Source organism: Maylandia zebra, linkage group LG8 (genome assembly GCF_041146795.1).
Source record: "Maylandia zebra isolate NMK-2024a linkage group LG8, Mzebra_GT3a, whole genome shotgun sequence".
Taxonomy (NCBI): Eukaryota; Metazoa; Chordata; class Actinopteri; order Cichliformes; family Cichlidae; genus Maylandia; species Maylandia zebra.
In genome coordinates this window covers 10,938,340-11,082,518 of record NC_135174.1, presented here as the reverse complement: position 1 = coordinate 11,082,518, position 144,179 = coordinate 10,938,340, and the positions used below count along the sequence as shown (strand labels likewise).

The following is a 144,179-nucleotide window of genomic DNA, read 5'->3' as shown; positions in this document are numbered from 1 at the left end:
CTGAGTTTTGAAACAAACACTCACACTTACATTCGCTGAAAGTTACATGTATTATGAAGAAGAAATATCACATTTAATTTCATGTATGCCACTGATAATGTTGACTTTTTTGTTAACAAGTTCACATTTTGAGACTAATGGGGTTCAGATCTACTCATCAAAGGCTTGTTCAAATAAATCAACCGCCATTGTTCACCTGGCTGCGCCTCAAGTTTCCAGCAGAACAATGCTCACTAAGTAGCATTGTGACAGTGAGAAACACGGCATTGCATCCGTTAAAGTATCAAAAGTCAACATTTTATTCTCTGTGTCAAATCATGGCTAAGTGAGGGTCTTCTCAGGAGGCAGCGCATGGACCTCTAAAAGACTTTGTGGAAACTGGATCACTTTTATCCAAAGCGCAATCAAGCAGACCAAAAGTGAGGGCACCATCAGCAGATGGGTTTTGTTTTCTGAGAGTTAGAAAGGAAGCAACTTCATCACAGGTACAGACTTTACTGAATTCAAAAAAACCCAGAACATCCCAAGATTCCAATCCAAGATTTGAATCAAGAGATGAGAGTGTCTCAAATCATGAGCCATGGTTAATAAAACACTTTCTCAGGAGGGGAAATAAGACTATACATGACGGGATTTTACAGTGGATTGCCAGAGAAAAGGATGATCAACTGATCCTTGTTTGCAATCCATGGCAGCAGCAGAAAGGTGTATGTAAGGGGATTAAGACCAGAGAAAATGATATCGCAGCAAACTCTCAGCGAACCGCAGTGGTGGAAATATTCAGATTTTGTGACTCTGGAGTTGGACACCTACAGTGAATTGACCCGACTCAGATCAAGGAGATCCAGAACTGTATTCCTCAGAGACTTGCTTCACCCTTTGGTTTGCATCTTTGTGGTGCAGAATAATGAGTTCTCACCCACCTCAAAGGTTTACAAGAATTTCTTCAGACCTAAAGAACACCAACGTGTGCAGACTGTTACGAACTTTCCTCCACAGTCACTTGACCTCAAACGGAGGAGGCCTAGCATCGCACTTCACAAGAAGCTTCTTAGAATATTGTAAAATTATTCTGGGATGCTGATGTTCTGAATTCATATAAAGTTTTTTTTTCAAAGCTCAACTTTTCAATCAAAAATTTAAAGGGGACCTACTATGCTTTTCCCTTTTTTCTATATAGTCATGGGTTCAGGAACACTCACCGTGCCATCCACAAATGCAGTTTAAAGCTCGATCATGCAAAGAAGCCATATGTGAACATGAAAAGCTGCCGTCCTCTCTGGGCTAAAGCTCATTTAAAATGGACTGAGGCAAAATGATTCATCTGACCGCAGAAGAGCTGTCAGATTAATCGAAATTTCAAATTCTTTTTGGAAAGCATGGATGCCACATCCTCCACACTAAGGAGACGGCCCCTCTTCTTATCAGCGCTAGTGTTCAAAAGGCTGCATCTCTGATGGTATGGGAAGATCACTTTGTATCCTTCTGATGCATCATGATTGTGAACATGAGCATGCTGATATTTCCCTTCAAAGAGAGCAAAATGCACTGCAATAAGGCTAAATGTCTCCATTTCAATCCCATCTGCATTGTTCTTCATTAAATTCTACTATAGTGGTGTAATATAGGGAAAATTACAAAAATTCTAATGCTGTCCAAGTAAATATTTTCTATAGCTAGAAACACATTAATTAGACACTGGTTTGTGGGTTTAACACTGCTGTGCTTCTCACTGCACAGTTTTAGGTAAAATAAATGAGCTATGCCTGATAGCCGATTCTTCAGTTGATCAATCTACAAATAAACACATAAATTCACATTTTAAAAAAACCTCCAATAATGCATCAAAAATCAATGATCCCAAGCACTGGAACTATGCTGATCACTTAAAAGTCAGGTCATGGCTTCCATAATCGGATTATATTGTTCACCCGGACCTGTCACTTCCCTTTATTGTGAATTAGAAGCACTTAATGAAATGAGGATTAACTAATGAAACTAAAATTGTGGAAAATCTGTGCCAGCAGCCTTCACAAAGTCAATTGTTTATCCATCAGGGCTGAGATTATATATAAACGGATAAAGTGGTTTAATGGGGGCCACTTAAGTGAATATTTTAAAAGCCCTTGTTAAAAAAAAAAGGCTTTAATTAATCATTAGGTTTTTTTTTCTTCCTACCCTCTACACCCACTGCTAATCCAGGCCTGGTGTTCCTCATCCTGACAGCCAATGAAATCGAGCTTGGCACCTTCAGCCCAACATTATAAGCAAATGCACAAGAAACTCTGCCTTAGCCTGCTGGATATGTCTCTCGCTCTCGTCTTACTCTCACTCAACACACCAGGGCTACAATTCCCAGTGACAGGCTTCCAGCCTCAGTGTGTGTGTGTGTCCGTGGAGGAGGACCTGGGAGTTCTGCGCCATGATACTCAAGCTACAGAGCAGCTCTTTTTGCTAATTGCAGCTATTAGGCCTCCAGAGACCATCTCAGAATCTAGCATGGTTAATGAGGAGTGCACAGTGAGATAAATGAGACATTGTATATCTAATGTTGGAACAATGATAGAGTGACATTCGATGTGCAGTTGAGGGGCACTTGATGCATTTGCTTCCCCCATGACCCCTCCACCCATCCCAACAGCACTGAAGAGGTATCGCTAAAAATGTTTTTTGAATGGGGATAATAGAGGTTATCATTTCCCTTTCCCGAGTGCTGATTAGGTCTTTGTACCCGAGCGATAGGTACTGTGGCCTACTCGCTTCTCTGTTTATCGTGAAAACCAGCTCATGCTTCAAACAATCCCGGGAATCAATGTTTTCAAAAGCCAAGAGCTCAACAAAGTTCAGGACCCTCGGGGGAATATAGAGTCCTTCAATTAAACATAAAAGATTGTCACCATCAAGAGAAAAGAAAATCTTTCGGCTTCAAAAGTTCGATTCGGGGACATAAAAATAACTCTCCCACTCTCTCTTTATCTTGCTCGTAAGATATTTATATAGTGGAGTTTGAAGGAATTGTAAAGCTCAGGCTTCATGGCCTCATGGTTTTTCACCCACCAGCTGCAGCAGGAATGTCACCAAATGACAGTGAAAAAGATTGGATGTCACTTTAATTTTAAGTCATAATATACTCATCTGGCGACAGCATTAGTAACAGCAGTCAAATGGGCCGATGCTTTTCACAGTAATGAAAAGCTACTATTTATGGATGTCTCTGCGCATTCTCTAGCTTTGCAGGAAATGTGATGGGCAACAGCAACGAGGTAGTCATGTTGCTCACTGCATAAACACATGGTGAGGCTATGTATAGGTGCAGCGTGTCACCGAGGTGGTGGATGAGTATAATCTAGGTCTAATAAGCAGGGACAGTGGCAGCTCCGGGCCAGCAGAATGTACAGGGGGGGATATCAGTGGCTAATTCAATGAATCATGGTGTCAGTTTTGATAACCTTGTGACACTGCCACCTCACCCTTTAATCTAACACCCAGTACCAGTTTCTACACCAGGAGCACACAAATAGCATGTGTACACTTGATTTTATTGCTGGGAATACTTTGGAGGACTGTTGGACTCTCTCCTCAGTGGTTTTCTGGTGTAAATAAAAAGAAACTGTATTAACACAGCCTTGCAAAACCTTCAAACCTTGACTCATGTAATACAAATTTGAGATGTCTGTCCATTTACAATATATACAGTCATTTGAAATGGGAGGTTTCCCAGGACTCTATTGCACTCCATCATTCAGTGGCTTGTAAAACCATCTTTAGCAGCAATAACTCGGATTAATCACTTTCTATATGATTTCACCAGCCTGTCACACTGTTAGGGAGGAATTTTGGCCCTCTCTTCTTCACAGCATTGATTCAGTTCATTAATGTTTGTGGACTTTCGTATATGCTCAGCTTTCTTAAGGTCCTTCCACAGAATTTTATTTCTGATTTCAGGTTGTGGTCTGGACTTTTTCAGCCACTCTGTTTCGCTTCAATGTGTGGGATCGCTGTCCTGTTACATGACCCAATTTTGGCAAAGCTTTAGCTATTAGACAGATGGCCTCCATTTACTTTGTGGTACAGATGAGTTCAGTGATTGAACGGCGCCCAGCTCCTGAGACTGTAAAACAAACCCAAATTATCACCCCTCCACTACCGTGCTTAATAGTTGGTATGAGGTGTTTGTACTGAGAGCCTATGTTTGGTTTGGTTTCATCTGGTCAAAGGACATTGCTCTAGAAGTCTCAGAATTCATTCAGGTTCTGCATAATCTAAGCCATGTTCGTTTTTTTAACATGCCACCTAGGGTCTGTAGAGTCTACGATGTTGCTGAGCTTATGGTGAATTTCCTGGGATGTTGATTCCTCTGAAAACTGTGGCAGATACCTGGTCTCCTGCTCCACACCAGCAAACTGCCAAAATAGAGAGTGTCATACTTGCTGATCATCAGTTAATCTCGTACATTTGATGATCAACACCTGGCTGCTAGTTACTTAGTTGGTGGACTTAGCTTTTTGCAAGTCTTGTCAAACATTTTTCATTCACATGACTGTATATAGTTAATAAGGAGGGCTATGAGCTTTCTCTTACTAATGTTTGCATTTACTGTCACTTGTAATAATAATAAAATAATAATAATACATTTTATTTGAGGGTGCCTTTTTAAAACCCAAGGTCACCTTACAAAGAGAAAAAGATATCAATAAAACAGTAGATTAAAACAGATTCTAATCAATTAAAATATAAAAAACAGCAAAATACAAAAAACAATGAATAAAAACAAACCAAAAAAACAACAACAAATAAACAAGAGTTGACAGCAAGTAAAATTTATATTAAAGAGAGTAAGCCAGTTTAAAAAGTAGCTTTTCAGTTGTAACTTGTGTTGTGATCTATATTTCTTAACCCTGGAGAACCCATGGGGTCGGCTCTGACCCCATGGGTTCTCCAGGGTTAAGGCTGAAGGAAGTGAGTTCCAGAGCCGAGGAGAAGAGCGACTGAAAGCTCTGTGCCCCATAGTGGTAAGGCGAGCACTTGAGGTTTGCTTCGTTTTAACAAAACTCAATGAAAGACAAAGAAAGTAGAGACTGCCCATCCTGAAGTGACGGGCTCGTTGAAGTAGGAGGCAGAGATGAGATGCGGACCATCGGGTGTTAATTCACCAAATCATAACAAAACTTACTTTCTGAACTAAACTGATATACTTAACACACAGCTTGCATAAAAAAAACTTTATTAATATTAAATCATGACTGCAGAAAAAGCAACAACTATTGAATAAATATTGCCTAACCTGGCCTTGATCAACCTTTAATGTAAAATAAGGGTTGATATGCCCGTCCCATCCCCTCCTCAATTACACTTTGTTATAACTGGAACCTGTAAAAGCCTTTCAGGATGTCTGGAGACTCTTCGCCTCCTATTGTAGGTAGATTCTATAAAGTGTATAGTATAGTAATTTACTACATAAATATTAAAACACTGTATTAAAACTATTATTTTCAATTGGCCTTACCAAACTTGCTGTACTAATCTATATTTCTAGTCCTAGGGCAGAGCTGACAGGCTACCAGCAAAGAATCAAGTACAGAAAACATCAATCAATAAAACATGACAAACCTCTTTCGATGGGTTTTATTCAGATACTATCTAAGATACTCATGTGTAAGTGTCTAAGTAATAAAGAGAACCATCGTTACACTTTGCTACAATACAAGTGCAAAGTGGAAGGAAGTGTTTAGGGGGTCTTTTGATCGTAAAATAAAATTCCCATTTATTTCTCCATAGATGATATTACTTGACATTGTGTTGTTTAGCTGTTCGTTGCACTCCAAAGAGTCAGTGTATCAATATCTCCAGTAATTACATTGTGTTTTAAATTTCGGCTACCAAAGTTGCAGCAATTATAAATGCACCTTACAAGCCAAGCTAGTTCATCATCAGCGTCCAGGACACCTCAGGAGAAGCAAACAACTCTAAAGTTCTCAGCTAGTTTTAACATTACATTACTAGTAACTGAGTACTTGTATCAGTTTAATTAAAATGAAGCTCTCTTGATTTAATCATTAGTGCAAAATGTTAACAACTGGATAAAACCCTAAGAGGGATGTGTAATGTGTTTAAATGTGTTAAACTCACTGTCATGTAGACTGGCAAAAAATGTAAACACGGAAAGCTTAAGATATTATAGAATGGGGAGGACGGTTAAAGCTGAACATAACCATGCTGAAAAAAGCGATGACAACCTGTATTTTCAGTAAATTCTGGATTCTGTTTTTTTTGTGTGTGTGTGAAATCCAGCGACCGTGACACTGTGTTTTATTCACACACTCAACAGCGAAGTGTTTTTAATCTGTGCTGCTCAGCCTCGTGCCTCTGACAGGCTTTATCTATAAAGCCAGCTATGTTCAGGGACAAAACAGGATTTGTCTGAAATGAAGTTGAAGAAATAGCAGTGGACATAAGTAAAATTACCTGAGAAAACCTTGTATTTTATTGTTGACTGAGGCATTAGCTTAAGGACATATTTGAAAATGTACTTCACTTATATGTACACTGTTCCAATAAATAGTAATGTCAAAATATCTTACTGTATATTTTACAGTTTTGTACTGTCTTTCTAGAATATCATGAAATTTACATAAGCAAACTGTGATTTTACATGTCAAAGGTAAAATAACATAACATCACTGCACATATAGTAAAACACAATTTACTTGTTTTTTTAAATATATATTTTTTTACATATGCATATTTAGTTTGTAAAAATACATTCACAAATGTTTCATGATTTCACAAATATCTGTCCGTTAAATGAAAGATTGAACTGTTGAATTCAAATGTAATGCTATGGAAAAGTATATAACATGAGTCCTATAAGCTTGTGTTACATCACATAAGTATTATTATCCTTGTGATTTAGGGCGATTGTGGCTCAAGAGTTGGCAGTTCGCCTTGTGCTCAGAAGGTTGCCGGTTCAAGCCCCGACTCAGACACTCTCGGTATTGTGTCCGTGGTCAAGACTCTTCACCTACTGGTAATGGCCAGAGAGGCCGATGGTGCGATATGGCAGCCTCGCCTCTGTCCCAGGGCATGCAATTCATTATTATTTAAATTAACTGTATATTTCTGTACATTTACTGTTAGGTATTTTAGTACCATGGTAGCATTTACTGGATATTGTTTTATAGTGACATTATGCAGGAAAACTCTGTCATTCAATAAGGCCCCTTTGTTTCAGTGTTTTTCTCTTTGACCCAAGAATTGATGTGTGAGAATCACAGGCTGGTACAAGGTTGAAATACCACAGAGATCACTCCCTCAGCTACATTAGTTTCTTAATCTTTTAGACGCCTGTTGAAGGCCAAATGGTTTGTTTCAGATTTCACTAATGTAAGAACTCTTCGTTTTGTGCCTTGAAAATATGTCGCTGAGATAATCACAATTGTAGCTGAACTAATAAACTACACAAAGGATGCTTCTTCACCCAAGGGCAGGAAGACGCTGCCTTATCTTGGTCTGTACTGGTTTAAACTGATAATCTGCTGTCTCATGAATTTTACCCTCTATATAAACTGTTGTACTTGTGAATAAAGTTGAGTCACTTTGGGAAGACAATCTAAAGCAGTCTCTGTTTTCTTGTTCTCCCAAGCTGCTCCCGAGCTGCTCGTACTAACACGCTGAATGGCATGCTTGAATATTACTTGAGAATATATTTGACTGTGTTACAGACTAAGGGACATTCTCTGCTGATAGGTGAAGGTACATTCTCTGCTGATAGACGTCCACGCCTCGGAGGAAGCCGATCCACGGAGTAGGCCCTGGAAACAGTTTCCTTCATTTACGTATTATGATTCATATTGCCACATTCAGTGACCTTGTTTATAGGTAATTTCATTGTTTGATCACGTTAAAATGTTCCTAATTTAATGTCTAAAAGCACTTAGAAAAGGCAGAATCCCATGTGAAATTAGCGCAACAAACTCTATTTTCATTACTGGAAATAACTGTATTTTCATGAGGAAGTTATTTTCTGTTATTTTACGGTAGTGTTTTGGCGCCCCAGCTGCCGGAATATTATCGTTTTTTTAAGATGTTTTTTGTAACAGTGTAGATAGAAAACCTTTTTTATATTTATTTAGTATATAATTGTGAGATCTTTTTCCAAAGGAGGCAGGTGTATCTTTTCATATGTGAATCACTACACTAGGGCTCTCAAAACCTGCAACATGAACATGGACTTTGTATACGGTCTATGCAAGTGAAGGATAGGAGCTCATGCATTATGCATATACAAGAGGGACTGTAAATGAAATTAGAAAAATGCACTCTGCTTGATGAAATATGACTGAAATATTTAGATAGCACAGAGGTTCACAGAGATATGACCTAAGGTTCAAATTCATTCAGCCACTGGATCAACGTCCATGAAAAATGCTAAATTAAAAGTTCAAGTTAAATTTTATTTTATAAGATGTTGTAATATTTCTGTTGCAAGAAGCAAATCAGATTCTATGAAGCAAACCTGCGCCTGTAAAATAAAATAATATGGATGGATGCATAGGAACCACAGCTAGTCTGGTGGTTAAAATAAGATTGCATTCAGTATTTATTGTGACTTCAGCTGTAAATGAAATGTATGTAACTCACCTTACACCCAAAGTGAGAGGTTTTACTGAATTTCTTTTTCAGCATGTTGTCAAATGACAGCTTGGGCAGCTGAGCTCTCTGATAGCGTGGCAAGGCGAAGCCAATTACGCTGTGTCTCCAGTGCGAGTTCATACTTGTGTTTTTCTGGAGAGAAGATGTTAAGTTGATGATGTGGTTTAGACAGTAGCACCATCTTTTTCTCCCTGTGACGTTCTGTTGTTGCATATCATGGTGAATGCTTGGGTACATGTCAAATCTTGTTTTGGAAATGTATTCTGCCCACAGTAAAATCTTCTTTTCTCTCTGAGGTTTAGGTCCTGTTAAAGCTTTGAAAAGGCTTTGTTCTTCTGGCTCCACTGGAGGCAATCCACCACTATATTTTTGTATTCAATTAGAAGCTTGTCCAATACTCTTCTTAATTTAATTTCCAGACTTGGGTTTCAGTTTACGAGGACATCTTGGGTGTTGTAATTGGAAGCTGGTCACGGAAGTTTATTATTCTCTTACTGGAAATGCGTCTTTAACGATTCCTGGAGATTATGCAGGTGTCTGAAAATTCTTCACTAGTTTTTTGGCATTGGCTTTTAATCTTGCTTGGTTTTTCTCATTTCTATAAATAGATATTTTCATATGAGTATGTGGAGTATACAGGTGAGGGACAAGATTTGGGTATGGAAGCTTTTTTGTTTATAATGTGGCCTACTTGTAGACCCAGTTTTATAGATCCATCACATTTGATCAGGGTTTGTTTGCATGCCGGGAAACAGTCCATGCAGAGAGAATTAGAAGAGTTGCATTTGCCAAAATGCTGTCTCACAACCACTAGCTATTGTCTACTATTGTCAGTTTATTACCTTTTCTTAAATGAGCTGGAGGACTGAACAGAATGTCTTGAACCAGGCAGGAAGCCCCAAAATATTGTCCATTACCCTTGCAGCTGCACAGAGATCTAGTTTTCCTTGGTGTGACTTTTGGAACAATGTGCTTTGGACATTGGATGACATTAAAAGCAGTAATGGACAACAGCACATGGAGAAAAATTAATTCAGCATATAAGCACAAATACCTCAAACCAACTGTGAAGCACGATGGTGGATGGGTGACAATTTGGGCTTGTTTTGCAGCCACAGGACCTGGACACCTTGAAGACTTCAAGTGAACCATTAACTCCTCTGTATTGTAGAGTATTGTAGTCAAATGTGAGGCCATCAGTCAAACAACCATACGTTGACCCGAATTTGGTCATGAAACAGGACAATGAAATTAAGTTGCTGTCAAAATCCAGACTTGAGTCCCTGCACTGCACAGAGTCCTGTGAAAGCTTTCTTTTTCACCTGACTCTACAAACGTAATAGCTTAAACAGAGCAGCTTAAACAGGATTTCTAAAAACGTCCCACGGGACCAATTTGCTATCATCTCTGATATTAACACTGACCAGCGGATGCTCTCTCTGGGGGTTTCAGTTATGATGACAGACACGTAGCTAGAGCCGTTCATCCCTATCTCTATTGTGATTCATAATGAAGTTATAATCTTCACAGTGGAGAACGAGCAACATCAAAGATGTGTTCTTTGTTCTTTCGCAACTTCAGATGAATATATTCATTCCCTTCTCAATTTCCTCCTTTTCTTTCTTGGCAGTTCCTCTCTCCTTTCTGCTTTTCTTTCAGGCTTAAATCTCTGTCACTCTCTGCTTGCTGATGTTGGAGTTTTCTCCGGTACTCATCTCCATTTGGGATTTCTTGTACAAATCCTTTTCCCCATCAAAGTACTTCTTGTTCTTCTGTCTTTCTTTTTAAGACCAAGTCAATACCTGGATACAGCAGGGGCCATGAAACCAATCACTGGCAGTAAAGGCAAAACTATTTGTATCTCTTAATTCAGCAAAGAGGTCAATGGACTGAAGGTTGTATTTTTCTTTTTTCCCCCGTAATCTTCTGGACAAACAAACCGATCAGTTTAAAGGCTAGCTTGACAGACGGGGCTGCTGTTGATCAAAAGGCCTCATTAACATTTCAGTCTGCCACTGCCCAGATAAGACAACAACAGCCATTTTGAGATGGGTGCCATCTGTCAGATGTGCTGGGTGGCCAATAATGATGGTGATATTTCATGTATGTTATCAAATAACAGATGCCACAGGTTTAATGTGTCTACTTTCCATTTTCCTGAAAGTAAGCATAATGATTTGGAAGCTATTTTTTTTTAAGTTTAGAAGAAAAATGTAATAATCTCTCCCTCTAAATAATAAAGAAAACTGAACATTGACTACATTAACCTTACAAATGTGTACTAAATGGCTCGCTTCAGTTATATGATGAAGAGAGCGTTCACCAAGGTCCAGTCTAAACAAACCGAACAGAAGACGGAGGGGCTGATGTAAACAACACGGTAGCTACAGAGGCCTTAAAATTGAATTAAATTATAAAACAGGGACTAACCAATGATATAAAACCTGATACGCGTTTTGAAGTTCTGTTGCTCTGTTCACTGTGTCCCTCCAGCTGCTGGACAAACATGCTGACAGTCAAATCAGACAAGTTACTGAGCCTTTTCTCTTTTCAACACTGGATCAGGCTTTCATAATTGTGCGGGCAGAGAAGACTCACGCCAGGAATACTAAAGACTTTATTCACCTTAACCAATGGACACATGATGCACGTTTGACTTGCTCGCTGGCTGCGGTTCAACTAAGACAAATAAGAATGAAAATCTGGGCTTCATTACACACTGTGTGGCAGACTGAAGGACGGCTGCAGTGGCCGCAGCTCATCTCGTCCCACCACGTAAAGTTGCAATGCTTGGACACAAATAGCAGATCTGTCCTGCTGCGAGATGCCTCCTGAAATCATTTAATTCCACTTAAAAGGATTAACAAGTTAGACTTTTATTGCTCCATAGAACAAAATGAACTGAGGTCGATAGAGGCTGTTGATCAATACTAGTGACTCAGTGACTGCTCAACCGCAAAGTCTAAGAAGCTTTTCTTCTCCAGCCAAAAAGCAAAGTGGGGCAGAGTTATGAAGCCGATATTGTGTTGTTGATATTTCACAGCCTAACGAATCTATATATAAGTTCTGTGGGTGGTTAGTGAAGTGAAGGAGGTCAAACCACAATAAATCCTGAAAGGATTCACTATATTTATTATTGGTACTGATTCTATAATTACTATGAAAAGATGATTATAATGTATTATGGAAAGCAATATTTTTCTCCATCACAAACTTGTAAACAGAACAGAAATTCACTGTGTTTAAACTGTGTTCTGTAATTATCTAATGTCAGTTAAAAAATTAAATGAGCATGAACAATATTGCAAATTTTTTATTCATATTTTTAATCACGTTGTACAGTGTATGTACTCCGTGTTGTATGTTGCAAGTCATTGAGAATGGATACATTTGGAGTTAATGTACGTTTCTTAAAAACCCACCTTTGAGTTAAAGTGAGATGAGATAATTATAGTAGGTGTTTAAATACTATTATTTTCTGTTCTGCTGACAATTATGTGAAGGGAGAAAAATGGTATCATTCATAATGCATTATGATCAAATTTTAGGTTGGTTTTTAAGGTGGTAACACCTTTAAGGTGGTAAACACACTAGGCCTGTGTTTACCCCCAGCCCTTCACTCCCTTGCTGCTACACAGTTGCTAAAAACAAGCACACAGATGGTGTGTTCGCTTGCATCTTGACATCCTTCTGATTTGGAGGCTGTCAGAGCTGTAATCTGGAGACAGGTTCGGCGTGATACAAACAAATCGACGCACTGTTCAGCATGCAGGTGTTTTATTGATCTTTGCATTGTAATTCATGCTGGAGGCAGGATTGAGTGGCACTACAGTGCTGTGAAAAACTAAATGCTGCCTTTCTGATTTTTCTTTCTATTTATTTATTTATTTTTGCAGATTTTGTCACACTTAGATGTTTCTGTTAGTGTGAGCTGCCCGTGTCGGCTCACACTAACTTAGCGTCTTAGCAAAATAGAGTGTAAAAGAAATTCACCCGTTATAGAGTTGAAGTGGGAAATAAAGAAAAGCTGTTTTGTGATTGGTATTCTTGGTTTTAATTTTAATCACTACAGTTGGCCATTGTTCCATGGGTGTCCAAACGGACTGAGTACCTTCTGGAACAAGTCTATGCTGGCCATTAGAGGAACTCCCATTTTTTCACACAGTTGCTGCTGTTAGAGAGAGCTGTTAGCATGGCTACTATACTTTTAAATGTAGTGCATGTGTCTATGTGTGTTTGTGATGGAGGCTGTTGTGTGTTTGTTGAACTTCAAAGAGATTGAAAGCATCAACTAAATCACCCGTCCCATTTTCCCAATCAATCCCACTTCAGCTATACTGCACTAGCCCTCCAGATATTTCCTCAGACTGGGGATCAATAAGCTTGAATGATTGAAGACCACTAATCCCATTGATACCCCCCCTACATTTGACTAAGATCTACCAAAAGACCAGGAACCATTTTCCTTTGCTTTCCCTAATTTAAGTGGGCTAAGTGATGGATAGAGAGAGGCTGTGTCTGTATCTTTAGGCTTGATTTTGATCACTGGCCACAGAGTATATTTGTACTTGCTTTGAATTTGTCACAAAGACTTTGGAGTGGTATCCATTTAGGCAAGTGCTGTTACAAATCAGCTGGCTTTTTACTGTATTTATCTTGGCACAAAATCCACTGGCCAAGAAACCAACTGGACGCTGTAGGCACTTCCTCTGAATTCAAGCCTCTTTGAAAATGTGTGATACCCAAACAAAACAGGGCCGCTGTTTGCTGTCCATTTCTGTGCTGACTGAGAACAAGGAGCTCTATACCAGTTGTCAGACCACTGATATTTAGACATCGACGCGACAGTCATCCCCACGTGATTACTTAGGATTCAAATCAGTCTTTTAACAATACAGCCTTTGTTGGCTCACAAAAACCCATCTGACCTATACACACAGCAATCCCTTGTTTTCATCCTCTGTCTTTTAGTGTTCTGCATCTGCAAACGACCTCCGGTAGAAGGAAATGAGATGCAGCAGGAGGCCTGAGAGAAAGCCTTTTGCTGGTTTAAGATCAGCCACAGGTATTAAGCTGCTCTCAGGGCCCAACAAAGCTCAGGCAAAAAGCCCAGGCAGGCAGGTGGGAGCGCGAACAACAGGGAATCAGATAGAGGGGAATTCATTGAGACACACCAAGGCACTATAATCTGAGGGAAACAGAAAACCAGGGCTTTAATGTTTGTTTTGTGTTCAGAAAATTAGTGTCGGAACGCCGCTATTTGATGTTGGAATAAGAGATTGGGAGATGCTGATACTGATTTCATATTTTGTGAAGGTGCTTTTCCCCCCACCGCTCGTGTTCTCTCACATCATCATTTCTATCACGGCCATATCTCGCTCTCTACTCAGTCTGGACCCTTAATCCTACCTCTATCCTCTCACTCACAGATTGCTGTATCACACATACTTAAGAGTTTTCGCCTTTTTTTTTGTTATACCTCTGGCAAGAAAACAGACCTTCTCCTTTTTTCCCTCTCTTTGCTGCTTTGAGCACGTCATCAGTCTAATGCAATCAAGACCAGCCACCTGCCAACCAACACCTTTTACGGGACAGGACAACTGAATTTAGATTGAAGGAAAGAAATTCTTTCCAATGCAAACACACACACACTTAAATGATCTCTGTTTTTCCTTTGGTTTAATATGAGAATAATATGAGAACCCCACAATAACTTAAAACATCTCACAGATGGGTTGTTACGTAGAGAAAGCCAAAAGGTGAGTGCCTGTGTGTGTTGCTCTATTAAGAGTATCAATATCTACAAAATTAATACGGGTGCTTTAGCCACTGCAGCCTTAAGGGAAATAACACAGAAATGGTTTGGCATAAGGCCAAATCAATATATCCTTTAAATGACAAAACCACAGGCGACAGAGGTCTTGTGTGTGCTATCTATTGGACAGCGTTCGCAGTAATAGAGTTTGATGTATAGCATATTTTATGAGGTTGTAATATTTCAAGGTATGTGATATTTTACAACAACTGATAATATCCTATACTGCCTTTGCTGCAACAGATATCATAAAACAAAATCCTGCAAATCACAAAAAGCTATGTAATAATAAAGGCAGACAGAGCAGACATAAAGCCAGGCATGGTTCACGGCCAGTAAACCCAATATTAAGGAGTGTGTTGCAATACGTCCCCTACTCTCTGGCTTCATACCTATTCTGTTCCTACTGAATTTGCACAGAGAGACCTGTTTTTGTAAAGGAAGACAAAAACAAACAACTTTTTGCTTTTCAGGGTTGAGAAATGCGAGGAGACTTTATCACAATTTTGTCCGACATTCGATAAAGAAAGCGTACGAGAAACAGCTGCCCTTCTTTCTCCCACTCCCCCATTCAATAAAGCTCCCATTGAGGAAAGGAAAACAGCAGACGCACCTTTTCTTTTTACCCTGAGGGGAAGGTACTTCACATCGAGGCCATCACTGAAAGGTCAAGCCGCTCCGAATCTCATGGAAACTCCATTTAGGATACACACTTCCTGTGTCGTACTGGGCCCTGTCCAGCTAGCATCTCAGTTACAATAACATTTCCACAACCTGGCGGGGGGGGATATGAGCTCCAGAGGTGCAGAGAATGTCAGGACAACGCTCTGACCTTTTAATCGCTGTGAATACAGATGGGCATCTAACACTCTGTTGATGTCAGGAATATAACCTGTGTCGTTCACATTTACAGTGCCCTTTCACTGTGTCATTGCTGCATGCGTGTCTCTCTGTAACATGTTCAATTTTAACATTTAAGTATCTCTCTCTCTATGTATATATATGTGTGTGTGTGTGTGTGTGTGTGTGTGTGTGTGTGTGTGTGTGTGTGTGTGTGTGTGTGTGTGTGTGTGTGTGTGTGTTTCCTATCATCAAACATCATTTATTAAGGGAAAAAGGCTATCCAAACCTACAGCCCTTGTGAAAAAGTAATTGTTTGCTGAACCTAATAACTGGTTGTGCCACCTTTGGCAGCAAGAACTGCATGCAGCCATTCATGATAACTTAATTTTGTTTTCTCTCAGTCAGATCACTGTAAACTGAGTGCTCTTGAGCATGATGTATGATGATCTTTTTATGAAATGCTATGTTAGTTTTACGCCATATGTAACGGGACTCAAACCTTCAAAAGTTAAACTTTTCTTTCTTCAGCCCACAGAAAATTTAACCAAAAGTCTTGGAGATCATCAGCATGTGTTTTGGCAAATGAGCCTTTGTGTTCTTTTTGGTCAGCAGTGGTTTTCATGTTGGAACTCTCCCAATGAATGCCATTTTTGTAATCCTTTCTAGACCAATAAATGCCAGTAACGTTGTTTCTTAGCTTCTTCTTTTCAGATTGTGACAATGTGTTGCTTGTTGAGATCGTTTAGCCTGCTTCACTTTGTCAACCAGGTCCTATTTAAGTGCTTTGTTGACTCAGCAACTCTGACAGTAATCCAACCCGAGTGTGGCTGGTGAAATTGAACTCGGCTTTCCAATACGGTAAATGTGTTTAATCACATTTAATTCATTTAAGTTTGGATAACTGTTTTTCCTTAATAAATGAGAAGAACAAATACTGTTTATAAAATTGCATTTAGTATTTACTCTGGTTATCTTTGTCTGATATTAACATTAGTTTGATGATCTGATACGAGTAAGTGTGACAAAATAATAATAATCAAGAAATCAGGAGAGGAACAAATACTTTTTCACACAACAGTGTATACAGACACAAGATACACCCACAAATGCTGATGGTTTCTCCTCCTGTAAATTAAAAATGTGTCAAATCCATTGTTATGGTCCTGAGAATATGGTGAACAGACATGATACCTCTGTCTGTTTACAGACATCAGAGTAATGCCTGGCATCCAAGGTATTACTGCTCCATGCCAAACTATGTCAACCAAATGTTTGCTTGACAATATATGATGACAAAAAACAAACAAACAAGATACAATCTAGAGAGAAGGACTTTGCTTGCTTCCATGAAATTGGCCTCTTAGGTAAATGAGAGTGTAATGAAAGCCCTCTTCATTACTAATAGGAACTCCCATCACATAGATTGGCGCTTTACTCATTTGTAAACATTGTAATTAGTAAGGAATAATTGCACTGACTCAAAGTTCATTTGATTGGTTCATTTATATTTTTCTCTTAACCCTGGGAGGCCTAAGTCATCATCACTGATGACCCTAACTCTACACTGTGCTTCCCGAATATACTTTTTTTTATAACCCTGGGTGCTGATGCTTGGTGCAGCCAGCAGAAGGTTCCTTTTGCTTTTTAAGTGCTGACGTATCAGCCCTGCTTCTGGGTCCAAGCTTCGCATTCATTAAGGTTGTTGTCTGTTTACCATGTTACAAGGCTTTGTATCTTATTTTATTTATTAGAATCAAGCTCCTAAAAGTAATCAGTGATCATTGTCAGCCTCTCTGGCTTTTTATTAGCACTATTTATGTGCAGCTTGTCTTTAAGCTCAGTTTTTAAATCTTCCAATGTAACGTCAGACCATGGGCTCAGTTTGCCAGAAACCAAAATATCTGAAAGTTTCAGAAAAGACAAGAAACAAAATCTGAGAACAGAGAATCACTCTGAGACTAAGTGGAATGTCTGTGGCTACTAGCTTAGGATGAGGAATTTTTCATAGCGAGCAACATATTAATGACTAACCTTGTGTTGTTTATGTATCATTTCTGTCTTTTGACAGAAGTTTGACTTTTAGGAGAAAAATTTAGCATTGCCCTCAATCTTTGATCTGCTAATGTTTTTATATTATCCTAGCCATAGCTAGCCTAGCCATAGCTCTATAGCTAGCCTCTAGGTAGCACACGATTATACGGCAGCTAGCCCAATTTCGATAACCCTACGAACTTTAGACTGTGTGAGTCTAAAGCCAGGATTGTACCTCCTGTAGAGAAACAAAGACAAGTGTCTCAGCAGTACACATATGCACACACACACAAGCAACACACTGAAAAGCAGAGGCAGTTTCGCTGGCTGACAGTGATGGGACTTTGTTGATACGCCACGACAGCAGTGAAGAGATGAGCACAAAGAGGAGAAGTCAGAGGAGAGGAGAGGAGAGGAGCAAAGAGGAGAGGAGAGGAGTTGTATGACAGGTCTATAGGAGTGTGCCAAAATGAGAAGAACAAAATAAAGAGTTAGAGAAAAAACTAAGAAGAGGGTGGGATGAGTTGCAAAGTCAGCAGTCAGGAGATAGGTGATTGTGTGGAGGCTTCTTGGTAGGGCTGCAGGGAGCAGGTGGAATCGGCAGCGAGTTGAGTGTGTATGCGCACATGCTTGTGGGTACATTGTACACCATCCACTATGAGTGAAAATCCCAGATCGAATAGGTTCATATATCATCCTCCTAACGGTATTGGCTGTGAGTCAAATCTTTGAGATATCTCTTTCTCTCTCATTTTGACTTAATGACTCCAGGATCTGTCTCCATTTAGCACTATTTTCGCTCAGCTGTCATAACTGTTGAGATTTACTGCAGAACCATTTTTTTCACTCCCGCTGCAATTAGAAACACAAACATGTGTCTGAAGGCTGGATTAATAGCGAGAGTTCAGTGTTTTAAAGCCATCTGGATGATTACATTATTTTGATGTCCTAACATGAGAATTTTGCCCTTGGAGCACGCCCACCTCCTTGTGAAGGCGGTCGGCACTAAACTCAGAAAATGTTGTAATATAAATGTTGATTTTAGGAGATGGTATCTGTGAAAGAGGTCACGTAAAAGCACACTGTAAAAAAAAGTGTTTATCAAAAAGAGCATGTCATAAGATAAGAATGTTTTTCACTCTCGTGGTAGTTACGGTGATTAAGACTCCAGCTGTGTGGAGTCTTTCATAAACTGTTTATGCTGAGTCTGAGTCTGCAGAGGGTCCCGGTGATGTGGAAGACATCATGCCTCGTCCCTGTACCAAAGACGCCTCGTCCCAGTGGCCCCCAGGATTACAGGCCCGTGGCACTGACCTCCCACATCATGAAGACCCTGGAAAGGCTCATCCTGGACCAGCTGCGACCCATAGTAAGACCACACCTGGATCCCCTTCAGTTCGCTTATCAGCCTCGTCTCGGAACAGAGGACGCCATCATCTACCTGCTCAATCGTGTCTACACCCATCTGGACCAGCCGGCGAGCACTGTGAGGGTCATGTTTTTTGACTTTTCCAGTGCTTTCAACACCATCAGGCCGACCCTCCTGGGTGATAAGTTAGCAGCGATGCAGGTGGATGCTTCTCTGGTGTCCTGGATTGTTGATTACCTGACAGGAAGACCACAATATGTACGTCTCCCACAGTGTGTGTCTGACAAGGTGATTAGCAACACAGGGGCACCACAGGGGACTGTCCTCTCCCCCTTCCTCTTCACCCTCTACACCACAGACTTCAGCCACTGCACAGAGACCTGCCATCTTCAGAAGTTTTCTGATGACTCTGCGGTGGTTGGATGCATCAGCAGGGATGATGAGACAGAGTACCGGGCTGTGGTCGACTCCTTTGTCACGTGGTGTGAGCAGAATCATCTGCAGCTCAACGTGGCGAAGACCAAGGAACTGATCGTGGACTTCAGGAAGACCAGGAAACACTTGACCCCTGTTTCAATCCAGGGGGTCAGTGTTGACATTGTGGAGGACTATAAATACCTTGGAGTACACATTGACAATAAACTGGACTGGGCTAAAAACACCACAGCACTTTACAGGAAGGGCCAGAGTCGTCTCTATTTTTTGAGGCGACTGAGGTCCTTCAACATCTGCCAGAAAATGCTGAGGATTTTCTATGAGTCTGTTGTGGCCAGTGCGATCCTCTATGCTGTTGCATGCTGGGGGAGCAGGCTGAGGGTCGCAGATGCCAACAGACTTAATAAACTGATCCGTAAGGCCAGCAATGTTGTGGGGATGGAGCTGGACTCCCTCAAGGTGGTGTCGGAGAGGCGGATGCTGTCCAAGATAAAGACAATGTTGGATAACACCTCCCACCCACTCCATGACATGTTGGTCAGTCACAGGAGCACGTTCAGTGAGAGACTGAGATTACCGAAAAGCACCACTGAACGACACAGGAAATCATTCCTGCCTGTGGCCATCTCCCTGTACAACGCATCCACTTAACACACTGTTTGCTGCTACAACTACACATGTTTCTTTTCCAACTATTTATTTATGAGTGACTTATGTATGTATGTATGTATATATATGTATATATTGTACTATTCTTAGTTAGCGTATTGTCTGTCTTGTCTTAATGTTGGTTTAAAATGGAGCACTGTAACAAAAAATTATTTCCCCCAGGGATCAATAAAGTATTCTGATTCTGATTCTGATTAATTCAAATATTTGCATGAAATTGAATATGTGGGCATGTGGAAAAATAAGATTCAGAATGAAAGGTACAGACATTTGAGTGAGGGTAAGCAGTTTAACGCAGATGGAAAAAGTGCCATGTACCAGAGAGGAAATGTAGTCATACTGAGCAATGTTTAAAACTTTAAATTAAATTTTAGATTAAAGTTAGGAAAAGTTGTTCAAAACTCTAAATAGGTAAAAATAAGAAAATTCTTACTTAAATTTTGAAACAATATGAAAAACAAATATCTGACTTCTGAAATTCAATGTACAAACACACACACTCAAGGTAGGAGAAACAGGGAGAAAATTACGAAGAACTGTAATGAAAACAGATTTTATGTAGTGATGAACCTAATTAGATTTTTTTTGGTTTGGTTCAAATTGTCAGAATGACAGAGGAGGACAAGAGAGAGGTACAACGGTCATAGTTTGTGCTGTTGTGGATCTTGTTGAAACTGGTGGAACCCATATGATTGGCGACAGCTTCGTTTTTCAGCATAACAATGATCGCAAACACACTGCTAGTGCAGTAAAAGCATACCTGGATAGAAAAACACTCAGTGGAGCACTATCAGTCATGTACTGGCCTCCCTTGAGCCCGGACCTCATCATTATTGAAGCAGTGTGTTATCATCTTGACAGAAAATGGGGGGGGAAAGGGCAGCCAAAATCCAAAGAAGAGCTTTGAATGTCTTTTAAGAAGCCTGGAGAACTATTCCTGAAGACTACTTAAAGAAATTGCAAGAAAGTTGCTGAAAAGAGCTCAGACTGCGATGAAAAATAAAGGTGGTCATACCAAAGATTGAATTTCAAACTCAGTATATATACAGTATTCTGTGAATCTTTGCATGTTTCAATAAATTGCTGCACTTATTTCCAATTTGTTATAAAATATAAAGAAATTGGAGATGCTTAAAACATTTGCACAGGACTGTATAAAGTAATACTTTAGTAGAAATAAATGGGTTAAAGTTCCAGATTTATGAAAGAGCAAAACATGGAAGAATAGAGGCTGAACCACCAATAAAGAGGGAATGCTTATCATATATGAGAAGGTACAATAAGATATTGTCTGCACCAATAATATCCCTGCATCTAGTTCCAGATGCTGAAATGTTATCACCATATTGTTTTCTCAAAAATATGAAGAAAATGCTAAGCAGAGGTGTTTAATTCAACCCTGCAAAGTGATGCAGTGGTTCCTTGTTGACTCTCGAGAGTTCAACTCTAATCACCATAAAACCACAAGAAGTAAATGAATTTCATTATCTTCGGAGGCCTGGTCTTTAAGCTAAGCTAAGCTATGAAAGCGTCTATGAAAGCAGTGACAATCTTCTCATCTAGCACTCGCCACATTAGCAGTGAAACATGATTGCCCAGACTGAGAGATCATTTCCTGCAAAATGCACTGGTCTCTTTTGTAATGCAGCACAACTTCACTGGTTAAACTTAAGGTCAAGGAGTACCTCGGGCAATCAGAGCGAAAGCTAACAAACAAATTTCCCACAGATGACTGTTTTTAACAAGGAGCAGGAAGGGCGCCGAGGGTCGCTACTATATCTGGACCCGAGCAGTGAACTCTATATTGGGGAGGCCTGGCAGTCAACAGAGCCACACACTCTAAAATAAACACACGCTCGTACCAAAATGATCCAAACAGCAACAGCAATCCATCCAAGCCAGCCTTCATTAAAGTGGTCCACCCAAGTTCTAATTATAGGATTACAGAGCAGCCAGCAGGACACAGCGAGGGCCTCTGGTTGGATGCCGCCAGATCACTGTACCTAGTGACCCAGGTATCCACCCACAAGCACACACACATACACACACTCCTGCTCAAAACACTCATTTATACACTACCCATTTTTGTCCTCCTCTCCACAGGACTCGGGAGTCTGAAGTCACCCAAACCAAACAAGACATACACCTGGTAAGTATAGTGCTGACTGCGTGACTCCTAAACATACTTAAAAATAACCCCAAAGGTAGAGAAAGCAAGGAGAGTCAGTACCAAAGTGTGATAGCAGAGGGTAGTAGACTGGGTCAGGAGATCTCTTTTCAATAACATCTTATTATAGCCACAGACAGTCTGGGCTTTTAAGATGTTTTAAGTGATGCCCCCAGAGTAGAGGTGTCACCATTTACCAGTCTTAAAGGGGAAAGAAGCATCCTCCCTTTACTACTTTCCAGATTTTTTAGCCCGCTAGGGACTTCTTTTATTTCTTCTTCCTCTCATTTTTGACTCATCCCTTAGAGGTCAGATAAGTAAATGAGCTGCAGGCTCATTGATTATTCACACTGAGTAGTTTGTGCAGGTAGAAATCAAAGACTTTAAACTTTCATGGGTTCTAAGCTTTTATACAAACACGACAGTGATGGCGTGTTTGGGATGTTGGTTGGTATCTCACTGTAAGATCATGTATGTTTTACAATATTTTTTGTACTTCAGTAGTTTAAACAGGGTGATTCCTATAGATGTTTGTGGTGACATTTGGCATGGTATGGATGTTCAGAATCAACGATGGCAGCTTTGGTGAGCCTTTCACTGTTTTCATTGTGCATCATCTTCAGTCTAAATTTCAGTTAGGTTTCAGTAATGTGAAATAAATTATTAAAGTTTTCGCACATAAGAACCTGGAGCTCTTAATTAGCAAATACTAAGATGCTAGCATCTAAACAATGTCCATTTTTAGCTTCACAGACCTGCTGCCATGGCTCTAGTCTAGTTTCCAGTGCAAAAAAGAGAAATTTTAAAGCAAAGCTATCAGAAAAATACAGTGAGCAAAGTGTTAGTTAAATTGAGCTCAGCCAATCCACATCAGCTGACAGGCTGATTCATTCACATTCACTGTGCTTTTGCAAGGTACTTTGCAACCCACCCCAGCTCCTCCCTTCATGCTGTCTCATGTCTGTATGTCTGTTGTTATTTATGCCTGTGTGTGTGTGTGTGTGTGTGTGTGTGTGTGTGTGTGTGTGTGTGTGTGTGTGTGTGTGTGTGTGTGTGTGTGTGTGTGTGATGAATTGTTAAAAACACTAAGGGAAAGCTCAACTTTTATTAGTTGCTTTTTTTGCCACTACAACTGCAGTTACAAAAACACATAAAAAAACAGTATTTAGGCAAGACAGCGTACAACACAACTTCACATTGGGCAATAATAAGTTTTACTGCAGTCTGTGAACACACACACACCAACAGGACGTTGGCTGCAGCTCACTGAACATGCTGTCACTATCTCTAGATTGGAGATTCAAAAAGACTTTAGTGCCGTTGTACTGCAGTGCAGAGACGACAAAATTAGGTAGGCATCCCGTGGTTCTCCGTTTAAAAAAAAGAAAGAAAAGCAGACAAAATAAAAAGAGACATAAGTTAAATGGCAAAAAAAAGAGAGATTTAAAAGTAGAAATAAAAATTTGAACAGTAGAAAACTATAAATACATAAATACACGGGGGGGTGGTCACTGATTCGGGAGCCTAACAGCTTGGGGGGGGGGGGGGGGGGGGGGGGGGGGGGGGGGAAGCTGCTCAGCATGCTTGTGGTGTGTGAGTGCAAAGTCCTGTAACATCTGCCAGAGGGGATCAGTTCAAAGCGGGTGGTGAGTGGGGATGAGTGGGGTCTCCAGTAATCTTAGAGTCCCCTTCTCTGACATCTAGACAAGTAGATTTCCTCAACTGTAGGCAGCTGTGCGCCACACTGCAAATCCCTGTGGGCCTGCTCAGTGCAGCTGCCGTATACCAGTGCAGTGATGTCCTGAGTCGGCACGCTCTCCACTGTGAATTCTAAGAAATTGAGGAGGAGATCTCATGAAAGTTTGATTCAAGTAAAGGTTTTGTTGTTAGCTGTGTGCACTCCAGTGGTGTTCGCTACCAGCAATCTAAAGCTGGAGACTCAGATCGGTTCTTTTCTTCTGCCACTGCGATCCACTTGTTCCTTCTGGTATTGAGGGCATAACAATGTAAAAAATGTTTATGGTGTTTGTTGCATGGATGGCTTGGCAGTCACAGGTAAAGATCTCATACAAGAGCAGGCCAGCGTGCAGGGTGATCTGCAGCGTCTTTGGAAAAAAAATCTCCATCAGTTGATTAAGCTGGAGATGGCTGGGGTCAGCTGTAAAGTCTGTCAGCCCTCGAGGGTCACTTAATGTTTTCACATCTGACTGTTATTGAAGCATGACCGAACACCTCTAAGCGAGGAGTTCAAACCCAGTGCTGGACTTCCTCGTGTCCCCGGCAAGACGCATGACACACAAACACAGCCCTTCATTTATTAGTTTAATTTATGGTGCTTTTTGTATATGGAACAGGAGGACAACAGGTAGCTTTAGCTGTCAGGTCAGTGACTGTGATAGTGCTAAATATGAGAAAAAAAACCCAGCCCACTTTAGTTTACCATCTTGTCATAATTATTCATGGAGGAATACACTGCATATTTTGTAAATACGCTAATGCTTGTGTAGAGGTACTGATGTGTAAAGGGCTGCCAAGATGTGCTTTTTTTTTAAAACCCCCAGGCATCATCTTGAGGAACAATGAATTCTCTATGAATATTACATTTCTTACAAATGAGATGCCAATTATTATTTTTTTATCAACAACTTCCATCCCTCTGTAACTAAGAACAAAGTGATGATCACAAAGAGGACACACATATCTCGCATACACCCTTAATATGCAATCAAGCAAAATGTCAAGCTTGCTTTGTGCTGACACCCACAAGTGATAATTGTGTAAACAAAAAGCTCATCATTCATTCAAATATTATAGAGAAATAGATGAAAAGGGATAACAAAAGAATACAACCCGCACCGAGTACACAAGTGTATTGAAACTGAAAGGAGAGCGCTGCGTTGGGTGTCTGATTATTTTAAAAATTTCACCAGCTCTCTTGGGATTTTTTTCTAACCTAAGATGTTATTGTAGTAGTTTAAAAGTGTTTGTGTTTACACATCGGACTCCCAAGCTGGGCAACTGTTAATGGAAGATGAGGAGGGTGGGGGCTGAGAGGAGGGGAAGAAGACGAGGAGGAGGGTTGAGGAGCGAGAGGAGCGAAGATGTCGTGAGGCTTATTGGGGCCAACAGAGGGCATTGTTATCTATAATATCCATTCACATGTGCTGTATCAGATGCAGCGAGTGCGGCGCTTCTCAGAGATGGAAATTAGTCTTGTTCCCCACTCAGCCCTGGTCACACCAAGGGCGCATCAGACAAATGAATTTATGCAGACAATAAATATGCAACGCTGATGATACAGAGGGTCGTGCGAATGGCTGAAAAAGTGATGGGATTTGAGAGAGCCGCCTGTCAGTTTGTGATTCAACCTGATCTCACTTCTGTCCACATAAAACTAAAAAACTGTCAGCATTTCATTTCCGTGCAGCTTCAGGGTGAATTTCATGTTTTGGCTGCTCCTGGCATGAGAAAATCACACAATGACTACAACTAAACTAAAGCCAACAATAACAAATGATAACAAATCTTGCATACTGCATGTTGCATGTTAATCTGCACTGGGGAAGGCAAAAGTGGGAAGGAAAAAACCCCTTTTACAGGAAGAGACCCTGAGGGAGAGGCAGCCCTGCTGTGAGCAACTTAGAATTGAGTGGAGTAAGAAAGGGCAAAGACAGGCTGTGGAAGAGAACCAGAGGTTAATAATAACTAATGATTCAATTTAAAGTGGTGTATAAACACATAGAGAGTGAAGAAAAAATATACAGTGATTCGTGGGATGCTTCCAGCAGCCTAGGCCTTTTGCAGCCTAACTAAGGGAGGATTCAGGGTCACGTGATCCATCCCTAACTATATGCTTTGTCAAAAAGGGACATTTTAAGCCTAATATTTAAAGTAGAGAGGGTGTCTGTCTCCCGAATCCAAACTGGGAGCTGATTTTACAGAAGAGGGGCCTGAAAGCTGAAGGCTCTGCTTCCCATTCTACTTCTAAATACCCTTGGTACCAAAAGGTACTATGATGGCCTGATTATTTAAGACCTTGTATATGAGGAGAAGGATTTTAAATTTGATTCTGGATTTAACAGGTATAGAAATCTAGAAAAATAATAATTATTAATTAAAAAGAAAAAAGTTCCCAGCCTATAATGGCTCCATTCCTTTGATACACCCTTTTCTGTAAGAGTGTGAGACATAATCCAGCATGGCGCGTGGATCATATCTTCTTTTCAAAAGTGTTTTAAAATACTTTCATTTAATCTAGTGTACCATGAACAAAATCTTTCTAGAAGAAAGTCTTGCACCTGGCAGACATCCTGGCAACGCCTGTGGGCAGTTATTTCAGGTTATCAAGGCCAAATCTGTACTTAAATGAACGGAAAGAAACACATAATTTATATTGGCAGACATAACACCTTCTTATACCACTTAAAACTACTTAAAAAGTGTGCCAAACCCATGAGCGCTACTGCAAATGTGCAAATTTGCTCAATCTAGATCAAAATGCCGTGCTTATTTCTGTTAAAGTCACAGGCCATGCTAAAAAAAACAAAATACACTTGCCAACATCTTTAGCAAGATGATGAATAGATAAATGAAACCTCATAAACATGCAGGTGTTAGCACAACAACACGACATGCTCATAATTTTCCTCAGGTGGTAGCTGATTGGCTGTTGTTTTGCTATTCAGCATTCTTTGAGCGTCTCTGTTATTTACAATGCAATAAAACCTAACAACACAGATTGTTTTGATATAGATCTTTGTTTTATTTTATTTCTTAATTTTTTTCTTTACATGAAATCGATAAAACGGTAGAGCTGCTAAGAAAATGAAAACATCATTTCGACTTGAATCCCCTCTCCCCTGAATTGATTTGGCAGACTTTGTACAGTAGCGAAGCTCACTCTTCACTGCGATAGTCCAGATAGGAGCGCGGCTCACGCTATCTCAGTATCTTCTGAGTGATCTCGCTGAGAGACACTGTGAAGTGTAGAGGACATAAATCTTATATATTTACGACCTTTGCTGTAGTCAGCTATCTGTTAGGATACCCAGCCCCTCTACTTCTCCTGATCTTGTCTGTGCAAGGTCTAGGTGCTTTTGATAGTGTTCCCACATGGCATGTGATAGTGGATGGTGTTTCTCAATCAGTCTGTTGCATCATAGGTTGTCACCGAAAGCACACCAGTCAAAAACAAGTTTTGTTTTTCTTTTTTTCAGGCATGGCGTTCCAGACAAAGGCTGAAATTTGACACTGGAAACCCCAAACTTAGGTGTCTTTGTCTGGCTATTGTTATGTTGTTGATTTTTTTCTTGTTTTTGAGCTGCGCTTCGTTTGTGTTTAAACTCGTGTTTCTGCTCAATAATAGAGTGAGGCCAATAATTGGGTGTTGCAAATTGTCATCTCACAACAGTCCACTTCTATTACCACAGCCGAAGCGTTAATGTCCTGTGACAGCACAAAAATAAGTAAAGAAAAATGTGTTGACACATCACCCCCCCTTACACACCAACACAAAATGAAAAAGTGGGAGAATCAACCATTCCTTTGGATTCCAATTGAAGGGCTCAGCCATGATTGCGCATGACAGGCCTCGCGAAGAACCACTGACCCATCGACTGCCGCGATCCATGTCTGACTGACATCGATACACATTCATCTCTGCTTGTTTCACCTCAGGCTAGTGGGCCACAGGCTGCAGTGGCTGGCACGAGATCTGGGCGGACAACAAGCATCACTTTGTCTTCGGCGCTGACGCCGTGACTGACATCAAACACCACAGAGGCCAATCTGATGGACCTTTTTGCTTTGTTGTGAATCAGCCACTGTTAAAGGGGCCCCCAAAATGTCACTGGTCATTGTATCTTATATTCGTTAACCCTCCATTACTCACTAATATAGGGGTAAGTCCGCCTTAGGGTCCTCCAGGGGAATTACAGCAATCTTATATGTGACTCAATAGACAATGCTGCGGGGATAGGTGGATAAATCCATTGTTAGTGTCTTTCTTCCTGCTTCCTCCTCAGTGTATCTCCAGCACACACGCACACACACAAACACACACACACATCAGATTAGCAGAGATCTCTACACTGTTGTTTTAATTTTGCCTCTATAGCAGCTTCATTAACATTCACAACTAATGCTTTGTTCCACTGGGTAAATTCCCGTACAGAGCCTTTCTTAAGTCATCTCCACTTTCATTTCTTATGAATCAGTGTTAGTGCAGCAGCCACTGCCTCCCCCCTCCCTCTGTCTTCTGGGCCCTTTTTAATTATAAACCAATCTAGAGAGGTAATCACAGACAGCATGATTAGTTACTCATAAACATATGCATATATGACATATAGTAGTTTATTGCTTCTTTGAACCTATTTACAGCCACTGGGAAGGGTGTGGGGGACCTTAATGCCACTCCAATTAACCATAAGGATGAAACGTTACCCAGCTGACCAAATAGTTTGGCCGAGAGAAGAAGAATCTCTCATTTCAGTATTTAGTAAATGGGCTTTTTGTGGTATGCTATATAGGTCTGAGGTGAGGGCAGCAGGAAAGCAAGGAGCCTGTTCATTTTTCTTTGCTGCCAAAGTCATTTCTTTGCCTTCAGAATGCAGCGCTGAAAGGTGCTTTGTGGTTTTCATTTCATGCAGCCTTTAAACATTATTGAAGATGCGATTGCTGCTGAGTGGCAGCAGTGGAGGATGGAACTGGCTCCTCAGACTGATGAGCGGTCTAATAGGCCTGTCTAATGTATCATCGATGGATTGAGTGCCGTCTCGGAGGAGACATTTCAGAGAGATTCCAGCAGATGAATTTCAGATTTAAAGATAAATAAATAAATAAAATAAAATACTTTGCTGCTGCGTGTGAGCCAGCCTGGATATTGGCCAGGAGAAAGACGCCCTCTTCTTGCGCAGCCGGGATGTGCAATGAGGATTTATTCCAAGAGGAATACAGACAAGCAGTTATATGCTTCACATGGTCTCACTGTCCTCCCCCCTTCTCTCGCTCTCCCTCCCTCCCTCCCTCACCCTCTCTCTCTCTCTCTCTCCTCAGCCAATCTGTGCACTGTGACGCTGCGCAAAGGCAGGATCTAGCTTCGGCTTCATCATCATATTTAACACACCCACCCAGATTCACACATTCTACAAGAGGTGCGATCTCTTGTCCCGCTGTACTCCTAAAGGTTGCCCGGCCCCGGGAGGGAGGGAGATTTCGGTCTCCTGTTACCTTACTCCTTTGGCTCGCCTCTGGTGGTTTGACGGCTCTCGATGTGGCAGAATTACGCATCCCGGATCGCTTATAGGTGAATTGGAGTAAACACGTCGACTACTTCCCGGGGACTTTCCCCCAGAAACAACACTTAAATGTGAAGAGCTGCACTTCTCGTGTGTCTGTTCCGGGCTGACGTCCCGGCTAACCCAGGCCACTCTTCCTTGCGCAGGCTGGTCGGTGAGATCGATGCGCGCTGTCGGACCTCTCGGGCACCGACGTTTAACGGATCGTTTTCTCTTCTTGTCCCGGCTGCTTCACTCGTCTTGTAGCCTGCATTCCCTCTGATAATTTTACTGGCGGACAAGGAAAGGAGACCGGGGCCAGTGCGAAGAGGATGAGGCTTGAGCAAATCGACCGTTGGTCTGAAGCGACTCGACCTGTTTTACCTGGACTCGTGCGGATGGTTTGGCGCTTCGGGGATCTCGCCTAAAACCCACAAGCAGGACTCTGATGTTGAAAATACAAAGGCTGAACACTGAATCCTTTACTCAAGACGGCAAGCGAAGATGGGTCCTACGTGTTTAATGTGTATTTCATTAGATTGGCGTCCAGTCTGATAAACATCATCAGCGATGTAGTCAGCCTGTTCATCTGCGTGCTGATCATTTGCAGTAAGTACTCACATCTACTCAAAAGGGAGACCATGAAGATGATTCTCCTGCGCAAATTCCGGGTTTTGATCCTCATGGTGTTCCTAATTGCATGCTCCATGCACATCATGATAGACTTGTTACCAAAGCTGGAGAGGCACGGCAGCACCGGCTGCTCCTGCTCGCACACGCCGAGCGAGGAGCCAAAGAGCTGGGGCAAGCAGGGTTGGCCTAACAAACACAGTCTGCGGATCCTCCAGGACTTCAGCAACGAGCCCAGCTCAAATGTTTCCCTGCACTCCCTGGAGAGGGTCCCGGTTGCAGGAGATAAATCCCAAGCTTTCAGGAGACTTGACCATCACGGACAACGTGGTGACAGGAAGAGGCAGTTCATGCAGGACGCCGGGGTTGACAAGAACGTGCCGGCTAAAGGTTCAAGGCTGTCAGCTCTGTATGACCATCCTTTATATAAAACGTCGTTGCCGCCTTTGACAGACGAGGACACGCTGTTCAACGTCAACACGGACATTAGATTTGACCCCAAAGCAGCGGAGGATCAGGCATGGTAAAGTGTTTAAAGCCAAACTTTAATGCAACAAAACCTACAAATAAATATTTCATAATTTCTTTGAACATTACAGTAAAGTTCAGTCATGTGCAATAATAAAGTAATAACATTACAAGTAACAGGAATACTAATAATAACAATCTCTACCTCTCTGTTCTCTCCTTGTCCCTCTTCTTCTCTCCAGGGCTGGGGAGAGCAACATAGACGAGTTCAGCCAGACTGGGGAACTGACAGCCGATTCCTACCCCAACTGGCTCCGCTTCCACATTGGGATTAATCGATACGAGTTGTACTCCAGACACAACCCGGTCATCGATGCTCTTCTGAAGGACCTGGCTACCCAGAGGATCACCAGCGTGGGTGAGTCATATAAGTCAGCACAGGGGGGCAGCTTGATCGAAACAAAAACCAGCAGGTGGGCTTCAGTGAACAGATGGAGGGTCAAAATTACATTTGGTCTGAAGACACCATGTTGACACTGCAGAAAACGTTTCTCACTTATTTTGGGCTGACATGCGTCACTGCAGCGTGTGTGGATTAAATCTGTGCATTTTGCAGCTGAAGGTGAAAGAGCTCAGCCACCTTTCCGGTGTCATTTGGTGAACCACTAAAACGAGATTATAGGGAGTGCGGTGTCTTACTTCAGAACTGGCTGATAGGCCAGTGTCTACTGATGGACACAGATACCGATTGTTGTGCTCATGGTTTAAAACCTGTGCAATCCAATAAAGATATCGCTTGTGATGACTGGGTCAGCTCACCCAATCATCACAAACATGTCTCATTTTTAATTACAGTTTACACAGTTCTCCTCTTTCCTGGCATTTTAAAATAATGACCTGTTATTAAATGGCTTAACTAGTGTGGCCAATGGCGATAAGCAAACACAACAGATGCCGATATTGCTGGTGAGAAAATTATAAGTACAGTTTTTAAGTCCTTCCTTTCTAAGTTAAGCTAGCACAAAAAATGATATGTTAAGAATCAAGAAAACTCTTTTCCTTTCAGGTTAAGAAGGCCAACATCGACCGATGCTGATGTCTTTCCACAAACATTTACAGAGCTTTAACCTAAATAACCTCTATTTAAGCAAGAAATTTTTATTTAAGTGTATGCGTGATGATCCTCTGGACTTCTATTATACATGTTTAAGTTTTGGAAATCCAAAATCATGATCACAGTGGATAGAAAATAATCTTACAGGAGCAGATAAAGCTTCAAGGTAGGGCTGCCACGATTAGTCGACTAGTCACGATTACGTCGACTATCAAAATCGTCGACGACTGATTTAATAGTCGACGCGTCGTTTGAAGCTTTGTAAGATCACAAAAGACGCCGGAATAAGTAGCAGGATTTAAGAGTGTAATAACGGACTGAAACAGATGATGGCAGCACTGCATGTACAAGGATGTCAGCTACCGTTAAACCCCGAAGAAGAAGAAGAAGTAGCTCTGTCCCAGAATTCATAGCGCAGCCCAGCTCAGTTTACAACAATGGCGGCAGCTACTTAGTTTTAATATTACTCTTATTATTCTTTCTGGGTCACAAAATAAACGTTTAACATATTTCCAGGCGAGAATGTAGCTGTGTAAACCTCAAATATCTGCTCAGTTTATCAAGACACCACATATTTTCAAAAGCGCTCCGACGTTTTCGGAGACGTCTGTTACCCACTAGCTCGATAGCTAGGCTCACTAGAGCCGTGAGAACACCGGACTCCCGGCAAATCGTTTTCAAACCCACCGCCGTCTTTCGCTACTCAGGTTAAACATATATGAGTCACTTAGATAACTTAAAACTGTTATTGTTTGGCTTTTTTTGTATTTTATTTGTTCCTGAGTAAATCGGTTTGGCTGAGATTAAATTTATAGTTTTTACACAGCTGAATAAACGTCAAGCAGACAGCTGATTATCAGAAGTGTGAGATGCTGGAGAATATACTCCGGTGTCCTGTTATATTTTAGATAGCAAGGAGTTTATTAAACTTCACCGAAACAATCTGCAAATTTCATTCAAATTTAATAAACTATCATCTTGTCTTTCTTTATTTTTAGTTAGCACATACCTTAAACACTTAAAGCTGTAAGCTAATGATAGTTATATAAGAGCAGATGCTGCTGGTGCAATAAGCTGTATGTTTTATGTCCAATGGATGATGATCTGATTAGTCGACTAATCGCAAAAATAATCGGTGACTAGTCGACTATCAAAATAATCGTTTGTGGCAGCCCTACTTCAAGGCTACTTGCTGGGATAAAAACGAAGCCTAGTTGTGACTGAAGTGCCTTTTATTGATCATCACTTTTCAGTCGCTGCATGCTGAGCCTGTTGAACTGACAGCTCTGTAATGCTCAGCTCTGATTCCCTCTACACTACTGGGTGGAGTTATTATGTGAACAACTGTTTAACACCACCTGAAGCGGAAAAAGGGACGACTGTATCTAAAATTATTTCATCGGCGAGGCCCAAAATACAGCAAGCCGCACAAAACAAATTTCCTCTGCACGCTCGCGTAAGCAGCCCAAGTTGGGCCGGCGGTTGTGAGGAGGGGCTGCTAACTGACTGCGAAGCGTGCTCCTCGATCTCAAAGTTGTACACACAAGCGTGCATGAAGATGGAAGCGAGCTGTGGGCGCTGAATCCGATCAGCTCGCACGCTCCCGCCTCACAAGGCTGAAGGTATAATATAACACCCCGGTCTCTTCTCATGTATTTCCACAAAAGCGTCGCAGTGGAATACATCAAGCCCGAGAGAACACCTGGTCTCGATGCAAATCACACAGCTACACTGCCGTTTGAATCAAATCAAACTCCGACTTTTTATTTGATTGGCAGGTGGGCCATAAACCTAGCAAGCGGCAGAGAACCCCCAAATACTTGAAGAAAGTGTCAGTAGATACCTGATAGAGGTGATAATGTGTTGCGTCATCTGCCTATACTGAACCTAAATCTTTCTTTTTACCTTCTTTCTCTGTTTTTTTTTTTTTTTTTTTTTTTTTGTTCCTGCTTGGCTCAGTCTAGCTTCCTCATTCCAAGAGTGCTTGTTGACCTAAGGTCTCCTATCATTAGCTCGCTGAAAAAAGGTAGATTCCCAGATTTCAGGTTTTTCTGCCAGTGACTAAAATCTAAGTGGTCTGCAGCAAAGATTAAAAAATTGTTGGGGATGCTGTATACTTATGAAACTAGCCTTCATGCAGCATAACTAGCAGAGGAATATCCTTCTTTTCTGTTGTTCTAGTCAAGACGCTCTCTAATTTTCTCAGATTTTTCTTCCTCTTGCTTTCTGTCTGTCGGCCTGGGTGGATAGCGGAAGCAGTTCTCAGCATCTCTTGCCAGCTGAATACATGGTGGCTCAGTAATTACAGAGTCTTAGCACAGGCCTCAGGCAGGCTACCAATAGAAGCCAACAGTAGTCATCTATTATCTCAAATTCGGCATAGGAGATCTTAGATGTATTATATGAAGACCGAGCATGGAAAAGAGGACAATATCGAAGCTGATAGGATGAACCTGTAAGCTCACAGCCCGAGCAGAGACACAGGTAAACGCTTTGCAACACGGCAGGCTCGGTGAATACGGTTTGCTCGCTGAGAGTGGAAGCTGAAACATTATTTTCATGGCCCCTTGCATGCATGAGTTCCTAGCGACTACAGTCAGGGGTATCCATTATTTGAGATATCCCAAATGTCTGCATAAGCACACACACACAGCTTTGCACAGCAGCAGGTGGGGGGGCAGATGGACACTGATCTTTCTGCCTCTATTTTTCTGTAAACAGTCTGCTTGTCGTCATGATTCATGTATGTAAACATAAATGAACACATTGATAGAGGAGGTCGTTCTCTGGCAACGCGCCACCGAAAAACAGCCTCCAGTCGATCAGTGTGTAGGAAATAACGGGCACTCTGTCATCTCTGCTCCCTTTTTTTTTTGGTGAATTTCAGTTTGGTTTTCTGCTGTCATTCTGGCACCAGCTAGTCCCATGAGGGCCTTTAGACTGCATTATCGTGTTCAAAAAGGGAGAGAACATGAAAGATGGAAGGATGAATAATAAAACACAAAGACACACACACACACACACACACACACACACACACACACACACACAGAAACAGCAACAGAGGGACAGACCCCCAGGAGAATACTGGGGAGGGAGTAAACAGCAGAGGAGCAACGAGCGCTGGATGCGCACTGGGTGTCCTTCACCCTCTCGCTATCCTTTGCCATCAAACAAACACTGTGACATCAGCTCTCTGTCTTTTTGGAGTTCAAACACACAAACATAACTGGCTTAGAAAAGACACATTGCCACCACTCGTGTATGAGCTTACATATGCAGCGGGGCTCTTCACTTAAATAGCAGAGGAGATTGATGTTTCTGCTGTGCTGTGAGATGTCGCTCAAGTGTAAATCAAATCATTCCCATTTAAAACAAGATCATGCCTAATCCATCTACAGGTTTGCTAAATGTAAGCAGAACATACTTCAAATTTATGATGTATGAGAACAAAGGGTGCAAAGTCTGTTGCTGTTAAGGAATTGCATTAATACACATGTATGGCTAGTGTTACTATGTCTGAAATGACTAAATAAAGTTAGGTGACAAGTGTTTTTAAATGCAAGTTTACTATATGCATTTAAAAAGATGACATTTGGTTCTAAAGCATAAAGAGAGACATGCTGGCAAAGTGGATAACACTGTTGTATCGCAGCAAGAAAGTTCCTGGTTTGAACCCCGGCTGGGGTCTTTGTTTGCATGTTCTCTTTTGTTGTGTTTCCTTTGGTAAATCAAAGGCATGTATGTTAGGTTCATTTGTGAGGTATATGTGCTTCAAGTGTATAAAGTGCTGTATGAAGGTGTGTTTAGGTGAGCCCTCATTACTAGCTTTGTTGATGTGTAAATAGCTTAGTCTTAATATTTAGACAAGAGAGTGATATTGAGTTTTTCCCCCTACAATGGTAAATTCTCTCTTTAAAACATAAGGCAGTGTAAAAGACATTAAAACAGTTTCCTATAATGAGCAGACTAATCTTTGACTGTGCTGCTTTAGGGAGAACGTTTTTCAGTAAACTTTGAAAACAGTGAGCACAGACTTGATTTAAATTTTCTTAGAGCCAGAGTTCAAAACAAGTACAGTATAATCAAATGGAAATTAGCTATGCTGCAAACTTGGAATGGGCAAAAGTTGAACACTGGCTATGACTTATTCTATTTATGTATTTATTCATTGTGATATGCAAGCTTACTGAATTAGCTGAGCTAAAAACTATACCTAGCTTAAGTTAAAATTTTGCGGCTTAGCTAGCAAAAGTAGCTAACACCACTAGCTAGTATCTAGCTAGTCAAGCGAGATATTAGCTAGTCAGTATAGATAGATACTTTACTGAGGTTAATTTTTATGTTATGGCAGCAGAGTAGATCATTCAAAATAGTGTAGTCTACAATAAATAAACAATATAGTTTAGTGAAAGTGTCACAGGCATTTAATGAGCGCTTTTATACTGTGAGATACCTGAAAAAAAATTATTTATACACAACAATGATTATTAAAAACCAAAATAAAAAATAAAAGTGAAGTTAAGTTAAAAAAAGAGTAAAAAGTAAGAGTGAGATTGTGCGAGAAAGTAGTGCAAACAACATTAATAAATAATATGTGGGCTATAAATTTTAGAAAGAAACTTAGAAACAGTAGCAAGAAGGTATGATTCAGAAATTTAATGGGAGAAATTTTTGATTTAACTAAAACCGATATACAGTGGGTCAGTTTATCTCAGGGCAGGACTCATTTCTTCAACATACCCGCAAAACATGTGTAGCTAATATCAGTTGAAGTTAATAGCGACCTTGTCTGTTTGACTCCAACAGCAATGAAATCTGGAGGCACTCAGCTGAAGCTCATCATGACCTTCCAGAACTACGGACAGGCACTATTCAAACCCATGAAGTAAGTTTTTTTTCTCATTTTGAGATGTGCGTTCCTGCTAACCTTACATTTCTCCTGCTCGACCACACATGAAGCAGCGTTGACCCTGCTCTCTTTAAGAAAATAAAAACCAAACAAAAAAACGACCTTCTTCATATGGTATTAAAGCTTGAGTGCCATTTCAGCATAAAACACGAACTGTGCAGCTTTCTGCCTTGGCTCACTTCCTTTTTTTCCGCATCTCACCACCTACCCATTCTCCTCACAACATCAATCTAATTTCCTCATTCTCCTTTCTGGCAATATCAAATTGCTTTCATTTCAGCACAACCTTGATATTAGATTGAAGGCCGACATCATTCTGCTGTGTCAGAGCCAAATGTTGAATAGGCATTTCACCTCTCGCAGCTTTAGGATGACACATCACATTCTTCAGTGGCCATGTTGGAGGCCTTCGGCTCTCAGCCTGAGACATTTTGTTACTGATTCCATCTGATTAGTTTTCCGTGTCCAGATGTTATCGCACCATCTACTCGAGCTAAATGCCCCTATCTTGTTCTCAGCATGTGATCCACATGTAAGCAGACACCGTTGATCCAGCTTATCATAATCCAGTAGAAATGTATTGTTGCTGATATTTGCCTGTCTAGACTATTTCATCTTAATAGATTGTTGGTGATTGTTGGCAAGATCGAGGTAGGGATCGGGATCATGGCTGTAGGGGTGGCAATGTTGGTTGGTTCACCTTTTGATCAAACTTTGGCAATTGTAAATACTAAGACTACTACTAACATCCATGGCTCCCAGATGACAAATCCACACTAAAGTACACCAGCAGGTCAATTTTTTTGTACTAACTACTAACTGAATTGCCACAGAACCTACTGCCATGATTCGTGTAAGAGAAAGCATGATGGATATTTTGGATGTTTGCATGACATCTTCTTTTCTTCTTGGACTGAAGTGCACATTACCTTCTCCATGAAGCGGGTACAGACACTCCCCTCTCTTTGATGATGAGCTTTAATTACTTTGATAACCTTCTTTCTTCATTAGGTCAGAACTTTTTTTCAATTTGTTCCAAGACTAATACCAGTAGCAAGTTTAAGGGTGGTGATAAAGTTATAAGCTGCCACTTTTCCGTCTTCACTGGTTCTTGAGAGCAAGGCCGGTCTTGAAGCAGTACTGTCCATAGATTTATTCCTTAGGTTCTTTTGTAGAAAAAGTCAGCTAACATGCTAAAAATGACATCATTAACCTCCAAACTGTAAGCTTGGACCTACCCAACAGGTTATATGTGAAGATATTTATATTTCTATCATAAAACTGAAGGCGATGGGCTTTCATGCCCATGTGAAGTGGTGCCACAATTCCTGTGAGCCTTATGGTTCAGCCACAAAGCCTCTGTTCTTTGCCTCATTTCTGTTTTTAATCTTATTCCACTTGTGAATCAGTGAACTACAGTAACCTGTATTTACCTGTGCAGACAATTTTAAACCCCTTTGGCCTAACCTGTAAATGTCTACCCAGTGGTTCCCAGCTGCCCCCTTTGGCCCACATACTGTGAAATATTTTATTAATTCACTTTTCCTTTGTCTGCACCATCATATTTAGAAGAGAATGCATCTTGTGAAGAGTGCTCCTAATTCCACATCAATTGATGGATTTAAATGTCACCCGTCCTTTGCTGTTGTGATTGTGATTTAATTGTGGGTTAATGGTTCTCTACGCGGGCTGTTTTTCTGGCCCCTGCATGTCAGTTTGGAGAGCGGGGTTAAGCCCGCGGATGATAGGTAGGAGGGAGGGAGGAAAAGCTATTCAGAGACTGTTGTAATTACTGTTTCGGTCGCACCCCACAAAGTCAGGCCAGACGCAACAAGCCTGAAATCATCCTTGACAGGCGGGGGAAAAGCAGAGATAAGAATGAGGAGAGAGGAGGCAAAGGATGAGAGAGAGTCTAGGGAGGTGAGGTGGGGCGGATTGGGGAAGACAGGGGGTAGGAAGGAGAGACAGATGAAGAGACGTGGGGAGAGAGCGTTGTCAATACATGCACGGAGTCCAAATCCACAGATTATCTCGGTGCACTGCCTCAAATTTGAACCCAGGCGCAAAATGTGAAATGACATTTTCCGAGAAAAGCACGGGCCGATGGTGTTGGATGTAAATCTGCTGCTTGACACTCGTGGCTGTCGGAGCCGCTGTGATGTTTGATAATCCTGAAGAACGGCAGGAACAAAGGGGAGCTATTTCATTTCCTCCAACTTGAATGCACTTGTCCTTAACAAAATAGGGCAACCCATGCAGACATGTACGTGTGTGTGTGTGTGCTCATTTGGGCTGCAATCAAGTTCTTGACAGATTTGCACAGTCATTCCAGCTATGTACACCATTTCCCTCACAGAGATCACACATGACACACACAGACACTCAAAAAAACCCCACACACACATCCACTTAACACTCAACATCATCCCGTCGTTCCCAAATCTGCTGGTGTGTTTCCACACGGTGCATCAAAGAGACAGAGGCTGAGAGATCAAAGACTTCTCTGGCTGCGCGCTTCTGCTCGACTCCTCTCAGCTCTAATGCAAATGTGTGCCAGGCAATCAGGCAGCGAAAGGCAGGCAGGCATGCATGCAGTGTATGGGGTAACGATCGACCCTCCAACCATCCATATCTGTGTAAAACTGCACTCTCGCTCCTCCTCTCTATATGGTTATCAGCTCTTCTGTCTCTTTCTCACTTTTAGTATTCTCCATCATTCTCCTCCTCTGTGCATGCAACACTGTCTGCCGTGTGTTTTTCTCTCTTTACTGAACAGCAGAAATGCAGAAATCCATTAACAGGCCTTCTGTATCGATCCTTTAGGTATTCTTTCCCCTGTTTTTCCCCTCAGTTAGAGTCAATATCAGATGCCACGGTCAGTATTTCTTTATGCATTTGGAGAAGCAAAGTACGCCTCAGTGTGTACTTGAATGTGGCAGATATTTATTTAGCTTCTTGCTGTACTGGGTCACCACAAAGTGGCCTACAGTATCTGTCTGTACTGATGCAATAGGGATGAATCAGACCATTAAATCTGCTGTCTGTGGTCCAGCTTTCCAGACATGAAATAAACCCAGTCTTAACTAGTCTAATCTAACTCCAGGGTTATTTTGCAATATTTGTTAAGTCTGTGCTCTCTTGGAGGATCGAAGAGGCTTCACGGGATGTGGCTAAAATCCCAGCTGATGCCCAGCCCTGTGTTGCTTAAGCAGACAGATGAAAACATCTTTGTGCAATGTCTGTAACAACAACTGCATTGTAACCTGAGCACCATTCAGCTGGATGAGTAAGCTCAATTATCATCTTTGTCATCCTCTGCTTTCGTTATGTCTGTGGTCTGGACTGAAAGAACATTGATTTACAGCAATTTCACAATTTCTGCCTTTAGTGCGGCAAAAAAAGAAAGAAAAAAAACCTTTTCAAGTTGGATGAGGAGCCAAAAGCTGGTCCTGTGGTCCTGAGACTCATAGGGAATCTTTCTAGAGTCTACAGTGTAGCCTATGTAAGTGATTACATCGTAGGCAATTGCCTACATTTATGCTTGTCCTGGTGCTTTATGTGTTAATTAGTGCGTTATGTCCTGTTGTTTTACATGCAATGGAAGCTGATAGGAAAAAATAACATGCTAGGACTTTATTCCCTCCCTTTTGTTGTGGTAATGTTTTGGGGTGCACATATAATTATGACTCGAGTTTTTCTGCTTTTTTGGACATTCCCCATTCCAATATTCTTAACATCTCATTTCAGGAAATTTGCGAGTCCTTATATTGAACCTATGATTATTATTTCTCATCCCGAGATCTGATTGTTTTTCTCTCACTGATAAATTAAAAAAACTGAAGCAAAAAAAGTAGCTGGAAATGTACAGGAGGAATCGAGGGTGCTGAACAGGCTAATCGCATTCCTCAAACCGACGTGTAGTTACAGTTCCCAGGAGGAGCACATAAGGTTATATCGTATGTTATGTTGTAGGGTTCCTGTGAAGTGGTTTTTAAAATCAGAATTTTTAAAACCAAGAATAAACACCTCACAGGTAGAACAAAGCAAAATGAGACATAGTCACACTGGTTTTGTATTATATGCAAAACCATTCCAACAATTACTGCAAACCATTTCTAGATGCAAAACATCAGCAAAAGCAAAAAAGCCTTAAAAAGATGCATTTGAGCACAAACAGATGCTAAATGACAGCAAAGAAACACAAAATGATCATTAGATGATGGAGGTACCTGCAAATAGATGAAAAATGACCTCAAACACATAAAATTCAAACCTCCAAAGAGGTACAAAGACAGACTTTTGGTGTGTCTTTTGCACTTGTAAGTTGGAGGTTTGTGGAGATTGTGCCAAGTTGTCTAACAGTTAACATCAACCAGTAACCAGTGAGCTGTTTTTTCTTTTAATTATTATTATTATTATTATTGTTATTATCATCATCATTATTATTATTATTATTTATGTTTTACAGCCGTGCTGGCCTTGAACAAAACAATGGACTGCATTTCTGTGGCACTGTGGTAGAGTCATCCACAAAAGCTTCTGCATATGAGATGATAACCTCTCCACCAGGACTGGTTGAGTCATTTTGCACTGTCGTTTTATATATGAAATGACATCTTTTAACCAAAGTGTGGCACACAGGTACATTTTAGGCCCCTGAAGGTTCTAAATCTGTATTAGAAATCATCACGTTGCCAAGCAACTACATAGCAACAGGATAAAATGATTTGCTTTTAGCATTTATGCACCTATAAAAACATTATATTGTTTTCAATTCACAGCCAACAGCACGAACAAGCCAAACAATGCTAGTATGTTACGTGTAGCTGACCTGTTTGAGTAGGATTACGTGATATTTAAAGGATCTAGAATCTTGAAAAATAGTCTAAATGGCAAAATGAGCTGCTTTGAGCTAATAATAATGAATGGTAACTGTGAGCTATACTTAATACTACAGTAAACTTTGATATCGTCCATTTTTACCATCAAACCATCCATCCATGCTCAAACCTAGCTCAGCTCACCTTTGCGTGAAACGTAGGATACTTTAATATCAGAAAAGCCTCCCATCCACACGTTTGATCAAAACACTGCAAAAACTGACTTTTGCTATTTACCATTACCATGTATACAAATCACATTTTCAGCTTCTGCAGCAGTATTACATCAAAGACAAGCTCAGATAGGCCCTTGGGGCTCACCAACAGGTAGCAGAAAACTGTGATTTATTTTTTTAACTTCATGTTCAACCCGGGTTTGTATGAATCCAAAAACCACTCGGGATGCCTGTGTTCCCTGATAATTTAACACTTTTTTTTCTGTCTTTGATGGACTGGCAGCTGTGAAGTCCTGCTCTGTAATATCTCACATTAGTTCCAAAGGATCACTAATCACAGCTGTTCTGGTCAGAAACTGCAAAAAAAGACTGCAGTTGACTGAACTGGTAGTACATGGTGGCAAAAAAACAAAAAATTGTCCATTTAAAAGGTAACAGTCTCACTGGGAGTAACCCTCCAGCAATGACACATTTTGTACCTTCAAAAGCTTACGTTCAAGTTCAAATAACAGTAATACATATAATGCCTTTTCCTGTCACAAATGTCCATGTACTTGTTAGTGGAAGTTAAAAAAGAGGTATGCAGGTTATACTCTATGGACTGGGCGACCTTTGGTACAAGTACTTGTGTGTTCAGCTGTTGCTGGGCTTGATTGTACTTTGAACCTGAGGCACTAGGTAACAAAAGCAAGCACTTCTGTTCTATTTATCTTCATCTCTTCTTGTGTTTTCCCCCTATCTTTTGTCTTTCTGTCACCATGACTTTGTGCTAGTGTCAACGGCAAAGACGTGACTGTAATATTTACACTGAAATTAGTCTCAGAGCACACAAAGCCCATTAGATGATGAGTGCAGATGATCGACGAAGGGATGCGGGGGAAGGACTGATGATTGATATAATGATGGTCTTCCGTTCCTTCTTGCTTCCACTTAATTGTATCGCTTGTCAATCAGCCCGGCTGTTGGCTCAGTCGCACGCAAATCAATTCCAGTGTTCCTCGAAGAGATATCCGCTCTTTCCGCTGCTCCTCCTCATCGAGAGATCTATATCTGTCTCGAGTCGGGGTCCGTGAGTAATTTTTGATTGACACGCCGGGGACACAAGAGACTGATGCCACACGTCACCTCGTTTGTGTCGATAACATATTGACCGCAGCGCAAAATAACAGCGCGCAGGAAACGTCTGTGTTAAATGTGAAATATTAGTGAGAAATTGCCTGTGTGTGCGGGGAGGATGTGTCATCAAGGTGCGTAAGCTGTGGAGGGTGGAAGAATAAAATAGAAGGAGCTTTGTTTAATAAGGGCATGTGTCCTTATTATCCTTGTCCTGCAAGCTGCCCAGATTTGTCCTTGAAAGAGGCAAATGACCAAAGACTGAAAAAAAGGAGCAGGACAGTTCAGCGATTGTTCCAGCATGTATTCAAACTGTGACAGTGCCAAGCAAACACAACGCCTCCGCGGACCAAGCTCTGTATTTGTCCCTCAATTTTTGTTATATATATTTTGACTTATAGTCGGGTTTTTGGTTGTTTGTACATGCGCTCTTGTTTACTGTATGATATTGTATTCACAAGGTCTTCTGTGCCTGTGCTTTGACTTTGAGTCAGGAAATAAAGGGATGAAGCGCCTGAGGACAAGTCATTCAGAGCGCGGATGATGAGTGCAGCTCTGTTTGGAAACAGAGGAAATTCATAGCAGCACAGAAGCAACATCAGGGCTGAAAGTTCCACGTTAACCCCCAAACTGCTGGGAAACGTGTCTGGAAATGGTGCAACGCAATATAATATTAGCAGAATATTATAAACGCTTGTAAAAGCAATGACCGCCCTTATGAAATATCTGAGGCCTATTCATTTTGTGCGTTACCGCTGGTTCTGTTTGATTGTTAAATAATTAATCTAAAATTATAGCCACAGTGCGATGTGTGATTTAGCAGCACTCGCTGCCTTTCGCTGCTCTCTCTCTGTCTCTCTCTCTCTCTCTCTGGCTAATATTTTGACTGTTTCCCCAGTGCTATAATTGTTTCACCAGGGTATTATTGTGCAGCCTTTGCCGAAGCTGAAATTAAAGTGTGTACGAGTGCTCAATTTAAAAGAGGTGCTCGCGCCAGCAAAGCAGGGACAACGCACACACCAGTCTTCTGCATGTGCTGTAGAAGAAATTTGCAGTAGCTGAGTGTACGCTGCAGCGGAATGATTCATACGATCAAATGAAACCCTTAGGCTTAGTAATCTGACCCCCTTTCTGTCTTCCCCACTGAGACCGTGACACACTGTGGGCTGCTTGTGCGCCAGGATCACGCAGCTGCTCTGTGTTTTCCACTAAATGTGTTAGTCTGACTGCTACATGTAGCGAGATGAGAATAATCTGACTAAAACTAATTTGGTGTAATTCACCCTGATGCCATGGAGTCTTACAAATATAATCTCACTCTTCTTCAGTGTTGCCAGGGATGCCAGGTTATAACTCACCTGCAGTTGTCCCGAGGTGAATAAGGGGAAGGGAGAAGATTGGGTGCATTAGTACAGTGCCGATCACAAAACAGATGTAGTCTGAGACGAGGCAGTCGACAGAACGCCCTGAAAAAAAATGTTTGAACTTTTGATTTTTTTTGTTGCTAGAGTGAAGCGTGGCTGAAATGATCGATATTGGACAAGGTAGTGCCGCGGGGCAGTGATGCACACTGTGCTGTTCAGCTGCGGCCTGGTTCCAGTAAATCACTGCTTTTTATTTTATTTTTATAACCCCTGAAACACTAAGAATGTACTCAGTTTCCCTTCCTTTATATAAGCATATAAGCAAAGCAATAGCTTACGTTAAGAGCTTTTTATTCAACATTATTGGCTCATTGAGGCTACAAAATTAACTCCATGGGAAAAATCATCCCCTTCAGCTTTTATTCTTATTGATGAATAACCCTCCAAAATCTGTACACCGGTCCCACTTCCCCAGTTTATTTCAGTCAGCAGAAAGTATACCAGCAGTTTGATTACAGTTACATTGGAATGCTTATTAAGTCATCTAAAATATTTCCAGTTAACTGACTTAGTTTTCAGTCACTTGTTTTTTCATTTTAATTACACAAAGCCAGTGCAGCAGGTACAAGTAATCTAACTATACCTTCTCAAATTACATACCGCAGTTACTGCTAATTAAATGCAATCATATTTCATTTTGTCTGGAATTCTTGATAAATATCAGCTTGGCAGATTGAAATGTACTTTTTTTTTACAATGAGCAGAGCAGCAGTCTTCATATTCCTGTCCCTGTCCTACCACAGTATGAATGATTAACTCAGCAACTCACCCTCACAACCCTTCTGATAAACATTAACTCTTTGAGTGCCAACCCTAACCCTAACCTTACCCCTAACCCCGGGAAGAATAGGAACAGGAACAACTTTGGCCTTCACCAAATCTAAGGTTATAGTTACCACTTACGATGACATTAATGGTAAATTAAACACAACAGCTGAACGAATGAAATGCAGTCATATGAAAAAGAAAATGTTCACATCACTGCATAGAGTGCTGTGAAAAACTTCCTTTTCATATGACTAAGTACAGCCTATGAGCCAGTAACTTGTAAAAGCACCTTCAGCAGCACTAACATGAAGTAATCATTTTCTGTGTGACTTTAGAAGTCTTGTACGTCTTTGAGGGGGAATTTTGACCCGCTCTTCTCTGCAGCATTGCTTTAGTTTTTTTGAGATATGCCCCGATCCTTTTCTTTTCCATCGATTCTGTTGTAGATTGGCAGCTGTGCTTGGGTTCATTGTGCTGGCCAGGCTTTAGCTGTCATACAGGGCCTCACATTTCTAGAATACTTTGGAGTTCATTGTTGACGTAAAAACTGCAAAGCATCCAGGTGCTGTGGCTGCTAAACAAGCCCAAATCATCATCCCTCCACCACCGTGCTTCACATCTTGTTGAGACGTCCAGTCCTGGAAAAACTGTGGCATTGTGGTAACACACACAGCTGAGTCCTTCAGACCAGCAACCACCAACACCCACTTCTTTTACAGATGTGGTCACTTGCTGATCAATTATTAAATTGCATTTGATTAACAGCACCTGGCTGCCACTTACCCACTTCCTAGAGGCAGTAAGAGGCTGTAAAAGAACTCATTATCATAGCATCCATAATATTTTAGCTAATCTCTGTAATTTGCTACTGCAAACTTGGAACTTCCACTCTATGTATACCACGTATATTAATACTAATGGAAAAGTACAGACTATAGAAGACGCACATAGTAGATACTGTATAAGTAATCCCATACCTTTAAGTAGAGAGTAATCAGTAATCAACCTTAAATATTTTGGTTTTATCAACCCAAAAAGAAAAAAATAACAGTGATAAAAAGAAGTTTAGAAAAAAATAATGCCACTAAATCTATTTAATTACTCAGTTTATCTGCTGTGAAATTCCCTATAATTAAAATTAAAGGATAAACTCTCTCTCCTCTGAAATAATCTCTTAATTTGGGCCAATGTCATAGACAGCATAGAGGCTACACTATAGCCAACCCTGCTATGAGTACTCAGCAGCAGAAGCTTACGCAACTAATCTACGGTCTAGCGGGGATGCAGGAAGCTGCACCTGAGCAAGTGTCCCACTGTAATAATCTACTAATGTACTGCTGGCATTCTGCCACCTACAGTAATCAGGCGTCATGATTTATGTAGAATGTAGGTATTAGTGAGCCTGAGATACTTTTTTATCCTCCACTAACATATTCTATTGACATGTCTGTTAGACGCTGGCATTCACTCCTTTTATGTAATTTACAGTTAATTTTCAGCAGTCCCAGCATCAGCATCCATTCTTCTCCCATCTTCCACACTATACATTGCTGTCGCTGCAATTGAAATCTCACTGTGTGTCTGTGTATGTGTATGTGTGTGTCACAGTTTTACTGCCACCTCTGATGACTTTGGACATGAAGGCGTCCCAGCTGTCACAGTACTCATACTGTCGGTGCCTAGGAGACAAGAAGGAGAAAAGTGTGCTCCTATTTCTTTGTCTTTTTGTGCTGATCCGTGTGCGTCTGTGTGTGTTTGTGTGTGTATGTTTTTACTCATGCCCAGAGATGGGCAGTAACGCGTTACTTGTGACGCGTTACTGTAATCTGATTACTTTTTTCGAGTAACGAGTAAAGTAAGGGATTACTATTGCAAAAACGGTAATTAGATTACCGTTACTTTCCCGTAGGAACGCTGCGTTACTGCGTTACTAAAACCCTGATTTTTTGCAAGAATGTCTCATGACAGTGACGTAAGCGAGTGCGCCGTTAGTGACAACAGCTGTGTGCAGATCAACAATGGATCATATATCGAGTGTGGAGAGAGTATGAGAGTGCAGCGTTTAAAGCGTGGAAGTACTGACCTTACTTTGAGTTTGATTCCATAAAAAGTGACAAAAACATTAGTGTCCGTTGTGCGTGGGAAGAAAACTTCTTTTTACAGCGGAAAAAAAAACCCCTAAACTTCCAAGCAAGCACGAGTGTGCAACGATGTAATGGGAAACTCACAAAGAAGCTTGCGGATTCTTCAACTGACCGCGGCACACCTGCACCAGGGTAAACCTCCGCCTACCGTAGTCCTGCTTTACAGGTGAAAATAGAGCAACAGGACCGCTGAGTCTTTGACTTTATTTATGTTCTGCTGTGTTTTACTTGCATCTATTTGAAAGAGTGAGTGTAAACACAAAAAATATTTTATTTTATGTGCTGGAATGTGCAGAAAATAGGTTTAAATGTTAAACTAATTTATTCAACTCAGAGAATGTTGCATATAATTAAATTTTTGCTTGATGCATAAAGTTAAAAGATTAAAACTGATAAAACAAGTTAAAAAAAAGAGACTTTTCCATTTGATTACATTTTGTATGATGGATTATGCAGAAAAAGTAGAATTGGGCTGAAAGATCTATCGCTTTATCACCTTTTCAGGTTGTAAATCGTGTTTTTAAAAAGTAACTAAGTAATTAATTACTTTTGAAAATAAGTAATCAGTAAAGTAACGGGATTACTTTTGGGGGGAAGTAATCAGTAATTAGTTACTGATTACTTTTTTCAAGTAACTTGACCAACACTGCTCATGCCCCTGTGCATACAGCATGGCTCTTCTACGATACTGTTCCACGTAGTGTTTGCCCAGGCCTTCCAGGAGCAGGAATGTCTTGACGATATTATCAGTCAACTGCCCCCTTCAGGTAAATGTTATCAGCCTTAATGTTGTGCTGAAGAAACGATAACACAGTGTTGCAGCCAGCAGAGATGACAAGCCAGCATCCAATCTGCATATCAAAGCCTCGGCTAAATTCCTCTGCCATCTGTGTGCTTTTGTGTGCGTGTGTATGTGTGTTCGAGCAATCGCCAGAGCTGCACATGCTCACGCACAGACATGCATTTTAAATGCGTGCTGCGCTGCCATTTTTCTGCGGTCTCAAAAGCAAGCTTTTTTCGACTGTCACAATTGCGGTTCATCACTGATAAACTCATTGTTTTTGGGGAAAGAAGAAAAAAGCAGTTAATTACTCGGGCATAAACTCCTCAGAAAACCTGATCCTGCTCTGTATTTCTATGGGAAAGCAGGCTTTGATACCATCTGTCATCTTGTCTCTTTGCTTTGAAGGGACTGTCACTCAGAGGCAGGCTTTACTCTGTCTCTGTCTGGACACAGTACACCTCAGCAGCTGACGTGACAATGGCAGCAGGCATTGATTCATCTGGCCTGAGCCAGATGCTGGAAGCAGAGGCACAGAGGGTGGCTGGAAATGAGCCCTTAATGTCTTCTGAGAGTCAGTGTCATGTGTCCTGTGTTTGGTATTGTGTACTCGACTTGGGTAGAAAGTTGAGTACGCGGTTTTACAATCTGGGACTGCAAAGCATAAACTTCAGAGAAGCTTTTCGCACCTTTGATTTTGTTTGTTTGATTTTGCTTCTCTTTCCGTGGGCCAATCCACGTTAAAGCTTCCACGCTTGTATTCGTTGTTCGTTTGCTTTCAGGACGCAAGATACAAATCAAGCAGGACCTGTAAACAAAAGTCACACTTCCTCACATCTCATGTTTTACTGGACAGAGTTTTAGAAAGCTGTCATCTTGTCAAGACAGAAATTCTGGCAGAAGGGCGACTTTAAATAAATCTTAACTTCAGTCCCTTTAACTCCAGCCAAGAATCGTGGACTAATTTACTTGCTGTGCTGTTTATACCAGCGTAGGAGCGTGTGGAGAAATGCTTGAGTCTGAGGATCAGTCCTTGCAGTTTTTTTTCCTTTTGCTCAGCTCATCTCGCAATTTGGTCTTTGCACATTTGGACTGTTTACAGCGATAGGCCTAGATGCAGTTTCGCTTCTAAGGAGCGGCACGGCATGCCTCGGTCCAGTTAGTTGAGCCTGTGTGCTCAGGATGAACAAAGCCAAGGTACTGGTGAAAGCGTTGCTAGTCGTTTTAATTACAACAACCTTTATTTATAGAGCACATTAAAAGCCTTAGGCATACCAAAGTGCTTTACAAAAAACAATAAAATAATACAGTTAAGAGCATTAATATCAAATATAATAAGAACAGCAGACAATGTTCACAGTAGAAAGCCACTAATAAAATGGACTGCAGCACATAGATTATAGCAGACCCAGTGCCGCATGATAGAGAACACCAAGAATGAAGGAATAGTAAAAAGTTAATGCAATAGGTCGCAGTTAACAGTCAGCATTTAACGGGTAGAGAAGGCAAGTTCAAAAAGATAAGTTTTAAGGCGTGCTTTAAAAGAAAAAATAGAATCAGACTCCTGAATGCCAATCGGGAGGCTGTTCCATAACTCAGGTGCAGCAAAGGCAAACGATCGATCGCCTCTAGATTTCAACCGAGATCTGGGCTGAACTAACAATAACTGCAAGGATGACCTTAAAGCCCTGGCAGGGACATAAGGGTTTAAAAGTTCCTTAAGATAGGTTGGTGCAGTATTATTGATAATTTTAAACGTAAGCAGCAAAATTTTAAATTGAATACGGTATTTGATAGGCAGCCAATGCAGCTCAGCAAGAACCGGAGTAATATGGTCAAACTTCTTGGTTTTAGTTAGAATACGTGCCGCAGCATTCTGAACTGTCTGTAATCTATGTAGAAGGGTAACATGGAGACCAGAATAGAGTGAGTTACAGTAATCTAGTCTTGACGTTACAAAAGCATGAATGAGCTTTTCTAAGTCATTATACGGGATATAGTGTCTGGCCCTGGAGATGAGACGAAGCTGATAAAAACTAGATCTGACAACAGCAGACACCTGTTTATCAAGTTTAAAGGAGCTGTCAAACAAGACACCCAGATTCCTGACAGTATCAGAGAAAGAACTAGTAAGAAAGCCAAAGGCATCTTGAAGTTTGGCGCGAAGGGCATTACTGCCAAAAATCATGATTTCAGTCTTTTTTTCATTGAGAATAAGAGTATTTGCCAACAGCCATTTCTTGACCTCACTCATGCACTCACGAAAGTTATTTAAAGATAAAGCGAGATCATCATGTAACTCAAAATAAATCTGGATGTCATCCGCATAATAGTGAAAAGCAATGTGGTATTTCTCAAAGATAGCGCTTAAAGGAAGCATATACAGTGAGAAAAGGGTCGGGCCTAACACAGAACCCTGGGGGACACCACAGCAAACAGGTACAGGGGAAGAGGAAGATGAGGCCAGATGTACCGAAGAAAGCCGATTGGAGAGGTAAGATTTGAACCAGTCCAAGGCAGTGCCCTTAATGCCAACAGAGTGCTCTAATCTTGCGACTAGGATGTTATGGTCAACCATATCAAATGCAGATGAAAGATCCAATAGAACTAAAACAGAAGGACGACCATTATCAGCCATAAGTAAAAGATCATTAAAAACACGAAGCAGCGCTGATTCAGTGCTATGATGTTGTTTAAAGGCTGATTGGAATTTATCATTTATATTATTCTCGTCCAGGTAGGTCTGCAGTTGAAGTAGAACCACCTTCTCAAGGATTTTAGCCAAGAAAGGAAGCTTGGAAATCGGTCTATAGTTGGCAAAATCACTATGATCCAGGTTATTTTTCTTTAAGACGGGTTGAATAAAAGCATGTTTAAGAACTGAAGGTACATAACCAGAAAGCAAGGAGAGGTTCAATATAGACAATAGACAGGGTCCAATTACATTAAAACAATCCTTGACTATACGAGATGGAAGAACATCATGTACACAATTAGTATTGTTTAGTTTCTCAGTTATACGCTTCAGAGTGGGAAGTGAAATTAATTCAAATTGATGTAAGGCAGCAGAACAGTCAGGATTAGACATACTGTCAGCCACCAAAGGAAGCGTAGATCTAAGAGATAAAACTTTATCTAGAAAGTAGTTTGAAAATTTTTCACAGAGACCTGGGGAGCACGAGAGTGGCATAGAGGGACGAGGATTCACCACTGAGTTAAAAATTTTAAATAGGATGCGAGGATTGTCACCATTAGAAGTAATAATCTTAGCGAAGAAGGCTGCTTTAGCCATTCTGGCAGCAGATTGGAATTTCGAGCGGCTAATACGTAAAATGTCATATGATGACTGGAGTCTATCATTCCTCCACCTCCTCTCATCGCGCCTGCACAAACGCCGTAGAACACGGACAGAGTCGTTTAACCAGCATTGCGAGTAGGTTCTGGGGCGTTTGTGTTTGATAGGTGCAACAGTGTTAAGAATCGAGGAACATGTAGTTAAAAAAGTATTGGTAAAATTCTCAAGTGTGTGTGGGATAAAACAGTCCGACATATTAAATGAAGAATTAACAAAAGATGTAGAGAAGTTGACCACAGTATCGGCGTTAATAGTCCGAGTAGGATGGAGAGGAACCTCCAAGTAAGGGTCAGTGATACCCAGGTCAACGTCAAAGATGACCGGGGAATGATCAGAAAGTCCAGTATTTCTAATTTCCTTAATGCATATATCCACGTTAAATGAAAAAACCAGATCAAGGGTGTGACCCTTAACATGAGTAGGTTCATTTACCCACTGGGTAAGATTAAAAGAGTCAGTCAGTGCAGAAAAATCTTTAGACAGGTGGTCATCCATACAACAAACATGAATATTGAAGTCACCAGAAATAACTACAGAATCATATTTAAAAAGAATAGAACCCAAAAAATCAGCAAATTCAGAAATGAACATCTTATGATATTTAGGCGGACGATAAGCCACGACACACAGAGTAGTTCGAGGGCCAGTCAATTCCAATAGCTGAGCTTCAAAGCTAGAATAGGTTGGGGAGGGTAGCAGCCGTGCCTCAAGTTTATTTCTAAAAACCGAGGCTAAGCCACCACCTCTACCAGTAAGCCTCGATGAGCTAAAAAAGGCACAGTCAGAAGGGAGAAGTTCAGAGAAGGGGATGAACTCACCCGGAGAGGTCCATGTCTCAGTCAAAAATAAAACATCCAGACCCGAGGAGAGAAAAAAATCATTTAAGAGGAAGGCCTTATTAGAAAGAGACCTAACATTAAATAAGGCCATCCGAGTCCGAGGAGTCCTGTCCTTAGTAGTAGCTCGTTTGAGGGTACTGAGGTTGTTTTGTTGAACACCACGGCCAGGCAGTGATATCCAAGAACGAGCAGAGTGGAAGGCCACTGGGCAGGCAGGATAGGACTGAGGGCCAACGGGACATATCCAACGGTGGTTGAGCAGTTTAGCCGCAAAGCGGCTACCAAGATGGTGGATGAAACGAGAAAATTCACAGCTAGTAGGGGGGTAATCCGTAGCCATGGCTCTGATATAAGCCTTGAAGCGGACACGGACACCACTCCTTCTACCCCGTCTCCTGGGACGTATCCTGCGGGGCATGGGAAGAGGTAAATCGGTCAGATGAGTGGGAGAGACGGGCATCAGGGGAATGGCATCACCCGCGGTCCCAAGACAGTTCGGTCGTTGAGAACAGGAGAAACGAAGATTCAGGAGCGTGTTTCTATCATAGGTTATTAGCGTACAATCACCTAGAGAACAAAGTGCCAAAGATAAAGACACAAGGAGTAATTAAAGGAGAAGGAGTCTTTATTTCTGGACTTATTCTGAAGGGGGGAAACAAACCTAATCTGTTCTCCTGCCATGGTGCAGGACAGCTCTGGTTTTAGCAAAGTTTCCAACGTTTTATCGTTTGTTGGAGCTCCGCTCTGGTTTGCAGCAGAGCTCAAGGCCTCTTCTGTGATCTTCCTTCTTTTTTTTTTCTTGCCTTCAATAGCCATTAAAGCTCATTGTCTCATCACACTGTCCTGGCAGCAGGAACTGATCCCTTTTGTAAGCTGCAGTTAGTGTCAGGAAAAAACACCTTTAGACTGTAATGAAGCAGGAGGTAAAATACCATGATCAACCATTGCTTTTCAGCATTCCCGATTGTCAGGTTTAATTATAGCACTGCAAGGTCCTTGGCTGTTTTTTTGTTTGTTTTTTTGCAGCATTTATCTCATTTCTTGAGCTCACCATCTAGAGCCATCTGTGTCAGTTCTTGGACACTTGGTCTAATTAGGCCTTCTCTCCCCCTGAAGAGTCACCCTCTAAGGGAAGCATTCAGGAGCGTGGTGTTACGAGGGCATGTTGTGATACGTAATTAGCAACCAGCGGAGTGGCAGCTAAGTTTACAGAGGGAAAGAGGACAGCTGTCAGTGCACTTGCTAAGGTATAGATGTAGATTAAACATCTGTGCCACACCGCTGCGTACCGCACGAGCTCGATTAAAGTAGAAAGTTTTGCTCTCACAATTCAATATCTGCATATTCCCCCAAGTTTTAGCCGTGGACATCCTGTGTAGAGGGGAGAAAAATCCAGGGTGGGTACTCGAAACAAGTGAAGCAGCCAGTCTCAGATGGGAAGATTAAAAAGTCAAACACAGCACCCGTGTCTCAACATGAATAGATGCCTAACATGAATCGCAATGAGAAAAAAACTATACTGAACTGTGAGTCTTTCTCTCCACCTTTTAGGAATGGATGTCTAAGAACTGATCATAATTTACAAGTGATGACAGCATGTAATTTGTTCCACTGGGATGTGCTGATTTAGTGGCACAATAATATTCTCAGTTGCTCTTTTTTTGTTTTTTTACTGGCCACACTTCAGTTTCATTACAGTTTATAGGGGCCCTCTTGGCATGTTAGCGCTCTCTGCTGAAATAAAAACAACAAAGACAATCGTTACATAATTTGACAAAGTGACAACAAGTGCGGTAATGTGACTTTGGAGGCTTCTCATTCAGAAAATAGACAAATCTACTGGAAGAAAGACTTGCTTGCCTGCATTAGTGCTGGAGGGACCAAGCATAGATTTTAAAAGACGGATGCAGCCACAGTTACATGACCGGCTGGTATGCAGACTCACATTTTGATGCCTTAAATTTATTTTTATGACCATGCCCATATCTTTTATTTTTGAAGATATTTAGACAAAAGTGTGGAGTTGTTGTTGCTGGCTGATGCTTGCAAGCTGCATTGTATGGCTACATGGATACAACAGATACAATAACACAATTTCACTTGCAAAAACTGATTGCAATGGAAGACTTCTTGAATGAGCTGTGCAACCAAATGAGTGAAGGCCTAGCAGATGGCTGTATTTGCATTGGCGACCGCCTTCCAGTCAAATCTGCCACATCTCTTATAATGTAAATTTTAAGCCTTAGTCAAATTTTACCTGCTGAATTATAAACAAAATCTTTACTCAAACATTTTGATGGGAGCCTGAAGTGGTCATTCAGTGAATTGCAGTTTTTTGGAACTTCTGCTTAGGCCTCAGTCACACAGGCCTAAAGATTAGTCAGAGAATACCTGGCAGCCACTGGTTGCTAAGGAAAAATAAGTATTTCCCGGTTGTCGAGTGGTTGATTCAAGTTGCTGGCAGCTGCCAAGTGAAACTGGTAACAAAACTGGTTGCGCTGCATACTTCATTGTGATTGTTTCCTCACTAACACAGTGTCACTGTTGCCTGTAGTTTGCATAAAAGATGCAGTTGAGTTGTCAAGAAAAACTTTAACTAACTAACTTTAATTAACTCTCTAAGCTGTAGTGAAGCTTGAAATTTGCAATAGAGAATATTAGCTTTCAAACTGAAAGTTTACCACTGCAAACAGCACATTACAAACAACACAAATTTAACTTTGAATAAAAATGTTTTTAGCTATCAGTTTGACTGCTGCTTAGCAAGACAAGTCACTGTCTGCCATGCTAACTACTGGGAACCTGCTATTGACTGGAGCTCGCAAAGAGTTTCTTGGTGCAAGTTTTACTGGTAGAAACCTCCATTTACCATTCACCAACCAGTCAAAGAATACACTTTTTTTCCATAGAGACTGGTGGCTGTGGGTGACTGACTGGTCTCTAGCCCTGTGCGATTGGGGCCTTAGGTTGCAGCTTTGCATGCATGTAATAATAATAATAATAATACATTTTATTTGAGGGCGCCTTTCAGAAACCCAAGGTCACCTTACAAAAAACACAATTAATAAAAGCAACAATAGTCATAAAATACATAAAATAAGTTAAAATTACAAAACAGAGCGTGACAACAGATAAAATCAGCATTAAAGCGAATAAGCCAGTTTAAACAGATGTGTTTTGAGCTGTGTCTTAAATACGGAGAGGGAGTCAATATACATGTGTATACAGAACGGCTAAATCTCCTTTGGCTAACAAAATGTTTGCAAAGTGCTACAGTCTGCATTTGCACAAATGTAGTTCTTGGTCACCCAAGTCCATCATTTCCTCTACTTTTAGCGCTGGTTTGGAGGAAACATATATCTCTTTAATAACTAAAGGCCCCACTGTGTTCACCAGCTAGTTGTTCACTGTGCTGGTGTTGAACAGTTAAAGCACAAATTGATTTTAAAGATTTTTGTGAAAACAACCGCCGCCTGCAGCAGTCAGCTAAACAAAGAGCTGAAATTACTGTAAAGCTACGAAGCACTATAGATTTATTGGCAAGTCCTCTCAGGTTGTCAGTGTTTTTCTGTTGCCCTTTACAACTCAGTTGCTATAAAACGTAAATATATTTAGAAGTTGAGCAGTGAATGATTTACAGTCTGACAGTTTTTTTGTGTCCTCATCATTTGCAGGAGAATCACGATACATCAACCCATCAGTTTCAAAGCAAATGTTTTTTTCAGCCAAAAGAAGTACAAAAAAATGACAGTGGGATTATTTGAATGTTGGGAGTGTTTTGGCCCTATACCATCTCCCCAGCCACACAGATTATTAATGTCAGTGGGGTGTGGATAAAGAAAGGATAAAGAAAAGACCATATGGCTGAGCTCACCAAAGGATTATGATTTGTTGTTGTTTGCAAAAAAGAAAAAAAAGAAAAAGAGAGGGAGAGGCAGGAAAAGTGACTTCAGCATTGTTAGGCCCTGCGAGGAGAAAGCAGCTTGGCAAAATTGCACGGATTAGTGTGCTGCGAGCGATGGTGCTTCTCTACCAACTGTGATGATGTGCTGTGTGTTCGCTTAACTCAGTGTAGGGCTATGGAGGAGGGGGGAGGTGGTAGTGGCAAGGGGTGGTGGTAGCGGTGGGGGCATTTACGGTGTTTGCCTAGTGCCAATTCAAATATGAGCTTTGGAGTTTCAGTTCTTGCCCACGCACGAGCTAACTTCAGAGGGGGCGTGGCTGACTCATCATTCAAAGTAATGGTCCGGTAAAATCATAGCCTAGAGTCTAAATCGAGGCAGGGTTTTCACCTTTAATTCTACATGTCCTCCCCTACTTCACTGTCAATGAACAACTCAAGCAGGGAGACCGCTTAAACATGCAGCACGCAACACTCCCTCCTCTAAATGTAAGAGTGTAACTCGTAATTTATCAGTCAGTCTGAAGAGAGGCTTTCGCATCTTTCATAGTGTGTAAGGAAACATTAAAAGCAGTTTGTTTGCGCTCTCACTGAATATACACTCCTTTATTCAGCTGTGCAGTAAATGGAAAAAGCTGCAGTTAAGTGCAGCAGATGTAAGAAAAGGCTTCACATTAAATATGCAAATATACACAGATTCCTTTTTTTTCCCCCCCATGTATTTTTTATACGCTGAATTAAACGTGCATGCATCTGTCATGCTGTGTACATCATTAGTTACTGTTAGCTTGCTGTATTTGAAGCCAGTTTTTCTCGAGGCTGAAGAAAGAAGGAAAAAAAATTGGCATGTTACATGAAGATTTGCTGCTCGGTGCTCTTGTAGGAAAATGCGTGACGGTACACGAGGAACTGAGTGGCAGTTTGTGTCTCAGTGGCCAGTTTGGCTTCTTCACTTTTCAGCTTTTTTCCTTTTCTCTTTGTGAATCTAGAAGATAGTTTTACATTTTATATGTAAGCCTAACTCATAAAGAAACTGTCTATCTGGTCCATTTGTGACAGTGTTCCCAATTGTTTTTGGTTGTTGTAGTCATTCCTCCTATCCATACATGATTCTGGAGATCTCTTAATAATAGGATTTAAATGTAGGAGACGCAGAACTAAATCTAATGCACCCCAAAGGTTCAGCTAAAACTAATAAGAGGTTTTAACACTGAGTGCCTTTTCCTAATGTTAGCCATGTTGCTCCAAGCAACGCCGGTCTGTCAGTTGGTTGCTTTGCTCATTTTCAATTGATTACCATGAAAACAGACATGCTCCCCACAAGTGGCTCCCAAGTAGGAGTGGGTGATATAGCCTCAAAATTATAATATATATACAATATTTCACGAAGATTTGTGATAATGATATTTCTGATAATCTAAAAGAAAGAAAATACTGAAAAAAGTAATGTTTTATTGATGCTTGTGGCTCGCAGAGCGCATGCTTTTTTAAGTGTATGTAAGGGAAGGGCTTTTTCCATCCTTTTCCAATGAGCTGCTATCACTGATGACACACTTCCTAATTTGAAGTGTGAATCTACTGAAGCAAGTTGCCAGCAGCAGTAGCATTATAGTGCAATCATAGTGACATAGAGTAAGGCAAATGTAATAATAATAATAATAATAATGGATTGGATTTATATAGCGCTTTTCAAGTCACCCAAAGCGCTTTAAGCAGTAAAAATGTAAAATAAATGCTTAAGGCTTTAGTTTAACAGTAAAAAAAAGCAACTTAATCTTGGAACCGATCAGAACGTGGAGCCTGCACAACTTTGTAACATCTTGGCTTGATCTTTCTCGTCCTAATTTCCCACCAGGTAACCACAACGGTCATTTCCATCCACTGTTTGCTTTTCTTGTCATATGGAGTGCAACTAGTGAGTGTCTCACTATATTGTTTGTGTCTCTGGGCCACCTCCCCCTCATTTACTGTCAGTGTTTAACCCAATGAACATACATGACCTTTCACTCCTGCTGGATAAAATGAAAATTACCACTTGTGCAAATGACATTCTACCTGCTGGGCTGTTTAAAAATGCTCTCTCTGCCACTGGCCCCTCTATTGTAGAGATATGCAATGCCTCTCTGTGGTCCCTAGGTTCTGTAAGCATGCTGTTGTTGAGCCGATATTAAAAAAGAGCAGTTTGGATCCAGCTCAGCTGAAGAATTATAGGCCTATCTCTAAGCTTCCATTATTGTCGAAAGTTCTGGAAAAAGTAGTTGCAGATCAACTTTCCACTTTTTTAGAAAAACATGAAATGTATGACAAATTTCAGTCGGATTTCCGTAAAAGTCACTCAACAGAAACCGCATTACTTAAAGTCTCTAGTGACATTATGATGTCAGCTGACTCCGGAGCATCCTCAGTCATGGTTTTGTTGGACTTGACATCTGCCTTTGACACCATTGACATACCATCCTGATTAACAGGCTCTGGGACGTAGTCGGTGTGTCCGGTCTGGCTTTGAAGTGGTTTCAGTCGTACCTCTCCAACAGATCTTTTAGTGTTTTTGCAAATCAGTTTATGTCACATTCTAGGATCTGACATGTGGAGTACCGCAGGGTTCAGTTCTGGGTCCTCTTCTTTTTCTTTTGTATATGTAGGACTTATAATTAGGCAGTTCCCTGAGGTGTCTTATCACTTCTATGCTGATGATATTAAGCTCTATTGCTCTTTTAAGCCGATGGAAGTCCATAAACTGTCCTCTTTAATAAATGTTTTGCTTCCATTGAACAGTGGCTTGGTGACAACTACTGTTGAACTCTGAGAAGTCAGAAACATTAATTATTTCCCCCGACAACCAGATATCTCTAATCAAACAGCATCTTGGTTCTCTTGGCTCATCTGTTCACCCGAGCCTCAGATACCTCGGTGTGATGTTTGATTCTACCATGTCCCTAGAACAACACTCTCGCCAGTTAATTAGGAACTGCCTTTTTCAGCTAAGAAACATCTCCAAACTGCGAACTTTGCTGTCTAAATCTGAGTTAGAAATGGTTATTCATGCTTTTATTTCATCTCGCTTAGATTATTGTAACAGCCTTTTTCTTTGTTTGAGCAAAAGGAATCTTGACCGTCTCCAGTTAGTCCAGAATGCTGCTGCAAGGATTTTAACTAAAACACGAAAAAGAGAGCCCATTACACCAGTGTTACGTTCATTACACTGGCTTCCAGTACATTTCAGAATTCATTTTAAAATCTTAGTACTGACTTTTAAAGCTTTGAATTGTGATGCCCCTGCCTACATTTCAGATCTTTAGAACCCCACGCTCCCTCTCGCAGCCTGAGATCATCTAATCAAAGGCTGTTGGTAGTCCCACGAACCCGTTTTAAGACCAGAGGTGATAGATCTTTTAGAGCGGTGGCCCCCAGGTTGTGGAATGCTCTCCCTCCATCATTAGGTTGCCTTGATCGTATTTATTCTTTTAAAAAGCAGCTTAAGACTCATTTATTTAGATTGTCTTTTAATTAGATTTGTTCTGTATGTTTGATTTTTGATGTATTTTATGTATTTCTGTTTTTATATTACTGTGAAGCATTTTGTGGATTTTATCCTGTGAAAAGTGCAATATGAATAAACTGATTGATCGATTGATGAGAAAGGAGGAGGAAGGAAAACAGCGACTTCATCCATGTAGCCTAATGTTTAAATACGGAATTAATTGTTTTTTATTACTAATTTTTATTTAATATTTAAATGACTAATATCATTAACTTTGTCCTTTAATATCTTTGGTATGCTAAAATCAGTAAGCGTGATGTTCCACACCTGGACTCTGACAGCACCTTTTAGGCATTTCTCCTTTACCTCTTCATTCCTCTTCCAGCTTTTTCAGTTTTATTTCCTCATTCGCCTCTCTTCTGCTTCGTATCTAACCCTCCCCAGGCTGTTTCCTGTTTTTCTCTGTCCCTTTTTTTCTTCCCGTCACTTCTTTTAGCCATCACTCCTCTTTCCTCCAGCCACACCCATCAATCTCTGGTCTTGGGAGAACTGAAAGCGAGAGGCGAGCCCTGCTTTCCCTCCCTCCAACAACACCTCCGTCCTCTCATTTTCTCCTGATATAATATGAGTGATTCAGCTGGAAGGAAACGGCTCAGTGTGCCGTATTTGCTGCCCCTCTGCTCCTCTCCTGTGAGTTTCCTGACCCACTTACCCTCCCAGCTTTCACATCTCTGGAAAATCTGAATCTGTCATATATTGTTCCTCCTTTTTGCAAAAACTTGTTTTCCTCTGCTCATAAAGCCTCTCAGACGGCCCCTATAAATGCTTTACGAGCTCAGTTTTGTTGCTTTCCACCATTTTTCATTTCTGCGGTTTCCTTTTGTATCTGTGAGGATTTAATGGTGGCACAATGGCAAAAACAAGTTGAAACCTGACAGGTTGAAGGAGTAAGATGCATCCTCTTTTTGTTTTCTGGTCTTATGAAACAGAACAACACGACTCGTGTTAGTGAGATCCCATCAGTTTCTCCAGGATAATTTCCTCGTTCCATCTAATTTGTTCCCTTTCACTGTTTCTCACCCTCTTCTATATTTCTGTATCCATCTCTGTGTTTTTCACTGAACGTCTCTGCAGCAGTGCTCCACATCTTTATGTAGGGAGTCCATCTTCCCTCCCTGTGCACCCTTGCCATGCTAGTCCCATGGCTCCAGGGTTTTCCTATGTGTATTTATTATGTATTTATAGGCACTGAGCACTGTTTTCTATCTGCTTATCAACAGCCACCATGTACCCCACCCACCAATTTACCAGACACAGCCCTGGGATTTCAGGGCACCACAGGCCCTGGCTGCAGCCACTCAGACCTTGATCCCCGTTCTCTCTGTCTTTCATTTAAAAATAAATAAATAAAACTTTTCCCAAATCCCTTGATTTGTGCCATACCTATTTATGCTTTTTCCCAACACCCATTTTTTTTATTACTTTTCTTTCTTTTACCATCTTTCCCTGCTAACCCACTTCCTTGGCTTTCTGCCTCTCCCTTCTTAGTCAGTGTTCTGCTCTGCTGTTTCACAGAGGTTCGTTGCTCTCAGACTCCCAATCCCTTGCTGCCCCTGTTTTTGTTTTGTTTTTGTTTTTTTTGCCAGGAACTACAGAAAAGAACTTGCTTAAGCGCTCAGCTCTTCTATTCCTGTCGACCACGTATTGCTTTAGGTATGAGGTGTGAGCTGTGATCAACAGAGATTTGGGTGCCATAAATCACACGTGCTAGTCAGCTACCATGTTGCATGTTGCTAAATCAAGTCAGTGTGCATTTTCCCATGTTTATGATTTTGCAACAACACATTAGTCAAAGAGGAGACACGCACATAAGCGCACAAGTTGGATCCTGCTACAGTGGCATGCCACCACCTTCTTAAGCAGGCGGCAAACAGTATAATTACACTAATTGTCTCAGCAATAAATTTCAATTCAGACATGAAAGAATTTGGAGGGGGCTGCATTACTAATTACTCGCATAGTTTGCAGAGTGTTGGGACAGAGACAGAGCTTTAATGTCAGGAACTGGCACAGTGGTGGATGGTGGATAATTTTAAGCTAGAATTGATTAAAGAAACTCACAAGTCGAGGCAGAGTTAAATTAAATAGTGCACAGCAGGCACATGATTAAAAAAAACCTTGTTGGTTGTTTGTAGTGCGCTGTGTGCTGGAAGTAGTGAGAGAAGGAGACAGAGATAGAAACGACTTGGGAGGTAGACAGAATGAACTGTTTGTCTCCTCACGCCTAATTCGGCTTCTCAGAAGGGGACGAGCCACGACAAGATTTGGTGACATCTTTTATTGAAAGTAGTCACGTGCTTGACATTATATAGTTCCCAAATTTTTCCTAAGAAATAAATCAGCTGGTACCGGTACCGGTTCGTGAGTCGTTTGTTACCGGGCCGCGAGAGTTGAGGCTCGGGTGTGAAATTTATGGTTTTCAGGGCTTTTATCGTTAACTCGGTCTTTTCCCGTGTTGTGGTTCCGCGTCTTATTTTGAAAGAAATATTTACACGTTACCATAGCGACCAGAGAGCATTAAGGGGCAGAGAGGAGGATGTTACTCTCTGTTGTTGGCGCATTTCAGGAGGACGCTGCTAATGAAGTTAAACAATTACACAGTGAATTACCCTTTATTAATATATTTGCAAAATACCACCTTTTTTGTCTTGGTTGGATCATTTTATTTTGTTGTATTTATCCACCAGTGAAAATATTGCCTGACATCAAACCGGTCCGTGGCGCAAAAAAGGTTGGGGACCGCTGATTTAGTTAATAATGTTACTCCATAAGCAGCTGGCCGTGCTATTTTCTATGCAGCAAGGTCGGAAAACGATGTTTCGGACTCTTATCAAGAGTTAGATGGGAAAATCAAAATGTGTCTCGTGTACACAGTGAAGCAGCTGTTTTGTTGTTCTTGAATAGTGAACAGAAAAACATTATTTGAAGTCATTAAACAAAGATTTATATTTGTAGTTTTAACCGGTGTTACTTTTTATTTAGTGGTCATTTAAGACGGAAACTTCACAAAGAGGGTTTAATTATCCTCCAGCATTCCCCATTAAAAACCCATAACCATGCTGTGAGACTGACTTGCCTGTTTCTCTAAATGTTTCTGAATTTGGTTAATTGTGATTAAAACATAGACCCCCCCCCCCCCCCCCCCCCCCCCCCTTTATCTCTAAATTTGAACCATTAACAAATCACAAGTCTTACCACCAGCAGCATCTCAGATGTTTTTTTTTCCTCGTTCTTTTAAGACTAAAGCCACAGGAAATGAGGAAAATCCATTAGGGTGGTGGTTTTAGCTGCACCCACTCACCCCCCACTCCTACACACACCCACACACTCTGTAGTCTTTACTCCAGTCCAGTGGAAGCATATCACGCCCCGTGGGCCTGCGTGGCAAGGGCAGAGGAAATGGCCAGGCATTAATGGCTGCTTTGATTACTCTCTTGTCACTAATGTAGCAAACATGAAAGACGAGAAGAGAAGAGGAGGATGACTTCATCCCCAATGAGAGGCAATCTGATGGCATCTACGTGTATCCGGGCCAGCACTTATGCTGCCATTTGGATCACACAGTAACGTTGGGAGGTATACATACTGCACAAAATGTTCAGGTTTGGACAAAAGCGAGGTTATAGGATTCTTTTTTCTTTTGGAGAGGGCTGCTGCTCGGCATGTGTCTTGGCTGTTTTTTGGACTGTCTGACCAACAACAGTACTCTACATATAGGACTGTGCAAAAGTCTTGATCCAGCACCAAAGTAAAATAGAGAATTCTAACGAGCTTAAAAGTCAATATTTGGCTGCAGGCAAGCTTTCTGGTTGAGTAGGTAGGTCCATACTCCAAAACCCTTCCTTGAATGTTGGCGGCCTTTCGTTCCGTGATAGAGCCTCCACCATGTTTTGCACATATTTGTTGAAACACTGTATGAGACAGGTCGCCACATATTTTCAGTCCAGTTCTAGTGTAATTATACATACCTCAGCCATGTCTCCCTGTTTCCCTTCTTTAAGAATGACTTCTTGGCAGTCACCTTTCTGCTGAGACCATTTCTCATGACGCTTCAGTGAACAGTAGATGGATCAACTGAAGGTCCAGATTCATCTCTCAGGTCGGATGCCGTGACTTTCAGATACCGTTCATCTGCTGTAGATTGTAGATTTTTTTCTTTTTTTTTTTCGGCATGCCGCTTCTACTTTTGTCCTGAACTTGTCCAGTTAATTTTTTAAGAACACGCTGCACACCTTGCTGAGATGTGCCAAATTTGCAGTGATACAAAAAGGTTGTTTTTATGCCCGTCAAACGGTGTTATCTTTTTAGATTCAACTAAAGAAATGGGAACAAATTGTGAGTTTTGTGACAGGCTGCTAGTAAGTGCTAAAAGATCCATTTTAAAGTTGCTTTGCTGCTAGATACATCACTGGAGGTAGGTACTGTTTTTGAGATTGAAGGATTCATACTGTAGGTCAGTTTTTAAGTGGCTTAACAAACAAAGGGAAAAAAACATCTGAAAATCAGGTACAAGGACTGGACTGAAAATGAGTCAAAAATCTGATGACCTTCAGAAAGCCTGGAAAACTATTACTGGAAAATTACTAAATGGCTCATTGAAAGCAAAATAAAAGGAAATGAAGGATAACTTAAGACTTCTGCACAGTACATTTATATTCAGCTAAAATTGAAAATAAGGAGAAAATGTTTGTGGTTTTAGTCTTTCTCAATTAGGTTAAGGTTTTCAAGCCAACAAGCCCGAGGAGGCTTAGGTGCATATGCATGAGTGTTTGCATGACCGTGAGTCAACTACTTTAATAAAGTGTTGTTTTTTTAATATTTGTTCTCAACTTCTGAAATCTTGCCCCTGACAAATGCCCTCCGTATTATAACTAAAACGACTGAAACGAATGAAAAGTTAATATTTTCAAAATATAAAAAGCAGATTGAAATCCTCAGCCCCGCTCTGAAAATGAACCGAAACGAAACGAAACGACAATAAAGCTCAAAAACAAAATGAAAAAGAGAATTAGAAAATACAAAACTGTAATAACTCTGGCTCTGACTCAATGCACCAGTTAGTCTGACGAACTCGTCTAAAACAACGCTGGAAAAAGCCAGAAAAACATCTGCGTTGTGTTTGCTGGTGTTTCCGTAAGTTGGAGTGTGTTTGATCTCTCAGGGCCACCATAGTTTCTGGACCAAAACAATTAGTCAAATAATAGATGAACTAAATTTTTGCTCCAACAAACAAAAACTCTTTGCTTCAATTTACAACGTAATGTATCAGCTCAACAAATGTTGCACTCTCCTTCTGCTCGCCGAGGCCTTCTCCAATGAGATTAGCCTTCACGGACGCTCTGGCCATTGGCATATTTGGATAACCAAATTTTCAATTTACCATATTCATGTGCCCAAGAGCACCGGTGAGTCATATAAAGCCTGATCATGTGCACAAAGCACAGACATGTGATGATCCGTCCTCTTCACAATTTCCGTTGCTTATACAGCCATTTGCCTGTCAGCTCGAGTAACACAAGTGCAGCAGGCAACCTCTGCTGGCACATGGAAACACGGGGTTGCATATAAACTACTGCAGTTATCTCTAAATGATTCAATTTCAAAGAAATGACAAAATTTAAATGAAAATGGTTCAATCAATTTTTTGGGGGAAAAAAGCAGCGAATTTTGAAAATGGACTAGACTTAATTTTTTATTTGAAAATGTACCCATCTTATCAGACTGAAATTATGACTGCAATTGAGAAAAGCACGCTGTCCCCCCTCTAATTGACACTTGGTAATTTGCCTCATTTGCCCAAATTATTGATGCTTGCGAGAAATCTTCTCAGCGTGCATGACAGATGAATGAAAACCCGAGAGCGAATCACAGAGCAGGCTTTATAAAAGGAGCCAGCTTGCACTGTGTAGCAGGGACTCAGCAATGACCTCTGAACCGCCAATTTTCCTGCTACAGTAGAAGTCGTTATTTTGAGGAGCCAAATTTGTGAATTGCAATAAATTCGATAAAAGTATAAACACTTCCTAAATGTTGATTTTCAGTGAGCTTTTGGGGAATTCATTCAGCACTGTGAATTAATTTTTAATAACCTCGTGCACTTTATTACAAAATAATTACAATGAGACACCAACGTGTGTTATAGACATAAAAAAGTGCTGATTTGACTCCAGAGTGAGACTTTCTGCTGTGCAGTAGCATTGATCAACCACATCAGCTCGTGTGTGTGTGTGTATGTGTGTGTGTGTGTGTGTGTGTGTGTGTGTGTGTGTGTGTGTGTGAGAGAGAGAGAGAGAGAGAGAGAGAGAGAGACTTGAGATTCTATTTTTCCACCTGCTTGCTCAGAATCAGACCTCACTGGAAAAAGTCTTGCCTGCAGGTCTCAACTCTCCCTCTTTTTCTGTCTGTTGCCTGCTACCCAAACCGAGAAGTAGATGTAACTTCTCTGGGTTTATTTTACTCTGCACCCGAGAGTTCATTCCGTGTCAGCTTTGGCGTTACTGACCGTGACAACATCTGCAACACATGTCCATGAGAGCGTCGCCTCCTTTGGAAATGAATCCCCTCTCAACAGAAACATTGCTGCCATTCTCCTCTCTTTTCATTCCCTCCACATAATTCTATTAGTGGGTCCTATTCAGGAATGGCCTGATAAGTCTGCAGCACAATGAACTTTGCGATGGAGAGGTTCTTCGGGGGTTTGGATGGCGCCGGCCTGTGTGATGTTTCACAGAGCCTTGGCTTTGTTCTCTGCACTGTAGCCTCTAGCAGCAGCTACCGCTGGTGCTGTAAGCCGAAGTCTATCAGCTCTGAGAGGCGCTTGATGAGCTTAGGAGCCCCGTTTTCTGTATTTATTTTTCATTGTTGGGGCTTCATGCTCTGCTTCTAATACAACAAATGACACAAAATAACGTGTTGTGGCCGCGTATGTCATTAAAATGTGTTTGCATAGACATAAACGAGTTAACTGGTAGACATATTTGCAAATGCAAAAAAGGCACATTTATACATTTGTGCACCTGCACACTCTGTGACACAATCACCTCTGGGAGTATGTGCACATGCACATTTATGTACATGTATGTGTGTGTCTAAGTGTGCGCATCAGTTTATAAAACGCAACAGACAGAAACAAAAAGAAAAACGTTTGACGATTGATACAGGAACTAGATGCTGAGTATACATGCAAGTCCTTAGAGCGTGAAACAATGCATGCGGTTTAAAAGACAGTTTCAGTGAAGCCACATTAAAACTGTCTGTTGTTGCGGGCACCGATTATAAAATATGCGTTTTAAAGAAAGAACATCTCTCACGAGTATTGCTGTTGTGTTGCCTCTTGTTCCCTTCCTCTGGCTTTTGTCCCACCCCTCTCCCAGTATCCACCCCCTCTCCCCCATCCTTCAGGTCTGTTGGGATGGAAGCGCAGTAACGTCGGGCCTTCTTGGTAATACCTTCTAATAAATCCGTTGCACGCTGTGAGAGCAAAAGGGCGGATGAGGGGGATTGAGGGAGGAAGAAGGGAAACTGCGACGAGGAAGAAGGCGGGCATGAATAATGAAAAGTGCCAGAGCTCACGCTGTCCCATCAGGGCCCGGCGACACCCCGGCTTCGTCTGTTTTGGTTACAGGCAGATGAAGGCTGTTTGCGCGAAAGGGAGCGGGAGATGGAACAGAAGAAGAATGGCCTAAGAAGTGAGAGGATGGATATGTGTTACGTGCCTTGAGTGCTAAGGGCAGAGGCGGAGAAGAGCAGAGAAGCTGATAATTAGCGGTAATTGTTGTTCAGGAGGGAAATCAGGCAATTGGTTTGGGTTTCATATCAGGCGTTTCAAAGAATTTCACAGTGCTTCTGTTCCCCGCTTTGTTTATTCTAAATGATTTCATATTATATTTCATGTGATTGCACCATTAGACAAAGATTTTCTTTCTTATTACAGATGCAATGAACACATCAGCTTATTATTTTTTCAGTTGATCAGTTATAAATGTTAAACATCAATAAGTAGTTAAATATTCTTTTAAATCTTCTTCCTAGAGACTAAACTGGTGTCTGGGTATTCATTATAAAACGTGTTATTAGTGTTATTAAAGGGGAATGTCTGTCATATGTGTGCTGTTTCAAGGCCAAAGCTTCAAATAATGAGGTGAGTCCATGTCTCATTAATCCATAAAAGCCAAAAGCTCAGGTGTCAGATTGCTTTACATATTTGGTTTCAGGCAGTTTTCTGCTTTTAGATCTCAGTGATTTCAGTGAGAGTGAATATAGCCACATGGGCCTGATGTTCAATTCCAACATCAGGCCGGGGTCTTTCTGTGTGGAGTTTGCATGTTCTCCCCGTGTTTGTGTGGGTTCCCTCCGGGTACTCCGGCTTCCTCCCACCGTCCAAAGACATGCAGCTTGTGGGGATAGGTTAATTGGAAAATCCAAATTGCCATTAGGTGTGAATGTGAGCGCGAATGGTTGTCTGTCCCTGTGTGTTAGCCCTGCGACAGACTGGCGACCTGTCCAGGGTGTACCCCGCCTCTCGCCCTATGACAGCTGGGATAGGCTCCAGCACCCCCCGTGACCCTGAAAAGGAGAAGCGGAAGCGAAAGAATGGATGGATGGATGGATGGATGGGGCCCTGCTGCTGACACCTTTTATAGATATAGACCAGTGCAGATTGGGAACACCCCATAAGAGCTGCAGTTTTGGAGCCATAACAATTTGGCCTTTATCGAACTCATTTAAATCCCTGTGTTTTCCCATTTTTCCCACTTCTAACCCGTGAACCTTGAGAACAAAATGTTCACTTCCTCCCTAACAAACCCACCCACTAACAGGTGCCATGATGAAGAGATAATCAGAGGTATTCACATCACCTGTCAGTGGTCAGAATGCTATGCCTGATAGGTGTATACGGTGTTAACCTAATGTCTTAGATATTCTGTAGATTGCATGTATGAGAAATAAACTTGATAGCTGCTGTCATTTAAGTGCTGCTTTGCATTGATGGTGAGAGTATCAAAAGAACGCCTTAGGAAGTAAACGCCGCACAACAAAAGCGCGTGACCAAGCACTGTGTACAGCACTGGCATGTGGGCCTGCCACATTTGCGCTGTAAATGTAGAGCTGTAAAAAGCAAGCTTCCCTCTGCACACTTGAGTGCACAGGGTGAGGTGGGGTGGAGTGTGTGTGTGGGGTTACACACACAAAGGGAGAGAAAGAGTGGCCATGACAGAGCTGTAAAGGAGCTGCTCTTTATGTACTTACACACAAGCTGCAGTCGCCAGCGTTTGTTGCTGCACGCCGGAGAGAAACGTTCAGTGTGGGTGAGTGAGCATGGGCTCAAGTGCTGAGCCGAGAGGGCCACTCACATAGTCACAATGGTTTGCAGAAAGACTTGAAACTTAAGAGAGCGACTCCTTTTACTTTCGGATTAAACTCCTCTCAGTAGTGAGACTCCTTCCCTTATTCATGCAGTATTTATTTTCTGCACTCTTTGCACTGACTTTTAATTTTTTATATATATGGCAATGTGTTCTGTTGCACCTCCAGTGCATCCACCTGCATCTTATTACAGCAGACAATACTGATCCTTTTCTTACCTTGCTAACCCTATTTACTGAGCTGCTCAATTCCAATTGCATTGTGGTGATTGCATCACTGTGACAAAAGCTTACAAAGGCTGGTCAATGGCACCTAACCGCCGCCGCCACACACTAAAGAATCGCAAACAGTGAGCGAGCTGGAGTGACTATTGTTGACGTGAGCATAATTCAGAGAGGCTACATCAATCTTGTCATCAAAAATCAACATGCCTGTTAGTCTGTGTCTGTGTGAGTGTATATGCACGCTTGGTCGTGCCTGTAGTGTGTGTGTGTGTGTCCGATTCACCTTTTGGTCTGAGCAAGGTTTTACTGGACTGTGGGTCGATAGATCAATAGTGAGTGGAAGGCACGCACTCAGCAGAGCCAGAATAGCTCTGGAAAGGCCACGGCAATCAGTCTTAGCCGAGCCTGTCTTCTAATCATCCAGTGGAGATTTTTATTCTGAATGGAGGTTATTTTTTACAAATTGCCACGTCAAGTGAAGTTAAATGATGTTAAATATGAATGAAGTTAAATATGCAAAAATTACAGACACGGGTGAGTGAATGGGATTCCTTATCGGACTTGAGTCCGGGTTGTTTATTGTGCTACGTATGAGATGTACAAATGTTATAGCAGCTGATCAGACTCGAGGTCAGACTAACAGCAGATATAATCCCAGTGCTTGAGATTGAACTGTCATCCTTTGATGTTCACACTCAATAAATAAGTGTTTCTGCCTTTTATAACCAAAAGTGTGTAGCAGAAGAATCACAGATTTTAGATAGTTATTATGAAAGGAAAGTACACCATCTGTCAGTTCTAATTTTTTTTACATATCAGGACACAATAAAGAGCTTCACCTGGACAACAGCACTTATTATTTTACTTACTTCTTTAAAGAAGAAGAAGAAGAAGCTAGAATGCAGAAGCAGTGTGTGAAAAACTCTTTCACCCTTCTTGCTTCCACAGGAAATAAGAGTAGAAGTAGCAGCCAGGTGCTGATAATCAAATGCATTTGATTAATTGATCATCAGCAAGTTTGAGGACCTCTATAAAAGCAGAGGCTTTAGCAGCTGTAGGTCTAGAGCATTCAGGTGTGTCTTAGTACAAAGCAAAGGAAAAAAGACATCAGCAATAATTTTAGAGAAGCACCTGCTAGTGGTCATCAACCTGCGAAGAGTTATGAGAGCATTTGCAAAGAATTTGAAGTCGACAGTGAGGAAGATATTCACATATGGAAAACATTCAAAACAGTTCCAGGTCTTCCCAGGAGCTGATATTTTAGCAAATTCCTCCCAAGGTCAGAGAGTGCAATGTTTGAGCAACTACAAAAAGGCTTCAGTTAGCATGCTAAACGTTAAAGTTCATGACAGTACAATTTGAAGAGGGCTGAACAAGTATGGCTTGTTTGAAAGGACTGCCAGGAGAAAGCCTCTTCTCTCTAAAAAGAATATTTCAGCACAGTTCAGGTTTGCAGAGTTACATGTGACCAAAGCACAAGACTTCTGGAACAGCGAGCTTTGGACAGACGAGACCAAAGTGGAGATGTCTGGCGCTAAATCACAGCGCCACGATTAGAGATAGCATATTAGCGTAAATGCCTCGTGTCAGCTGTCAAGCACAGTGGCGGAGGGATGATGATTTTGACTCTTTTTTTGCTTCAGCCATTAACTCCTTCATATATCCAAGTATCCTCAAGTAAAATGTGAGAGCATCTGTCTGACAGCTAAAGCTTGGTGTGAACTGGGTCATGCAACAGGACTGTGATCCCAATCAAAGCAACAAATCTACAACAGAATGACTTGGGAAAAAAGATGGTCCAGTCGAAGTCTAGTTTTCTGCAACTGCTTCTCCATTTTGGCTCAGTTTTGTTAAATGAATTATGGCACAGTATAATATAATATGTATCGTTATTTGTCTCAGATTGGATTTATATCATTAAGACCATATCATTTTTAATTGAAACCCCAGAAATGGCAGGTGGTGCGCTTTCCCTTGAGTTTGTTGGGGTTTTTTAGTATCCTTCAGTGGAAATAGCACAGTTAGGCTGTTTGTTGTGTTCGAGTTAGGTTGAAATTTAACTGTCTTTCAAGCTGTTTTATATGTGTAATAATAATTAACTGTAACAGTAGGCTAATAAAGATACATTAGGTAACTTAATACTTGCAAGTTATAATTCCCTGATGCTTACGCTTAGTGGGGGGGCACTTAGACGCATTAGCCCGCCAGGCTTGCAACACTTGTGTTTCCTTGAAAGTACCTGGAGTACCAGAACTCGAAGAACCTTAGAAATAGAGACAGAGTACATCAGAAACCTAAGGTTTACTGAAAAAATAAAAGCAAGGGTGGAAATCTCCCACTGATTCCAACTGTGCGAATCACAAAAGCTGCACTCGTTTATTTCCTCCACAAATGTCGTAGCATATCCTCGCTATAAAGTGTCACATTTCAAAGGCACGGATATATTCGCAGTCTGTACAGTTGTGTAACATAATGTGATTATTTGGTCAATATGTGGCCCTGCATGTTACTCATTCACGCAGCGCCGTGTGAGCCAACTGATGGTGGCAGCGCTTCACTGATGTTGTTCCTTTGAAAGCTGAATGAATGCGGCAGATTAAGGATCATCTTTTATGCCGTACAGGGAAATTCATCATCTCTCCTTCCCACTTGCAGACACACACACACACACACACACACACACACACACACACACACACACACACACACACACACACACACACACACACATTATCCAACCCTGCTTTAGAAATGGAAATTAAAAACAGTTCAGTCTTGCTCTTATATGGTTTATAAGGGAATCCACTGAAGCATGTTTGCATTTGTGTTTGAAAATCAGATCTTGTGAATGTTTACTATGCCTTCATGTTATGTTTCTCACATAGAGAGCAGGATTTCATAAGGAGAGAATTTATCCATCCATCCATCCTCCTTTTCACTCTTTATGATTAAGTCCTCTGACTCCAGCTTCCAGGTGGAAGGAAAAAGCATTAGACGTTTTTGCAATACTTAATTGAATTTCACTCAATTTTTAATCGAAGCCAATTTAATTAAGTCGGAGCCCTTGCTGATTTCCTGCTGGCTTTGGCGCATTCAAAACCAAGTAAGAACCGACTGTTTATTTCCAAGGAATACTGCAGCACTGAAAGGACAACTCCTGGAAGTGTCTCCCAGGCAGTTTTCTATCCACAGCCATTCCATAAATATTACTTTTTCTTCCTCCTCTGACATACAAAAAGAGAAAGGCATGTTTTTTTGTCTCTAATGAAGAAAGCGATAGATAAGTAGAGGTGTTGAGCTAAACGCTGGTGCTGTATTAGGATGTGTGCTGTTGCTGTATCCTGCACAGATAAGGAGATGATGCCTGCTCAGAGGGAGTGGTGAGTATCTCTCTCGGGTTATGCTGAAATGACGACTTCATCTTTATGGCCAGTTTATCTGGATGGAATATTTGCACAATATCCACACTTACCATGACGGATTAATGCGAAGATAATCCCAGTAGAAGTCTTAAAATTAATGGCGCGCACGTTTCACCTTTTTCTGTCCCTTGTCTCTTGCCATAGTCTAAAAAAGCCTCTCAATAACAATCTAGTTGAACATCCTTCTTTCAGCGTCTCCCTCCTACTCCTCCTCCTCCTTCTCCTCTCACAGCTAACAGACTTCATGGTGTCATGCCACGCAATAAACCTCTAATAGCTGTGTTTTGCTCAGTGATTTTCATTTAGGGCTATTCTTTGCTTAAGCACAGGCCTCTTTGAAGTGGCACCGGGAAAAAAAGGAGGAAAAAAAAGCTGTTGTGTTCTAAAGGCGCTGGCTATTTATTCAGGATGACTGCATTTACATGGTGCTGGCCCCGGAGGACACAGAAGCTCAATTCGCAACTGAATACAGATTCTTTTAAAATCAGTTTTATTGCATAAATCATTATATTGACATTAGCTTCATGCACACACGTTGAGAATGCATTTAACAGGCACGCATAGCTGTTTTCCACAGGGAATAGCTCAAGCTGTAACAGTGATTTTTGCACTGTTTGCGTGTGCTAACCTAGTTGTCATCATGCTATCTCAATACTTTCATCACTTACGCAGTTTGTGCGTAAGGGTGTGTGTGTCCTATTCTGTGAAGCCTATATGTGCCTATTTGTAGTTCATTCTACCTACACCCCTCAAAAATGTGTTTACACACCTTCCTCTGTGTGTGTGTGTGTGTGTGTGCGTGTGTTAATGTGTTACGGAGAGAGAGGGGTAGAGTGAGCTTTGCCAGAAGGAAGCAGCTGTCTTTCTGTATGTCAGGCCTGGGATCTGAAGGGGTAAAGGAGTATAGAAGGAGGAGGAGGTGGAGGATGAAGAGCACTGCAGTGCCTGGGGAGCCATGACAGCTATCACACTTAGAAACTGTGACACACAAGTTAAACACGCACACACACGCACCTGGATTGGTCTGTGAAGGTTATTTAGAGAGCCCTTGAGTGTTTGCGGTGTGCTAGTTAAAAATCCTTGAGTGAAATTTTTACTACCTGACTCATTATGGCTGCTACGCTCGGACTTTACGAGGTGTTGAAGGTTGATGCTGATTTTTTTTTTCAACTCACATCAGTTTGTGTCTTTATAAACGCTCATTTTTAAAATTTTGTAATTGCCAGTGTGAAAAAAAACAGGCGGCGTTTCTGTTGGGCTCAGCAGTGATGGGAGTATTAAGGCCTTTCACTCAAGAGGTGCCCTGAAATGCTTTTAAAAGAAGAGAGCGCACCGAGGTGCAGCAGGTCAAATCATGATTTTGAATTTCAAAGAAAAAACACATTAACGTCACATGAAAAGGCTTTTTTCCCTTTTCCTTTCTTTCTTCCTTCCTTCATTTCTTTTCTTTTCCTCCTCTTCTCTTTCCTTCAGTCCTCTTTTCCCCATTAAACTATAAGGAAATTAAGAGACAAATGTGTTGCACCTTTTTCCTGCCTTTTCTTTTCCATTGGTTTCATTTCCTTCTGTCACCTTCCCTAAAATATAAGGAAATATAAAAACAGAAAATGTTTTGCAACTTTTCCTTCTTTCTCCCCTCCACTTCCTTCCTTCCTTCCTTCCTTCATTTCTTTCTTTTCTCCTTCTTTCCATTGCGTTCCATTCCTTGTCTTGCACCCTTTTCTGTCATTTTCCTTCCTTCCTTCCTTCCTTCCTTCCTTCCTTCCTTCCTCCCTTGCCATCTTTCTTTCTTTCTTGCATTCTAGCTTTCTTTCTTTCACACACACAAAATGTCCTCTCAGTGCACCACCCACAGAGCGGAGCACTTACTCATACAAAATAAGATGTCACATCTTCCCATTTGTGCAGTAAAACCTGTGCTCAGACATAAGATTACAGCAGAGGGTTATAGCAGCAAAGGCCAGTAAACAGCAACACGTATCGTCAGATACAAACACGCAGGTGCGCCTGTCTCATATGCTGGTAAAAGCCTTTTTTCTCAATTTATCAAATGTCATTGCGCGAAAGGTCAGCTTTCACACGTGTTATGCTTGAGATAAAACAATGCACCGCCTCCTCTCATCCCCAATCTCCGCGTGGTTCTGATGGTATTTTTTGACCCATAAATGGTATTCGCTATCTTACCCTCTTATGCATTTAAAGCTTACCTGCTGCCTTGGCGTTCAGCTCCTCCCTCTCGGGGTTTAGAGAATCATTTAAGCTGCTACGTCTTCTTTCTATGAATGTGTGTGTATGCATGTTAACGCTCTGTTTGTGCAGATGTGTACGTACGAGCGTATACGTTTTTGTGCACGCGATCTTGCGCTCTCCCCGCCATGCCCGTGGGTTTGACAGATGATGTGTGACAAGTGTGTGGAGTCAGCCCTTTGGTGGGAACCCGCTGGGGCTGGAAGATGCCCTTGTCTTTTTATATTTTGCAGCATATCTTTTTACTCCTGTCTGCTTTTTTTCTCTTTATGCTTTGGCCTGCGACCATAGCTGCGGGCTTATGGTGATCGATTGGCCGCTTGACTTTGAAACAACAGAAAATATCCTCTCCGGTCTATATCCAAACGCACCATGACATGGTGACACCCGGGTTATTACACATCACCTTGGATAGGATATTCACTCCGGTTGTAAAGTCAGATGAAACGATATGTTGGGGATGTTTTGTTTCCATAATTCAGCTCAGCTGCAGATGAAACAATACTGCAGCACAAGCAAGAATTGCTCAAAAGTGAGCAGTTGGACCATGAAAAACATGAAATGCAAATGAAAAAAAAGCATATATTGTGATTTGTGTGGAAGGAATTCACAGTGAACGGCTTTGTGCATAATTTTGACTGTCACCACATTTGAATTTTTCTCCATAATGAATGCGTTTAAGCCACTGAGATGCATTGCTGATGTCTTAAAAAGGATTTTGATTGTGAGCAAGGGGAAAAACTCAACGAGGGAACATTCTGAGAAAGGAGAACCTTTTTTTTAAACTTTGAAAACGCAAAAGTGAACAAATAGTTAAGAGAGTAAATTTTGTTTTTTGGGGGTTTTTTTTTTTTGGTTTTTTACATCTTACCTTCTCAAAGATAAAGGAGCAGATGAAATACACTGCGGTAAACACTGCTTTCTTCTGGAGCTCAAAGCTTGTATTAGACTCCAGAACACAGAGTTTAAACAAGATGCATATTATACATAAACTTGCTAAAAACTGCAGCTTTTGCTTCCTAAAGCCTTGAGAGGCCTTACATGGACAGCGAGATAGATTTCTCAGTTGTCAGCTAATGCTAGCTAGCTTGGTTAGCACCTTTGCTTTGCTACAATCTATGGATTGTATGAATGGATCACAGAATTTAGCCTGACATGCAAATAAAATACTGTAACGTAGCTAATTATAAATAGAACAAAGACATCTAACAGGCTGTTAATGCAGGTAACAGCACAGGAAATCATATTTCTTTGTCAGAAGTTTGCATTTGAAAAGTCTAGTTCAGAGGTGATGCCTAACAGGTAGGCTGGGATTATACTTTCCTATATATGCACCAAAGTATACTACATGATTTAACCACTTTTAGCAACAATAACTTGATGTAATTTTTTTCTGGATGACTTGATCGCTCTCTGAATTATGGCTCACTCTTCTTTACAATGTTGCTTCAGTTCATTGAGGTTTGTGGGCATGCCAGGGGTGTCCAACTCCAGGCCTCAAGGACTGGTGTCCTGCAGGTTTTAGATGTGTCCTTGATCCAACACAGCTGATTTAAATGGCTAAATTACCTCCTCAACATGTCTTGAAGTTCTCCAGAAGCCTGGTAATGAACTAATCATTTGATTCAGGTGTGTTGACCCAGGGTGAGACCTCAAACCTTCAGGATACCGGCCCTTGAGGCCTGGAGTTGGACACCCCTGGTTTATGCACAGCTCTCTTAAAGTCCACACCGCAGCCTTTCAGTCAGGCTGCGATGTGGACTTGACTGAGTCGTTCCAACACCTTGATTTCAGTTGTTGTAGATTTGCTGCTGTGCTCAGGATCATTGTCCTGTTGCATGACTCAATTTTTGCTGTACAGTGGTCCCTCGATTATCGCGGGCGTTACGTTCCAAAAATAACCCGCGATAGGTGAAATCCGCGAAGTAGCCAACTTTATTTTTTACAATTATTACAGATGTTTTAAGGCTGCAAAACCCCTCACTACTATAGAAAAGTAAGTCTAGTACAGGGAGTGCAGAATTATTAGGCAAATGAGTATTTTGTCCACATCATCCTCTTCATGCATGTTGTCTTACTCCAAGCTGTATAGGCTCGAAAGCCTACTACCAATTAAGCATATTAGGTGATGTGCATCTCTGTAATGAGAAGGGGTGTGGTCTAATGACATCAACACCCTATATCAGGTGTGCAGAATTATTAGGCAACGTCCTTTCCTTTGGCAAAATGGGTCAAAAGAAGGACTTGACAGGCTCAGAAAATTCAAAAATAGTGAGATATCTTGCAGAGGGATGCAGCAGTCTCAAAATTGCAAAGCTTCTGAAGCGTGATCATCGAACAATCAAGCGTTTCATTCAAGATGGCCAACAGGGTCGCAAGAAGCGTGCGGAAAAACCAAGGCGCAAAATAACTGCCCATGAACTGAGAAAAGTCAAGCGTGCAGCTGCCAAGATGCCACTTGCCACCAGTTTGGCCATATTTCAGAGCTGCAACATCACTGGAGTGCCCAAAAGCACAAGGTGTGCAATACTCAGAGACATGGCCAAGGTAAGAAAGGCTGAAAGACGACCACCACTGAACAAGACACACAAGCTGAAACGTCAAGACTGGGCCAAGAAATATCTCAAGACTGATTTTTCTAAGGTTTTATGGACTGATGAAATGAGAGTGAGTCTTGATGGGCCAGATGGATGGGCCCGTGGCTGGATTGGTAAAGGGCAGAGAGCTCCAGTCCGACTCAGACGCCAGCAAGGTGGAGGTGGAGTACTGGTTTGGGCTGGTATCATCAAAGATGAGCTTGTGGGGCCTTTTCGGGTTGAGGATGGAGTCAAGCTCAACTCCCAGTCCTACTGCCAGTTTCTGGAAGACACCTTCTTCAAGCAGTGGTACAGGAAGAAGTCTGCATCCTTCAAGAAAAACATGATTTTCATGCAGGACAATGCTCCATCACACGCGTCCAAGTACTCCACAGCGTGGCTGGCAAGAAAGGGTATAAAAGAAGAAAAACTAATGACATGGCCTCCTTGTTCACCTGATCTGAACCCCATTGAGAACCTGTGGTCCATCATCAAATGTGAGATTTACAAGGAAGGAAAACAGTACACCTCTCTGAACAGTGTCTGGGAGGCTGTGGTTGCTGCTGCACGCAATGTTGATGGTGAACAGATCAAAACACTGACAGAAACCATGGATGGCAGGCTTTTGAGTGTCCTTGCAAAGAAAGGTGGCTATATTGGTCGCTGATTTGTTTTTGTTTTGTTTTTGAATGTCAGAAATGTATATTTGTGAATGTGGAGATGTTATATTGGTTTCACTGGTAAAAATAAATAATTGAAATGGGTATATATTTGTTTTTTGTTAAGTTGCCTAATAATTATGCACAGTAATAGTCACCTGCACACACAGATATCCCCCTAAAATAGCTAAAACTAAAAACAAAATAAAAACTACTTCCAAAAACATTCAGTTTTGATAATAATGAGTTTTTTGGGTTCATTGAGAACATGGTTGTTGTTCAATAATAAAATTATTCCTCAATAATACAACTTGCCTAATAATTCTGCACTCCCTGTATTATAGAATGAAACTAAATGCACCTGTGGTTGCCTTTGACGGTGCAAAATGTTTCGTCGACATTGTTGTGTTTGTTGGGGAGAAAAAACAAATATACAGTACAGCACTTCAGAGTCACACTGCTAGCAATCGAAGATTTATGTAAATGTGACAAGCTGAACACATGCTGTACTGTACAGAAGACACGGCACAAGATTGATTGACAATGGTCTACAGCCAATCAGGACACAGAACACAATGCGCTGTAAAAAAAAACAAACAAAAAAAAACAAACCTGAGAAACAGCAAGACCACGAAAGGTGAACCGCATCATAGCGAGGGACCACTGTATACTTAAGTATACAGAGCAAAACAAGCTAAAATCCCTGCACCACCGTGCTTCGCAGCAGGTATGAGGTCTTTGTTCTGCTATGCTGTGTTTGGTTTTTCTATCACTGCACATTAAAGCCAGCCATCTCCTCTTTCATCCCAACTGTCCAAAGGATATTGTTACATAAGGCTGGTGGTTTTTTTCAGATGCAAGTTTGTTGTATGTGGCTTTCCCCTTTCCTTTTGAATACACCATACACATTAATTTTGTTAGTGTACTCTCATGAACTTTGACAACTGTATGTTTATATCTACTGTCAAGATGGCTATTTTACCACGTGAATCTACTATGACTGACTTGCTTTTAATGTCAGCCTGCCTCAAGTGGCCATTGAAGGAACTGCAGTTTTGGGCCTTCATGCTGGCTTTATTATTAAACCCCTGAGGTTGTTGCGTGTTACTAACCACGCAGAAGAACTTTTAAAAAGAGAGCTGGTATTGAGTTGTACCATGGGAAATTTAGGGAATCCTGTAATAGCTCACTTATGTGGCCATTCAGACAATTTGCAATAGTGGCTGGTCTGAGATAATTTTACACAGGGCAGGAGATCTAATATGATACGATACTATATACTTTATTGTACCCTTAGGGAAATTTACTGAAGAATAAATTCTCATAAGGGTACAATAAAATAGTCATAGTGTATCACATCAAGGTTACTCGGTGTGTTTATTTCAGCTTCAACTGATCATTAAATCTAATGATTAGATTTTTATTTGCAGATCTTATTAAAATACTGTGACTTGATGTCAATAGCAGGTCAAATGGAAACGCCTTTTCCCCCCATTCTCCTTGGTCCCCTCTGTGTCTCGCTGGTGTTTCACAGGTCAGCTATGTCCTGTATGCACAGGTAGATTTTCCAGATGCAGCGCTTTCATTCACCTTTATGTTTTCACACTGCTGTGTGTTTGCTAATAGACTTTCGCTGCCCCGGTGGCTGCCGGGGGCCCCTCGGAGCAGAGCCAAGAAACTGTCTGGCTACTCAGTGTAAACTATGTGTTTACAGCAGGGCCAGGGTCACAGTGGGCATGCTCGGCTCAGTGCATCTCACCTGCTTGTGATGATAAAGGAGCTGATGTTTGGTGTAGAAAGACAGCTAGTTCTAAATATACTGTTACTTTTCTCTTGCTGAGGAGGAGAAGAAATGCATGCTGTAGATATCTACGATTCGTTCAGCACGAGTCCGCCGTGGATTTGTAAATATTTTAAAGGTTGGGCTCGAGCAGGCAGTCCAAAATGAAAAGGGCGAGTAGCTTTCGAGCAGCCGACATCTCTGCCCTCCTCACAGTTTCCTTTGAACTCAGTGCATACTGTGTACTCAAACATTTATAGACTTTATTATGTGGTCATGCATTTATGTATGTTTCCTCTACCATGCTTTGATGGAACGCTTCCCTCGTAACGTGCCCTTAATGGTTTGTTTGATCAGGACGCGCGCAGATTTTCCAGAACACAGGTGCTTGTGTTCCACGACTCAAACACAATGTTACATAATACAAAACTGCGTATTTGTGAGTTCAAAGGTACCTGAGAGACGTACCGTAGCTCGTCCTCCGTGTCATCACTGCTAATCTGCCTGTTTAACCTTTCGTCGCAATTTATTTCGCGTCCTTCCTTCACTTCTTCCTCTCTTTACCCTTTTTCTTCCCGCTCTCACTCGGCGGCGGGGCAGAGGGGGGGCAAAATGACATGCTCTAAATAACTTTATTGACATTTGAATTGGTTGTGGACTGTGGTAATTATCCAGCCTTCCTGCTTCCTGGCTGGCATTCAGTGAGAGGAGAGCATCAGTGAAGCCACATATCAAGCCAGGCCACAGGCAGAGATATTTGTCTCAAGTATAAACATATACTGCTGGGCTCTTATATTCTTATTCGCACCATCATAGAGAACAGCAGTGATTCAAGCATATGCACCTTGGACAAGCTTTATTGTTGGGTCTGTGGAGCACTCACGAATAAAGCACCTTATTGTGGTTTCTTCCCCTATACAGGGAGAGGAGTGTAGCACGACTACGTGAAGTATTTTAGTGAGTTTCTTTAAGGCTGAGTGGCCATGAATCATCGCACTAGAATGTTTGTTCATTCTTATCCTCCAAGAAATCTCCATGACTACGCTCCTGTATGGTCAGCACAGTCATGAAACACTGGCAAGTTAGGGCTACAGTAACACACGTTTCCTTGTAGTATTTTTTCTTTTACATTATCTTTGTTTTAAACTACACAACAGTCTCCCAAACAGGGCTGGGGATCAGCTTTCGTTCCTTCTAAAGGGGTATTTTATCTACTGCTTTCTCATCTTATCACAATGTGCCCATAACATTCAAAATGTTTATGATTTTGGGCATCGCCATCTTGTTAACTTTGGAGCCAAAGAGGATTACATCCAAACTAGAGCCTAGGTATTTGGGGATTTGAAAAATCTGATATATCAGCCGATATATTTTTTCTTTTCCCTTACACTTGTTATTTGTGGTTATTTACAAGTCCTTACTAAGATAATGTGGCAGTGCAGCTAAGAATAAATGTGTTGCAGGTTACTTTTTTTCAGTCTGCTTAGCCTTCCCCATACCGCACCTCAATTCTTAATTAAGCCATTTGCCTTTATCTGCTAAAAACTGAAATATGAAATTATATTCATTTTCAAATAATTATATTTGGTGATACCAATATATCGACAGTTCTGTAATATCAGCTGATAATATCGGCCAAGACAAGAGAATATGGTTTGCAAGGTGCGTCTATACCCGTCTTCTAATCAGCATTTAGTATTATATGAATAAATATCTACTTGCCAAAATTGGAGCACAGGCTTCTTGACGAGGTTGCTAGGGCAACTGCATGCACAGATAGATACATTTGTCGTGTAATTCCATTAAAAAGACTAAACAGCACCGCAAACATGGTGAGAATGGTCTGGTACTGACTCAATATAGTGGAGGTGCATCCGCCTGTCACCCTAAAGCAAACATGCAACTAACTGATAACTGTAAACTTTGATACATTTTAAACAGGTGATTATCACGTCAGCCAGCCTTGAATGGTCAGTTTTCCACCCACTTGAATACAGGTTGGCCCAGTACAGCTAATAAGGATTTATCAGCTTCACCTCAGATAATATAAAACTCTCAAAACAAACCCTTAAATTCAAAAAGAAATATAAAATTGTAAAAGAGCAATGTGTTTGGAATCCCTCTTATAGAAAATGCATGCTTGGGTTTTGCCATCAGTTTAACTGAGTTACAAGTGTGCCAGTGTTATAGGTTTTCTTTGGTTAATGAACTTGGACAACAAGGCAGCGCTTGAAGTACATTTAAAAAGCTTTTATGTTGTTCAGTTGTAAATAAAAAGATAGTTTTTGTTAGTGAGCTTTACTTTTGGTAGGTGGATGCATTGCACTGGTTGTTGTTCCTTCCTGTTTCCTTTGCTTCTGTATGCCAAGCTTTGCTGACCAACTGCGTGCATGTAAACATTACCTCTTCACATTTTAGTCTCCAAAATTCATTTATTCATTGGAGGCCGGTCCCCCTGTCGTTTTGGCAAACAATAGATTCAGCACCTGACTTTACGCCGCTGTTGATAAAGTAGCTGCTTAATGTGTCGGCGTGAATGATATTTTTTTGTGTCGCAGAGCTGCTGAGCAGCGTTGGGGGTAAATAGACGCTGCTTTCCGCCTTCATCATTTCATTTTTTTCCTTCGTGTGGAGCGAGAGCTGTGTCCCTGAAGCGAGGCTATCCAGAAGGAGAGAGCGATACAATCAAGAGACAGCGGTTGGCCTTTACTGGCAGAGTCTCAATGACCGCTCGGGAGTGAGGCCGAGAGTAAAAGAGAGGCAGAGAGTGAGGAAGCAAAGACTGAAGAATGTTAAAGGAGGAATAACTGACTGCTTATGTTAACTTTAGATGCTGAACGTAGTCGTCTAATGCGAAAACACAAGCCGAACGTCTTTTTAAAAAGCAATATTCTTGTATTTTGGGCAGTTTTGATGCAGGATTCACTCTCAAACTTTTCTGCTTGCTGCAGTCAAACTTGGCCACCCATCTGCACGAGGCTGCCTGTCAAATGTTCGCAGGGGAGATTGAGGATGGGGATAGATTTTAGAAAGACAGAACAAGAAAGATAAAGAAGGAGAGGAAATTGGTGTGGGGAGGGTTTAGTGGATGAGAGTGTTTCTGGGCTCCATGTTGGGTTAGTTAATGACTGGTGCATATGTCAGCCACGCAGCTGTGGAGCTACAATCAGCCAGCCAGCTGAGGAAGGGAGTGACGGATGGACTGGAGAGAGAAAAAGAGAGATGCAGACAGACAGAAAGTATTAAGCCGTGAATGCGCGCACACACACACACACACACACACACACACACACACACACACACACACACACACACACACACACACACACACACACACACACACACACGAAACTAGAGAAAACAGTTCTGAGGGAGAGCAGTGAAGCAGAGGAGGTGAGATAGAGGATTTTGAGTGAAATAAACAGAGAGAGCCATCCAGAGGGAATAGAGAGCGAAGGAGAGAAAGAGAAGTTGCCAAGATAGTTTCCATTCTTATCCTCCCTCAACTAGCTGAAGTAGAAATGGTAGAGGCTGCAGTCCAAATCATTACACTCAGCTGCCTTCCTGGAAAGTATTTACTGTTGTCAATAACAAAAAAAATACCAAAGAGAAGGCAGAGTGTATAAAAGAAGAAAGTTTCATGGCTCTCTTTGCATTCTTTATATATATTTACATATTTTCTATAAGCAGCATCTTCTCAGGAATTCTTTTCACCTCTGCTTCCTTTGACCCCCGTTCCCCCTCTTATTTTTACCGCAGCCATCCAGCCTGTCCTTCTCCATCCTGGCCCATGTTCCATCAGCTCTTGGATTTAAGCCTTTAAGAGCCTCTTTTCCCTCCAGTAAGAGCTTTAAGGCAGAATGTGTATGGAATGCAGTTTTTTTAAGAGAGGGAAGGATCAGAGCTGGACAGAAATAGGTACAGGGTGAGAACAGGAGCGGATGCTTCAGTAGAAAGTCTTTGACCTTGAGTTGTCCCCGCCTTCTCGCTGCCCCACAAAACACCCTGGGTAACTCTGACGAGGGTCTTTTTGTGAGGCAAGGACACTGGTTTATTGTGCCTATGTTATTACTCACAAATGGTGTTTGTAGTATTAGCTGTACAGGTGTAAAGCCTGGGCGGATTATCACTGACTGGGCTGCTGTGGAGTGAGACATCTGTGGAAATGCGTTATGGGTTAATGTTCAGTGCACCCGTCAAAGACTGTGACACTGAATTCTGGTCATTTTGCATGCCTGCAGCTCGATTCTTTCTGTATCCATGCTAATTAATCATTGAGAACAGTGAAATGCATGCATAGCTTGATGCGTAGTGTCAAATCGCTGCAGGTTGCTGGTTATGCATAAGGTGTGTGTGTGTGTGTGTGTGTGTGTGTGTGTGTGTGTGTGTGTGTGTGTGTGTGTGTGTGTGTGTGTGTGTGTGTAACCCCTCAGCTAACTGTGCTTTTTTTCTTTCTTGTGTTCCTGCAGGCAGACCCGGGAGCAGGAAACGCCGCCAGATTTCTTCTATTTTTCTGACTTTGAAAGACACAATGCTGAAATTGCAGCCTTTCATCTGGACAAGTAGGTGAACACTAGCCTGGCACAATACTCTGAGACTTTTTGAAAACCACCAGTCCCTCATATAAAGCAGAAGATCAAAAGATTTTAGCTTTTCCGTACCTTGCTGCAAAGGACAAGATTATCAGCCGCAGGCGAGCTACACATCACCATAAAGGAGAAGATAGACCTTTTCAATGTAAATGTTTTATTCTGAATTTTATGTGCCTGTACAGGCACAGATCACTGTCACTAGATTGACATGCCCAACCAGTCATTTCAGTTAAAACCTTAAAAAAACAGGCAAGATATCTGTTTTTTTTTTAAAGTGAATAAAACCATAAAGCAATTCAAACAGTGAAATTCCAACTTACCTATTTACTTTTAAAATGTAAAACAATGGCATCTTTTTCTTTTTCCATAACCCAGCTGATGAATTCAGATTGAACCTAAACATGTGTCGATGAGGCAGTCACCTCATCGACAACATCACAACATTTTTGATTTGTAATTTGTTGGTTTTTGACATTAGAGTTGGTGTGAACTCAAAAGCAGACTGTTTTGTTTTTGCAAGGGCAATTTATTGGGTAACATACAGTCTTGTTTGTGAGCAACGGTACTGTGGCTAGCTTAAAAATTCTGACATGCAAAGCAAATGTAAGGCCTTTAACTTTATTAAAGTGCAGAGGGATTCAGAGTTGCAGATTTTTATTTGTAAAATGTATAAACGTCTTCATTAAAACACATTATAAAAAGCAAAAGGAAACACAATAAAAATACACTTTTATTCAGCTTCCTGGGTCCAACATGTTTGGAACGTGGCTAAAACAAGGAAAGATGCAGCTTGGCACAAACCAGAAGGCAAAAGCTCAATTTAACTGAAACAACGTTAAAGAATTAGCTGTGAAAAGGCCTCTTCCTTCAGGGGCAGCAGTGGGTGTCTGGCCTTGAGCACCATAACACCCAGAAACAGCCCTGTTGCTACAAACACTTCAGACTTAATAAGGAGGGGAGAAAAAAAGCTCATGTTCTTAAATTTACACTAACCTCCCAAGTATTTTTTCCACCCGCGAGGGCCAACATCCTGCAGGGCTTTGTTCCTCCCTGATTGCTATTTCTTTTTTGCGTGTCCTCGTGTCAGCTCATTAACCGCCTGGGAGGAACACCAGATCCGTGTACCGGTGTCTTACAGTAACGCTTTAAGACACGTGTGCTCCTGTGAATATTCTCCATATTTCGTGCGAAGCCTTGCTAATTAATGCGTGAATTCTCTTACATAATTGCTCGATTAGCATAATCTGGTTATTACAATATCACAGGATAGAAAGATCAAAATGTTGCCATTCTACCTGTTTTTAAAGGTTTGAATGAGGAAAAAGAATATAGCCGATTGAAGTCACCCCAAGTATAGCAACACATAGTCTTTACGCCGTGTGGATGAAAACCTTCCATATTCTTCTGCACTTATTTTCACATTTGCTTCCTGTCCCTCAGAAACTCTTTTTTTTTTTCACCCAAACACAGTGAATTGTGCGAGTTTGACCCATCCAGCAGAAGCTGTGAGCTCCGAGAGGCCATGAGTCATAACGGATGAATGCTGAACTCCTGCAGCTAGCATCTGACTGAACAATGACTACAGCCTCCTTGCTTAACTAACAACCAAGCTCTCTGACTTCACTGCCTTTACCAGGCTAGTACTTTACGGCCTACCCGGCTGCTGGAGAGACTTTAATGAAAAGAGAAATCCTCGCGAGGGCCTCTGATCGACGAGCGAGAGCAATGAGTTTTAGTGCGTTGCTGTTAAAGTCGTGCTGACGTCACTGTGGCTGTTTGCTATTACGAGCAGAGGGCTTGTGTTGTAGTCTGAATCCTGGTGCTCCTCTGTGCTGACACGAGATGATACCGAGGTCTTGCGCACCTACACACAAACACACACACGTCTACACACAATAGGGCCATAGAAGGCCGTGATGGTGAATCTGCTTTTCCTTTAGGCACAATGACACAGTTCATCTGGAATTGCATTAGAAGTGGCGTTCTTCACCAGTCTGCTTCACATCTGGTCCTCCTCTCCACATACACACATGAAAATATGCTCCAGCATATGTGTGGGTTAAGGGGAAGAAGAGGAAACCAAAGGCACGAAAGGCCCTGTGCCATTCTAAATATAAGCCAGGCAGGGTTTGCCAAAAGCAGCGCTTAATTTTTTTCCTTATTTTGTCTGTTCTAAATTAGAGCCTGTCCAGAGAGCTGCAGCTGCTGCTGCTGGTGCAGAGGCTGAGGCTACACTGCCTCCCAGGGGGGCCCACAGACACACACACACACGCACAGGCACTTTTAAAGCATCACTAGCACAGCCGCGCACACGCATACACACACCAACATTGACAATGACTTTTCCTATATGGGCTAAACTGCTTTAGGCATCATTAATAATGTGATTGGATTTAACTGGGAAGTGCTGCATTAGGTAGTCAGCAGATTTAAAGTCATACAAGGCCAAATGTGACCTTAAAATATTAAACCATATAAGCCCCAATCTCACGAGACCCACTTGGGTCTTATACATTTTCTCAGCTGGGAATATGGGAAGCAGCGATTCCCACTGTTGTTCATTTCATGGCTCTAGCAGGTTCTCTTAAACCCAAACTAAATATAACGCAAGTTTGAAATGGGCACTGTGGGAATTGGGCTTATCAGAGGGGACGAAGATGGAAGAAAATGTGTGTGAGCGATAAAAGAGGCAGAAGCCAGCACTAGCTGTTCCCTTTAGCATGGCAGCAAGCCCAGGCCCAGCAGGCCAAACAGCACCGTACAACACCGCATCCTGTGTCCTTCTGTCTCTTTGACAGAGAGCAGGAAAGAGACTGCACGTGTCTGTGTCACTGCACCCGCCAACACACTTGATGGCATCATTTGTATGATGGGCTTGTTCTCCCATATCGCTGCATCTCTCTTCTCTCATTCCCGCGCCTTCATTTCATTTAATCAGTCTGTCTCCTCGTGTCTCCCTGCCCTCGGGCTTTGGCCATTAGGTGTTGTCAGAGGTATCAATTTTTAAAGAGCCCATGCTGGTGCTGTAGTTGGGTGGCTGCATACATGCAGGAAGACATTCACGCCATATTAAACCTTTCTCAAATGCGCATCTGGGCTGGTTTCCAGTCAAATGATGCAAAAACACAAACCCAGAAATAGATTAGAATGCACTGGAAACTTATATCTCTCAGCATATTAAGGCAATAAAAAGCTGCACTGAAGTTAAAAAATAGCTTAATGTAGGACCACAGCCACATGAAAACCACAGGGAGGTTTACCAGCATGTGACTTAACTGTCTGGTACTTGTGTCACAGTGCCCCCTTCTGGTAGTGAGGTTCAATCACATAAGGTTTCTCTATGACAGTACAGGTATTTCGCTCCAGTGGCATAACGGATGAAGTAGTGATTCCTCTAAGTGAGGGATTGTAAGTTCACCTCCCATTTGGTGTGAAAAAGCTTTTCTGCATTACAAACAGCTGGTCCCTGTTGCTGCTGTTCACACATAGAAGTTCAATACACTGCAGATTTTCAAAGGACAATGAAGGGAGGGGTCATCTGGTATCCTTTGGCAGCCCTATTCTGGCCTGTAGGTTGATGTTTGACAGTAAAAGTTGAACTAACTAAATCACATTTGTGCTTTTAGATTTTACTCAATTATGACTCAGTTGTTGCTTATATTATTATAGTCCATGCATAGAGTGAAACATTAGGTTAAAATAATGACCTGTGTCTTGTTGCAATTACTGCAACTACCAACACTGTTGACGAACGGTCCAGATCCAAATAACCACGGTTAATGCATCTTTTGTTTGGACGCGTGCACTCATCGCTTTCATACTTTTTTGGTGGGCTGCCACTGAAGTCAAATGACCCTGAGTATTTGTCTCCATCCTGTAGGATCTTGGACTTCCGTCGTGTCCCTCCTGTAGCCGGCCGACTAGCTAACATGACAAAAGAGATCCGCGATGTTACACGAGATAAAAAGCTCTGGAGGACCTTCTTCATTTCACCAGGTACACATCTAGACTATTTTTAGCTTCTCTTCCAAAAACCGCTCGTGTCCATGTGCAGTTTCCCAAACGTCTGCTGATGATCTGAATTGTTGATGTCAGAAGAACACCTTGAAAGATTTTTTAACATCCCCCCTCAAAAAATGCAAAAGCACAGCAAAAATCAAGCACCTCCTTGATCATAATGTAGAGCAAGTCTTTTGGCCTGAATTGCTGTGATATTCATTTGCATGGGATTAGTATTATCAGGGGACTTTACCTTGTGCCAAAGCACGACAGTTAATTAGCAATGCAGCTTTACATATTATACACAAGCAAAATTGTCACTGGATTAAAATTACTGACAATCTCAGCAATTAATACAGGTCAGCGAGCATCCCCAGGTAATTTCAATCGGGTGGAAAATGGTCTTTAAATATATGTGGACCGACTGACAAAAAGAGAAGAAGAGTGCAGTGACTCTTTAAGTATTTAGCACTGAGTGGCTGATCAGAGTATTAGTGTATGAATGTGTTTGCTTTTATTTTTCTGACTTTTAGCCAACAATGTGTGCTTCTATGGAGAGTGTTCCTACTACTGCTCCACTGAGCACGCTCTGTGTGGTAAACCTGACCAGATAGAAGGATCTCTGGCCGCCTTCCTCCCGGACCTGGCCCTTGCCAAACGCAAGACCTGGAGGAACCCATGGAGACGCTCGTACCACAAACGGAAGAAGGCAGAGTAAGACGTCGATCCCGTGTTCAGACACTCTTGCATTCGCACGCGTTCAGTAGAAGCAAATACTGAGCGATTCACTGCATCAGGAGGTGTTTATTGAAGTCACTGACAGTTACCAGCAGCATGAATTCGTAAGAGCTGTGCAAGAGGTCAATGCTGGCTATACAGCATTAATTTCAATCTTATTACGACGCAGGAAAAAAACGCTTAGATCTAAAAGTACATAGCATAAAAGGGAAATGGGTTTAAAAGACATTTTTCCAAATCAGATGCAAAAAAATTAAAAGTATTAAACGTTTCTTCAGATGGGAGGTGGACCCAGACTACTGTGAGGAGGTCAAACAGACTCCACCTTATGACAGCGGCACACGACTGCTGGACATTATGGACATGACCATCTTTGACTTCCTCATGGGTGAGTGTCTGACATAAGACGAGAATCAGTTTTCTACCAACACCGAAAAGTCGGATTGTTTAGTGTTCAGTCGAGCGAACGTTATCATCCACGACTCTACTGCCATCAGTGGTTTTTATTTTTTTGTACTTTTATACAGTATGTAGCCTTATAAGCAGGTATATTACTCATATATCATAACATCCACTAGCTGATTTGTTTTTTGTTTTCCTCTTTCTTAACAGGAAACATGGATCGCCACCATTATGAGACATTTGAAAAGTTTGGAAATGAGACCTTCATCATCCATCTAGACAATGGCAGAGGGTGAGTCAGTGCAGCTTTAGTTTAGAATGGGTGAGTGCCCGCTGCGGGTCAGGGATGAGTTGTTGCTCTAAATAGAGGAGTTTAAGTATCGTGGGGTCTTGTTCATGAAGGAGGGCTTGGCTGCAGTGATGCAGACGCTGCGCTGGTGCATCGTGGTGAAGAGAGAGCAGAGCGTAAAAGCAAAGCTGTCAGTTTATTGGTTAATCTACATTCCTACCCTCACCTATGATCACGAGCTTTGGGTAGTGACCGAAATAATGAGATCACAGATACAAGCGTCATAAATGAGCGTGCTCCAAAGGGCAGCTGAACTCTCGCTTAGTTTGAGGTTGTGCAGTCATTTGAGAGGGTCTCACAGTAGGCCGGTCGAGGTGGTTTGGCTATCTAACAATGATGTCTCCTGACTGCCTCTAGAGTGAGGTGTATCGGGCATGTCCTATCGGGAGGACGCCCTGAGCTTCGTTGCTTAAGCTGTGGCCCCCTGCGATCTGGCCCTGAATAAGGAGAAGAAAATGGATGGATGTTTAAAGTCCTTATACTAATTTATGACACCATGATTTCAGTTCTGGACTCTACTAGAGCAGCTTTGCATAATTAACTGTTAGCATCTCTGGAGCTCCACAAACAGCGCTGTATATCTGAGATAAGGAATAAGGGATATCAGCTCTCAATGACATCATAAAAAACAAAAAATGTAATTTAAAAAAACTGTCGTAAGCTGAAAAAATTTATATCGCTTTGAAGTTTCGTCTTTTGGCTCATAAGACTTGATTTCATATTTAAAACTTGCTCGTATATGAAATGTGAGCATCCACCATTGCAACAGTATACACATAAATTAAGGAAAATCGTAACAGGCTATGTTTAATTTTTTCTGGCCATTCAAATTAAACCAAATAAGTGAAACAAAAAAAGAATGCTCAGGTGTTGTGGACATGATGCACAGAAATCTGGAACCACATCCCATTTTGCACACTTATTTATGCTTTTCCATCCCAGCTTTGGAAAACACTCGCATGATGAACTGTCCATCCTGGTGCCACTGAACCAGTGCTGCAGGTGAGGTCTTCATTTTTGATAGTTCTGGAAGGATAGTGTAATATAGAAGGAAAAAAAACCTATTTAAAAATTATAATCTGCATGAGGCTAGTAAAGGTGCACGTGGGGTGTTGTTGTATTTTGGTGTGAGTGTTGCTGAGCAGAGGCAGAGATGTAAAGCGTGTGGCAGCGCTGACTCTTTTTTCCCCCGGCTGTTCTCTTTCTGCAGGGTAAGGAAGTCTACCCACTTGCGACTGCAGCTGCTGGCTAAGGAAGAATACAAGCTGTCTGTGCTCATGGCAGAGTCCCTGGTGAGGGACCGCCTCTCTCCCATCCTCATCCAGCCACATCTGGACGCCATGGACCGACGACTGCGCCAGGTCAGTGCTTCACACTCATAAAGCAGTTTGCTTGGGATTGTCTATTGAATGTAATAAACTGAAACTATAAACAGTCAGTAAACACATTCATTTGATAATTACTTAATGTTTTTCAGCAGCTAGAAGTGACTGAAGACTTTGATTTCCGGGAGTCATTGACCAGTAGAAAGTGTGTTTGGAGGACAAAAGAGGAACACATTTGCTTAAATGCAGTCTCAAATTCTTAATCCCAGATTTTCCCTCGTTTCTTTTCATTCATAAACAATAAGAGATCACGAACTGGAAGTCTCGGCTCTTTGACGAGTCATCAGCAGTACCACAGAGGTCTGAGAGTGGTGTCACTGTGCTCTTGTTCTTGGAAAAGCTAGTCAGTACGTAGTGGTTACAAAAAAGCTCACCGTGTACTAAAAGCTTGGCGTTTTCTCGTCACCAGGTGCTAAATGTGCTGTCAGATTGCATCGAAAAGGAGGGATACAGCTACGTGGTGGAGGACGACCTCCAGGGATACCAAGGGACAGACCACGCCCACAACGGCCCGAGAAGGAGGTAGCTGCCGCGGGGGGCGCTTGGCGGCAGGACTTGGACTGACTACCTGGAGATTTGAGGCTGGACGGACCAAACCCAGTCTACCTTTAAACTGAACTGGAATCCTGTAACGCAGATGAACTCCATCTGTGCTTAATTTCTCCGAGGGCTTAAATTCTGCTGAACTTACAGGAAAGCCCACCTGCCCGAGGTAATAGGCTGCGCAGAAGAGGACGCCTGCTGGATAGCACTGAAAAAAAGAACAGTGCAATAACTTGTAACTGTACTGATGCCCGAGACATGCTGAAGATTTCTGGACCGATCCGGGGCTTAGCAGAACCGAACCCACCACCTAGACTCCTTTGAAAAATCCAACCCTGAGTTTAGTGTACCACCACAGCCGACCCCGCCGACCAACCAAACCGCTAAAGTCTTGCAAAGGACGCCTTCTCTCGCCTTTCTGGTTCAGGACCCGTTTTTTTGAATTCAGTGAATTCCGAGGGACTCGTAAAAGAATCCGGCCCCCTCCTCTTCACATGCTGAATTATGTGTTTCTACCTGCTGTTGAATATTGCAAGCATTATGGTTAACCAATCAGGGTGGCTGGAAGAGGTAGAAGGGGACTTCCTGTTATCGTCATTATGAAAATGATATTGATTTGCTGCGATTTTTATTTTTTAACTTTATTCCTGCTGAGCCGTTTCAGCATCTCATAGTTGGACGATGAAAAATATTCGACTGGAGTGGAGTACAGGTTTACTCCTGGATTAGCCCATGAATTATTGCCCATAAATGTTACATGTCCTTAAGAGAGTATTTATTATTTATTGTTCAAAATGAATACTAATCAGTAACATATTTTTCCTTTTTTCTTTGTCTTAAAGCTGAATTTCCTTAATTTGTCCACAAGAGGGCAACCTGAGCACGTGCGAAAAGGGTGGCCAGCTGCCGGGTACTGGCAGTCCCATTTTACAGGCACCACACATCGCCACCTGTGTTTACAGCATTTACAATTTTTTTTTGTTCCCCCAACTTTATTGCCTTCAGCGCAACAGACATGCGGTTAGAGTTATGGTACCAAAAGCCAAATGTGACACTAATGTTTCTTTGTAATATATATTTGATGTCCAGATGTTGCTGTTGTGGAGAGATTATTTTTCAGGATGTATATTTCATTCATTACCAGCAGCTCATAGCTTAACTGTTGGTGTCGATGATTCAGTCACTGGCTGAAAGTTTAATATATTACATTAGGAAAAATCTAGTGCCTGTGCAATGATAGAAATACTTGAATGTCTGGATTCATAGCAGAAAGGGTTAAGCTCCTCCTGGGTACGAGCTATAGATAAGACACAGAGGTCTACATATGTGTGCTGACTCCATCTGTTCCATAAGGGGTTTTTATTAAGTTTCCATAGTCCTGTGTCAGGGCGGTACAGTGTGTATGGATGTATGGGTGGATCAACGGAGAACCTTAGATGGTGTCCTTGAAGTGAAAATGCTTCTTTTTTTTTCCTTTCTTTTTGTTTTTATTCCGCTCATCGTTTCTGTGGATTTTATCTTGAATTTCTTTGCATCATGGTAAAAGTGCAATAAAACAAAATCAGCATAATTTGAGTCTTTTTTTCCTCCGTACACACTTCTTCCTGACAGTAACAATGTGTCTTTTTCATTCTCTAAAGCAAAGCAAGCAACGTAATGTGAAATGTCATTAAACAAATCATATGCAAGCACTCTTCCGTCTCTTTTTAGTGAGCCAGATCATTTTGACTCAGCTCGAGAAGAAGAGTGAACCTCCTCATCCGTCTCAGTGCCTCGCAGCTTTCTGAGCTCTCTCTTTTTCTTCTGACCTTCAGTCCTCAGGATAGTTAGGATAGGATATTGGATTAGATTTGGCCCGTTCAACTTTAATGTGGATCCTTTGGTTTTGTGGGAGTAATTTCTGTTCCTTTTCATGTTACACGAAACACATAATGTGCTTCAACAACATTTAAAAATCTTCAGAACTCGTTACAAATGTGCAAATGTTCCTTGGTTGGTACTTTACCTGAAAATGCCCCAAACATTTCCCCAAACTTGCGAGACCTGTGAAAGTTAGTAAATTTATTTGAAGCCAAGGCAGAAGTGGGTAAATTGCAGTTCCTCTTGATCAGAGATGTAAAACTCATTTTACATCAAGTGCCACAAACACTTAAGTGGGTCAGACCAATAAAAACACAGTTCTGTGAGTGTAAACAAGTGTAGTTGTATATTTCATCCCTGAAACGTCTCAATATAAATAAGAGGTGCAATTTCAGCAGCGCATCTCAGTTTTACTACACAAAAGAAATGCTGCTCTATTTAATGAATGAAATCTATCAACATGACTCTTTGAGCTTAAATTGTAAAAAACATAAATACATGTGTAAGATTTATTTTACTGTAAACTCAATGTAAAAAACTGAATTTCCTATTGTAGAAAAAACAGGGGTTTAACTGTTGCTTTGCAGGTATTCATCAGTAAGACAAGCTCTAATACTTCTGAAAATACAGTTAAAAGCCAGATTAAAAAGGGGAAAATCGGCACCCCTGTGATACTGAAGAGCTCCACATCATCCAGTGTAATTTGTCAGGTGGTGGCAGTGAGGATGGCTGCACAGTGCAGTGCAAAAGAAAATGGCCCTCAGCCTCAGATCTGTGCATAACCATGTTTACAGTTCCCAGTGCACGGTTGTGTTTTGATAACCTTTCCTCACAGAACAGCCCCCGGAAAGGCTCTTCGGTTGGTTTACATAAATGCATGCACGCACACGCAGATAGGCAGAACGAGGCAGACAGAGTGATGAATGGAGGAAGCTGCATCTGAGACAACCATCAGAGGGACAGAGAGTGACCAGAGGAGAACTACTGAGGGCCGTAATCACCGCGGCCGGCCGCAGACAGGACGCCAGAGGAAGCCTAGTCATGGGAGCGAGCCACGAGGTGCTTATCAGATCTCAGTTCAAACCAGCCTGATACTGTGACCTCTCCTTCTCCTCCTCTGCGCCCCTTTTCTTCCGTCGGTCCTGTTTACAGCCATGTTTGAACTGCTCTGCGTTTTCTTCTTGGCTCTACTCCTGAATGAGCTCAAATCAGTCATACAATTAAAAAAAAAACACGAGGGGACATTAAAAAGGTTTTAGAGCAATATCTTTACTTGCTTAAGGACATTTGTTAATGAGACAAAGGTGCCGCCTTGGCATCTGCTGCTCAGCACCTTACACTGACCGTCAAGGGTTAATCTTGCTTTTACCTTCACTTCAAAACTGTGAATCCTTTTGTGGATGAAGACCAAAGAACAACGTTTTTTTCCAAGAAAATTAAGCACGGTTTTGACCTTTCAGCTGCTCGATCAGCCGGCAGAAATAAACACAAGCACTGCTTTAACGTCTGTGCGTACGCACCAGCGTACCTATATGTGACTCCAACAGCAGAAAGGCCACACACAGAGGCTTGGCGGACCTTGGGGCTGTTTTCCCGGCCTCTGTCGCCCCACAGGAGAGCTCCAATTGCCCCGTTAAGAGCCCTTCAGAATACACATCTCCCTGTTTTAAAGACACGGAAACAATTTATGGCCATTAAAGAACATTATAGATAGCATCTACAATACTTCCCGTTGTTGGCTAAAAAGTCTGCCAGAGTGGACACACACATGCACCCTAAAGAGTTAACGGAGAGAAAAAGAAAACAAAGATGCAAAGGATTTTGTTTGTTGATTTGGGCTTTGCTGTTTTAAGTACATTTGGAGAGATTAAGCTATAAAAAGAAGCAAAATAAAACATGAAGGCGGCCTTCGAGCCCTGCAGACCACCCAGAATCCTGCTGAAGGTGGGGAGGGGGGAGAGGAGCAGTCTGTCCTGTGTATGTTCTCTCCGGGTACAGCGAGAGGCTGGGTGGACTGCATCAGCACAGCAAGAGCTTAGCAGAAGGTTGCACTGATTTTATATGATTGTGTACGAGTCGCAAGACTTGTCAAGCTGCAGTGACAGCTGACGGTCTCTTCTGAGTCTCGCTCACAGCAACGTTATTCTCACTGTAACGTGGCGGCTCTGCGTGAGCGCGCAGGAGGGAGTAAACACAGCCAAGCTCACCTGAAAACCTAAAGTTGCACTTTACTAGTTCCCCAACCAGGAGCTGTCGATTTGTCCTACATGATTGGAAGTGAGTTACATTTAAACTTTATTTTACACACTGGTCTGCTAATAAGTGATGGAGAATATGTATCATTGCTCCAAAATGAGCCGCAAGATGCCGCTTGTCTGTGTCAGATGGGGCTGGAGATTACAAGGAAAAATCTGGGAGTGTAAATTTGAAAGATTTTAATACCCTGCAGGGCATCCATCATCTCTGGCTGTGTCCAGATGCAGGACAACTGAGTGGAGGTTAGGGGTAAAGGTAGAGTGCAAGTTTTGATACAGAGAAACATTCTGCTGTATAATATATAGTTTAGATAGTATATATTATAACTCCTTAGCTATAATTCTCTTTCATGTGCTTTCAAGTCTCCAGTCATTATTCTGAAAAGTCAACTACTACTCTGTGTTGTAGCAACACTGTTGCAGTGTAGTCAGGTGCATGATTTACATCTGAGTTTGCATAGATTTTGAGTGCTACACCCACCACTTAAAGCAGAGTGTGTAAACAAACGGCGATCAGAGGTAGGGGACTGGCTTAGAAACAGGCCCTGACCCAAAAATAAAAACAAGAAAGGTGGGGAAAAGCGTTCTTTTCAAGAGGTTGCCGAAAATACTGGTGTTACAACGGAGGGTCGCAAGGGTTCAAAGACCTCGTAAGAGGAGGCTGCGAGTTTCGAGATCAGCAGCAGTTCCTGGAGAGCAGCTGGGACCAGGAGGGGAGGGAAAGAGGGAGGGGGGGGCTGGAGGCAGCCATCATCAGCAGGGCTCGGAGTGAGTGTCAGCCGGCTGAGCAGAGCATGGTGGCAGAGCAGAGCAGCAGGACAGGGTGTTGCTGCTGGGCCTTGGCCAGGACACTCAGAGGAGCCAAACACCTCGGATTACACGTCAAACTTGTCAAAGTGTAGATATGTTTGACAACTCTCACTACCCCTTCAACTGTTTCAACTACGATGGTGACGGATACCCTTCTTCCAGCACGGACGAAGAGAAGAAAATGTGCAGACCGGCATACAGGTATGGAGGGTTATTAATAAATCTTTTTCTTTTCCCCCATTTTTTGTGTATTAGTCATTATACACACAATCATACACACAAAAAGACATATTTTACATTTAGGTCCAGTTCAGTTTTCCAGTGGGACTTTTTGTCTCTCTTTACAATGTAAAGTCATAGAAAAGCAGTTTAATAATAGGTCGTTAGACAAAATGCTACTTAGAAAAATGCCTTGTGTTTTTTTGTTGTTGTTTTTATTTCCCCAGTGCTACGAATCTGACACAAAACTGATGATAACCTGGTTTAATTTAACTAGAACTGCAACTTTAAAGTGAAGTTCATTATAATACTCAAAATGTTTCTCAGAAAAATAAACCAGACTTCTTTTTTGGGGATTTTTAAAATTTATTTTTCAGCACCGCTGAAAAAACAAACTATATTTTGTCTTGTTGAGCTCACAGCCTTCTATGATTGGTGCTTACAGTACTATTATTCTCCAATATAAATTACTGTTGTTTTAACAGAATCATTGCTAAAAAGGGTCAAGTAGAGGATCTATGTACTTTCTGATCTTTGTAAAATAAATGAAATCAAAATCAAAGATAAAATATGAAAGATAAAATATCAAAGATAAAATATTGAATATATTGAATTTTTTTTTTTTTTACATATTGACAAAATATTGTCAATATTTTTTCTTCTCCCCATTTGATTGCCTCTTTTCGTCTTACTATGTTTCACCTAATGAAAGTTTGCGTGTGTGTTTGTGTGTCAGCTACATCGCTCTGATAGCCATGGCTATCCAGCAGAGCCCCGACCAACGGGTCACTCTGTCCGGCATCTATGAGTTCATCATGAGGAGATTCCCCTACTACCGATCCAACCAGAGAGCCTGGCAGAACTCCATCAGACACAACCTGTCTCTCAACAGCTGTTTCATCAAGGTAAGGACCCACAGCACAGCGTGCAGGGAGAACTAAAAATGGTGCATCTCACACACAGATTTTTAGTTTCCATCAGGCTTTTTCAAGAAAGAAATCATCAGTTATTTGTATCATTGGTTTTAGTTCAATTCTGTTGTCATGATTAAGAAGCTTCCGTATACATATTTTTTACTTTCCTGATAAAGGACAGAAGATGTGTTCCTTCTATTACAGCAGCAGAATTACTTTTGCAATTATCATTATAATAATTATTATTATTATTATAGTAAATAAGGACATATTTTGTCTTATTTTCCGCAGGTTCCTCGGACTGAGGGCAATGAGAAGGGAAAGGGAAACTTCTGGACTTTTGCCACTGGCTGTGAATCCATGCTCGATTTGTTTGAAAACGGCAACTTTCGCCGTCGCAGACGCCGGAGAAACATGAAAATTGGCCTCCGTGATTCCAGAGAAAGCCCTTTCCACTCTTTGGAGAGCCACAGCAACCAGCACACGCCCTCAGCTCGACGTCCTGAGCCCGAATCCACCCTCTGCCCATTAAACCCCGAGAGACCAAGACCCGGTCCCCAACATAACCACCTTATCCCTAACCCCACCCAGCAAGGGAAACCAGAGTCAGAGATCAAGTTCAGCATTGACTACATCCTATCCACTCCAGATCCGCCCCTGTCTGGGCTTAGATCCTCCCATGGCCCCGTGCATATAGGGCCCCCAGGGCCGCCGATACACGTTCTGGAGCCACAGCACCTGAACCTGCACTTCTGGACTCTGTAAGAGGAGAGGGAAGCAGACATTAAACTTATTTCATCACGGTCTGTGTCTAAAACTGGGAAATACAAGGACATCTGAGGACAGGAATTCCAAGAGGAATTTTACTTGAAAATGTAAATGCAGAAACAAAATAAGGAGGTACAGTATTGTGTGGTGGAATCTAAACGAAAAGTCTAAGAATACATGTGGGAATTCATCCAAGAGATTAACTTTGAACTTTCAGCAAAGGATATTATCATTATACTGTCTGTGGTGTCTAGTGCTGACATAGACTAGGTTTATAGTGTGTGAATGTGTGTGTGAATGGGTGGATGACTGGCTGTGTAAAGCACTTTGGGGTCCTTAGGGACTAGTAAAGCGTTATACAAATACAGGCCATTTACCATTTATAGATTTTTGTCTGTCTGTATATACACAGAAATTGTGAGCACAATTATGATGTGTGTAAAACTGCTTTAAAATGGATCAGACAAAGGAAATTATTGGATTATGTTCAGACCAAAAGTTGATATAAAGGGGGAAAAAAACCCAAAATTGTATGGTTTGTTCTTTGAAGCGTTTCCCTTTTTTTTTACACCCTTTAATGTGGCTTACACAATTTGTTTTTCTCTATTTACACCCCAGCTCAATCTGAAATCCCTACCCAAAAAGAAAATAACAATAATGATAATAATACTAATCCCCAAAATATTTTTGAAATATTTTGTTTATTAATATAGGTATTTTTTAATACCTTCAATTAATAAATTATCTTATTATTTTCTACATAAAAACTGATCTGATCAGAGAAGCTCTAACATCCATGTAAAAACATAATAATAAGTATATTACATTTCTGGTTGAAATGTTAACATTTTTCAAATTAATTTTATATTGATTAAAAAAACATTTATTTTTGAGCATCTTTTCTTTTCTTTTTTTTCTTTTTTTTTTTCAAAAAATCTCGTGTGAACTCTCTAAAAAATGTCTTTCTTTTAGTTACAAACAGGCCTTAGTATAACCACGGAAAGACATATAGGTGTAAATAAGTAAGTGCTAGACTCAAATTAGCTTTAGCTTCAGGATCCTTTGTGTTCTAAACAAATCCAGATTACAAATACCCAATTTCATACACTTAAATTTGATTCATATACTATTTAAAAAAAACTTAACTTGATTTTATATTCCATTTATTGCTTTGATACCCACTAAATAATAATTGTATTCCGTAGTTTTATGTTGCTAAGTAGGCTAAATGTTAGCGTGCTAACATGCTACACCCTATCAGGAGACAGGATGATCATTGGATAGTCATTGTGTAGATTGTTGGCATCCGTGACACCGATTTCTGTCCATTTTAATTGGTCAGTTTATCTGTATGTACACTCAAAACCTGCTTACATTTAATATGCATTTTTTAAATGTTTTTTTAAGGGTTAAAAACAAGCACTAGATTAGCACCATTGCTAATGTAATTAGTAATAGCTAAGGTTTCCCAACTATGATAAGTGTCTGCTGTCAAGTAAGCCTGTTCTGCTGGAATTCAGTTATTTTAAACCTAATTTCAGCCTGCATTTTGCAAATTCTGTTTTCACTGACCTTTTGAAATCCCGATTGACTGACACTTAAATTCTAATCCACTCACTTATTACAGCATATTGTATTCATACACTTAAAGGAGGCCTAACTAAACAGGTCTGCCTAACATTTCTTTCCTATACAAGAGAGATCAATCATGGCATGTTCCTGCGCTGTGGAAGGGGACATTTTTCAATTTAACCTTTATATTATGTCTTGACTACATCAATGGAGGGTTTCAACACACTTAACATGAGTGGCATTTAATATAGCATAACACTTGCAAGGTGAGGCCCAGGAGTGACCCTATTTAAATACCAGACCCCCCTTGCTTCTGAAGCTTAAACGGCAACACCACCCCCAGCAGCATGCGCACACCCACAAACCCCTGACGCAGTTATAATTAAACACACCTTATGCCTCTTTTGCAAATGCCCCTCATCGATCTGTATGGTTTTTAACATTCATACGTGAGCTGCCCCCCAGCAAAAAGTCTGTGGCGGCACAAACGTTTATGGATCAGCAAGTTTCCATTAACAAAGTTGTTGATGTTGAGGCGGCTGCCGTGATGCCGCGGATATATTTGGGTAAATTAACTTAGCATAAAGTGCTTCAAGGCTAAGGGAGTCTGAGGAAAGAGAAAGGCACCAGTGAGGCCCGAAAAGTCAATGCACATATTATGTTGTCAGTGAATATATGAAAGTGTAGCTACTGGCGCGGTGTCCCAATGAATGGCCTCTATTAAATAATAATATCTGAATCCGTCTCTTTGCCTCATTCAGTCCTTTTAATATTTTGCACCAGTCATTTATAATTAATTCCACAATATTTTCCATTTACAAAGTACGATTTTGTTTGAAACTTCATTATGCCCGTACTGCCAGGTGAAATGAGCAGCTGAGGGCGAGAAACAGTGGAACTGCAGGTAGAGGAAATTGGGAAACCACTGGTCTGCAACATCAGTAACAAGTGAATTATAAACACAAATAGGTCATTTAATCTTGAGTGTTCGCAGCGACTGGATTTCACTGAGGCTGTGGTGGGAATTATGGGATTGGAGATGAATTTAGGTGTTTTGATCTAAATGCATTTTGCACCATACTGTCTAAACTCTCCTTGAGCTATGGTTGCAGAAGTGCAAATGAATTGTGGGGCAAACACTTCCAAGACATATTAGGGTATACTAACTACCGTAATGAAAAGCAGTGAAATAGCCCGAGGACCTGCACATACACACACCTCTGCCTTTTGTCGTTTTGTGACGTGTGCAGAGCTGCTTTAAGACTGGAATATACTATTATTTTCAAATGTCTTCAAGTGAGTGTCAGCAATGAGAAAATCAACATATCGTGTCAATCAGCTGCAGTTGGGAGACGTGTTTATATTTCGGCTGCATGCCCCTTCTAGGAATACAGCAGAAGTGGGAGGACTGGAAGTGACCGGGAGGGCTTTTGGAAAGAAAATGGAAAATAGGCAATTTAATGTAGTAAAGGGCTTGACATTTTAATGAAAATGCAAGCCATGAATCTTCCAGATATCTGTTTAAATATGTCAGTTCTCATGTGGCATGCATGCCAAGTTAAGTGAAGTTTTGGGGACAGCGGGGGTTAAAGGTTTGGTTGGAGGCACAAATATGCACAAATTGCACAAATAAAAAAGAACAGGGCGCATTTTGACATAGCCGAGAACAATGTGTTCAGATACAGCGGTTTAGCAACACTTTAAACCTAACTAAGGTACTATTTAAAGCTGTTATTTTTAGCACTCCAAACACCGATCTCTTGTGCTAAAATTAAAAAAAAAAGAGAAGCAATGATAAAGTGGCCAAAGCTGCAGTTACTTTAAGTGTCACTTGTGGCTGGCTCCAAAAGTAAGTCAATCCCCACAGGCTTAAACGTCTGATTTCAGGCTGCATAAAAATATCTTTGGTTTCTATACCTAATCCACCCCGCCCCTGTTAAATAACCACCGGGTGTCTTTAATCGCTTTCTCAGATTTTTGTCAGGGTTTCAAGTTAGGGGTGTGTCTGCTGTAAGTGTGCCAGTACACGGGGAGCTCTTTGCCGATTGCTGTCTGCAAGGCCTCACCTCTGCTTATTCCAGTTGCTGAGCCACAGTGCTGCTGGTCCCCTTGGAAGCTTTTTGATGAGTTAAATTCTTCCGATTTATACGCTTGTTTTGTAGCACTAATAAGTAGGTGCATTGCATTGCACCCAAGTATGCTAGGTAGGTTTTATGTATGAGGACATAACAAAAAACTTCATCTGGTTCTTATGAGGTTTTACATTTAAACAGAAACTCACATGAACAACAACACATGGCATATTACACTGGATCATTATCTATTTCACAAGAACTGAGCTAAAATGCAGAATGCATGATGATTGCATGATTTGACTTTTAGCAGTCTCTCACATCACTATGGAGGATTTTTGGCCCACTCTTCTTTACAACATTGCTTCAGTTCATTGAGGTCTGCAGGTATTTATTCATGCACAGCTCTGTAAATGCCCCAATGCAAAATTTCATACAGGTTGGGGTCTGAATTTTGACCATGCTATTGCATGATCCAGTTTCAGCCGAGGTTTAGCTGTTGGACAGATGGCCTCACATCTGATTCTACAATACTATAGCATACAGAGGAGTTCATGGTCAACTCTATGTGGCAAGGTGTCCGGGTCATGTGGCCATTCTATCACCATGCTGGACAGTCAATATCAGGCAATTTAATCCAATGTGGTGTTGTGCATTATGGCCAAACATTTCCACTTTGGTTTCCAAAGTCTTTTGGTAAAATGCTCAAAAGATTAATTTCTCCTGGTAACCTTTCCAAATACGCATGTTTCTCTCTTTTTTATTTTAAATTTGCTGTCCCAAACATCAGCCCTTAACATGCTAAATTAGACTTAAATCTTTTTTTTTCATATATATATATATATATATATATATACATACATACATACATACATATACATATAAACATTAAATGAAAGCATTTAAAGACATTTAAAAATAGATGATGTTTGTCATTTTTAGCAAAGGCAAGATAATTAAGAAAGAAGCTAGGCATTGTAGTTTTAAGGAAATGTTACTGTAGTGGGAGTAAATTGTGCATTTACGGAGCCCATATTCAGCAGCAGTAGTCTCTAATGACTGTTAAGGCAGCAGCATCTGGGACAGACTTTTTCAGATAATGAAGGAGCAACAATGTAGTTTGTAATGTTTTTTAATAGCTGTAGACAAGTATTAACTTTTGTGGGCGATCGTGGCTTAAGAGTTGGGAGTTCGCCTTGTAATCGGAAGGTTGTCGGTTCGAGCCCCGGCTCGGACAGTCTCGGTCGTTGTGTCCTTGGGCAAGACACTTCACCCGTTGCCTACTGGTGGTGGTCAGAGGGCCCGGTGGCGCCAGTGTCCGGCAGCCTCGCCTCTGTCAGGGCGGCTGTGGCTACAATGTAGCTTGCCATCACCAGTGTGTGAATGGGTGGATGACTGGATATGTAAAGCGCTTTGGGGTCCTTAGGGACTAGTAAAGCGCTATATAAATACAGGCCATTTACCATTTGTTTTAATGGGATTTGAGAATGTGGAAAATGACATCATATATCCACTTAATACTGTTAATGTAGTGTCTATGAAACAAAACACAAAACCGTACAGAGAAAATGGATTAATACCAGCTTACTGGAATACAATATATTCTGAACCTAGAGTACACAGGTTGTTCATTATTTTGAATTTGTCCTCAAGATAAACTTTACACAACATCACTGCAGGGACCAGAGTTAGGCATAAAGCAAAAGTGCTGCTGAGCTGACGGTCCAAGAGGACTAAAATAAAGCTGGCAAAATGACTGAGCTATCATATAACCATGTTTGTGATAGACTGTTGTAACGTGCAGTGGAACTACAACGTGCCACAGCACTGTGTCAGCACTTCCTGCAATTTATACGGCTAAACAGACCACCGTTTGCGTTTGTTTTCTTGGTAAGTGGACGTTTAGTGGTTTTGCCTGTGCCCTGACGTCAAGCATGTGTGCCATGAGGTTCCACGGTGCAGCCACCAGGGTGTGCTAGCTAACCGTCTGTGGAGATTTGAATGCCAGCTAAGTCCAAGAAAACTGGATCCTCAGTTCAGCTTTCCGACCCAGTGGCTGTGCACACAGAGCCTCGGCAACGCATGTGGGGAAAAAAATGTAAGTGAATGTGGTATAATTAACTCTAAGTTTGTATTCGAAAGGCAGTCAAATACATAATCAAAGTAGTAACATGCCTCCACACAAAACAAATGACCATCTGAGACCAACACATGTATGTGCTACTGACAAAAATAACCGATTTACACCATATTAGAATATCTGTCTTCCACATTTTTTCAGTGAATTTGTCGTGAAGTGTAGCCAGAGGTCTCCAACACAAAAACATCCATTTGCCTCTGAGAGAAATCCACTGTTAAGTTAGCCACTCACTGTAAAAATGCTACAAAGACGTCCTGTATATTTCAGTGTACTGTGTGACAGACACACCCTTGTTTCTTGACCAGGAAATGCTCCAGTGACTGAAGCAGAATATGAGGGGCCATGTTTTGGGATGAGGGGATTCCCTATGAACAGCGGTAAAGCCCCATTAGTGTGGGGCCCATTGCACTCTAGGAAGAGATTGAGGTGCTGGATTTTCAGCAGACACAAAAACCACACAGCAGATCACACTGCTAATCTTTTATTAGAGATCATGCATAAGTCAAACAACACAAAGAGAAATGAGGCAACTGAGGAAAATTAGCAGTCGTACAGCGCAGCCTCCATTATCGGCATTGCTTTTCGTATATTCCAGTGACTAAGAAACACGTTCTTCTGCAAAGCAGGTCTGAGATGACTCTCTGGCAACGTTATCAGTACGCTGGGGTTCAGTTACAAATCACTGACAGAGCTCACACTGAAAAAAACCAAACAGGAGAATAACATGTATTCATTGAGCTCACATTTGGAGCTTTCTTAGTTTAAAAAAAAAAAAAAAAAAAAAAAATTAACTGTGATTAAAATGTTTCAGCGTCACACAACAGACACATAACACTAAAACAAGGAGACATAAAGGAGGAAGAAAGGAAGCTTCCCTTTCAAAATGTGCAATGATGATGCTTTGTTCAAAGTGTCCAAACTAAGTTACTTTGTGTCAGTTTCCCCCCCCACGTGCTGGTCAATACATAAAATCTATTCAATATGTATCCTTCATGAAACAAAATGAGACAAGTAGTGTAATTCTTTAACGGCTACAGACCAGTGATAAAACACCTCCATGTGTTTACCATCCTCCACTTCCAGCCGCCGAGGATATCCACATACCCAATAAACCCAATCATGACAAATTAAATACACAAGCCAGCAACAACGTATAAAACAAACCAAGAAAAAACAAAAAAAACTTAACTACATAAACAGAAGCCAGAAACACTAAAACATACACAATTTCCCATCTCATCCCTTAACACAGCTCATTTCCCGTTTAAAATTTTCACAATAAAGTGATTTAAAATACTGATCTTTAAGAAAAAAAACAAAAAAAACAAAACAAAGGAAAAGAAGTAGTGCTGAATAAATTATTCATATGCTCATTAATTAAATTAGGCTAAGATTCAGCTGATTTACAGTACGAGTTGAAACGCGGCCATCAAAGTGCACACTTGTTACGATTGTGATTAATGTTGCATTTGTTATTGTCGAGAGCAAAAAGTCTAATTTGTAGCCTGACGTCTGCAGCGAGCTCATTTCTGAAAAAACAAATCACGCTTGAAAGGTCAGGCCTTTAAAGATGGCAGCGTTAAGAAATAAAAAGGAGAAATGCACAAAAATCATGTGCAAACTGCTTCTGTTTTTATTCTTTAGGACATCTGTGAATTTAGAAAAAAGAAAAAACCCTCGATTTTAAAAATTAATGAAACACAAGAACACAATTATTAGGACATTCTTCCGTCCACATCCCAAATGAGATCACAAACTTGGTCCTCTAAGCTCCAACTTATTAAAATTAAAACGCATACAGCACAATCTTCCCTCAAAACGCAGTTAAAACCTACAGCGAGTAAAAACTCCTGAACAACAGCAAACGTCTCTTCAGCTCCGAGCGTGCACCTTAAACAGCACTCATCAGAAAACCACTCCCATCCACAACTCCATGACACTACCATAAGAATCCATCAAAATTAAACTTTAGTTTACAAAACTATAGCAGCTTTCAGGCTAATGAATCTCAGCAAAATAATCTCAATAAATCTGTTGTGACCAGCAAATCACCGAAAAACGCACGTACGTCTGTCACGGGGAATGAGAAGGCAAGGTAAGACTACACGTATCTGGGTACGGTGCGCCACGACGCCAATCCGCAAAAAACGACATCCCTTCTTAACCCTCGTCTCTTTTAGCTTTTGTAAATAATCACATGTGTACAATTTTTGTCCCTTCTCTTGAAAAAGCTCAGCCCAATGAGGTACATCCCTACTGTCAAAGCAAGGGCAACATATATCCTTTTTCAAAAAACAAACAAAAAACTACATTAAATTACCATCTCTTACATACTTGTGTAAGCTAAAATATACACACAACTAATAAACCCGACATTTGTCATTTACAGATATACAATTCAACTTAAGACAGACTTGCAAAGGGACCGATACAAACACCAAAACCAGAGCCTCGTAGGTATGATCAGTGCTTCTGCAATTAAGGGGGGATAAGTCTGCAACAACATCCATAATGTTTCTGCAGCGGTTTCTTTAACAGTACAAACTTTGTCTTGAGTTGAGGGACTAGTTAGGAAACGAATTCCTACTTATGACGAGGATTCTTTTTTTGCCCCCTTTTTTTTTTTTTTATACAAATCTACATCTGCAGTCCACACCAGGCTGAAGGAGATTATTTACACCAAAGAGGGGTGGGGGGGGGACCTGCTGCCTCACCGTCTCTAACACTGCTCATCGAGTGGGATCCATCTCATTTTGGCGTATGAAAATAGGATTTTTTCTTTTCCCTTTGCGTGAGAAATTAACGGAGAGCCTTAACATAATTCTACTGATTTCATGTGCAATTTCCTGTAGTGTGGGTCGAGTAGCGCTGCGATCAATCGTTAGCAGAGGTGGGTGTGATTCAGTGTCAGGTCGGTCTCTCCTAAGGTGAAGCTGCATAGCTGGTCGGGTCTAAGGCTGGAGGGGAAATCGGAGGTCAAAGCTGGGAGGTCTACGCGGCAAACAAAGTGTCCTCAGGTCTTTCTGGCTTTTTGCGGCTAGGGGTTCCTTGCACTGCTCCTGGGTTACCACTCGGGGGCGACGGTAGGCTGGGGACCCTCTCAACAGCTTTGGCTCTCTCCTCAAGGAACTTGTCAAATTCTGGGGGCAGAGACAAATTTTTTTTTTTTTTTATTAAATAAAATGTGTTCAAAATACAGCTGGGGGAGCTGGAAGTGTTAGAAGAGAAGAATCACAGTGTCGTACCTTCACTTGTGACGCCTTCCTCACCTTCATCTCCCTTCTGTTGAAAAAGAAAAACCCACCATGTCACGCTGTGACAAACATTACCCACTGCAAACCAAAAGCCAAATTATGACCCCTTGACCAATAATCTGATTCAAACCACATTAAGAAACAAACAAAACACAAAACCCCAAAACTGACTTACCCGTCAAATTTCACTCATAACAAGAGCCACTTACCCATCATTAGCACGGACCAAAGGTTGTGACGGTAATATTAGAAGTTCTAATACACTCTCATTGCTCCCCAACCAAAACACTCGGCACACAATCTGATAAATTTGTGCAACATAAGCACAAATTTGCACAAAATAAGCACTAAAGTCTTGGAATGCATTATTACTCATTCTGGGTCACAAACACTCGCCCAGATTAGATAAATAAATAATATCACTCTATAACAGCTCTGGCAGTTAAGATGTTTTGGCTAAAGCAGACCTATTCTGATGGATTGTCATATATAGCATAGCAAAAGTTTTTTAAATCATGAGGTTAACATACAAACAGGTCATCCTTGGAGCCAAATGCTCACGCTTCAGATTGCACTATAACAAATTCAGTTTTCCTCATATAGTCATCTGAAGCAAAGAAAAAGCTTTGAGCTCAGCACCCTCCAAACACCTGATGGGCCTGACAAACGTTTTCAACCGGCTAGACTCAAAGTTTGTGGTTTTGTTTCCTCATCGTTGCCCAAACTTTAAATAATATTTGAATTGGGCATATACAACGTAGCTTAAATCACTGTTCAGGCAGTTAAACAGTATTGTTAGTGTGGCTATTTTAGCTTTCAAAACAGTGTAAGGCTTATATCTAAGCAGCCTTTTATGTCACTAATGGACCTTCAGTAAGGTGGAAAAGGCTCTGGGTTGACTGCAGTATGTTTATTACAGCATGACTTTTGCTTTAAAGATGAGAAACTGTTTTTATATCAGGTTTTTTTTTTCTGAACTGCCACACTGCCAGGTGATGGGCTCTCAGGGACAATAGATGAACTAAGGAGATATCTGTAAGCCAGTCCAAGCTAAATAAGGATTTTGTGACTGTAACTAATGCAAAGCTACTTAAGTGTAGTAACAATGCTGAAGAAAAGAAAATGCATAATAGGTCCACTTTAGCTCAAAATAAACAAAATGTTGCATACATTATTTGCATTCAAGACCTCATGCCATTTTGCCACAGTCTCCCATAATTATATCAGTCGCCCCTCACACAACACTGTTAGTAAAATTTCAGTGAACTAAATTAAAATGTGATTGATCAGTCAGGAAAACACCATCGAGTAAATGTGTTAATTTCAGGCTTCAAAAGCCAGTATGAAATTTTTAAAAAGGGATACGACAGAGTGAAAAAAGTAAAGAAGCAAGCATAAATGAACCAAAAAAAAAAAAAAAAAAAAAAAAAATCATGATGGGCTCACCACGTCAGTACTCAGCCACTCCTCTATGTCATCCATGACAGAGGACTGGCCTCCGACAACCTATGGGGGCAGCATCGAGACCGCCACAGGTGGCCAGAACAAAAACAGAAATGAAATCCCGCCCCAAACACAACAGAAAATGACTTAAGTGAACGTCAGTGGTAACTCAAATGCAGCTTAATACAGTTGTGAGAAAAACAAATGCATAAACCGAAATCAGTGTTTGTGATAAAGCTATGAGTGCGCAAGTCATACAAAAACAAATCTAAGTGCAGGTTAAGCTGGGAAGACAGAGCCATGCTGGTGAAAATGAATAAAGCAAGCGGCGGTGCAGAGACGCCATGGCCAAAAAAACCCCATCATAAAATAAATAACAAAATAATAATAATAAAATCAAACTGGAAGCTCTATAGCATAGCTATTAATACAGCTAGCATAGCATTTCCTTCCTTTTTCTCAGAAGATGACAAAGCTGAAAACAACTTACAACTCTAGTTAGTACTGCATGAAAGACAAGATCCATCTCCCTACGCACCGCTTAAAAAAATTATTGATTTTATCAAAGAAATTAAGAAGACGATGCACAGCTCCAGTGTTCAAACCCTCTCTGTTAAGCTGTAAGATGTAAATAAACAAAGAAACTGTATTTCTCAATTTATTTATTTTTTTTTAATCAAGGGATTAGTCGCATCTAGCAGCAACAGTGCAAGGATGAAAAAGCATGTCAGGGTCAGAAAGCGCACAAACACAAATATTCAGTATCAAAATTCTCCGACAGACTATGACAACACCGACTTTGAATTAAGACCCAAATTGTCACTGAGACTCACCCCTCCAGCAGCTGTCTGTAGAACATCCAGAGTGGGAGGAAGGCCTTCAGCGGCCTGGGTGTTTTCTGATGCAGTACTGAGACAAAACACATACAAGCAAATGTTATTTGCCCACTTTTAACAGAAATAAAAAGGAAGTAGGTTAAATGCCAAACTAAATTTGCCACTCCTCATTGGATTCTTACACCTTCTGTGGCTCTGACATGGTTCCGGTTCTGGTTTGAGCAAACACATCAAAGTCATCCTGGGCAGGTGGAGGCTTACAGCTGGACAGGGAGCTCAGAGTACTGCTCACACTGTCTGCTCCCATGTCTGGAAGAGGCAAAACAAACAAACAAACCACCTTAACATCAAGCTAACAAACTGCACAGAAGAGAATCAGACTTTACAAAAATAAAAGTAAAGAGAAAAAGGTTGTTTCTACTGAGATTCATTTTAAGAACAGTTTGGATCCAAACAATCGAGAACTAAAGTTATCTGTTGATTTATTTTTGACAGTCTTACATCAAACTGTCTGTTCTGTGTGTGCATGTACCATCGCATCAGACCACACAGATCCCTTTGTGCTATGGGAGAAATTAAGCTTTAGCTTGTATACACAGTAAAAGCTGCAGAAGATATAAAAGGAGAAAGTTGCCCCTGTTTTGAGGCAGATAGGAGAGCAGAGTGTGTGGACTCAGCAGTGATGCCTTCAGTGACACCCACATGACTGAGTGGTGGCGCTGACAGCAGCAGGTACAGGAAAACAACTGACGGTGAACAAGAGTTATATGGTACATTAGTGATAACTCGAATTTTGTGAGTTACTGAATTTCACTGTTAATGGCTCCATATTATAGTGGTTTACACAATGGGCTTTTCCTTGAATTACACTGTTAACATTGTGGTGAGCTGCAAGTCTTTCCAGAGAGAGATTACTGAGACAGCTTGAAGTTCTCTGCACACCTACCTGAAGGAACCCTGGGTATGGTACCCACTGCACCCACAGTGTCACAACATGAGAAAAATAACTATATGGTAAATGGCCTGTATTTGTATAGCGCTTTACTTAGTCCCTAAGGACCCCAAAGCGCTTTACACTACATTCAGTCATTCACACAAAGCTACATTGTAGCCACAGCTGCCCTGGGGCGCACTGACAGAGGCGAGGCTGCCGGGCCCTCTGACCACCACCAGTAGGCAACGGGTTAAGTGTCTTGCCCAAGGACACAACGACCGAGACTGTCCGAGCCGGGGCTCGAACCGGCAACCTTCCAATTACAAGACGAACTGCCAGCCCTTGAGCCACGATCGCCCTTAGACTGATGCCTTTACCTGTTCTTTGTTCGGAGGCTGGCCTGTATTTGGTTGTGTAAATTATTACAAGAGAACCGGGAGTTTGTTAATCAACAGCACTTATCTGAAGAACAACATTAACTCTAACAGATCCAGACACCCCGCCCCCATACTTCAAGCTTTAGATGCTGAACCACCTACCTACCAATCGCTAACTTGGAAATTAAGTTTCTGAGTTTTGCTCCAATCCAAGCCCATATGTCTACCTGACATGAATTTAGCAATATGTTCTGAACAGATTTGTATTTGAATATACAGTGTAATGCTGTAGCTAAAAATGTAACTGTTTCGAGGGATTTAGTGCATACCGAGACCAGCCAATCGGGAGGCCAGAGTAGCTGGGGAGGAGGGCCTTCCTGCAGGGGCTGTGACAGTGGGAGGCAAGCTGGTTGGGGCTGCATTTGGCATATTGCTCACCACAGCAGGGGAGCCTGGGCCGAGATCTATCAGGTTGTCTTCTGTAGCCTCACTGAGGACCTGGATGAAGGAGAAATGATGAAACAGTTTCAGGTAAAAATCAAAGGATTTATGATTTTTCGTATATGAGGAGCAAAATAATTTTTTTGGGGGGGAGGCTATTAAAGGCAGGGTTATTCAGTACTTAGCTTTTTAGTTTAACAGAACAAATGTGGAGAAAAAAAAAAAAAAAAACGAAAGTGTTTAGCTTCAGGAGAGCATGAAAAATGTCTGTGACTCGGGGCAGCAGCAAATCAACTCAATTTCTGCAAAACAGTTTCTTAAGGGGGTAAAACAATACAGTTTTATTCTAGAGAAATAGTTATGCTTCAATTCCACTTCATATAGGACAAATGCCAATCAGGCCATTTATCATGAACGTAGAGTGATGAAAACAACCCCCTTAAGAAGGCAGAAATACAGCGGGCAGGGAGGAGGGTAGACTGAATCTTTGGGCTCTGTGAAACTTTCTCTGTTAAGACCAATTTGCAGATCTCAAACCCTGACGGTCTGAGATGACGGAAAGCCAACATGACAGTGATTCTAGGGCATACATTCATTTAGGTGCCATCTTAAGCTCATGTCGCTGTCAGCCTGCCTCCAGGTTTCACATATAATTGGCTGCAGACTGAAAACATACCATATGGTTAAAAAGGTACCGCTGAATGCTGGCCCCATGTTCTTTAGTCATGTATTGAATGTCACAGTTGGGTGACTGATCATTTAAAGGGGGGGGGGGGTGACAATATTTTCATACTTGCCTGTTTCAGCTAGCCAAAGTAACAGAAGAACAGAAAAGAACAGAAAAGGAAGACACAGTGAATACCATTAACATGCCCGTGTATGGACAGACTGTAAAGGCATGATAGCTGTGGGAGATATATCATGCCTAAACGATCTGAAACCCACTAAGGTGGTGATACTTCTCCAACAGAAGATTCCCTTTTTTTAAGCACAAAATATTACGTTATCAGATCTGTCAGTTAGTTACTGTAGTAGGATTTGCGTGGAAGTTAGAGGGTGTAATAAAGGTTTGGGATAAATCAGGATCCAGGAAATTCAAAAGGACTTTTTAACAACTTGATATTTCAAGTCACATCATGTGAAATTCTCCAGAAAACATAAACAAATCCAAATTCAATTATTTCTTCTATGCAGGAAATTTCCAGCTTTGGCAGCGGTTTACAGCCTCACACTGCTCTCATTTTGAATCCCATTGATTATAATTAATGAAAAATAAACTATTATTCTGTTTCACAATAGTGTTCTAACTCACTGTACCCCAAAAATGCACCTTTACAACTGTTTGTGTCCCTCCTTAAAAGCCTAAACTCGCTCTATGTTTAATTCAGTTCATTTATAACGTCTATTAATTCACTTTGATATATTTTTAATGTTTTAACTGAACAAATCGATGATGTTTCTAAACGTAATGTGCAATCGTGTCAATACTTGCCCAACCCTACATTCTACTATAAGCAGGTCCAGTCATGTGATCGATGGCATATTAAGTTAAGGAAGCAGCAGAAAATAAATTTGCTATTTAAACAGGTTTTGGGTTTTTTTGGGGTTTTTTTTACTGATAGGTTTGAAACACAGCAAGGCAGTAATTTATAGACACATGCAAGCTTTAAATAAACAACACACTGCTGTTAGAAATTGTTCTGGAACATACTGCTTTGCGTCTTGCAAAGCAATGACTGGGCTGCTTGTTTTATTGTAATGTGCAATGAATAAAATACAAGCAGCCCAGCTCCAGCGCAACAGCAATTAAATTTGCATTCTCTGCTGTATAATCATGGTCTTTGTTTCACTTACTCCGCAGAACTTAAATACAGCAGGTCTGCTTGAACTATAGTGTAGAAATGCAATCTGACACTCGAATGAGAACAGAAAATATAAACTAAATATAAACGTCTTCAAAGATGTCTCTATATTTTATTGTGAAACCAACTGCATGGGTCTTTGTTGGGTTTCCATTTAATTAGGCATGTACATCTGGTAAACAGCTGACACGTTTTGACATATAAAGACGGCACAGGAAAGCCTGACTGATAATGTTAACGTGCACATCCACACTGCAGACACTGAAAGGTGTGGATGTCCAAAATAAACAGTGCAAATTAGCTCAAAACATTCGGAGAGGAACTCCAGGAATTTTAAGTGTGATGCAATCACACTATGAGCTGACTCACCCCATTGTTTACACCCTGAGCTGAGGACCTTCCAGACCTGAACCTCTCATACCTAAAAGCAACAAAGAGATAGCATGAAAGGAAGGAACAAAACACCTGTAGTTTACCAAACTCAATTTGTGCTGAGAGGGCAAAAACAAGTTTGGCTACGTGCACGTTCTTGCACCCAAAGACAAGTTTACACCTGCATTTGCGCAACATGTTTGCCTGCGTTTTCTAACCTTTCATAGCGGAGGAAAATGTTGTTGAGGTCGTCATTGACATGCAGCAGCTCCTCCGTTACTGCCTCATTAGAAACACAGGAGATGAGCTCCACTATTCTCTGCTGCATAGCTCTACAAGTCCTGTTGAGCTCCTACACAAAACAAATGTACACAATACAAATGCTTACAAAAACACACGTATGCAAACGGATCCCAGTCTGCTTTTGAGTCACATTTGTACATGCCGGCCTAAAAAAAAAAAAATTAAATAAATAAAGTTTTTACATTTGTTAATTTACAGATACTCACATAACACACAAATAAAAATGTAAGTGGTGTCTTGCCTGTAGCAACTCGTAGTCTGAAGCATCCTCCTGTCCTGGCACCATTTCTGTCAGCATCTCTGACATCACTTTAGTGTTTCCACGAACAATGTCCAACTCACTGCGTAGCCGGGAAATCTACATGATAATAGTGCAAGTTAGCCTAAATGCTAGCACTTGGAAACTGGGTGATTTAAAAAAACAAAACAAAAAACTAAAAAAGTAAAGCATAAATTACCTTAAGTAAAAGTCAATTTTATATTATTTCCATACATTTTAATTTAAAACACAAGTATTACTGTGGTAGCGAGGAAAACCACCAGAGAATGATAATTGCGAAAGTATAAAGGTGTGTCCCCTTCAAGATCATCTCTTTGTGCACATTTGGACTGCTTTCTACACTCTGCTTCCACTGTTCACTCTTGGGCTTTGAAAGCAAACACCAACCTCTGTTTCAAGAGTGAGTGGTTTTCATTTGAAGGGCAGCACACGTGCTTGTTTTTCTGACATTCATTAGATTGTAAACTGGGAATTCCTTGCATAGTAACCTTCAGCTGAAACAGGCTGAACAGCAATGATGGTGAACGTGCTTTCAAGTTGGGTGGGGGGACCTTTGGATACACACATACTCATGACTCATCACTCACCAGATATACCTCCATGTGATTGACAATCAAGTTTAAGGATGACCACTGCGACACAGCAGAGGCTTAAAGTCAAAGGGACACAAAAGGACTTCTAGGAAGTACTCTATATTTATCACCTGCACTGAAACCAGTCCAGAGGTGCATAAGAAGATGACCTTGAAAACTGGAGGTGAGGCAATTCAAAATTACAGAAAGATCGTTAGTTGGGCAGATTCTTGGAATCTTCATGGTGTACACTTGAGAGCGGATATTAAAAGGAAAACCGTAGAATATCGTTGTTTTGTAGGACGGTTGTAGAAAATGTGGTCATAGGATTACCACTGTACCTGTTCAGGTGTGGGATTAATGGCTCCGGAGGCATGAATGTTGGGGACTTGAGGGGTGGTGTAGACTGGTGGCACAGAGTGTTGTGTGGGCTGAGTAGTGCTGCTGTGCTTGTGTAAGGTAGAGTCACCCTCCGGAGCAGTGGCTGACTAGAAACAACAGAGAAGGTGATAACAAACATATCATTAGGCAACATGTTACCTGGGAACGTAACCACACCAAATAGTTCTGGCAAAGAAACTTTAGCAAACTAGGCTGCCAAGCATGAGCTCTCCTACACGCTGAGGTGTATGTATAGGTGACAGCGTCTCCAGCTCTGATGTTGGGAACTCGATGCCTTTTCTCTTTAGCTCCTCGTAGATTTGAACCACACCCGTGAGGTCAGGACTGCTCCTGAATGCATCGGCCCACGCCTGGATAAAGATAACAGAGAGTAAAAAGAGTTAAAAGAAAAGAGAAATGAGCGGGACAGACTGAAAAAAAAAAAGAAATTTAAACAATGGATAAAAGGGAAGGCTGAAAAGGCAAACAAAGCAAATGATGTGCAGACAGTAAAAGGAGTCTGTTCTCTGATGATATTTGTTTGTCTTCCCTGAATACATTCGGCGAACAAACTACAAAGCGTTTGGCTTCGCTCTTACCAGAGGGTAAATTGGGCTCGAGCCATTACAACAGCTTAAATACAAGACAACACAACAGCCCGAAAGAAATGCAGGTTACCAAAATGATCATAGAGCTTTTGACTTTAAACTTGTAAAAGCTATGAAATGTCCACACTTGTCAACTTTTATCAACTCCAAAGTGCACACATTCATCCCTAAGAGATGAAACAGGTGGTTAGTGAGATGCACCAGCATAACCAGTCTGCTGCCCAGCTGGGTTTTACCTCTCTTACTAATGAAAATGTCAACAACACTCCAGCTGCTGCATGAAGGGAGTGTTACGCTATAAATGTTTCCCATGCATTTTTCCCAGTTGACCTTCAAGTCATAAACTGGTTTCTCTGACTACTAAATAAACAAAAAAAAAAAAAACAAAAAAAAAAAAGGAAATCATCAAGCTTCTCTCTCACAACTACTGTATGCTCGTGCTCCTCCTCCATGCTGTAAGCTGTGGTCATACAGCATCCCTGATAGAAATAACAGCAACACACACAAACCTTGCTGGGTTATCTGAGCTCTGACAGGTAACTAGAGCTGCTACTGGCTGAAGCCCTGGAGACAGTGTGCCTTACCCGAGACTGTGCCTGGGGATGAAAGACCACCTGGGCAGCCACCACAGTCGCAACAAAATCCACAAACCGACTGAGTCACAAATGATTAGGTCTCTCACAGTGACGTACATCGTTGCAGAAGCAAATATATTAAGGATGCGTGGTTTGTGAAATTTTGGGCCCTTATGATACAGATGTTTTAAATAATAATTTGATGCTCATTTAGTTTTCTTTAAGGGTTTCTACCACATAGTGTCTACATATATAACACAGCTGAGGTGAATCTCAATATTTGTTGGGAATTTACTAGGTCATCTTATTAAAATGCAATATTTAAACAAGGTTAAACATAATTTGGTCCTCCCCCATATATACACATGCTACTTTCCCTTTGTGCAGAGCTCCACATACACTGTGCACTCTCTCTGGAAGTTATATATTGTCATAAAAACAGGGGGAAAAAAACAAATACACGAGAATGCAAACTTTGTGCATTCAGTTCTGCCGTTCTTACCTGAATCAGGGCGAGTACTTTATCTTGAACAATGGTAGGTGGGTTGTTCTTGGGAGAGATAATTTTAACAAGCACGCCATCAACGAAGTCTCTGCTAGTCACTAAAGCGTGGAAACGATGGCCACAGTTCTTCACACACGTCTCCAGAACCTGACAGATGCACAGACGCCATCATTGAAATAGCTCCTCTTACAGAGAGGTTCAGAAGTTTTGGAGCCAAGATACAAAATGGACATAATGTGTTGGACTAAAAACTGCAAATGCAAATTATGTTATGCAATCAACTTAGTACTGATAAATGCAATCATAATACTTTTATTTATGTTACCGATAAATGCCAAAACAAAGCACCTTTGACCAATTCATCTGACTGTTATATAAGGAAAACTGATATTAACGTTATATGCTAATATATTATATAAAAAGCATACATTAGCTGCTCTCCTCCTGCTCATGTGAACTTACTGTTAAAGCCAGCATTACTTCCCTATAGTTCCGATTGCCATTTAGCCTTTTCTTCATTGCTCTAATGGCATCCTTTGGCCTGCATACACACATACAGACACAAGTCAAAACCCACATTAAACACACAAAAATACCACATTATAGCATGCCTGCCTGGTGTGCTTTTAAATGGACTACGAAAACATGTCCCACAGGGAAGGACACATGATTTCTAATAAGCTGATAAATTAAAGCTTTAGCTGCCATTTTCAGTGGCACTGACAAGATGTCAGATACTGTGACAAACATTAGAAAGTTGAATATCAGAAGCATGAGCCAATAATTCTTAGAGCAGAACAGCTACAGCATCAAAGAAGTAAATTATTAACTTTGTCTCTACTTCCAACAGAGCAAACACGCCTTGCATAAGTGGATGTGTTACACCCATTGCATTCCTCATAGACAAAAGACAAACAGACTTCTTATTACAGTACACTTCTGTAGGTTAGAGCCACCTAATCTTAAGTGCAATCCACTGATCAAACGTGGACTTCACACACCAGTTGCACACGTTCTGTACAAGGTTAATGAAGCACAGAGATAAGAAGTGAGGCCTCGCATAAATCTTCCTCATGCAGCCAGGGCTAGACTGGCTCACTTATGATTCGATGGTAGAGAAAAGGGGAAAAGATGAAGTACTTGATCGTGTTTGCAGCACTCCACAATGTAAAAATCACAGGCCGGTAAAACGGTAAAACCAAACCAGTGCACAGTTTAAACAGAATTTAATCAACACCTATGTGGTTATTCATTGATTTTCACAAGGTACTCACCCATCCTCTGTTTCATTGATGATGTCACATATTTCCATGTTGAGAGTCCAGTCTTCACTTTGTAGGGATCCATCAGTGGCTCTCTCTAAAACACACACACACACGTACTTACATAAGGAAATCATCTTAATAACGTCTTAAAAACTGCGCCCCGAATATATGACGATGGCTGTTGGCTAGCTGTTAGCTAACTTAGCTGCTTGTCATTATTACAGATGCACACGTAAACGGCTTGTGCGACACAGGTAATGGCGTAATGGCACAAAGCACACATTAAATTTGTTAACGAGAGAGCTTACACAGTGACAGCAAATGTTGTAATAGTTAGCTAGGCGGCTAACGGTGGCTTTCCAGCTGTAGAGAACTCATTCAGGGACATTAGCATGCTAAAGGTAGCAAACCCGTAAATGACTATTACATAAAATAGACACCTCTCTAAGATATACACATACATCTCTCCACAATGTCCTCCCTAAATAATTATTTGCGTACCAATGCAATGTCCCACTGGCGTAGTGTAAGGATTTCCCAAAATGAACTCCATCTTGCTCGACAACAAACAAGTCAGTCCATGGGTTGATAACGATGATACTTGAGGAAACGTCCAGCAAGTCCCGCCTACGCATCAACGTAATTGGGTGAAAAAATCCTATGCTACAGTGTGATTGGACAGCAAGAACAACCATTATGAGAGTTGGGCGATTGTAAATAAAGGGAACCTTTAATCCCCTTTATAAACCAAACTGATATCTTATGGAAGTAGCATTAGCTCTTCTGTTGGTTAATGCGAACTTTGAATAGTTATTTTACGTTTTTACCCATTCCTGGTATTTTTAAAAAAAAATATATCTATATATTTATTTTAATTTATTATGATGATGCTTATTAGTTAACTATAGAAAATATTTGTCTTTAGTTATCTTTATCACTATAAAAGTGTTATATAAAGTGCATTATCAGATAAATATGACAAATGTTTTGTGAAAAAAAGAATATGAATCATATCCACAAGCATGATGTCATTCCTTGATTTATATCAACTGTAATAACAACAATTCCTGTGAAGACTGCTCTTTGCAGAGAAGCTTTACTAATAAAGGCGTTCTCTCTACATTTTCAGTTTTACACTTCACCAGCAAAGAAAAACACCGTGACATACAGAACATAGTTAATTCATTAGCAAAAAATAATTAGAATTCAGAATTTAATGAAGTTTATATTTTTCACATGTAATTGCCAGAGCCAGACAGCACACAGTGCAGTCAGTACAGACTGAATAGTGTGCAGTTAAGATGAGCATATCTGCTTTCCAGTAATGACATTGTGGCTCAAAGAAAGCAAAAAAAACAAAACAAAATCAAATGCAGAATTATTGCTCCACTGCCACAGAGACAACAAAAACCTTCACTATTCTTCTGAGGCAATGTGTCGCTGTCCAAAATGTCACGGGTGATTGAGAACCCACTGGAAACTCTGTGAAGGGTGTCACACTTGGCAGCTGCTACATGTAAACACTGCAAAAAGGAGAGCCAGCATGTTTTACTGGAGTGAGATGACTGCATAACAGATCACAACAGAGCAGCTGTCACTGCTAAACAGAACAGACAGAATATGCAGCCTTTTTGTGAATGCAGAGACATTTATACAACATAGGTGCTGGGGATGTTCTCAGTAGTTGATCCTAATCCTTTTCAGTCCTGCAGAAGTTTATGTTTGACAGTCGAACTCTCGGATGTGAGGTGAACAAAAAGGGCACCAGCAGCAGTCCGTGCCCTCAGCTCATACATGTCGTAGTCATGGGCCCACTCCACGTTTCCCCAGCGTCGAATCTGTGAAGGGGGGGGGGAGAAAAAGAAAGAAAGAAATACGTTAATAGGATTAAATAGAGAATATGTTAAGAGTGTTGGCCAGAAGAGCATCATAAATCAAGACATTTGCAAAAAAACAAGCAAAACTTTCACGTTTTATACATTATATACTGCCAGGGTAGGTGTCATGTAAGAGCGTCAGTAAAGCTAAAACAACAAATCTTAGAAGCTTCTCGTAATGACAAATCCAGTACAAAACCAGTTTTGTCCAACTCCTCAGTTAAGCCAATACATAAACTGACTGAAAAAGGCAAAAATCCTCATGCAAGTAATATAAAAAAAAAAGCATATGACTCAGCAATTCCCTACCTGGTATTCCTCCTCCAGTCTGGAGAGCAACACCGCCTGCTCCACGCTCAGGTGCCTGTCAATCATGCCCAGTGACAATACAATAGACTTGAGCTGGGTGATCACATATTCAAGTCCTGCACAGGAACAACAACACGCATGTAAAATTTAGTCAAATCACATATCAACCAAACCATGTGATTTAAACATCACACCATCTCCACTTCAAACAGCATTTCCCTTCCTCATCATCAGCTGTGCCATTACAGTTACCAAACAAGCAAAACATGTTAGATACAGGCAAATCCCATCTAAAACAAGGTCAAAAGAGTGAAAAAACAAAACAAAACAAAAAAAGCATATAGGTCTGTGTTACCTGTCAGAGACCAGAAGTTGTGAGACTTGAGATGTTGCCGTAAGGTGTCTTTGGTTGCCTCTGGAATCTCAGGGCCCAAAATACTGGCTGAGGAGCCAATAGTGACGTTATATCTGCAGCGAAGTTGTGGGGAAAATAAAAATTAGTAAAGCACTTTCAAAACGAGAACGTCGATGATGTAGGAGCTCATCAAGCTCACGCGCCATCGCATGTCATAGGTCAGTGTAATGTGTGAGAAAGTGATGCTGTTTCTGTATCACTGGTTGGTTTTATTGCACAAACTAATGAGATTTTAAAAGTCATATCCAGGGAAAATTTGTCTCATTCTGCACCAAATGTGTGTGTTTGAGCTCAAGAGTACCATGACTACATGGTCAGTAGTAACTATGGCCACAAAAAAACATGATTAAATATCAGCATGTCATAGATTTAATCATAATGCTGACTTTATGGTGTTATAAAGGTTCCAGCCACACCTTCGAGTGGAGTCAGCCAACAGGACCAACTCCCTCCCTGATCATGACCAACAAGATCATGATCAGCACCACATAAAAAGATACAAGTGGTGCACAACTAAGCAATATTTCAAGCTATTACATCACGTGGTGTTTCATGTAGTCCTTTCTTTAATATTAAGTTAACAGCTTCGCTAAATGGTTCGAACTGGATATTGTTCAGCACATCAGGAGTGAGATTTTAGCGAAACTGTAAGCACTGTGCATGAAGGTTACACTGGAGAAATCCCAAATTGAGCATCTGAAATTTGCCAAATGGCATCCTATTAGTTCTTGTTTTCAATCATCAGGCTTGTTTTTTATAATTTATCATTTTAAAACATAACTGCAATGATTTTGTGGCCTGAGCATGCTCAGAAGACTACATTTTTGAAAAAAGAAGAAGAAGAAGAAATAGAAGAAGAAGAAGGGCATTTGCAGATGACAAAACTCATTTTATGAACATTACAAGCAATTAAATGCTAACAAGCACTCTGGGAGGAATAGCGATTCTTGTGAACTGTGAGCAGATGACTGTACAGACGAACAGATGGAGACGTCATCATAGCATAAGCTCATCAGCACTTTGGTGAAAAAGCTAAAAAGTTGGAAAGAATGTAAAATATGAATCACTTCTCCTTAGATTTAACTGAAATATACAACAAATACAAAGTATCAAGTGTTGAACATGAGTAAAAAAATATTGTTCTTTAAAAAATAAAAAAAAATAAAAACAGCACTCATTTTCAAATTTCTACTTTTAACATGTTGTAATTTTTCTAGTGGTTAACACATTTGCCTTACATGCCGCTTCAAGACCAGAAGGAGACCCTTAACATACTCCTAGTGTCACTCCCAACACCAGACAAATGGGAGTATTGTGTCATCACAGCATCCATTTAAGATCTGTGTCAAATTAACATCTGGTGTGGTGCGCCATTGGGAGATAAGAGAGCAGACGAACATGCCAACCTACCTCAGGATTTCTTCTCAGTTATATAGCATATTTAAAAGATTTACAGTATCTAAAGATATCACATTCTCACGCATAACTTTCTGCTTAGAAGAGAAGGAATACCCGCATATATGGCACAAGGCTAAAGAACAACATGAAATGGCTTAAAGTTCCCAGAAATCACAGCACTAAACACTCTGTAATCTGACCAAATGGATAATAGAAGCTCATTCAGCTTGTTATGAATGAAACACAGAAATCCCTAACAGCCTGGCTCCGTAGCAAGATTGTAAACTGGTTAAACTGGCCAGGCTACAGTCCAGACCTGTCAAGAAACATGAAACAAATCTGGCCATTGTTCAGGTTGGTATTCAAATAAATAAATAATTACTAGAAATTGCTGTTGACTTTTTTGCATTACTTTACTTATTTACTCCCCACAGCAAGTAATTCATTTATCTATGCAGGTGATACATAGGGATGGGTACCGGTATAATGGCACCGGTTCTGACATAAACGGTAGTAACCAGACCGAAAAGCAGCGCACATTTCGGTGCTTTATTTCGGTGCTTTTTTCCCCTGAGATGTCATACACTTTAGATTCTAGCCAATCATTTTACCTTTGCAAGCGTAGTAGGCGGGCCCAGGTACGTACGTTCTTTTAGAGCAGAGCTACAGATTAAAAATGACCAAGGCGAAGCGGTCAAAAGTCTGGCTGTACTTCACAGCAAAAGATGCAAACTCAGCAGCCTGCAACAAGTGCTTTAAGGTGATACAGTGATACTGTGCAAAGGAGGCAACACCTCGAATTTGATGAAACACCTGGCAACGTTAAAAGCCGAGAAATGTGCCGTATTTGATAGCTTGCTGCGAGACCTCACACCGAGCACATCTACTGCGGGTGTGGTGTCTGTTATCGGACCCGGAGTTAGCAACATCCCCCAAAAACCCGAAGAGGAGAGTCCTGGCCCCTAGCCCTGCCAGTGTAGCAGAAATGGTGATGGATGATGATGGCAGCAGCAGCCGTTCTTCTCTGCGTGAGTAGCTTAATGTTGTTTGTGTGTAATTTACGTTGAGTATGCTAACCACGTTATTACATTAATGCACGTAAGGTGAACTAGCAAATACCATTGTAGTTACATGCAGCTGTCTTCTTGTTTGATGGCAGATACTCCCTTCACCCTTTCCATTGATTAAGCACTGCTTCCAGCCAAGAGTGATGCCATATATGCCCTATAGCTGCAGAAAAGGCTAACATTGTTACCTTTTTACAAAAAAACCCAGCTGAACATGAGAGGTTTTTGGACCAATTTTGTGTTCCCCATTCTTTAAGCACCGGTTCGAGCACCGTTTAAGCACCGGCACCGTTTCAAAAGTACCGGTTTGGTACTGGTATCGGATAAAACCTAAACGATACCCATCCCTAGTGATACAGGTCAAGTAGTTAAACTACAGACAAGAAGTAACTACTACATTACAAACTCTAATTTCCTCCTAAATTCAGACAAAACTGAAGTGTTTTTTTTTTGTTTTTTTTACTTTGTCCTAGAAGCATTACATGTAACCAGATATTTACTTGAGATGGTTTTAACTTGGCCTTCGGTAACACTATGAAGAATCTTGGAGTCATTGTTGATCACAGCATGTGCTTCAGTGAGCACATTAAACAAAAATGTAGGAATGACTTCATTTATTTGTGCAATATTCCTAAAATTAGAAACATCCCAACAAATTTATTATTATTTATTATTGATACTGTACTCATTATTATCATAAGGTTGCCTTAAAAGTTCCTTGAAAAGTCATTCAGTTGCTGAATATCACAGCCAGAGTAGTGACATGACAGATGGCTGCTCCACCCTGAGCCTGGTTCTGCAGGAGGTTTTTTCCTGTTAAACTGAGTTTTTCCTTCCCACGGTCGCCAAGGGCTTGGTCAATGGGCATGATTATTGGGGTTTCTTTCTAATATTGCAAGGTCTTTATCTTACAACAGTGTCTTATGGTAACTGTTACAAATTGAGCTATATAAATACAACTGAACTGATGTGTATCAGATACGCTGCTCATTATAAGGCTTATGTTATTGCACAACATCATCTGTGTAACATTCTGTTAATAATATTACACAAAATCTTTATATGCCTGTATTTCTACAAAAATCACTATTAAAATAAGGAGAACATACACAAGATTTTCTTTAACTATTTTGAATTAAGTATTAAGTACAGCAATGTGAACACCACAGATGAGGCCTTTTACACCTAATTATTGTTATTAGGAAAAGAAAGGATACCCCGAAAAGAACACGAATATTTTACCTTCAAATCTGCAGCATGTACAACAAGAGCTAAAGCTGTTCTTACCTTTTTTCAATCCACTGCAGCACAGGGTCCCATTCATTCCTCTGCAGCTCGACTAAACCATGGGGCTCATCTACTCTGTAACTACACAAAACATAAATCCTACAACATTAAAGTCACAATAACTCCAATCAATTGGTGGCAACTAAGCAACATAAAAAACATCAACTCAGAAAATAACCAGCTAAGTTTGTCTACAGTGTGTCAATGTCTCTTTATAGGTGTTAAAACACTGATTTTTTATTAATAAAATGAACAAATGAGTGGCTCCTATGAGGAAAATGCTTTAAAAATGTGATATTTAACAGTGTAACACAAGTAGATTTTATAAGCAGGTACAGGAGTTAGCTATCCATTTATTCTGCTACTGTAACAAAATAATTTTCTTTTTAAGTCAAATTGTAGAATTTTTCATATTTGTCTTTCAACACAATGTTGGCTTTAATTGTGATTTAAGTGACGCTGTTTAAGGAAAATACCTGAATACCATCATAATTATGATCAGGAAAGCATACATATTTAAAGCTATAAAGAAACAACAATTAACTGTAGTGCAAATCAAACTGTTCTTAAAGTATCATAGCACTCTGCAAAGGGACATTTTTTTCCCAAGGTGAAAAAGGCGAATATAAGTGTTACTGGATATTAATACCATACAATAGTTCATTTCCTGTCTTATTTTGTATAAATTCAAATTTAAATAATTCTCAGATGCATACGTGGATCTCTGAATGCACATGGGCGTTCACAGGCTATACGGACTATGTAGATGTATATACATGCATTCGCATATGAGTTTATGTTTGAAGTTTCAGAAAATTAAACAAACCTAAAATAAATAGAAATAAACAAGTGCCATACCAGATGGTGTCAGTCTCCAGAAACTTGAGAGCAGCGGTGATCATTTGTTCTTTGCTGCGTTGGGTGGGATTGTCGAGAGCCGTGTTGCACAGGGTAGTCTGAGGAAAGAGTTTCCCAAACTTAATATTACAGTGAAATTTTTGTATAAATATCATGGCAAAGTTATTTTAAAGGTACACGTCCTGCAAGTTGTTGGAAGATCTGGGTAACATTCCTTTTATAAATATGACCTATCAAATCATAAAACTCCTCTCAAATTTTCCTTTTCTCTGAACATTATTTTATGTAATGTAGGTGCCACCAGTACTTTGCTACAACTCCATGTCAAATGCTTTACCAAGTGCATAGTGTAGAACTTGAGTGTGTCCCTTTGAGTATCCCACTCAGTTGCAACAGCGATGGCCAAGGCTTCATTTGGCACCGTGAACAGCTTCCCTCCTGGAGTTTTCAGCTTCCTTTGGTCCAGGTTTATCTCATATAAACCACCTATATAGAGATATTTTTCAAAAGATATCCAGAATGACACAATCATAAAGATGGGGCAGGAAAACCTGCTACTACAATACTACACTTGACTGGATTACTAATGACAAAACTACAGATACCTTCACTTTGAGATATGCTGACATCTTGATAAAATCTCTTCCTTTCTGGTGAACAGAAAAACGCCACATCAGGGTGAAATGACACAAATCTTCTGTAGATGACGGGAGCTTTCATTCAATGTGGTTATTGCTCTTACCTGCTGTGGCTGCGGAGTATCTCGCAACACATTCGTAGTACCGATTTCTCGGGCACACTTTACTGAGAGAAAAAGCATTCCCAACCTGACTCTGAAGTCTAACTATACACCTAAGCATAGCGGAAAGTATGTGAAGATGTGATGCTTTTAAGTAAGGCTGACTGAGAAGAAAACACACCTGCGAGATGTCTGTGTCCGAAACGTCCTCATTTAACAAGAGTTAGCACTGCACGCATAGTTTCCTATTAGCATCAAGTCTTATTTTTAATCCATTTATCAGCTGCTCAATTCTTAAGCATCTCTTGTGTTCAAAAACACGCGTGTGACCTTCGGCGCTTGACAGCAGCGTAGAGGCTTCTAGTTTCTTTGGGAAATGTAGTTTAAAAAGCGCTTCTATACGTGCGCTACACATCCTTACACAACAGTTGGAAAACTACACCCAAATATTTCCACGAAACCTTCCGCATGTCGAACCAATGAGCTTCGAAGATGTTCGAAAGCCAGACTCAGTTGACCAATGAGAGCGGCGGATACTTCTCGCTAAAACACCGCGTCGAAGTCCACTTCTTTGGGAGCTTGGTTGCTGGTAAACTGAACTGTAGCGGAATTAAGTGGAATTTGAATGTTGTTGGACCTCTTCGGCTCTCTGCCACCTCCTCGTAGACGCCGACAGAGTACCTCTCCTCGACGGCAATTGCCCGTGGTCGGTGCCCGGTCAGCGAAGCGGGAGCCATGCCTGTCCCCGCTGGATACCTCAGCGACTCCACCGCCGCGGCCTTCACATCCTCGGCCTCACTTATCCCGCCGCCCCCGATAAACACGCAGCAGCCCGGTGTTGTCACTTCGCTCCTGTACAGCGGTTCCAAATTCAGAGGCCACCAGAAAAGCAAAGGAAACTCTTATGACGTGGAGGTTGTTTTGCAGGTGGGGCAGTGAAGCGGCTATTTCGTTATTCAGTCGAGATGTCAGAGGCATTTGGTCATCTGTCAAACGGGCGGCATGATGATTGACAGGTGTTAAAATCAGCCTGTCCTGTCCCGTAGCAGTGCCCACGACTGAATACAAACAAACATTTTAAATTTGTTGTCAATGTTTTAATGCAGCTGAAGTAATTTATTACTATAAATACTAATAAGGACATTCAGAATTGGTGTAAAGGCCTACACAAACATTTACCTCAGTAGAAAATTATTTGTATTTGAGGTTGCTGTTAGAAATTAAATATTTAGCATTGGCTTTGTAAAACCATAACTTGATCTGAACTGATGTCAATGTGATGTAGTTTATTGTATGTCTTGCTTTCTTTTTAAAGCATGTGACCATGGAGGATTCCTACTTATGTGGCTACCTGAAGATAAAAGGACTAACAGAGGTGAGAGAGGTGATTCCCTTCATTAAAGCATGAGCATAAATAATTTATACCATGTCTGGCCACAGCTGTCATGGAAATTGTTGTGACTATTTTTGTAGTAGCAAACATGTCTAACAGTGCCAAGAGAAAAAGGCAATAACATAAGACAACACAAAGAGTATTGGGCTTTTCAACCAAAGTATCAATTGATGTTAAAACAGTGGGAAACGCAAGTACAGCTGTTTAGCAAAAGGAGTAGAAGGGCTAACTTCTTGAAGGCTTTTTGCATTTTTTTAAAGGTTTTTCTTGCACATACTGTCCACACTTTCCATTAAACATCTACTAATTCATTTGCTGGTCACTATAAAATATACATTTCTAGTTTAATTTCAACTATTGAACCTTTTCTTTGAGTGCTCTTTGAAATAGTTGAATCAGTGACTGCACCCTCCCCTGAGGCAGATCGCACCAGTTATTGTGGCCGTGCAACTCCTTTTTGATTGGCCTGTCGAGAACACATTGTTCTAATATGCATGTCTCATCAATAAAAAAATGTTGTTAGCTTAATACTTAAAAGTAGTTTTGAGATTGTCACACAGGTTCTTGAAATCCTGTAGGTTTTAATTTGTTAACGGCTTAAAGTTAGAACACCTTAATACCTACAGAAATGAGCGGGTAGTCGGGATCGGCCACAGACAGATTCATGGCAATGGTAGAGAAGATATAAGACACCCAACATGTGTTATTCAGTAGGCTACATTTTGAGCTCACAAACAGGCAGTTTGAGTTTGTGTTGAGGCTGTGTGCACTAGGTGTCGGGAAAGGCAACGTTTATCACAGGTTGAACTCGAATGGCCACACGTAACCAGAAGAAAACAAACAGTCAAAACAAGACTGTAGTTAAGTTAAATGACTTCCTGAAAACTTATATTTAGGCTTTTAGTTCATCCTCTGCTTCTTCCTTGTCATTTTAATTCAACTTTCTTCTGATTGGTGGATGTTATACTACTAATCATGCCTTAATAGCAACGTTTAAAGATGGTGTGAATAAGATGTTATCAGCACACTGGCAAAATGGCCATAACACTATCTCTGCAGGAGGTGTGTTAAAATCTATTTCACAGAGTAAATTACAGCTAACGCAATACATGCTATAATTAGTGTCCTCGGTTATTAAGATAAGATAACTCTTTATTGTCATTGCACAGTCATACATAGTACAGTAGTACAATGAAATTGGAAAACTGTCCTACGTCGGCCTAGGGCTGCCACGATTAGTCGACTAGTCACGATTACGTCGACTATCAAAATCGTCGACGACTGATTTAATAGTCGACGTGTCGTTTGAAGCTTTGTAAGATCCTGAAAGACGCAGGAATAAGTAGTAGGATTTAAGAGTGTAATAACGGACTGAAACAGAAGATGGCAGCACTGCATGTACAAGGATGCCAACTGCCGTTAAACCCCGAAGAAGAAGAAGCTGTGTCCCAGAATTCATAGCGCGGCCCAGCTCAGTTTCCAACAATGGTGGCAGCTAGTTGGTTTTACTCTTATTATTCTTTCTGGGTCACAAAATAAATGTTTAACATATTTTCAGGCGAGAATGTAGCTGTGTAAACCTCAAATATCTGCTCAGTTTATCAAGACACCACATATTTTCAAAAGTGCTCCGACGTTTTCAGAGACATCTGTTACCCACTAGCTCGATAGCTAGCCGGAGGCTAGGCTAGGCTAACTAGAGCCGTGAGAACACCGGACTCCCGGCAAATCGTTTTCAAACCCACCGCTGTCTTTCGCTACTCAGGTTAAATATATATATAAGTCACTTAGATAACTTCAAAATGTTATTGTTTGGCTTTTTTTTAGTATTTTATTTGTTCCTGAGTAAATCGGTTTGGCTGAGATTAAAGTTTTTACACAGCTGAATAAACGTCAAGCAGACAGCTGATTATCAGAAGTGTGAGATGCTCAAGAATTTACTCCGGTGTCCTGTTATATTTTAGATAGCAAGGAGTTTATTAAACCACAACAATCTGCAGATTTCATTCAAATTTAATAAACTATCATCTTGTCTTTATTTTTAGTTAGCACATACCTTAAACACTTAAAGCTGTAAGCTAATGATAGTTATATAAGAGCAGATGCTGCTGGTGCAATAAGCTGTATGTCCAATGGATGATGATCTGATTAGTCGACTAATCGCAAAAATAATCGGTGACTAGTCGACTATCAAAATAATCGTTTGTGGCAGCCCTAGTCGGCACTACATATAACACGACACGATATGACACATCACAACGCAACAAACAACACAACACAGTATATTAACTTAGTATAAAAAAGAAGAATAAGTGTATGTGTATTGCACACTGTTATTATTGCACATTAATTATTATTGCACCTTGTTATAAATATAAATATTATTATTGTTATTGTTTTAAACATTGTTACCTCCCCCCTAAAAAAGTCCAGGGAGGTAGCCAGTCAGGTCACCCATTTACATTGATCAGGGCTATTGCCCTGTTGTAAAAGCTGTCCATGAGTCTATTTGTTCGGGACCTCAGCAGCCTGAACCTCCTGCCAGACGGCAGCATCTTAAACACCCGGTGTCCTGGGTGTGTGCAGTCCCGTAGGATGCTGCGTGCTCTCCTGAGACAGCGAGTGCTGTACAGGTCCTTCAGGGAGGGAAGAGAATGTCCAATGATTTTTTGGGCCATATTGATGATCCTCTGGAGTCCCTTTCTGTGTGCTGTGGTGCAGCTGGAGAACCACACACTGATGCAATATGTCAGCACACTTTCAATGGAGCAGCGGTAGAAGACGGTCAGCAGCTCCTTCTTCAGCTCCATTTTTCTGAGGATTCTCAGAAAGTGGAGACGCTGTTGGGCCTTCTTTAAGACCGCAGAGGTGTTAGAGCTCCATTGGAGGTCTGTGTCTATGTGCACACCCAGAAACTTGAAACTGGAGACCCTTTCCACGCACTCCCCGTTGATGCTGACAGGCTGCAGCTCGGACTTCCTCCTTCTGAAGTCAACTACCAGTTCTTTTGTCTTGGTGGTATTGAGGTCCAGGTTGTTATCTACACACCAATCTGACAGCCTCTGAACTTCAGCTCTGTACGCCGTCTCATCTCCCCCTGAGATGAGCCCCACCACGGTGGTATCATCTGCAAACTTGATGACTGTGTTGTCTGGGTGGGAACTAACACAGTAATGTGTGTACAGAGTGTACAGTAGGGGACTCAGTACACAGCCTTATGGAGAGCCGGTGTTGAGGCTGAGGGCTGAGGAAAGATGAGGCCCCACTCTAACTCTCTGTACACGGTCTGAGAGGAAGGCTCTGATCCAGCGGCAGGTGGTGGAAGGAAGTCCAATTTCTAGCAGTTTAACTATTGGTCTGTCCGGGAGTATCGTATTGAAAGCAGAGCTAAAGTCAACAAAGAGCAGCCTGGCGTAACGGCCCTGCACTTCCAGGTGAGAGATGGTGGTGTGGAGCGTTGTAGCAATGGCATCTTCAGTTGATCTGTTAGCTCTGTATGCGAACTGGAGCGGGTCGAGTGAATTACAGAAGTAATTACTAGGTAACAGCTCACGTCTTTGTGTTCCTGCTGTACAGAGCATCCAGAACATTCCCACTGTATGAATGCAGTGGTGAACTAGCTGTGACATTGTGTTGGCTTATTACACATACCTCTTATTTGTCAGTCTCTAAATGATCACTTTCTGTAGTGTTTTAGAATTGAAGTGTCTTTTATATAATTGAACATTAAGTAGACCGATGCGTTTGTTATCATTTAATGTTACTTTCTTTTTAATTACAAAGAGTAGAAGTGACCAGACGTGTCTTCAGTTGCTTCTCGTTGTTGTTTTAGGAATATCCAACACTGACCACTTTCTTTGCTGGAGAGATCATCAGTAGGAAACGGCCATTTCTCACTCGGAAATGGGATGCAGATGAGGATGTGGATCGTAAGCACTGGGTATGGTGAAACTGCTTTTATTTGTAAATTACAAAAATTATTCTCCATCAGACTGATTTATTCTGACCTATCCTGTAAACATTTTTTGTGTCCAGGGCAAGTTCCAGGCCTTCTACCAGTATGCAAAGACATTCAACTCTGACGATTTTGACTACGAGGATCTGAAGAACTCTGACTATATTTTCATGAGGTGGAAGGTACGATTACCGAACAGTGAACTTAACTATATTCTGCAGTAGGTTGCCTCTTATATTTCTGTTGGTTTTTCTCACCTGCCTGCCTTAGGAACAGTTTTTAGTCCCTGACCACACAATTAAGGACATCAGCGGCGCTTCCTTTGCGGGATTCTACTACATCTGCTTCCAGAAATCCACAGCAACAATTGAGGGCTACTACTACCACAGGAGCTCCGAATGGTGATGCAGCACACTAAAAGTTATTGTGATTCAAGGTTGACTTGTATTAGGAGCTTTAACCAGCTGGCTCACCTCTGAAAAGTTGCTTTATCTTAGACTGGCTGAAAATCTGGTTGGGGAAAACTCATTCAGTCAGCTTCTCTCAAGTTTTCTCAATTGTGGCTCCTCAGATAATTAGCAGACAGCTCTAGTTTAAAATGTGTAATTTTATATACACAAATGTTAGGGAGTTTTTATTGTTTTACTTGCTTATGCTTCAAAAGTTATGTTACACATATTTCTGTTTTCTGTTCAGTTTTCTGTTGAAACAGGAAGCTGACCCTGTGACACTGACAAGAGACCAGTACAGAAATACATATCCGCAGAAGTTGACTTGCATTATATTATTCTTAGAAATTGACTTGCAACACACATACTTTGTGACACACACACACAGCTTACACACACAGACAGCTTTTCACCCGTGCCGCACGTTGTCAATCTTAAGTGTCTCAGTGTTGTTTACTCACCTGACTGTTTGTTAACTGTAAATCTCTGACAACAAAGCAGAACAGTCCAACCCGCAGTTTGGTCTGTTTAATTTATGTGGTTATGCTGCCTGGTTATAAGCAAACTTAGCCCCACTTTTACTCCATCTCTAGTGTTTTTGTGCATTCTGTGGTAGCAGTTTAACTGTTGCTGTTCAAAATAGTCTCCAAGCCATTTTTATCTCACGAAATTCACACCTACAGTCAATTTACAGCCACCAATTAAACTAACATCCAAGTCTTTGAGGTGTGGTTGTTGGCACCATTGCCTTAGTCTTTCTGTATGTTGTACCTATGCAAAAATGTTCATATTGCCTCATATTATACAGAATTGAAGCCAATACCAATATATTTGCGACCAGCCAGTATCAGATAGGTGATTGATATAGGTCTGGCTGTAATATTGCATTCGCAGAAGTGCAGCACTGCTCTGTAGCCTGTACCTACAAAAATGTGCCTTCTCACTCTTATGTCTGTATTTCTCACATAGTGCTGATGTATATACATGCTGACATATACAATCTCCTACCAGGTACCAGTCTTTGAACCTCACCCATGTTCCCGAGCACAGTGCAGCAATCTACGAGTTCCGGTGACCCTGGTCGGCGTTGTGGATCTTTCTTTTGTTGGACTAAGACTTAAAAGCAAAGCAGAGGTCTGCAGACGCTACTAGGGATTTGGACTTGGAGCAGTACAAACTTTTACATGTTCTCAACCAGTGGGTGGACAGACGAAGATGAGTATACAGGATATAAGGGACAAATGAATGTACGCATGGAAATGCTGGAAAGGAAGAAAGTGCAGGTGTGCTCCCTGGTTGGAGCTTGTAAAGTCAGAACCAGCAGCAAAGACTGGGTGCGGTTCATATAGTGTGCCCCTTTCTTCATTTCTTTTAATGTCTGGCTTTAAAAATGCTTGGCACAATATCTCGAGACACTTTAAGCTGAGTTGGGAATTCCCCTTCTTATTTTGCAAATCGAAACGTATCCAGCTTTCATTCACTTGGAATGAGCAGAATAAACGGGTTCGGCGACCGTCGGACAAGGATTCCTTGCAAGACTCTGTTCTTATAAACACAATCTCTAAAGAAGTAAATCACCATGTCGGTGGAAGAAAGCCAACACAGAAGGTTAGGTTTATCAGGTTTTACAATTGGAGCTTTAATAAGCTCATAAGCTAGAAAGTCAGTATTTTTAAGCTAAGCTGGTTCTTTGTTTGCCTGCCAAGAGTATATGTTGTTTTACTCTGAATGATGGTCACTGAGCGGCACTTTTTCTTTCTTTATTTTTTAAAAATGGATACAATCTGAGAGACACAAGCTTTTCCCCTGTGTTTATAAAACCGCTTGGGAGATCATCACATAGGATTGCTGTGGATCTTATTCTTTTGAGTTATGTTTGCACAGGTTTTGTTTTTGTTACTAAAATGCTTGCAGTTAGCGTTCTACACTTACATCCCAGTACACAAGCTTCAAGGCCGCAGGTTTCACACTTTTCATTTTCTTTATTACATGAAGGCTTTAGAGCCAGTACAATCCCATAACAGTATTCAGAAGAGTATTTTTTTATCCTGCACTCTGCATCAAACGAAAAGCTTTTTACTCCCCATGTGTCGTTTTAAATTAAGACCCCCCCCCCCACCACCCTACATTTGTCTCCTCAACTATGCAACACTTTCAAGATAGCACTCCCCAAAAGTAAGGCCCTGATATGTGAGAGGGAAAATTTGATTCTATCCTTAGAGTATATGAAAAAGAACTATCTTAATTAAAAGGAAATATTTTTGTTATAAATATATGTGACAACACTCTCCTGCCTAATCATGTTCCCCTTCTATTTGATGGTGCCATCTTTTTAAAGCTTATTAGAGTTGTATTATAACAAAACGTGTTTGTTTGAGACTAACATTGGATTTGATTGGTGGTGTGACTATAAAGAGTGGAATATGGATTTTAAAAAAACAATTTCAAAACACCCTTTGTTCTGTCTTATGTGTTTGACCTCTTTACAATAAGTTGTGGTACGTGTTCATTTCAAACTCTGATGAAAGGTGTGATAAACTGGAAGATCATCTTGCCCTCTGGTGCCCTCTAGTGTCGCTAAACACTTGTTGCAGCCTTCCTGAGGATTTATCGACCCTGACTTTGTTTTGAAGCATTGTGCAAAGGTCTTGACGCACTTGCAAAGGTCTTTTAAAGGGTTTTTTTTGGGACGTTTGCTGCTTGGCTGCAAAAACAACCATTTTTAAGAGAAGGTTGTTTTTGTTCGTTTAGCCACTGGCCTATGAATCATAAGCACAAAGAAGGCACTTAAGTCAAGGGATCAACCAGTGTTGTGTCGAACACAGTTAATTTAACAGTTGACAACTTTAAATCTTTAAACACTTTGTTACTGGCAGTCTGTTAAAAAAACACATTTTGGTCACATTTCTTTAGTTGAATCGATATAAATATGTGAATTTAAAACACAGTTTGGCAGAGAGGAAACCGTATTTTTGCACCAACAAAAGGATTCACAAAAAGCTACAAACTTCTCAGCATGGTGTAAGTTGTGTCTGTGAGAAATCTGACTAAGCTGGGCAAGTAGAGGACAAAATAAGAAGTTGCAGGACTAAAAAAGATCTGCAGATGATGAAAAGTATCTGAATGTCATGTCTGTAAGTAACAGGAAAAAACAATCCAGCAAAGACCTGACGCAGGATCTGAGAGATCCATTTGATCCTTTGTTTCATCTACCGAAACCTCATCAGAAATGGTCTCAGTGGAAGAAGCCTCAATGAAAGGAAAGCAGGTAGGAAAAACGGAGGAATGATAGATTTTTGCGTGACAATGATCCCAAACTTTTCCACAGTATAATCATGCTTGGATAGAAAAACACACAATAGAACAAACACTGTGGGTTGTGGATGGGCCTCCTCAGAGTCTGTACTTCAACATTTGTGAAACGGTGTGAGATCATCTGGATGAAGAACACAAAGCCTGGAGAACTGTTCCTCAAGATTAGTAAAGAAAGTACCAGAAAACCTGTCTCAGTGAGTTCACACCATGTTGTTCCTTGTATGTTTGCAAATGTTTGAATGCATTTCTGTATTCATTTCTTATTTTCCCAGCAAAGAAACCAGCTTTCAGCCGACTGAGACACAAACACACATCCTTTATTGAAAAAGAAAGTATTGTTTGAAAAGTAAGAAAGAGACGCTCTACTCGCCTAAGGAGAATCAAGCAGCTGCTTTAATTACATATATTTGTTAGCTAACATTTACCCACCTTTCATTATTATTATTGTTTGTTTTTCTTGTCTGCTGGCCTGAATTCTTGCAATGTAGCAATCCAGTTAGTACACAGAGGAAAGCCTTACGGATGGTTAAGAAATGGGGAAACTGAGTAGTTGTGTTAAGCTCAGGCTGGACTGCATTTTCCAGTTTATCCTCTCTTTAGTTTAGAGGCCGCAGCATCCCAGAATAAACAAAATCATTTTCACTACGTGACTGCAGTGAGAAGCAGGTGTTCATTGGAATAAACTAGAAATGGTGAAAGATAGCTAACCTATCAGCACTTTGTAGTGTTATCCCCCAACACCATGTTTTAGGTTCCCCTAAGAGTAAATAAAATAATGAGTAGTATCATCAATCTAAAAGATTTGCTTTCGCTACAGTTGTTGTTACAGGTAATGTAGTGCACCTGATTTAAACATATTCTTCAGCATTGCATCCTTCAAAGAATAGATGAGAAAAATACGAACACTTGTCAAACTGTCAACAGAAGCAAAAATATGAAAAAAGATAAGTGTTATTACAACAGTCAAATATTTATAATACAAATGACCACCACCATCAGAGGCACTCAAGCCCCAAAAATGGATAAACTAACATGTTAATGCAACTGACAATACAGATGAAGCCATTTTTGTGGTGTTTTGAGCACAGATTCAAAGGATTGTTGTACTGTGATGCTTCCTCTATCAACACACGAGCACAAACAAAGCTTCCTCAGAGACCCTTCCCTGTATTCACCGCCTTACCACCAGCTCGACTCCTCTCCCATCCTGTTAATTACAGCTACCACTGGATGGTGCTAAAAGCCATGCAAAAGAAATGCTGAATACGATCACTGTTACATGTCAATAGGCAAAAAGCAATAAAAAAAATGCATTATTACCTTTTAATTATTGCCCTTGGATACTTACAGACTACTGCCAAACAACACACTGCTTTGAACTTTCAGTTTTTCAGAATAATGTAGACAATGTTACATTTTTTGGCAATGTTCCAATTCTTGTCATCCGGAAGCTAGGACCTTTTTTGTTTTCATAACCTCAGGTGATCCAGTTTTTTTGCTTCTTCTTCCACGGCATGACATTCGTTACCTCCCATCTGTGATTTATTATGCAGCCGGTACAGATATTGCTGCTCCTTCGCCTTAAGCATCACCAGCAATGGACAAAGCTGTAGATCAGCCAATGAATATCTTGTTGTAAGAAAACATTTCCTAATACCAATGACACCGTTTTGCAGTTAGTCACTACAATGGAAACCACTGTTAATTACGTAACAAGGTCAAAAAAACAGATTATTAAAATTTCCATAACCAGTGCCAAATAAAAGGACCTATTTGAAGTTTGGTAGCTTGATTTTGCTGTTTGCGCATTTATTGCAGTCACTCAGTCACTATAAGACGCGATACCTGCTAATTCTTCTTTAGATTCATTAATAAAAAGTTCCAGGTCTTTAGTGGATTCCCCCCCCCCCCCCCCCCCCCCCTTTTAAGGACATTCGGACACTGTTTTCTGCTGTAGATAGTTTAGGTAGCTTTTCAGTCATGCTACATCCCAGTTTTTTTAAGCAGAACTGTGCCAAGATAGACAACAAGGAATTATTTTATTTGATGGTGCAAAAATACTATAAAATACGAGGTTATAGCTGTCACTCTATATTATCTTTGCCAAATTTTTTTCCAATTTTTTTGCACAGAATCAACTAAAGGACAAAATGTGCATTCTCAGATTTTTTGATAGGGTGGATGGATGCATGGATGGATGGATGGATGTGTTTTTGTGACAGCCTGCTTTAACAAAGTGCCTTAATGTACAATTTAAAACTGGCTCATCCCCTGAGTTAGGTAGGTGACTTTTCTATGCTTGATTGATTTTAAATGAAAAAAAAAGAGGTTAGGTACAAGAACTGGATCCAAAATGAGGAAACAAGCCTCAAGAATTGCCACTTAAGTGCATTTTTAAAAAATGTATATGAATGCCTGGTTGTTTGGAAGCAAAAAAAACCCAAAAAACTTCTTTATCCCTGTTGCTAGCTGGAATAATTGTGACTTACGATCTTGGTCTGCTCTGTAGATCCTTTGTCTGGTACCAAGACTGCATACCATCTGAGGGTGGACAGGGCTGGGAACCTTGACCTATGTGGGCGGTTTGCGTGCCTGAGAATTCCGAGAATAGTGGCAGGGATTTGTTACCAAATAACATTCCCATTCTAGTTTTGCAATATGCGATCAAAGTATTTGTTTTATGGCATGTGTTGTGCAGAATTCTTTCCCTGAAGGAGTGGAGCTGGGTCACTTTCACATTTTTTATTCCTTTCACACTTTCTCTACTCATTTCATCGAGCAGAGTATTTTGGTTTGTCCAACAGGCCACTTAGCATTGTGAAAGCTACATTTCTGGCTTCCCAGAAGCTTTTTTTTAATGCAACTTATCAGAATATGCAGAATATATTTAAGTAAGTAAGTAAAGTTTATTTATATAGCACCTTTCACAGACATATGTCACAAAGTGCTTTACAAGGTAAACACATAATACAATCATAAAATACATCATAAAAACCCTGGTCTAATTAAAATTTTAAAATCGCACCTGAATCTGATTGGTAGGCAGTGGAGCAACTTTAAACCAGGGGTCATATGAGGCAGTTAAACAACTCCTTGGTGGCAGAGCCCCTGGTGTTGATGAGGTCCGCCCCGAGTTCCTGAAGGCTCTGGACGTTGTAGGGCTGTCCTGGTTGACACGCCTCTACAATGTTGCGTGGAGATCAGGGGCAGTACCTGTGGACTGGCAGACCGGGGTGGTGGTCCCCATCTTTAAGAAGGGGGACCGGAGGGTGTGTTCCAACTACAGGGGGATCACACTCCTCAGCCTCCCTGGGAAAGTCTATGCCAGGGTGCTGGAAAGGAGAGTTCGTCCGTTAGTCGAACCTCGGATACAGGAGGAACAATGCGGTTTTCGTCCTGGTCGCGGAACACTGGACCAGCTCTTTATCCTCTCCAGGATACTTGAGGGTGCATGGGAGTTTGCCCAACCAGTCTACATGTGTTTTGTGGACTTGGAGAAGGCATTCGACCGTGTCCCTCGGGGTGTCCTGTGGGAGGTGTTGCGGGAATATGGGGTGTCTGGCCCATTGCTACGGGCCATTCGATCCCTATACAACCGTTGCAAGAGCTTGGTTCGCATTGCCGGCAATAAGTCGGACTCGTTCCCGGTGGGTGATGGGCTCCGCCAGGGCTGCCCTTTGTCTCCGGTTCTGTTCATAATTTTTATGGACAGGATTTCTAGGTGCAGCCAAGTGGCGGAGGGCTTTCGCTTTGGTGGCCTCAGAATCTCATCTCTGATTTTTGCAGATGATGTGGTTCTGTTGGCTTCATCGGGTGAGGGCCTTCAGCTCGCACTGGAACGGTTCGCAGCCGAGTGTGAAGCAGCGGGAATGAGGATCAGCACAAATCTGAGGCCATGGTTCTCAGCCGGAAAAGGGTGGAGTGCCCACTCCGGGTCGGGGATGAGTTCCTGCCCCAAGTGGAGGAGTTCAAGTATCTCGGGGTCTTGTTCGCGAGTGATGGGAGAAGGGAGCCGGAGATCGACAGACGGATTGGGGCTGCAGCTGCAGTAATGCGGACGCTGCACCGGTCCGTCGTGGTGAAGAGGGAGCTGAGTGTAAAAGCGAAGCTCTCAATTTACCGGTCGATCTACGTCCCTACCCTCACCTATGGCCACGAGCTGTGGGTAGTGACCGAAAGAACGAGATCGCGGATACAAGCGGCAGAAATGAGCTCCCTCCGAAGGGTGGCTGGCCTCTCCCTTAGAGATAGGGTGAGAAGTTCGGCCATCCGGGAGGGGCTCAGAGTAGAGCAGCTGCTGCTCCACATCGAAAGGAGCCAGCTGAGGTGGTTCGGGCATCTGATAAGGATGCCCCCTGGGCGCCTCCTGGGTGAGGTGTTCCAGGCATGTCCCACCGGGAGGAGGCCCCGGGGCAGACCCAGGACACGCTGGAGAGATTATATCTCTCGGCTGGCCTGGGAACGCCTTGGTATTCCCCCGGATAAGCTGGAGGAGGTGGCTGGGGAGAGGGAGGTCTGGGCCTCTTTGCTTAGGCTGCTGCCCCCGCGACCTGGCCTCGGATAAAGCGGATGAAGATGGATGGATGGATGGGTCATATGAGCACCCTTGTTCGAGCGGGTCAGTAGCCTCGCTGCAGAGTTTTGAACAACCTGTAGGCAGGCTAGCCCTTTCATGTTTAGACAAGTAAACAGGCTGTTACAGTAGTCGAGTCTTGTAGAGATAAAAGCGTGTATTATCATCTCGAGTTCACTTGTTGACACGATGGATCTATGTTTAGAAATGTTCCTCAAGTGAAAAAAGCAGGTTCTTACTGTCTGATTTAAATGTCCCTCCAAAGAAAAAGCTTCATCAAAAATAACTCCCAGGTTTCTAAGGTTATGTTTCTGTGAGGAACCTAAGTCACCCAGTTGCTGTTTAATATCAGGTATTGCACTGCCTGGTGCAATAATCAAAGTTTCTGTTTTGGCTGGGTTTAGCTGTAAGCAATTACTGTTCAACCATTGTTTAATGTTGGTTAAACAGTCAATCAGATTGGAGAGCTTGTGAGCTTCAGCAGGCTTAAAAGAATAATATAGCTGAATATCGTCAGCAAAAAGATGATACGATACTTCAGGAAACTGCTGTATTATCTGGCTTAAAGGAAGAATGTATATTAAAAACAGAATAGGTCCCAGCACAGAGCCCTGAGGAGCTCCACACAACAACTCTGTAGATTCCGACATGATCTGGTTTGCAGACACACTAAAACTCCTTTCAGATATATAAGATGAAGACCAGTCTAGAACAGAGCCAGACATCCCAACCAGGTCTCTGTCTGTTTATCAGGATGGTATGGTTGACTGTATCAAAGGCTGAGGTAAAGCTAACAAGACTAGGACTGTGTATTCTCCGGAGTCTGCTGACATCATAATATCATTAGTAACTTTCAGTAGTGCTGTCTCAGTGGAGTGCAATTTACGGAACCCAGATTGAAAACGGTCATGGATGTTATATTTCTCCAAGTATGCCGTAAGGTGGACAGCTACTGCCTTCTCAAGGATTTTTGACATAAATGGGAGTTTGGACATAGGTCTTAAATTTTGAAGTCGTGTTGGGTCCAGGTTGGGTTTTTTGAGCCTTGGTTCCACAGTGGCATGTTTAAAAAAGCTGGGGAACACCCCAGTCTGAAGAGAAACATTAAAAAGGTTCACAACCCAAGGACCATTGGTGTCAAAGGCATTAATAAAAAGCTTAGCGGGGATAATGTCTGAGGGGCTTGAGGATGGCTTCATTTTGTCCACCAGGGCTGCTATTTCATCATATGTTACAGTTGTAAAAGTCGACCAGGAGTACAAAGTTAGTGCCTGACTCGGAGAACAAGAAAGCTTTGGGGAGATTTTAGCACTGATGTTTTTAATCTTATCAACAAAAAATCGGAGGAGTTTGTTACTATCTACTTTAGAGTGTACATCTAAAGGTACCACATCTGGGGAGACAATAGCACTAATTTTGTCAAAAAGAAACTTGGGATTTCTCTTGTTTTTTGTTATGACTCTAGAAAAATATTCTGATCTAACAGTTTTCACCGTGTCATTTAAGGAGAACATGAGATCTCGAAGATGGAGCCTGTGTGCGTCAAGTTTGGTTTTCTTCCATAGTCGTTCTATTTTGCAGCATATTCTCTCTAATTTAAATCAATTAACAATGCGGTTTTGTTTTTGAGACATGTTACAACAAGCCTCCTGTGTTATATTAACTATTTCGTAATTGGCTGAATGTTTCGCAGTTGGTCATCATCCAAGGCATTCTTTTTAACGCCCACAGTTTTCCATTATGCTGCACTAAATGCAAAATTATAGCCTGGTATTGTCTTTGCTGGATAAATGAATCAAGGCCTTCTCTGATAAGAAAGCAGCATTTGAAAGGTAGCTGTATATTTTATATATTTTATTTATTGTTTACTCTATTTAATTTGTAAAACATGTATACACACACACACACACACACACACACACACACACACACACACACACACACACACACACACACACGTAGAAAAACATTTTTAGTATACACATCCAGTAATGCATACACTCTTATATTGTACATATATTTATTACTCTCAGATTTAGCCATTCTTATATTTTGCTTGTTTTATGTTATTGTATTTTTTGCACACCTCTGTTGCTTGTGAAGCTCGCACATGTGATGTGACAATAAAAGTGATTTGATTTGATTTGAAATGCTGCTCCAAAACGTGTATGCTCCCCCACAGTATCGCAGATAGTCAGGAGGACTCAGGGTTGGTGATTTAGTGTTTCAGGTTCATGTTCCCATATGTTTCATCCAATGCAGTGACTTCCGGGGGGGGGGCCAAAGAAGCCAAACATCCCATATCCATATGTTCATAAGTTTTTCAGTAATAAAATTCTGCAAATCGGGTTGCACATTACACATTTTTGCCACCTTTTGTACATAGTGACATGATTTAAAGTGTGGCTGGTTGTTTATTAGCAGCTGACATTGTCATGGGGAGCAACAGGTTCAGATTTTATTGTTTCTGGAAGGCCTCACTGGTTTAAAGCAGTAGGGTTAAGTCTCTTTTCTCAGAAAATCTTAAAAAAAGACCATTAAAAATGTGAGGAAAAAGCAAACACTGAATGGGTAAAAAGTTAAAGGTGATGTATGCAGAGATAAGAAGTGGCTTTAGGATTGTGCGTATTGTTAAACTAAATATTGAATGACTTGGTATTGCGCAATTGTGGTTGTGACTCTAGGAAAAGAAGCGCCTACAAAGACAGGAACAAAAAATGCTGTAGGTGGATGTGAGCCAGTGACACTGGCTTATTATTCTTAGATTTTTCCCACTCACTCAGACATAAAGTCTGCCTTAAAGTTGGCAGCAAGAGAAGATAACGATGATTATGAAAAGTGTCACTCCTCTGTATAGTTAAGAGTCCAGGACATCTCTGATTGGACCTACCTGGCATTTTAAAAAACTGTCTTAGGGCAGGAATGTGAGCATCGTCTGGACAGTTTCATACTAATCCACAAAAGTTCCAATCTGTGGCTTTGAACCCAAACTTTGTCTAAGTAACTGGACTTTTTCTTCTTTTTTCATTCAAACCAACAGCCACACCCAAGCGCTCAATCATCTGTGATTATCAGCATCTGGGTCAACAATACGAGGCAATGTTGCCATCCTCATAAAACGACAAGTGATGATTTTTGCTTTGCACAACCACAAGTGACACAAGCCCGATTATGTTATAATGTCTCTACTTGCACTGACAATCCAGATTAGCGGAGGTGTCTTTAACAATAACTAAAGAAGGACTTTTTTTTATTGCCTGTCACCTTTATGAGCTCACAATGGTTAAAAGTTTACAAATGAAATGTTCAAATGAAATGTCTGTAGGCAAACTGCATGATGTATTAATATATCATGGATTTCTGTGTTACTCTTTTGCATTCAGAGCAGCAGCTTTGCAAGTAAGCATGATCTCCTTTTAGCAGAGGGACATAAATGCACCATAAATAGAGCATCTGCACTCTCAGCTTAAACCAAACGCCTACAACGATGGAGATAAAAGTGGTTTAAAATAACTCCTCCTGAGACAAGAAGGTTTTAGCCTTCGGCCTGTCAAACAAAAACAAGGTGGGGCTGTTGATTAATGTGTTGCTGTAACAGAGGAATTTGCGTTCACAAATGACTCAGCCTGGAGACAGATGCAGACAGATATAATACGGGAGCTGTGAGTTACAAGGGTAGTGCCAGCATTGCCTCACATTTGAGGAGTCATTATCCTAAGAGCATATGTTACGTACAATGCCTTATGTGGGCGTACCTGTGACTTCTCGGCAGTGGCTATATAATTACAGTAACGGGTTTCCTTCCAGCGCAGCTTCCTCTATTAACAATTGTAAGGAACTTCCAAAAGGTTTTATGAACCAACTCTGCCTTCTTATGTTGAATGTAAGCGACAAAGCATCTGCTGCACATCACGAACATGTTTCAGGCTCTTCATTAAGCAGCTTTCACATTAAGTTGCATGTCTAGGTCGAGCTGTTTCCTGAGGTTGCGTTTGCATTCTTATGCCTCGCTCTGCTGACATGTTTATTCTGCTTGAAGAATTTGGCAGTGTTTGTTAGCGGTTGTGCTGCAAGTCATAAAAGCATGACAACTGGCACGTCCACACTTTGTTTCCTGTCTGTGTGACAGGTGATGCATTTCTTCATGCATTTCAGTTTGTGCTGCATTTTATTACAGTACTGTAGTTAATGGAAACTAAGCTGAAACGAGAGGTGAACAAAAACAACATAAAAATAAAAATTAAAAAATGGACTTTTGAGGAAAATTTAAACCAACTGAAATGATTTTGTGAACTAAAAGGAAATAAAAATAAAGAGGTAATGTGCTTAATTCAGTGTTTGTT

General features: G+C 41.1%; 5 protein-coding genes across 7 annotated transcripts; 3 read left to right on the top strand and 2 right to left on the bottom strand.

Moving 5' to 3' along the window:
- Positions 1-29,110: 29,110 nt before the first annotated feature.
- fam20cb (FAM20C golgi associated secretory pathway kinase b) lies at positions 29,111-93,153 on the top strand. The gene is made up of 11 exons (XM_004562322.4): positions 29,111-30,408; positions 30,596-30,771; positions 36,277-36,355; positions 84,045-84,137; positions 88,048-88,163; positions 88,700-88,880; positions 89,183-89,292; positions 89,517-89,598; positions 90,598-90,657; positions 90,866-91,016; positions 91,450-93,153. The coding sequence occupies exons 1-11, from the start codon at positions 29,897-29,899 to the stop codon at positions 91,564-91,566; spliced, it is 1,677 nt and encodes a 558-aa protein (XP_004562379.1). The 5' UTR covers positions 29,111-29,896; the 3' UTR covers positions 91,567-93,153.
- A 3,353-nt stretch (positions 93,154-96,506) lies between these two features.
- On the top strand, positions 96,507-98,983 carry foxl3 (forkhead box L3). Its single transcript, XM_004562321.4, has 3 exons — positions 96,507-96,709; positions 97,464-97,632; positions 97,933-98,983. The coding sequence occupies exons 1-3, from the start codon at positions 96,603-96,605 to the stop codon at positions 98,404-98,406; spliced, it is 750 nt and encodes a 249-aa protein (XP_004562378.1). The 5' UTR covers positions 96,507-96,602; the 3' UTR covers positions 98,407-98,983.
- Positions 98,984-104,658: 5,675 nt separating this feature from the next.
- tom1l2b (target of myb1 like 2 membrane trafficking protein b) lies at positions 104,659-118,820 on the bottom strand. 2 transcript variants are annotated; one of them, XM_004562318.5, is made up of 15 exons: positions 118,703-118,820; positions 118,211-118,295; positions 117,399-117,477; positions 116,934-117,083; positions 115,485-115,619; positions 115,209-115,355; positions 114,257-114,373; positions 113,931-114,064; positions 113,710-113,761; positions 111,367-111,535; positions 109,909-110,035; positions 109,724-109,799; positions 108,894-108,953; positions 107,439-107,475; positions 104,659-107,333 (listed from the first exon to the last, which is right to left on the bottom strand). In XM_004562318.5, the coding sequence occupies exons 1-15, from the start codon at positions 118,752-118,754 to the stop codon at positions 107,185-107,187; spliced, it is 1,569 nt and encodes a 522-aa protein (XP_004562375.1). In that variant the 5' UTR covers positions 118,755-118,820; the 3' UTR covers positions 104,659-107,184. The 2 variants fall into 2 exon arrangements, with proteins under 2 accessions (XP_004562375.1, XP_076743421.1); XM_076887306.1 differs by lacking the exon at positions 108,894-108,953.
- Positions 118,821-119,222: 402 nt separating this feature from the next.
- On the bottom strand, positions 119,223-126,531 carry atpaf2 (ATP synthase mitochondrial F1 complex assembly factor 2). Of its 2 annotated transcripts, XM_004562315.5 has the most exons (9): positions 126,333-126,531; positions 126,155-126,216; positions 126,018-126,062; positions 125,750-125,898; positions 125,413-125,510; positions 124,555-124,635; positions 120,743-120,855; positions 120,388-120,503; positions 119,223-120,039 (listed from the first exon to the last, which is right to left on the bottom strand). In XM_004562315.5, the coding sequence occupies exons 1-9, from the start codon at positions 126,362-126,364 to the stop codon at positions 119,902-119,904; spliced, it is 834 nt and encodes a 277-aa protein (XP_004562372.1). In that variant the 5' UTR covers positions 126,365-126,531; the 3' UTR covers positions 119,223-119,901. The 2 variants fall into 2 exon arrangements, with proteins under 2 accessions (XP_004562372.1, XP_004562371.1); XM_004562314.5 differs by having other exon boundaries at positions 126,155-126,531.
- Positions 126,532-126,702: 171 nt separating this feature from the next.
- Positions 126,703-134,400, top strand: LOC101476351 (glucose-induced degradation protein 4 homolog). Its single transcript, XM_004562316.5, has 6 exons — positions 126,703-127,078; positions 127,467-127,526; positions 131,377-131,484; positions 131,580-131,681; positions 131,770-131,900; positions 132,960-134,400. The coding sequence occupies exons 1-6, from the start codon at positions 126,887-126,889 to the stop codon at positions 133,021-133,023; spliced, it is 657 nt and encodes a 218-aa protein (XP_004562373.1). The 5' UTR covers positions 126,703-126,886; the 3' UTR covers positions 133,024-134,400.
- Positions 134,401-144,179: the final 9,779 nt, after the last annotated feature.

Coding starts and splice junctions, on each gene's coding strand:
- atpaf2 (XM_004562314.5), bottom strand. CDS start 126,272: ATGCTTAGGTGTATAGTTAGACTTCAGAGTCAGGTTGGGAATGCTTTT. Junction 125,511..125,749: donor AGTTCTACACTATGCACTTG/GTAAAGCATTTG, acceptor CTCTTTCCTCAG/ACTACCCTGTGCAACACGGC. Junction 120,856..124,554: donor CTGCAGTGGATTGAAAAAAG/GTAAGAACAGCT, acceptor ACTTCGCTGCAG/ATATAACGTCACTATTGGCT.
- LOC101476351 (XM_004562316.5), top strand. CDS start 126,887: ATGCCTGTCCCCGCTGGATACCTCAGCGACTCCACCGCCGCGGCCTTC. Junction 127,527..131,376: donor AGATAAAAGGACTAACAGAG/GTGAGAGAGGTG, acceptor TTGTTGTTTTAG/GAATATCCAACACTGACCAC. Junction 131,901..132,959: donor TACCACAGGAGCTCCGAATG/GTGATGCAGCAC, acceptor ATCTCCTACCAG/GTACCAGTCTTTGAACCTCA.
- fam20cb (XM_004562322.4), top strand. CDS start 29,897: ATGAAGATGATTCTCCTGCGCAAATTCCGGGTTTTGATCCTCATGGTG. Junction 89,599..90,597: donor CATCTAGACAATGGCAGAGG/GTGAGTCAGTGC, acceptor TTTCCATCCCAG/CTTTGGAAAACACTCGCATG. Junction 90,658..90,865: donor CCACTGAACCAGTGCTGCAG/GTGAGGTCTTCA, acceptor CTCTTTCTGCAG/GGTAAGGAAGTCTACCCACT.
- foxl3 (XM_004562321.4), top strand. CDS start 96,603: ATGTTTGACAACTCTCACTACCCCTTCAACTGTTTCAACTACGATGGT. Junction 96,710..97,463: donor ATGTGCAGACCGGCATACAG/GTATGGAGGGTT, acceptor TTTGTGTGTCAG/CTACATCGCTCTGATAGCCA. Junction 97,633..97,932: donor TCAACAGCTGTTTCATCAAG/GTAAGGACCCAC, acceptor TATTTTCCGCAG/GTTCCTCGGACTGAGGGCAA.
- tom1l2b (XM_004562318.5), bottom strand. CDS start 118,754: ATGGAGTTCATTTTGGGAAATCCTTACACTACGCCAGTGGGACATTGC. Junction 115,356..115,484: donor CTATACATACACCTCAGCGT/GTAGGAGAGCTC, acceptor TGTTGTTTCTAG/TCAGCCACTGCTCCGGAGGG. Junction 113,762..113,930: donor ATTTTCCTCCGCTATGAAAG/GTTAGAAAACGC, acceptor TGTTGCTTTTAG/GTATGAGAGGTTCAGGTCTG.